Genomic DNA, 127,325 nt, shown 5'->3' with positions numbered 1-127,325 from the left:
CCCTGCCCTGGAAGCTCTCACACTGTCTCACAGGGTGCAGATAGCACCCATTTAGCAACTGGTTCGTTTACTGATCATGTGCAGTTACAATGATGATGGGGGGGAAATAACTTTACAACTAATATTTGCATTTATGACTCTGGGCAGCCTGTAATGCAAAAGAACCTGAACTTTGATCATTAAGTACTTCAATGGTTTCACTCAGTGACCATTTTGCTTCCACTTTGCTGAAGACCTGTGGACTTCAACTCCCAGAATTCCTGAGACAGCTTGGCTGTCTCAGGAATTCTGGGAGTTGAAGTCCACAGGTTGTAAAAGGGCCACATTTGCCCACCCCTGCCCTAGTCCTAATTTTGGCTGCACCTATATAGAGTTTGAATCCCTCATATAGAACCTCCACAGCCAATAATTGAAACAGCCAGGAGAAAAAGCAGCTCCTCATTGTTTCCCTCTTTAGGAATAAATAAAGGCAAGGCTGTCTCCCTTACTGAAAACTACATTTATTATTTATTCCAGAGAAAGAGGCTTGTAGGATTTTCTGCCTACGATGCCAGAATAATTTAGCCAGTTCTGGCACTATAGTCCTCAAATTTACATTTTTAAAAGGTAGTTCTAACTTCAGACAACATATCACATTGGGCTGGGTTAGTCTGTAGCCTAACCGAAGCAAATGCAGAAATTATTTAAAGGATTTATATTGCCACCCCTGCAGGCGCACTTTTGAGAGTAGCTTTTAATAATTAAAACCAATTAGAAAAATGAAGTAACATTCTGCTAAAGTAACAATAACATTGAACAAGAAAACATTTAGCAGGCAAGTAAAGTTATCAGGTATGTTTAACTGATTCAGTAGTTTCCTGGTGGAATGACAATTTTATATTATTATAAAACAGAGCAAAATGTGGGTGGGGGCAGCAAGTTAACCATGGGAAGCAAATGGTGAGACGAATGCCAGTATGATCTGTTCCCATCCTCAAAACATTACAACCTGAACAAAATATGCTTCAGCTAGTTCTCACTATATTGCATCTTCTTAAAGTTTCTTTCTGATACTCTGAAAGTATCTGTGGTTAACGTTCTCTCAGCCTTTGTATTGGTGGGTTCTACTTACCTTTACTACAGGTTTGCAGCGGGGCCGCACGCGCGCGCACATGCGCAGAAGCGTTTTGATTACGTTGGGGTCGGTGGGCGGAGCCTCCCACCGGTTTTACTACCGGTTCTATAGAACCGGTGCGAACCGGGGGCAACCGACCACTGCTTTGTACTCATCTGCAGTCAACTCTTTCAATAAGCAAATTCAAAGCTAAAAACTTATGTGCAGAAGTGACTTATTACACTAGCATTCTGGGTTTGTCATTAACATGTTTTAATGGGGGTTAATTTGGCCAAAATGTGGCTTAATGGTATGAACCAGTCATCCTCTTGTCAAATTACATATTTCTGAGAATCCAAAATTATTTGTGATTCCACTGTGTGGCCTAAAAGAAGTCAAATTAAATACTAATTGGAGGTATTGCAATACCATTAGCAAAGATCAGCATATAATCATTGAAAAATACAAGTGTAACTACAACGGGGAATAAGGGTCTCCTTGATTTTTAGTCTGTTTAGTCTATTTGGAATTTTTAAAACAGTTCTGTGTGCCCTTCTGAAATAGTGGTTGCCAAACAACACACATCACAAAGCACCTGAGTTTAGATGCTTTCTCTACTTTTGTCCATTTCATAGAATCATACTGTAGAATCATAGGGCTGGAAGGGAGCTTGGAGATCATCTAGTCCAACCCTCCTGCTCAAGGCTAGACACCTTATACCTTCCTGATCAAATGCTTGTCTAGCCTATTCTGGAAAATCTCCAGTGTGGAGCACTTTTTGTTTTAATTTAAGGAAGACACACACATTTTTAAACAAGGCTCTCTCTTGCAACCATCCGTCAAGCTGATGGGGTCTAGGAGTACCCTTGAAAATAAAAGTGATGCTGGAAGCTATCAGTTCAGTTACTAATTTTCATTAAAAAAAAAAAAACTAAATTCATTTTTAAAATCTATTGGGGAAAAAAAGCTTGGGATTTCTTGAAGACCTATCTGGGTGGACACTGGTACTTCTGGAACTATCCTTCTTTTCATCAAGAAGTAAGAAATCAGCCCATCAGTTAGAGCAGCCTCTGTATATGAACGGGCCTCCCCACTGAAGCTGTTAAGTGTTGAAAATATTCAGAGTGTGAGCCTTTGCTAGTCCATCTTGAACAAGTCCACAGATAATCAGTTCTAATTTCAGCCTGTGGAGGAGGTGCTGCCATGCTAGTGGCAGGTAAAATTGCTGAAAGATTGGATTACAACAGCCAGGCCTTTTCAATTCTGTCCTGTCTCCTTTGGAAATTTTAAACTGAACTATGCTCACTTGTGCTCTCTTTCTTTCTCTCAGGAATTCAGGGAAGGCATTTCCTGAAAACACTTAAGGCAAAATATGCTGCCAATTGTGGCTCTTTCTTTCCTTGGTTACAATGACGTTTACTTTCCTAAGAACAAAAATACTGTTTTCTCAACTCCCTGCGTTTTTCTTTCTGCAAAGGAACATAATTGTCTTCTAATACATAGAAATGTGGTTCAAAAACCTTATATTAACTCAAGTTTAGTGTCATGTGTAAACCAACAATCCAAAATTACAGATATTGTGCCAGCACAGAAATTGGAGCATAGACCAGCCAGAAACCAACAAAATACATCTGACTAAACTGCATACTGCAATCAAACATATATAAAGTGCAGCAAAGTATAATTTGATGGGACATGTTTATTGAGCAGTCAAAATCTCCAAAGTACACACTAGTTGCCGTCACTATATTTGACCCTTTCAGGGTCTCAAAAATAGAGGCCAGCAGGTCAGAGAATCTGCATAATTCCAAGAAAAGATCCTTAAATCTAGACCCATTATTTCCATTTGTTCCTTATCAGTTCAAGCTTGCTCTATTTTCTTGAAACCTAGTATCTACTTGTCACCTTTCAATTGCCTATCCACTGGTGAAATATAAAATTTGTTACTACTGGTTCTGTGGGTGTGGCTTGGTGACTTCGGCTGAAAGGTTGTAAACAAAAATGCTTTTTAAAAGCTTCTGACGATCCAGGCTGAGTTGCCTGATCATCAGAGGCTTTTTTTTCTTTTAGAAACATTTTTTTCTACAACCTCTTCAGCCAAAGAGGTTGTTTAAAAAAATGCTTTTAAAAGCCTCTGACCATGAGGCAACTCAGCTGGGATCATCAGAGGCTTTTAAAAGCATTTTTTTTCTGCAACCTCTTCGAGAAGTTGTAGAAAAAAATGCTTTTAAAAGCCTCTGACAATCCCAGCTGAGCCGCGCGATCATCAGAGGCTTTTTTTTTAACTTGTAAAAGCATTTTTTCAGCCGAAGAGGTTGTAGAAAAAATGCTTTTAATTTTTTTTTAAAAAAAGCCTCTGATGATTGTGCGGCTCAGCTGGGCATGGGGGCGGGGGGCAGGGATTTTTACTACTGGTTCTCCGAACCACCTGCCATAGCTACCGGATCGAGCAATCCGGTCCAAACCGGGAGCATTTCACCCCTGTGCATATCTAATAATAATATTTTAAAAGCAAATTCCTGAAAAATACATAGCAAAATACTTTCCGCTTTAAATATTCATCCCTGTATCAAGCTAATGATGATTCCATTAGCTAAGCCAGGGAGTATGCAATGCAGTGCCAGTAGACCCAACATGTCAGACATTTTCCTTGTTGATGTGGCCACCAGACATTAGGGGAATTTACACAAAAAATAACAACAGAAACAATAAATGCTACAAAGTAAAGTGTCAGATTATAGTATTATCCTTATAGAAAATGTCTTAGGGGATGTCCATGTTTACTTTCTAAGCATTCTTAGGAAATAAAAAGTATGGCTAACTCCAATTAAGTATTTAGTTTAAGAATGTGCCACTTGGCCAGAAAAAAAAAGAAAAGAAAAAACTGAATTGGTTGACGAGTATTCAGGGAAGGAGTAATTGCGTATTGTGAGCTGATGTGGAAAGGATTTTGTTTTTCTGCTCAAACACAGGCACACATATTACACTTTCTCAATCCCCTTCCTCACCTCTGCTCCAAGGCTGAAAATTCTCATTAGGAAGCTCTGATATTTATCAATTTGCATCTCACATGGACATGCCTAATTACAGCACAGTTTTGGAGTATTAATTGTAAAAAATGTCTAAAATTCTGTGTGTGAACATATGCCTTCTCTATGTTTACTAAATATCTTTAGAAAAACTGATATTGGGCACAAAGTTTTACTGCGTCTCAGCTCACTAACTGCTTCGAGTTGGAAAAAAAACTTGATACATCAAGTCTTAAAACATGGTATTCTCTACAGTAAGGGATATAGCAATATGTATCTTAAAAATAACTTTTTATTTGATAAGTCACAACCTGAAAATCCCAACGGAACTTACTTGGAGAACCTCTGTAGGAGAGCTGATGATGTGTTCGCATTGACAAGAGACAATTCTTTGGCAGTTATCCTCAGCGAATGTGAAGCCCATTGCCTTCGGTTAAATGGAGATGGTTCCATTCTGAAATGAAGTAATGCCTATCGGAGAATGAAAATGACAGACTGGTTTTTACATAGAAATACTCTCCATCCTATTGTCTTTTGAGTGACAGTAACTCCCCACTTCCCCACTTCTTGAACTTTATTCTAGACCCCAAGAAGAGTAGAATATTTAACTTTCAGTTTAACTTTTAAGAAAACATCTCAGAAATATTTGTTTCTGATCCTCTAGTCTAGATAGAATAGATTGCAACATCCATAATTTCCAATCAGTATTGCCATGGAAGTTATCAATTTGGGAAAAGTTAATCTAGCTCATTCAAGCTACTCCATGCATCCCACGAAATAAGCTGCATCTCATGAAAACATCTGCTGTAAATAAAATTGTTAGTCTCAAATATGCTACTAGACTTTCTGAATCCTAGATCAGTCTGTAAATGTTTTTATAGTAAAATACATTAATTCATTAAGTATAAATATTTTAACCACCCACATATCAGTATGTTAATAGTATATTGTCACTAATATATAATGCCAACAAGACTTTAATGCCATGGTAGAGTGATGATGTGTGGCTTTATGCCATTATTTGGATGACTGGAGTATGTGAAGCCAACTCAAAGCAATAGAGGCAGAAAGATTTGTTCAGGAAATTGTCAGCTTACACATCATATAGACAATGCCAGTTGTAAAGAAAACACAGTGAGGTACAGAATATACCAGTCTCACAACAAAAGAAGGCTTTCAAAACAACAGATAGTTTCCATATAAAGGCAATGGCACTCCACTGGAAAGTACTAGGAGGCATGAGAAGGCACCTAAGATGAGATTTGTCAAACTTTAGGCGGCTTTAAAATGTAGGCGTACTTTGGAGCTGTCTCAGACTACCATAGTTGGCATCTTGCCTTTGTTCTTCTGGAACACAAGATTAGCCTATCCAGATATTTATTTATTTATTTATTTTATTCAATTTGTATACCGCCCTTCTCCTAGTGGACTCAGGGTGGTGCACAGCCAGAACTAAAACACATACCAATACAAAATTTAAAAATTATTAAAGAATTACATGACTTTGGCCCAAATTTAAAACAATTCAAACTAAAACCCATTGACAATTTAAAAAGCTAAAAAACTAAAAAAGACTAAAAAAGGCTAAAAAATGGGGGGTACAGTTATGCATGGATGAGAAAGTTCATAAGTGAAGAATTTGTACAGCTGATCACTGTTTGTGTCAGACCTGGGGGTTTTTTTAAGGAACAAACAGAAGATTTGAAGGTACTTTCCATTTTCAAAATGTCTCAACAAACACAATGTTGTTTTTTTTTATTAAGTGATAATCTATGTCACATATATCCTGCATCTGCATAACCTGTCTTTCACCCTCCTTCTCCTCACCTCATTCCAATTAAAATTCTACTTCAAGCTAGCCACTCTATGTATCTCAAAGGATGAACTGCAGCTTACAAAACTTTTTAATAATGTTGGTTAGTTGGAAAAAGTGCTACTAGTATCCTGATTTTTTTTCCAGCCTCAGCATAACATTCTTGGGTATAATTTTGCAATAAAACCTCTTTTCTGATATTGGACTGTCCTCCATATAGGTAAGCAAATGTATTAAAATACACTTTTCTTCATACCTTTAAAAATCAGCCTAAATACACAAAAAGACTAGAGTTAAGAAACATAAGAAAACCCACTGCTAAATCTTCTTTGTAAGATTTACATAGAAAGTTCATTATAGCTAGTATTTTAGTTTTCAAAGAAAAAAGTTCGAGGAAAAAAATATAATGCAACACTTAAAACCAGACCAACAGAATAAATTCAGCTCAGCCATTCTGCACTGCCAACAGATGCTTTTCTGGAGTAATCTGTTACTAGCAAATTATTATAACTGCATGAAATTGTTAGGGAAATTTGAAAAAGCAGTTCTAAAGAGGCAGATTTTAGTAGGGAAGATATCGTTGATTGCTCTCACTCTTTCTTTTGTCTTTCTTTCTACAACTCCTATCATCCTCTCAAGCCGAAAAATAGGATATGCTAACTTCATAACAACCTTGTAAGATGAGGTCAATGCAACAACAAAAAAAGCAGCAAAACTTATACACTCCTTCAAGTCCATGTCATAATTAAGCAGATACTATATTTGAGCAGCAGTCATCCCGTGTTCAAAGTACTCACTGCACCACATTGGCTAAATGTTATGTGATGACACTAAATCCTGGAATTTAGGTGAAAAATGAAAAGTCCAAGCAGATAGTGTGAGCAGTTTTTCCCATGTGCAATGAATACATTGTCACGTAGCATTATCCATGTTAGCAAGCTAGAAAGCATGACACACACTACATGAAGTAATACTTTACCTTTCAGAGAATCTTGTTTCCCATGAATGGTAACTTATCACTTTATCAACATATGGAGAAAAGATGTAGGGCTTAACCTCCAAGTGATGCTAAAAGTATTCCAAACCATCACAACCTGTATTTGATGTATAATGAGTTAAACAGAAACAAATGTTCTTTAAAAAGCCATTAAGGCTTTGATTTGATCAAAGGGCACTTTAGGAAAAAAGGCAATCACTAGTGGGGTTGACAGGTGAGGTTCAGAGCCCCAGTTTCAAAGTCTTTCTTCATTGTGGAACTTATTGGGAACTCTGAGCCAATCACTATCCACCAAACAAACTTAGAAATACCTATCCAATGCTCAATGCTCTATTAAGCCATAAAAAATGTATATATATGTTGAAAACCAAGCTAAATGCAAATTATTTAATAATAAATTGAATACACCATGATTTATTGGCTGTATTTATACATGCCACCAAATTGTATGTATTTTTTTATGGCTTAACATGTTTCCTGAAACCAGCTCTTGTGGTTGTCATTAAACAATGTGTCACCTAAATGTGTGACATGAAGCCAGTCAACTATATTTATTCTTGGTTAGGCGAACCATAACTTAATAGGTTACCATCACCCTTAACCAGTGGTGGGTTGCCCCTGGTTCGCACCAGTTCTATAGAACCAGTAGTAAAACCGGCGGGAGGCTCCACCCACCGACTCCAACGTCATCAAAATGCTTCTGCACATGCGCACGGCCCCGTTGCGAACCGGTAATAAAGGTAAATAGAACCCATCCCTGCCCTTAACCCACAATTGACACAAAATGAAGGTTTTGCTCAGCAAACAAGCTAAGCACAAGCAAACCACAATGTGACTTAGTATGATGGTTTGATTCACACAGGAAAAATATAACATGGTTTTAATTTAGTCTTGTAGTTTTTCAACCATATTTATGCTTTAAAATGTTCTGCTAAAGTAGCTATAAAGCTGCCACAAGGATTAAAAAAAGGGCGAGAAAACTGTAAATCAGCTTGGAGGAATAAAAATGTGATGTAATGCAGGCCTTGTCTTCAGGCAATTGATGAGAAGGCTGTTTTTTCCTGTCCTTACCTTCCTCAGGGATTCCAAGAAAAAAAATTACAGGGAGGGACTTCTTGCTTTAAGCATTCCTGTGTAGGAACTTGTAATCAACCAGCATTGCTGTAGCAAATGAGTCCCAGGAAGTAACTCCAATTTCAGACACAGATGCTGAAGTCCAACAAGAGCACACAGGAAGTTCAGAAACTGGTTCTCCACCTCTGCTTATTGAGGAAAATGACCCAGCTGTACAAATCCTGGAAGATGTCCTATCCCCCTGGGTGGAGACTGGCAGAAGGAATAGACTGTCTATTCTCCGACATAACAGGAACAGAAAAATGTGCCAATTATAGAGAATGTGCATTTGCAAATATAGGAGACCCAGTGAAGCATATTGAAAACAAAATGAGCTATTCAAACTCTCTTCAAGAAACCGAAGCTGTTGCTTCTACCGAGAGTCCACTGAATGGAGATAAGCCAAAAACTAGGCTGCAGAATGTAAGAACTTTCACCCCTTCAAGTGGTTAACATGAAAAGGGTTGACTATTCATATAAAAAGTCTGAAATGTGCAACATGCAGATTGGTTTTCTATACAAAATTTAGAACAGGAAGTTTTTGTTTGTAATTTGAACTCTTTGTACTGCATTATGTAACAGTTCTTAGCATCTGCACTCCTCTAAACAAAATTAAGTTTTTTAAAGTGTAAAGCATGCTTTAGTGTTGTCAATCCTTTAAATTTTGGTGGGGTTACTTCCTTTGCTGTTTCTTAATCTACTGAACTATATTCTTGCACCATTATTAGTTATTTTCATTTGTACACCAGTACCCTTAATAATATATTAAAATTGTTCTGCACATCATTTGATTGTCAGTAGGCATAAAGAGTGCAAAAAAAATGCTATCCTCCGAACTGGGGCAATACCTGCAACTGTGTAAGGTGATCTCTGACTCTGGAAGATTCAAATTCTATTTCAAAGTAAGTTGTGTCATAATATAACCCATTCAATTTGCAAGCCATTCCTGATGTACTGGAAACCTAATCCACTTTTCCTTTATTTTGTCTTCCCGAATGGCAGATTGCAGATTGCAAGCAAGCATGAAATGTGAGCTGCCAGGCAGGACGCATGGCAAACGCTTATAGTCTCTCCAATGAAACAGAAAAGCAGAAGAAAAGCACACTGGAATTCAGGTCCCACTCAGTCATAAGAGAAGAAATAAAGCTGGCATCCTAAAATTGCAGAGAAGGTGGAATTTTGGAATGTCTGCCGTGTCCCAGGAACAGATTTGTAGTTAATGGCATATGACTGAGGGGGACATTTGCAAAACACATCAGGTAAAGTCTCTGTTTGTGGGATTACTATTTCTTCTCAAGATCTAAAATCTCTCTCATCTTTGAAGTAAGACAGAAGAACTTGGAAAGGTATGAGACACAGTAATTCAGATCTGAGGCAGGAAAGGACTTTCAGAGTGGATAATGGGTATAGGTGCACTCTGAATGCTTCCATATTTTTCTTACATTTGGGTGGTAGCTCTGCATTCCTACAGCAATATGGTTTTGAGTTAAGGATGCCCAGACAGCATGCAACAAATTGTCACATACTCTGGCCTCAATTCAGATACACATTCTCCAGGAACCCTGAGGCTACCAGGTAAGCCAAGAAAAGGGGTGGCTTCTTTAAAGCAATGACAATTTCTAGAGTAAGCATGCCCACAACCTTTCCAAAGCAATTTTCGCTTTAGATCCGAATAGCTGCACATTTTTTTTTTAAAGGAAAGGATAACAGCCTGCAATGGTTAAATCATGAATTATTATTATTGAAGAATTATATGAATTGAGTTCATTTTACCAGACATCTTCACTTACCAACCCCATTTAGCAGGTGGGGCATCTGTATAATTTTGCCTATTCATCCAAAAGTGATTTGAGAAGGAAATCTGGGAGAAAGCTTTTGCTATTCTATCTTTTTCTCCACTATTTGGCTTTAGGAGCAATCAGATTTATGGATTCTGTTCCTTTAATGTCCAATCCACAGCTCTAGAAACTCAGTACCAAACTGCATACATATGACTGAACACGAAGACCTCTAGCAACCACTTGTGTAAATAAACTGTTGCAGTTCAAAAAATTTGTGAAACATTTTTTTCTAAAAGGAAGCTGAGCAGATCCCGAGAAGTGTTTGTTCACCAGCATTCCCTTGGTCCCTCTTGCCTTACCTGCTATTAAGAGTGTTATTTAATATACACTTTATAAAGGTGAAGTGCCACAGTCACACATTAACTCAAGATTAAAAGTACAAATGTCTTCCTTGCAATGCTAATTTATAGGGCTGAGCGTGCTTCAGAATGATTCACAAAAAATACTTTAGTCCTTATGTAAGCATAGCTATTAATTAAGCCAGCCTGCCTTTTTTTTGGGCTTCCATAGGAATCTGAAAGAAAGCTCCCCTTGCTTTAGGGAATTAGTTCGGTCAATTGTATGGGTTAATGATGCAGTACTTTTCTGCAAGGTCACAAGGAAGCCTGGGGGGAAAAAACCCAGGTTGCTTTACAACTTGGAAGCATTTCTTCCAAATAATTTTTGAATCTTGCACAGCCCTACTGACTTACGCATCTTTCTGATTTTAAGCATCTTTTGCTACAGAGTAGCACTGCAAATGCAAAACGTTAGCAGCTAAGATGTTAACGTTTTGCAGATGCCAAGATGACAACTGACCATCTTTAAATATGGATTTCTGTGGGACATATTTCAATTATTGTCTTTCAGCTTTAGGTTATATTTTTTATACCACATTCTGCACATACCACCCAGGATTTCATATCAAATTCTATGGTGGCCAGCAAAGTCAAAAACCACTAGTACCTACTGAGCTATTACCCAGGAAAAACACCCGCTTTCCTTAGCTAGCATAAATCTGCACCAAAAAAATTCTCATGTTGATTATAAGAGAAAAATATGTATCCACAAGGGCAACACTTTTAGTAAAGGTATAGAAATTTTGTAACATTTCAACGATGCCAAAGTTCTTGTACCTTTTCATCAAACAAGTTACTGAAAGGCAAGAATGAAGGAGGGTACAGTAGTGACTAATTTTTGACAAAAATGTGCATTTTCATAGATGATGTTGAAAGGCTGTTCCCCAGAGCCATTTCCATTCCACTAAGTTTAAAAATAATTTTCTGAGCACCATGGGACTGTCTTCACTACCAAATGATGGCACACTCCCTTCAACTGACTCACACGGATCAGATCAGAAAAAACTCAGGAGCTGGTGGGAGCCCTCTTCAACTCATTCCATCTTTCTTTGATTTTTTTTACAATGTGGTTTGAAAGGAAGAACCCTGGTAATTGTCAAGGAGAGTAGCAAGCTGTTCCTCTCTTTAATTTTAGAAGACCAGTGGGTGGAAATGTAACATTAAAAACAGTTTATCAGGTAGAGAGAGGATAGAAAGTCGAAGAGCTGAGTGTTTCTGCCAATGAGAAATTGCTCACCCCAAAAATCTAGTGCTGATGCTCCAAACTGGGTTCACACCAATTTGATTTGAACCACAGCAGCAGCTAATTTATAGATGTAGGCTTTCTTGGCCAACATCAAACTGATATTCCAATGTTTTGCCAGCAGCTGTGGCTGGCTTCTTCAGAGCTGAAATTGATCTGCTCTCTAGCATGCTTCTTGGCAGCTCACTTTCACTTCTGAAGATGCCAACCACAGCTGTTGGCATAACATCAAGTTACCAGATAATTAAGCCACAGACTATTAGTTTGGAAACTCATCAACATCGGAAGAATCTGAGCTGTACTGCTGTTACTGAAAATGAAGATGTAATGTCTTAAGGGCCATCACAGTCCATCAAAGAGCACATGATCATTACAGGTGGAGCAGCCATAATGGTAGTATGTATGCTCTCCTGTGCAGGAGCAGACCTTCCTACCTTTTCATAAAGATAGGGCTGATGAGGCTTCCAAGTCACAATTGTTCCTACAGAACAGTATTTGCAAAGGCCAACTAAATGAGTGGCTCTCCATCTCAAACTCTTTATCAAGGCACTCCCAGGATTGGTTCAGGACATTATGTGTTTTGTGTAGTTAATGTTTACATGGGAACACTCATCCGTAAAACAAACATTACCTAACTAGGTTGGTTGCGCCTTTCCCCACTGAAACTGAAACTTCAGAATGGGTAGGTTTTATGATCCCGATGTAATTTTGATAAATCCTGATGCAAAACATGACAAGGTAGTGATTCAAAATTTGGTTTACTTTCTTGAAATCAAGCATGGAAAGGTTTGAGAAACGGATTGCCAGCATCCTCAGAACTAAACATAAAAGTGAATAGCATGTTTTACTGAAATGCTGTTAGAATAGTCACCAAATTTTGCCACTTCACTGAATCTAGGCTATTTTAACCAGCTTCTATGGCAAAATTCACTCTTATTTAAATGGTTATGAAAACAAGATAATAAAGCAGCTCTGCAGGAAATTTGGCAAGTTAACCTAACCAATCCTCCCTTCCTCCAAGCCAACTTGAGTTTTCTCTGTAAAATCATATGCCTGGCAAAAGCTCTTTGCTATTTATTTTAACAAGATTTCCTCTTCGACATCTAAGCCTAAAGAACCAAGTACAATGTGTCTGTCCAGCCCCAATAGTGCACTGTACAAACACCCTTTTCATGCATGCTTGTACTTTTGTCTAAAGAACAAAGATTTTAATCTACATGACAAGAATCATTAGTTATTCCACCATTAGTTATTTTTACTGTGCTAATAGATATTACATCAGATCTGTTGTGTTAGAGACTGGCAAGAATCCAACCATTTATATGAAATTTAGTAATTTATATACCTATAATTCCAAAATAGTTATGAAAGCATGAGGTCAGAGACACCAAGAGTATACAGATGTAACAATAGGCACATCCATTGTATAGCATATCATTAAACATAAGACAGCTATGCTGGATCAGATCACAGGATCAAGTTCTACAACCACTTTCTATAAAATTCAATCCAGCCAGGCGTTAGTTTATTGCTAAGACCTCAGTATAATAAGAGGATAAACGTTCCACATTTAATAGTTTTGAATGTATAAATTTCATTAATGTATTCATTCAATTTGTATGTCCACCCACTTCACTAAAAGTGACTCTGGGGAGGGTACAACTATCAGATAAAAATTAAAGTTGTACCATAGCCAAAATGCAGCCAGGTTAGGAAGGATATGATATAAAGAGTATATCAAAAGGTTTCTCTCAGATTCTGCTAGCTGTTGTTTCAAAGATTAAAAAAAGATTTACTGATTGACCTTTCTCTTTAAATGCAAGACTACAACTTTTGTAGGATTTGCTAAGTAAATGTGCAGACAGAGAATTCTGAAGTGCAATTATTCTTCCTTAGAACCCCTCAGATCAATCAAATCAAACTTTTATTATGGTCAAACATTAGCATAAGGTGGGCAAGATGCAAAGAATTAAAAATCATACAAGATACATTAGAATAAGAAAAATCATGTCAAAAGCCAAAAATATCTTTTTAAAATCTAATAAGGAGGACTAAAAACAGGGATAGGAGTAAAAGAGCATGACAAACTAAATCTATCACAATACACATCACTCTAAAATAAACTAGATGCTCATTAAAACTGTCTTATCATTTTCTGACATATTTTAAGTACTGCTGGCAGAACCTGGCAATATTGTATGTTGTAGCAGGATTGGTATCTGAAAGCAAAGAGAGGTGTACAAGCCTTAGAAATCTTGTTATGGTCCTGAAAGAAACTGTCATGTTACTCTTCTTCAAAGTTATTCATTCCTGGATAAGGAAGGAACTTGTTCAGAATATTCCAAGGTTACTCCAAAATGAGTGGAGAAGATAATCCAGGACAGAGGTGCCATTTGCACACAAATCTATAGTCCTGTCAACCTACTTTATCAATCACAATCTGTTTAGCCAGAATATGCATCTAATCCTTCCAACTAGTACAAGTAGTCCTTGATTTACAAACTTTTCTTTAGCAACCATTCAAAGCTACAATGGCACTGGAAAAAGTGACTTACGACTGTTCCTCATCTTATGACTGTCACAGCATCCCCATGGCCATGTGATCAAAATTTGGGCAACTGGTATGCATTTACGATGCTTGCAACAGCCCAGGATCATGTGATTGCCATTTGTAATCTTTCCAGTCACTTCCAAATTGGTTTAACAACTGCAGGATTCATTAACCAGGGGGAAAAAGGTCATAAAATTGGGCACAACTCACTTAACAATCACCTTGCTTAGCAACAAAAATTCTGGTCCCAATTGTGGTTGTAAGTCAAGGACTACCTGCATTTAGCCAAGTCCTAATGGATCTTTTTAAATGTTCCATATATGCCATTATGAATCATATTCCATTGCTTTTGCTATACCAGTTTTAGCTTTGTGAGAGTTATATCTGGCTAATCAGCTTCAGAATTCTCTTTATTTTCCTGGTAATTGGGTACAATTGCAAATCTGCAAATTCAGTAGTAGTTTAGAAGAATAGCTTTAAAAAATCAGTTTGGCACTGTAATAAAGTAGACACATGGATATTAATATGAAATTATAGTAGTGCATTTACAGAATACTAAATCTATACAATAAGAATGAAAACCAAAAAAATCCCATATGTTTATCTTTTGTTTTCATTGTACAAATTTCATCTTGTGCTCTAGAATGAAGACAAATTAAGGGAGACTGAAACAAGAAACAATATGAGCAATGAATTGTTATCCGGCAATTAAATATAACAACTTTGAAGTGAAGAGTCACAATGATAAAATGTAGCAGACAAGAATTCAATAGCTTTAGGTTCTATTCTTTATCAAGACCACATAAATAAAAACAATTAAAACTTTTTAACAAGAGATAGTTAAAAGTTACATTGCTCACCTTGTAATTAATCATTACTCATCATTAAATGTACTATGACCTACAGTAATTGGCATATTAATAAAATATTGAGCCTGGATATGCCAATTACAGTAGATCATAGTTCATTTAATCATCACTCCTGTGACTCCCGAGGATGTGGACAGGGTTCTGGGTAAGATTAGTGCCGCCACGTGTTTATTGGACCCGTGTCCCTCCTGGTTGGTGCTGGCCTCCCGGGAGGTTACACGAGGCTGGCTCCAGGGGATTATAAGTGCTTCTCTGAGTGAGGGTGCCTTTCCTGCCGCCTTGAAAGAGGCGGTAGTGAGGCCCCTCCTCAAGAAGCCTTCCCTGGACCCGGCTGAATTAGCCAACTATCGTCCAGTCTCCAACCTTCGTTTTGTGGCGAAGGTTGTTGAGAGCGTGGTGGCACGACAACTTCCCCGGCACCTGGATGAAGCTATCTATCTAGACCCGTACCAGTCGGGCTTCAGGCAGGGGTACAGCACTGAAACGGCATTGGTCGCGTTGGTGGATGATCTCTGGAGGGCTCGGGACAGGGGCTGCTCCTCTGTCCTAGTCCTATTAGACCTCTCGGCGGCTTTTGATACCATCGACCATGGTATCATGCTGCAGCGGTTGAGGGGGTTAGGAATAGGGGGCACCGTTTTGCGGTGGTTCTCCTCCTTCCTCTCCGACCGCTCGCAGTTTGTGTTGGCAGGGGGACAGAGGTCGACCTCGAGGCATCTCGCATGGGGAGTGCCACAAGGGTCGGTCCTCTCGCCTCTCCTGTTCAACATTTATGTGAAGCCGCTGGGTGAGATCATCCGTGGTTTCGGGGTGAAGTGTCATCTGTACGCTGACGATACTCAGCTGTACATCTCCACCCCAGACCACCCCAACGATGCCCTTGATGTGATGTCCCGCTGCCTGGAGGCCGTGCGGGCCTGGATGGGGAGGAACAGGCTCAGACTCAACCCCTCCAAGACCGAGTGGCTGTGGCTTCCGGCGCCCCGATATGGTCAGCAGGTGCCATCGCTGACTATTGGGGGTGAATCTTTGCCCCCCACAGAGAGGGCTCGCAATCTGGGTGTCCTCCTGGACGCACGGCTGTCTTTAGAAGAGCATATGACGGCCGTGGCCAGGGGGGCCTTTTATCAGGTTCGCCTGATTCGCCAGTTGCAGCCCTTTCTGGATCGGGACGCCTTGCGCACGGTCACTCACGCCCTTGTCACCTCCCGGTTGGACTATTGTAATGCTCTCTACATGGGGCTCCCCTTGAAGAGCACTCGGAGGCTCCAACTGGTCCAGAATGCGGCCGCGCGGGTGGTTATGGGTGCAACCCGTTGTGCCCATGTGACACCCCTCCTGCGCGAGCTGCACTGGCTCCCAGTGGTCTTCCGGGTGCGATTCAAGGTGTTGGTTACCACCTTTAAAGCGCTCCATGGCATAGGACCCGGGTACCTTCGAGACCGACTTCTGCCACCAATAGCCTCCCACCGACCAGTTCGCTCCCACAGAGAGGGTCTCCTCCGGGTGCCATCAGCCAAGTTATGTCGGCTGGCGACACCCAGGGGGAGGGCCTTCTCTGTGGGAGCTCCAGCCCTGTGGAATGAATTGCCCCCCGAAATACGAAAGATTTCCGACCTCCGGGTGTTTCGCTGCGCTCTGAAGACCCTGTTGTTCCGCCAGGCAGGGCTATTAACATAATGTTTTAAATTGGGGTATTTTAAATTTCTGGGATTTTAATTGGAGCCTAATTATTTAATGATTTTAAATTTTAATTGTTGTCGTGTTTTTTGTGTTTTTAAATAGGCTGTACACCGCCCTGAGTCCTTCGGGAGAAGGGCGGTATAGAAATAAAATTATTATTATTATTATTATTAAATACTGAATAAATCATGGATGAGTCCATATACAATACTACTTTTATGGTTGTGGTTCATAAATCATAGACTGTTATGCTTTATGAACCACATAGTATGGTTGACATAAAACATTAAGCCAAAATCAATCAGTTTTGAAATAAAACAGAACATGCATTACTATAATAATGGCTTCAGAATCATTTTTAATTAATTGCTATTTCTTTCTGAGCCACTTTTTTCTCAACATCCACTTTTCTTATGTCTTAAGGAACTATTTTCAGGAATGTTTTATTGAAATGCATATAAATGACAGAAAATACTGTACAAAGCTAACAATAAGAAGTTAACTGGCAGCTTACAAACCTATATTCCCATAATATACATATTTCCCTCAGAAATTCACTCCTCAAGATGCCTAGTAAAGGTCTTTTCCTGAATACTTTCCTTTTCTTACCATGAAAAGACTTCCTTAGAAAATCTCTATAAAAGTCCAGGCTTTTGTGAGTTAGTTAAACTGAAAATGTACCAAGTCTTCCAATAATTTTAAAGGCCATTCATTCACTAGGATATCCAACTCAAACATAACATTATGGAATGATGACCACAAATCTCTATCAAAAATCACTTGTTAAAGAGAGTAAAATGTCTCTTTTTAGTAAAAAGAGTAAAAGTATGACAGCTTAAAAATCAGTTCAATAGCTATGAAAAATACATCTTTAAGTATTTTTAATACTTAAAGAAAAGAAAAAGAAGATTCACCCAAAAATATCTACCTGGTATATAGTAATGGTCAATTAAGAGTGACACAGCAAATGTCCTAATACTATAACTATGGCTTACTAACTATCTGCTTTAATTCATCTATGATTACTCCAGGGCAATCATTCCAGAAGGAAAAACAAGGTGGTGAAAACCAACATCAGACCTGCCCTTACACAAAAACAATTTTCAACTAGTATATACTCGGTATGTTTTTTTAAAACCTAGACTTTTAAAAACTATACCACCAGAGCATTCCAGTGGTATACCTAATAAAGTGAGAGTGCTGCATAATTTAAACCAGTGTTTTTGAATCTAATGCCCTATAGATTTATTAGGGTTCTTTTTCCCAGCATTCCACATGTGCCTTGGAAATTCTAGTTATATATTCCCAATTCTCCCAGAAAGTCCAAGATTTAGGAAACTGAGATAGAAGTGATGCAGCACTTTTTATGCCTCCCTCCTTCCAGAGACTGTTTTTAGTGGCTGTGCAGTACACAATAATACACAATTTTTTCCAAAATATCCTACTCCAGATAATAGAACATTTAATTGAACTAAATCAAAAGAGAGTAAAAAGATATTTACTATTAAAATTTGGCAAAATAGCTGATAACGAATCACTAATGAATCTGCAGATTCATGTTTGGATACAAGGAGGTCATTTAGCACCCTTAATAAAAGGGTTTCTTGTTTTCAGCAGCAATATTTATGGCATAAATCAGAGACATCTGCAATAGTACAATTACCTGCTTCTGCCACTAATAGGCTTAAATCCTTTCCTAACTAGAGATAATTTTGGTGCTTGGTCCACAAACTTGTTTTCTGGACAGGTTGTTTTCACAAGAATTTTAAAATGATTATGATATGGAGCTCAAGTTGACATATTTTGTTAAACAATGATAGTTTGCGTGTAGCTCACCATTTTGAATTCAGGTACCATGGCTTATAAAACCAGTCATGGTTTAGAGCTTAGGACATGTTGTGGTACAATTTATAGTTATTAAAAGCATGTTAACCAACTATGGTTTAAGGTATATATGAAGAAAGTAACATACATGCCAAACTTAGCCACAAACATACTACAGTAGTTTGGGTCACATATTGTGCTAATTACAAAGCACAGTCTATAAAGTACAAAAGGTAGCTTTGTACTATATACTAAGCACGATCCAAAGTGTTTTCTTTGGATCTTGCTTAGTATTATAGTACAAAGCTATCTTTTGTACTTTACAGACTATGCTTTGTAACTAGCACAATATGTGACCCACACTACTGTAGTATGTTTACAAACAATGGTTAATGTAAACCATAAATTGGCATTGTGTTATCCAGATATAGTGAAGGAAACATCAGTTTCTAACTAACAAAGAAAACAGCTCATGTAATAGACAATTTGAAAATTTGGAATAACAAGTCTCAGATTTGGAACATAAAACTCAGACAATGACCAAAGGATGGATGGAGAGGGATTACCCAGAATTTGTTGAAAAAGCCATAGTAGCCTGATTCAAACATAATTCTTGATAGTTAGATTTACCCATCATGTAATCAGAGCAAAGCATATTATGGCTTAATGTGATGTGTGAATGCAAACTAGAACACTCTTACTGAATACTGTAACTTTTTCCACAGCCAATAGTTATATTATGTTACAGTGTATGTGTTTGTAATAATAGTGTGTATTAATATAAATATTAATTATAATTGAAGATTTCAAGGTCAGAGGCAGCCCTCTGTATTTTGAGACACTATCAATTAACAATTATTATTCTGCAGATTTTTCTTTTTGAACAATAACAAAAAATCCATTCCAGGTATTAGCAACCACTCCTTCATTTGTACTATGTAGCCTAGAGAGTATTCCAGTGCTCAGGGAGAAAGGTGAGTCAAGGACATAACTCGGTCAGAAGAAATTTTTAGATTTTAAAGGTACACTTTGAGCTTTAACAAGCCATAGACTGGCCTCCACACAGTTCTTTTTATACACCCTTTTCTTATCTCACTTTGGTTATAAATTAGTCAATCCTGGAATAAGCAGGATTTACACCTTCAACCAATTCTACCATTTTTCAAACATCGTGAAAATCGTGGCAATTTTCATTAGATTGTATTTTAATGTTTTAATGTAGTTGGGCTGCCTTAACACATCCAATAAATAAAAACAAACAATATTGGCCTGAAGAAAGATTTTTGCTAACTCGTTTCCCTTGCAAATATTATGAAGTACTATATTGATGGAATATAGAAAGTAGAACTCTTGATTACTATCAGCTAAAGGGAGAAACAATCATCACTTCACTAAGAGCAGCGCTTGAAGCTATAGTCCAACAACCTTGCACCCGATTAAGCCTACATAATAGATACTTTAGAAATTTCTAGGGCAATCTTTCTCAGTAGAATATCCTTGTACAATATCCTTGCAATTGGTTGAGGCAACTCCTCCCATGGATCACAGCCAGCATACTTGGTAATATAGACTGAGAATGCCAACACACCTAGAAAGCAATAAATTGGGGAAAGTAGACCTAATGTCAGGATTACTTGAGAGTCTAGTAAGTTCTGGGAAAAAATGCTGAAAGACATCCAGATAGGTTATCTTTCATAAAATTAAGTAACCGCTTGTCCAAACAGATTCAAGATCTTAGACCCAAAACACTATATAGACATTTGCAGCATATTGAGCACCAAATAGTTTAACACTGAGAAAATGAACTACATCTAGTATTCTCAAACTGCTAAGCAAAAGGCAAGATCAAGGTGTACACGATGAATGACAATATGGAAGATTGGCAAGCCCATTATTATTGCCTCTACCTAAAGATTCTCAGTATAAAAATGCCTAGGAAATTATAGTTAACAGGAAAAAATGTCTAATTCCTTCTAACATAAAAACCAGAATAGTAGTGTTGTAGGCCAGAAATACAACACACGCACACGGTAAGATATAACTGTCTACAAATTGAGCTTCCTGGCCCCTTGCCCTTTAATCGGCTGAACTCCTATTACTTACCTATTTGTTTATTCAAAGCATTTGAGCAGCAGTAACCAGTTCACTGCATACAACGAGGTCCGTTCAATAAACTACATTCTTTTAACAGTCTCCTACAAAGCCCCCCCCCGAATTAAAACACTCAAGGCTTTCTTTAATAGTTGCTCAGCTCTTTCTTCTCCCATCCAAAGGACGGAAGAGATAAAAGGAAGGAGAGTGGTTGACACTTCACTATTAATTAATATAACTATTTCAGAGATGGGAAGCAACTACGGGAGAACAGCTATCCATTCCTTAGAACGGATATATTGTATTATACACATTACACTATATAGGTACCTTGATCCTAAAGTGATACGAATTACATTTTTGCAAAAGCAAGATTACCGCATCTCAGCGAAATAAAATGTGCGTCACAAATGCCAGCAAGATAAGCCAAACATAATGTCTTTCCATCTACCTCGACTTCTCAACAGCGGCGGCCGCTCCCCAAACCTCTTAGCTGCGCGCACCTGTTGCTTCTGCTGCGGCAATAGGTACCTCCGGCGCCAAGTAAAGAAGCGAGATAACCACGCCCCCCCGGAATCTGAGCCGCCTATGCCCGACTTTGGCCCCGCCCCGTCATTTTCTAAGCCAGAACGCTTCTAATTCTTTAGCGCATGCTCGACCTGTTGCTCTCTCTTCCTCTCTCTCTCTGCGCGCGCGTGTGTCATTTCATAAAAGAAAGCAACTAAAAGATACAGTATTCCCATTTTTTAATGAGGAGCAGCATAATTTAGCGAACGCTAATTTATCCTGAGAAATAAATGGTAGGAGAGGTTCTTGCTCAAATGAGCAATGGCTTTTCCAATGTGCGCTACAATTTCTTTCTTTTTCCCTCATGCGATGCCACAGCACACGGAATTAAACCAGCCAACCACACCTTAGTCTACCAAACCCAGCCAATGTAGTTAGTTTATGGCTCAGTAGATGAGTGATTGAGTAAACCATGGACAAGTTAACCATAAACCAGCATGTGATAACAAGCACAGCTAGTAGATATTCTTCAAGATGATCCCAAATCTGCACTAAAAATGCAAACGATTCAACCTTTACATTTTCATAAGCACAGTTTTCCATGTAACCTATTGTCCATAAGTTGCAAACAAATATATTTTTACAGGACAAAAAAAAAATGCATATTAAAAGGGAGATTCTGAATACTGAATTTTACTATATGTGATTCTTGCTTTTCAATATTGGGAAGTCTAAAAACGAATTTGCCTTTTAGAATTCACCATAGTGCAGTGTAAAGGATTACTTTTTGTCCATAAACGAAGTATTTATAGTATTTATAGCAACCATTATTGCTATAATCAAGTCCTTCCACTTTGCTGGTCTTCTTCACACCCTTCCTGATATATATATTTTACAGGAAGGGTGTGAAGAAGACCAGCAAAGTGGTCTTAATAGTGGTCTTTCTTAATATATTAAGAAAGGTCTTCACATCATGTTTCCAAAATATTATATTGCCAGTCTGAGCTTGGTTATTTCTGCCTTGAGTGAGGATTGATTTGTTCTGATCCATTTTTTAATTTTAATCAGCTATCCAGGGTTTTTCAGAAATCTTCCCCAAGAATAAAAATTTTAAAAATTCTACAGTGTTTCTGTTCTGCTTCTTCAACGTTCAATTTTTGTTTTCATAGAGTGTTATAGGAAAGCTATTCCCTATATAATTTTGATTTTTGTATAGACAACTGTGGAAACTGAATACTGTATCTCTTCCAAGGCTTTCACTGCCATTATTCCAGATGTGGTCTGTGTCTATGGTCTGTGTCTATGTCTGTGGTCTATTCTTGACTGCCAGTTGTTTTTAAAAAAATTTACTGTTGATAGTGAATCCTAAAGGCAAAAAGCTACCCACCAGTATTTTCATTGTCAGCTCTAAAGCTGGTTTCTGTGCTTGTTGTTATTTTCAGAGTAGTGTCATCACATAGCATAGGTTATTGATGTTTGTTCCTTCTGTTTTAAGATCACACTCATCTTTTTCCCATCCAACTCCTTGTTTTATTGTTTATATATATAATGCTTTGTTTGTATATAATAAGGAAGACTAGAAAGCCTTGTCTCATTCCTTTGCCAATTCGGAGCCAGTCTGTTTTGCTGTTTTGTCTCCACTATGATTTCCTGAACTGTGTACAGGTTTTGCATGAGGCCAATGAAATGTTCTAGGATTCTTATTTTTCCAAGTGCAGTTTTGAATATAATTGATACAATCAAAGATCCTCCTGTAATCAGTGAAGCACATGCTGACTTCTTTTTGACATTTTTTGGTTTTCTCAATTATCCAGTAGGCATCAACAATAATATATATTGTTCCCCAACTCTTTCTGAGACACCTTGAACATGTGGCATCTCTCTTTTTATGTAGGGTTTTAATCTTCCAGGGATAATGTGGTATGTAAAATTAAGAGTATTGTATGACAGTTTATATAGTCTATCAAATGTCCTTTGATATTTGAATGTAGGCAATCATCTTCCAATCTTTTGGCCACTATGTTTTTCTCCAGAATTGCTGGTATAGATTGGCCAGAACATTTACTGATTTTTCTTCTGTTGTTTCTATTTATCTGTAAATACTCCATCAGTTCCTCTAATCTTTTAACTTATTAATAACCAGAGTGCTGATCTAACTTCATATTTTAACACTAGAGGTTCTTCTGAGTTTTGTACATTTTCTAAGGCATTTCTGAAGGTTCTTGTGAACATAGAATATTTTCTATTTTGGAATTTGACATTCCTTCTGTAAAGAATTTCAGGGTACTACTTCCATTTTGTTTTTATTTTCTTTGAATCAGTTACTATCTTATACCAAATATACCAATGCAAGATTTCATTGGACTTCAGAAATCTTTTGGAAGAACATTTCCTGTTTCAATCTTTCATACCTTTAGCAATATCATTGCAATGTTGTTTCTTGCTCTTCTGATAGCTCTTTAAAATTGTTCGTTAATTCTTGAGATGTTTGTCTTTTTTTTTTTTTTTTTGCTTTGGTCTCTCTTTTCTTTGCAATTTTCACAATTTACTTTGACCTCTAGTTTGCTTTCTTTCTTCTGATTCTTGGTCACTGATAGTCTCTTTTCAAACTCAACTTTAGCAACTGCTTTCATTTCATTCCATACTTCCTCTTATTCCCTATCAATGAGTTTTAGGACTTCAAAGTAATCTCTGATGATATTCTTGAAAAAAAGTCATTGAGGTGCCTGGATATAAACTCTGGTGGGTTTTAATAATATATATGTTAAAAAGCAATGGTGCTAAAATACAGTTTTATTTCACCCCCTTGATAGTCCGAATATAGTGGGAAAGTTCCCCTTCTGGTTACATCTTATTCCAGTTTTATCATATTGTTTACGAATCAGGAATAAGGATGGAGTAATGGTTAGCAAATGTAGTGTCAATTTGCTGGTTCTCTTGTGGTGCTGTCTCTGGATAATTGTTTAGAAGGGGCAACAATTGGCTTGGACAAATTGGTGATTGAGGGATAAGACATTTCCTGCTGCCAGTTAAGGTGGCTAATCCTGAATCTAGCGTAACTCCATAGGAGACATTTCGTAGGCAGATCAAATAAAGCCAGGTTGGGGATCAGAATCAGAGTGTTGGCCACTCCTATGGAAAGAATTCAGTTGCAAGTTGCACAGAGGAATAACAAGTTGTAGATGAAGCAGCATTGGATTAATAGAATCAGGATCCATACAGGAGGAAGCCAGTGGGAGTGGGGCTGTGGTTTGACTAGTCTGATCTTTAGAGTTCAGTTGTATGCATTTATCACCTATGGAATGAACATCTGGAAGATTATAAAGGGATTGTGTTACATTGATATACTGTACTGTACTGTCCCTCATTTCATTGAGCCATGATGGCGCAGGCTAATTCTGCTGACTGCCAACTGCCAGCAGTTCGGCAGTTCGAATCTCACCAGCTCAAGGTTGAGTCAACCTTCCATGCTTCTGAGGTTGGTAAAATAAGGACCCAGATTGTTGGGAGCAATATGCTGACTCTGTAAACCACTTAGAGAAAGTTGTAAAAGCACTATGAAGTGGTATATAAGTCTAAGTGCTACCCTGTTTTCCCCAAAATAAGACATCCCCTGATAATAACCCCAATCTGGTTTTTGAGCGCATGGCAATAAAGTCAAGTGCTTATTTCAGGGTTCAAAAAAATATAAGGCAGGGCCTTATTTTTGGGGAAACACGGTATTGCTATTTCTCTAAATGAGTTTTGGGCTGGAACCCTGGCATCCTATAATGATTAATAATTAATTAATTCACAATTAATCAACTATGGTCAATCTAAATTTTTAGTTTTTTCTAACAAAAGACAAAAGCCCAAGTGGACAATTGATTCCCATGAATTACAGAAAGTCGAATGTTTTAAATACTTGGGCATAGTATTTCAAGCATCTAGGAAATTAATAGCCTTGATAAATTGTGCCACACACAAGAACACACAAGCAATAACTAACACACAAGCAATAACTAAACTGCATGGGCAGCAGGGGGCAAATTACATTCCAGCAGCTATCAAACTGTTTACGGCTAAAACAGTTGCCCAACTATTACAGTATACGGCCTATATACAAACCTAAAGGGTTTATGAAGCCATGCAATCAAATTTCCTTAAGGCTTCGTTTGGTACCTCAAAATGCATATACCCCCTTCAGTGCAGCCTTGAGGCTTAAGCTAAGATATGAAGTAGTAAGGCTCAGGCATGGACTAGGAATCTAATCTTAGGATTTAGGATTATGCTTGCGCCTGTTGCCACTGCTGTTGTTAGACAGCTACCAATCTCACTGACACCATATCTATATGGATAAACTTTGTGTCTTGGCCTCTCTCCTGAATACAGGTAATCCACAATTTTGGGCTCGATTGTGGGCATAAGTGGACTACTTGTATTTAGGCCAATTAACGTGGGAGAAGGTCAAATCAATAGTAAAAGAGAGAATCGGGGACATTGATCATCAATATGGTATCTTCAGTGTCATGACTGAATTCTGAAGTGCCTGAATTCTATTGCCAAATGTTGGATAGCCTTAAACCCTCTACTGTGGGATGTCCATACAATCTAACCTTAAGCAAATATAGATGGGCCTTTTCCAGAACCCAATTTGATGTCCTCCCATTTAGCTTTACTGACAAGAAGATTTCATGGAACTGCTTGTTTGTAGAGACTTTGCCCTTGTGGATCCAGAGAGGCAGAAACTCTTAGTCACGTCCTCAGTTGGTGTCCTTTTTTATGATGTCCCAAGACATGCTCTGACCTCCCCAATCATTTCCAAATATGAGGGTCACACTGATAAATTTTATGTTTATTATTCTTTAAGGGATGCCCACATTACATACCAGGTTGCCAAGTATCTTTACCAAGTCATACAATTGTGCCAACTTTTAATTAGATATATCATTTTATAATCCTATTGTTCTGTCCCAATTGTTGTATTAAATTGTTTTTCTTTTTACTGTAAAAGCTAATCAAAGATTGTAATAAAGGCATTTTATTTCATACATCAAAGACTTTACAGTAATCAGTCTGGGTCATAAACACCATTTGTTCTCCAAAATATTCTTGGCTTTCCTCAGTAATATGTTGATTGCCATCTGACCTGAGGGGACATCTTCTGACACTATAACTTGAAATGCTTTATATTGTTTATCTAGGGTGTTTTCTTGGTGAAATATAGGAGTGACTTATCATTGTCTTCTCTCACGCAGTATAAAACAATACCTTTGCCATTGTCACTACAATGAACACCTGCCTCCAGCATTTTTCCGTGTCACTGCTGCCTTATATAGATGCCTGCTTGCTTTAACTAGACAACTGGGTTGATCGTCACACCCAATAACCCTATTGGGAATATATACTCTTGGTATACCCTTTTTTTTATTTATTGCATTTTATCTCCCCTTTATTACTTTATAAGTAACTCAAGGTGGCAAACCTATCTTGTATTCCTTACTTCTCCTATTTTCCCCACAACAACAACTCCTGTGAGGTGAGTTGGGCTGAGAGAGAGTGACTGGCCCAAAATCACCCAGCCAGCTTTCATGGAAACTCACAGTCTTCTGGTTTCTAGGCCAGAACCTTAACCAGTGGTGGAATTCAATTTTTTTTTATTACCAGTTCTGTGGGCGTGGCTTGGTGGGCATGGCAGGGGAAGGTTACTGCAAAATCTCCATTCCATCCCACTCTGGGGCCAGCCAGAGGTGGTATTTGCCAGTTCTCCAAACTATTCAAAATTTCCGCTACCGGCTCTCCAGAACCTGTCAGAACCTGCTGGATTTCATCCCTGATCTTAACCATTACAATAAACTGACTCCATAAATCAATCCCAGCTTTTTTCAAATCCCTACTAGGAACATATGGCCACGATAAGGCAGCACAGCAGCACCTGAGGGTAATGTGATCTAGAATAATAAAAGCACTAATGTAAAAGACAACCTGTGACATTATTTTTAATAGTTACAGGCTACTGTCAAATATAGGATGCGGTGGCTCAGTGGCTAAGATGCTGAGCTTGTTGATTGAAAGATCGGCAGTTCAGCGGTTCGAATCCCTAGTGGAGACGTCTTCAGATAGCGCTGACTCTTCAGCTTTGAAACGGAGATGAGCACAGCCCGCTGGAGTCGGGAACAACTAGCACATATGTGTGAGAGAAACCTTTACCTTTACTGTCAAATATATCATTGGTTGGTAGAACTGTCAAACAAAGCATAGCCATGCAGGACACTTCCTCCCATTTTACATTCCTGTCAGCCTTCCCATATAGACCAGACAAGAAATACAACCAGATGCATTAATTGTACTTTATTGTAAAGCTACATCAATGGAATTTTTCCAAGTCTGAAAATACAAATTTCCCAATGTCACTTTTACATCTTGAGAAGAGATGGTGTCCCTGAGTCTCTTTCTCTGCCTGTTACACAGCTCCAGTCTGTGTGATCCATTGTCTGACTATTCCCTAGGCAGCATTTCTTTTTTTATGTCGCTCAAGGTCTTTCTCAGGTACCATTACAATTCCAGAAGGAGTGGTAATTGCCATACTGTAGAATCAAGTGGACCTCTTTATAGACCATTTAAAATGTTATCCAATAACATTGTTTAAATGTTAATCAAGTGACAGTGCCGACAATATTATTGTCCATGTTCCATCTAAGTTATATTGCCTCCAAAACAATCATATTAATAAAATAAAGGAGAAGAAAGAATTTTACAATCAAGAAAGATGGTGGTAACAAGATAAATCTGGTAGAAATTTCCCATTGTTAATAGGATTTTTTTTAAAAAAAACCAATTTTAAAGAAAAAAGGATAAGAAAAGTACATCCACTACTGGGAAAGTTCCCCCATACAGTGCTTGGATCTGATGTTGCTCATCAGGAAGGATAGAAGAGCCTTGGTGGCGCAGCAGACTAAAGCACTGTTAAGTAACACCAGCTGTTCAAATCTCACCAGGCTCAAGGTTGACTCAACCTTCCATCCTTTCAAGGTAGGTAAAATAAGGACCTGGTTTGTGGGGGCAATAAGCTGACTTTGTATAAAAAAGAACACCGCTTGGGGGGGGCAAAAGCCCTACTAAGCAGGTATATACAAAAGTATGAAGGCTATTGCTTAACGCATTGTAAGCCGCCCTGAGTCTCCGGAGAAGGGCAGCATATAAATCGAACCAATAAAGAAATAAATAAATAGCTCAGCAGAGAAACAATAAGAATTTGTGAGGTAAAATTTAATAATAAGTACATAACTGGGAACATCTAGTTTTTAAAAAAGGACACTGAAGAGGTTTCAAACATAAAACTAACAAATGACTATCATAATTGGCCAATGAACAAGATGACTATCGTAAAAAAGTGTGAGGAAGGTTTCCTTCAGGAAGGAAGTAATAGAGAAATCAAGGGAATAAAAAGGAAAGGAAATTAAAAAGAGAGAGCATTCCCTCATGAAGGCATGTTTGTAGAAGAGATTCAGCTTCTTCTCCAAAACAAATACAGGTAGTCCTCAATTTACAACCACAGTTGAGCCCAACATTTCTGCTGCTAAGAGAGACATTCGTTAAGTGAGTTTTACCCCATTTTGCAACCTTTCTTGCCACAGTTGTCAAGTGAATCACTGCAATCATTAAATTAGGGACATGGTTGTTAAGTGAATCTGGCTTCCCCATTGACTTTGCTTGTCAGAAGGTCGCAAAAGGTGATCATATGACCCCAGGACAATGCAACCCTCATAAATATGAGTCAGTTATGAAGCATATGAATTTTGATTGTGTGACCATGGGGATGCTGCAACAGTCGTAAATATGTAAAATGATCAAACTCATAGGTCACTTTTTCAGTGCCTTTGTAACTTTGAATGGTCACTAAATGAACTGTTGTAAATCAAAGACTACTTGTATTAAAAGAACATTTTAGAGAGAGAGTTGAGAAAATAGATGCAACCAAACAGAATACAGTAGAACTCTGATCGCGAACGCTTCTGACCACAAGCAAATCGGGTTCCGACCAAAAAATTCACTTTTTTTTTTTAAACCAATTTCCCCTTCTGGGCCATTTTTTTTGTAAGTACCAAACTTCTAAAATTAGGTTTGGGCCACGATTAAATCGGTTTGCGACCAAAGTTAGGGAACGAATCATGATCGTGACCAGAGGTTCTACTGCTTGGAATATCTGAAAGGGAAACTATATAGTGAAGAGAGCTAGAAATGGAAAAACTGAGAGAAAAGAGAAACAAATAACATATGGGAGAGAGATATTTCAGCAAAATATACAACAACCTATTAAATGCCACCATCATACTGCCTTTTACTTGGTTTTTTTTTAATTGACTATTTTTAATATTTTAATATTTATGATTTTATTGCAAGCCACCTAGAATTGCTTTTTACAATTTTTCATTGTAAACTGCCCAGATTTGCTTTTTACAGTTTTTATTATAAACCACCCAGAGTGAGATAGGTGGCATATATATTTTATAAATAAATAAATAATTCCCAAATATTTTACCATATATATGCCTATATTGTTCCCAACAATATTGAAAGAGCTGCCAAGAGATGGGAAGTCTAAGAAAAAGAGTTTATGAAATTTGTCCCTAACCTTAAAAAGTACAAGAGAGAACTAGCAGAAATCTGTGATGGTATTTTTTAGACTCTTATGAGCTATTCAAACAAGCAGTTTATAAGAAATTTTAAATTTGTCCTGCTTTGTTTAGAAAATATAACACCTTAAAAATGAAAATATGACAATATTTTATTGAATTTGCCTCACAATAAATCAGTCCCTGAAATGGAGAGAAGGAGCTTAGTGGTATTTGCTGGAGAAGATAATAATAAAAATAGTAGGGCTATACTAATTTTATTTACAGTGACCTCATTAGCTGGAGGTGAAAGTTAAGGAACTGGCAATTGACATACTTTAAAAGTATTAGTGATAGTAGCTCAATTAGTTCTGAATGAAGAAAAATCCCCAATTAGTTCTGAATGAAGAAAAATTATCAAGTTAATTAATTAGAAATGAGAAAAAGATTGAATTATATAGAATGAAGAAAACGGTAAGACTTAACAAAGCGTCTTTCCAAAATCAGGGAAGACTTAAAAGTAATGATGAGGTTTGCATAGCAAAATCTATCCAGATCATATGATACCCAGATCATTGGTACAATAAGAAAGCTAGGCTTATAAAGTTCTAAACAGGGAATAATGATCTTCCTTCCCCTTAAAACCAATAATATACACTGTAGAATCAAGTAAATCTGTTTATAAGCCATTTTAAATTATTTAGTAAAGATCAATTAATTACAACACTTTGATTAATTGTTAACCAAATAATTGTGTTCTCCTATGCCTTTTCCAGATTTCTGGATAATGATATTCTGTTGTGATTCTATTTTTGTGATAGATCCTCGTTCGGAATAAATTCTTCTTGGGAATCTATTTATTTATTAATGATTAGTCTATTGATCTTACTGAATGGGTAGTTTAATTCTATTAACTGAACATCTCAGCCAAGCATATCCCAACAAATGTAATTGATATATAGAGTCTGGCTATAGATGATAGATTTGGTGGTATATTCTGGATAGAACCTGGAAGTAGGTAGGGTATGCATGGCAATTGTAGGTTTCTTATGTAATGGGATGTTTATCTCTCCAATGTGTAGTTTATAACTCTGGTTTTAGCCAAAGGGATCATTGATCTTTGTTGCTGAAAGTTGTGTGGATGTTGTTAAGATCAGGATGGAATTTGATGAGAAATTCATTTCCATGAGTCCAGATAATGCAAATATTATCAATGAATCTCAACTAAGGAGAAAAGTTGAGAATATATTGTTCTAGATCAGCCATGAAGATGTTGACATATTGTGGAATCATATGTGTGGCAGTACCACAGATTTGCAGATATATGTTATTGCCAACTGTAAAATAGTTATTGACAAGTATAAAACACAGTCTGATAATGTTTACAACGGCTTGAAGTCCCTATTTGGTGGGGGCAGGTGATAGTCTATAGTGCTTGAATATCCATGGTGGCTAAAGTGATATTTTTAGAGTGGATGATCCAATGGATTTCAGTATTCTTAGAAAGTCTGTGTTGCCTTGGTGGCTGAAAGGGATGTAATAGTGCAGTGATGGCAAACCATTTTGCCATTGCGTGCCAGGACGGGGGGGGGGGGTTCGTGCGCACACGTGCCCACATCCATAATTCTATGCGCCCTGCCCCCGTGCATGTGCAGGCGACCCCCCCACCCCCCCTGCTCCTGGCACGCAATGGCACGGTTGGCCTGTTTTTTGCTCTCCCCAGCCTCCAGAGCCTTTCTAGGAGTCTGGGGAGGGCGAAAACAGCCTTTCCCACCCATCCCCAGAGACCCCCCCAGAGGTCCCACTGGAAGTTGGCAAACTTTCTGGCCTCTGAAGAGCCTCCGTGTGTGTGTGTGTGTGTGTGTGTGTGTGTGTGTGTGTGTGTGTGTAGAAGGGCGTTTTCGCTCTCCCCAGACTCCTAGAAAGGCTCTGGAGGCTGGGGAGAGCAAAAAAGTGAAAAATGGGCCTTCCCCACCACCTCTGAAGGTCCTCCAGAGGCAGGAAACAGCCTGTTTCCCTACTTGTGGTGGGCCCAGAAGGCCTGAAAATCAGCTGGCCGGCACGCACATGTGTACCGGAGCTGAGCTCACGTGCCCACCAATATGGCTACATGTGCCACCTGTTGCACATGTGCCATATGTTCGCCATCATGGTAATAGTGTATTTCACATTAAATCTCCTATCATAGCCATATTTTCCTAGAAGGGGAGTCTTCATTATTTTTACTTATTGAAGCTAAAGTTTTCTTTTTATGTAGCATATATAAACCATCCAGATTCAGATTATAATAAGAAAATGAAAGAAAATTCTTGCAGAACAATTTCTGAACTTGTACAGACAGAGCCTGGTATGCAGGCAATTGTTAACGAGAGTAAACTGAGATCAGTTCCTAGGCACTGCCAACAGGGGTGAAAAAACCTGTAGCCTTCCAAAGGATACTGAATATTTCTCTCAGCAGCCTCATTAAGCATGTATACCATACAGGTAGTTGTAATTCATCAATATTTGGACATTGGAAAGCAACAGGTTCCTCACCTTTGTGTCCAGCCAGGATACTATATTCCAAAGCATTTAATATATTTAGATTCACAATTGCTTTACAATGCCTCATTACCATTCAATAGTAATTTATTTGATTCCCATTTGGATATTCTAGAGCAGTGATGGCGAAACTATGGCACACATATTTATGACCATTGCAGAGTCCCAGGGTCATGTGATCATCTTTTGTGACCTTCTGACAAGCAGAGTCAATGGGAAAGCCAGATTCATTTAACAACCTTGTTACTAACTTAACAACTGCAGTGATTCACTTAACAGTGGCAAGAAAGGTCGTAAAATGGGGCAACATTCACTTAACAACTGTCTCACTGAGCAACAAAAATTTTGAGCTCAGTTGTGGTCGTAATTAGAGGGTTACCTGTACTGTTTTTATAAATAACTCAAGGCAACAAACTTAGCCTTCCTTTCTCCTGTTTTCCTCACAACAGCCCAGTGAAGTAAGAGGCTGAGAGAGAGTGACTGGCCAAAGTCACCTAGCCAGCTTTCATTCCTAAGGCGTGACTAGAACTAAGTCTCCAATTTTCTAGCCCTGGTGGTTTAACCATTAGATCAAACTGGTTTTCTTGAAATATAGAGATACCACTATATTAGCAAAAAGTAAGGAGGAGCTCATTATGGAAACTGAAAAAAAACAGTTTTAATTAGATAAGCTACTTAGATACTTAGTAAACTTAGAGTTGATAGTAAGAAAGTGAAAATACTAGAGTTTTGTATTCTGGACTCAAAACAGATAAAAAAGTTTTCTAGGGAAGTAAATAAAAGGTAAATTCTAAGAAGGAAGGTAATGGCAAATAAAACAAAAAGAACATTATGTCCTGACAAGATCAGAACAGTTAGAAACATTCATTTATCTATTACTAAATTTATATAGATGCCCAACTCACACACAGTGATTCCAGGCAGCATAGATGAAAGAGATTTCAGGAGTGTCCTGGAAGAACTACAAATGATTAATAAAGACAGCAAGATGACAAGACTTTGTCCATTCAGCCTTCATGAGCAGCTGAGTCTGAGTTGAAGGTGTCTAATTTTCTGAGGAATCTGATTCTATATGACATTTGAATTTATGTCTTTACTTTTGTTTCTACAGTAGTGATATAAAGAGCCAAACTATTTTTGTTTAGAAATGTTGCCTGCAGGGGAGGGTTTCAAAACCCATCGCTACCTGTTTGCTCGTGGGCGCTCACACATTACAATTCTGCACATGTGCAGAAGTGTCCGTGCAGGTGGGCGGAGCCTCCCACCGCCTCCTCTACCGGTTCACCTGATCCAGGGCGAACCGGTAGCAACCCACCACTGGTTGCCTGGCAGGGCAAAATCTAAGATTGTTTGATTGATCTGATTTGATTTGTGTGCTGCCCATCTCATCTAGAGGCTTCCTACAATTACCCTCTCTGTTCCTATTCCTTTTCATCCTTTATTCTTTTTCTTTTTAAAGACTATCTCGAACAATTGGATATGCACAACACTCACTATCAAAATGTGATTGGTTATTTTATATTGTGTTATGAAACTTAAGGAATATGGGTAGCTATAAAGTCTGGTGATTTGCACAAATTCAGGCAAATTCAGGTTAATTTAATAAACCACATCTTACCGTAGGTACTTGTGGGTTAGAATGTTATGTGAACATGCACTGTATGATTATTGGGCTGGAAATATATTTGAACTGTATAGCAGATCCTCGACTTATGACTATAATGGAGCCTGCTCATCTTGATTGTAAGTTGTGATGGTCATAAAGTAGATCACCCACATGACCAACCTGATTTTATGACCTTTTTTGCAATGGTCATTAAATGAACACTACAGTCATAAAGTTGGGTCATTTTTGTAGAAAAACCAGAAATAAATGCTGGTTTGCAGCAAATCCTTCATAAAATCCAGTCATGTGAATGTGAGACATTGCAAATGGCCGCAAATGTGGGCAGGTTGCTGAGTGCCCAGTGTGTGGTCATGTGATTACAGGCAGGAGGAAACAGCCATTTGAATTTTGAATCCAGATTGTAAGTACCTTTAGAGAAGTATGTTATAGCTTTAAATGGTCACTACATGAGTGGTCTTAAGTCAAGGACTATCTGCATACACTGAATTTTCATAGGTTTGGATTGTAGGCAGTTATGACTGCAATCATAATTATGTTTTTCTTAGGCTATGTTAATAGCCTAATTGAGCTATTAACATTACTAAATGACCATGGTTTGAAAGAGATCTTAACTTTTGGTATCTTCATATTGTACATTTTTTCTCCAACCTGGTAGGAAGCAAATATTCAGGGAAAGAAAAAACAAGTGTTTCCTTGGGGAAAAAAAGTTTAGCAATTGGGATGGCAGGAAAAGACTATCTGTTTGGGAGAATGTTTTCTTCCCTTGTCCCTTCCAGTTGTGTTCTGGTTCTGAGGAGAGAAATGGCAAAGGGTCAAGTAGAGTCACAAAACAGAAGGCTTGCCATGTAGGCAATATGCAATTAGTTTCCGTTATTGGCTCAGGCTGAAGCAAGTGAGATATTCATTCCTGAATCATGCTCTTGATTAAACTCTTCTTTACTTGAGATATAAATAATTTGAGATATGCCTTCTACCAGTGGTGGGTTTCAAATTTTTTTACTACCGGTTCTGTAGGTGTGGCTTGGTGGGTGTGGCATGGCTTGGTGGGTGTGGCATGGCTTGGTGGGTGTGGCTTGATGGGCATGGCAGGGGAAGGATACTGTAAAATCTCCATTATCATCCCACTCCAGAGGAAGGATATTGCAAAATCTCAATTCCCACCCCACTCTGGGGCCAGCCAGAGGTGGCATTTGCCAGTTTTCCAAACTACTCAAAATTTCTGCTACCGGTTCTCCAGAATCTGTCAGAACCTGCTGAAACCCACCTCTGCCTTCTACAGAGTATCCTCAAAAGTGAGAGAAAAAAAATCAGGAAATGGATGAAAATTAATAAAGAGTGATTCCCTTTGGCTTAGAGCTAAAGTGATAAAATAAGTCAGTACAACTCCTTTCCTTTTGAATTAGGCATAAGGGAATTGAAACTAGTCCTGCCCATTTCCTGACATCTTAAAAGACTTTGTAAACAAATCTTGAGAGATTTTATTTGTGCTACCTACTCAGTTTAGTCGTAAATAGCACTTCAAAGTTGCAACTCAGAATTTCCTTCCATTATCTTTGTACTTAGCATAGAAGCTGGAGACAAAATATCCGTATCTTCACTTGGCTTTCCCACCTTTTTTCCCCATTTTCATCCTGTCCCTGAATTCAGTCAGATTACAATGCAGCAGGGTGTAGAAGATACATAAAATGACTGAACCTATTACACCATAATGCAAGAAAATACGTCTGAAAAAGTATGGAAAGCTTGGCTGCAATTTTTACTTATATCAGGTTGTGCCCTAAAATACAGATGTATTGGGCATGGATTTGGTTACTTACACACAAACACACAATATTCTTCTTTTGGACCCTATGAATACGTAGCTACTAGAATTCTTTTTCAATAGGAAGTAAGTCAATTGTTCTTTTGCTTTCAGTTACTAAACTCTAGACCAGGGGTGTCAAACTCACGGCCTGTGGGCCAGATGCGTCACATGCTGGCCCTGCCCCCACCCGGTTTAGCAAAGGGGGGGGGAAAGTCCCGATATGTCATGTGACGGTGCAAGTTTGACACTCCTGCTCTAGACAAAATGTATTCAAAGTGTATACTAAAAGATGAGAAATCTTAATGGTAAAGATAAAGAGGTCCTGATTCAAAGCTTCCTTCACTTACTTGAACTGTATATAATGTTTATAGCTGATGTTCTTTCTTCCTATACATTCTGTCAAAGATTTTCCAAGACTTCATTACCCTTACAGGCTTATTTATTGATGTAAGAAGTTTCAGTATTTATTTCAATAATCTATTTTGAATTGGATGTTACATTTATATTAAAAGTAAACTGAAACTGATACTTTTATATTAAAAATAAACTTCGATAAACTGAAATTTATTTCCTCACTGTTTGCCATGAGTGAGAGCTAGTTTGATGTAGTGGTGAAAGTGTGAATTCTAGTCCCACTTTAGCAGGGGTGAAATCCAGCAGGTTCTGACAGATTCTGGAGAAACGGTAGCAGAAATTTTGAGTAGTTTGGAAAACTGGCAAATGCCACCTCTTGCTGGCCCCAGAGTGGGGTGGGAATTGAGATTTTGCAATATCCTTCCTCTGGAGTGGGATGGGAATGGAGATTTTGCAGTTTCCTTCTCCTGCCACACTCACCCAAGCCACGCCCACCAGGCCACACCACACCACACACACCAAGCCACGCCCACAGAACCGGTAGTAAAAAAAATTGGATTTCACCACTGCACCTTAGTTATAAAAGCTGGTTGAATGCCTTTGGGTCAGTTACACATTCTCAGCTCAACTCTCCTCACGGGGGTTGTTGTGGGGAAAACAGGAGGAATATCAGGTATGTTCCCAATCTTAAGTTATTTGTAAAAATAATAAAGGAAATAAAAACAAATCTAAGCTAAAAAAAAGAGAGTATGATTACAATATTTTGTCTAAAATTAATTGTTCGAATACTGTTAAGATATATTAAATCTTCCATAGAAGGAATCCTTGTCCTAAGGTTGCAAATTTAGGAATAAAATAACAAGCAAGGATATTGCTCTCTCATTTTTCCATTCTCTGGTGAATTTAATTATTATTTCTAAATTAAGCCCTAACTTAATTTGAAGGGTACTCTCGTGTTGTATAATTAACTGAACATTTTCTCATTAGTAATTACATTTCTGAAATATTTAAATATGACAATTTTATATGTGAACTTCCACAAAAAAATTGGATTTTCAACTTTTCTGATTATGTCAGTGAACATAATCATTGTGAGGGAGGTAATGAGAGAATACCTACATTTAGAGAATAATGTGGAAAAAGAAGGTTTGAGAAACCATCTATGCACGTTATGGCAATGAATTCCATAGTTCTGCACTATATATAGGAAGGAAGAAACATAATGATGATAGGGATAGTAGATTGAGATTTGCGTGTATGCTATCACATTTTTATTACCATGATCTCATTTTTATGTATAGATAGGAGAATATTTAACTAATTTGTATCTCCATCATTACCTTTACTTATCTTATCAATAATCTTATATTGTCATTTATATTTCACATACAGTACTCTGGACAGCTTACAATAAGTAGATAAAAAACTAAAATCACATATACTGTAGTACAAAAAACAAAAACACACAGCAGTCAGAATCAGAAAACAATTGTTAACATAGTCAGAAGATAGGCTCTGATACACACCTAAAGCCAAGTTTCCAAGTCCTTGAGGAAGGTCAAAAAGGTTGGAGCCAATTTGATATGTAATTTGTCCCTATCAGCTATGCATATAATACTGAATATTATAATTTATATTTTCTTTCTAGAATACTCTAAAGACTTAGGTGCCTCATAAATACTATAAATAGGTATTTAATTGTATAATAATGTGTAAATCCTTATACACTGGCTGTTTTCCACACCATACATTAAACCAAAAAGATATTTTATAATCTATGCTGTGATTATGTATGCATAGTATGGTGTCGGAAGAAATGTCCATCTGGGTTCAGTTCCAAGTGGGAAGAAAGACACTGGAAACCTGGAGACTGCTTGGAAAGATGGTTTAATGATGAACAGTATCACATGGTTTGAGGTCCTGGGCAAAAAGAGCACATGGGTGAGAGAGGGGGAGATATTTTTACCCTCTTTGAACTTGCTTCCTGTTCCTGTGGCAAGAAATGTATCCTGATTGGTTGTCAGACTCCTATGTTTGGTTGAATTTTGCTGGGTGATGTAATCTTCCCAGGTGCCATATGATGAGATGGGTAGAGGACTAATCCTATTATGTCCAGAGGGTGAAGGTCTTTTATGTTGTAGATAAGCTGGCCCAGCCTTTTGTCTTGTAAATAACCAAAATATCTGCTGGGGGCAGGGAGCTTAGGCTAAGTTTCTATCTTAAGATTTCTTTTTCTCTTTTAGGGGAAATATTCTGCCTTTTTAATATTTCCTAGAATATTTCATTTTTCTAGGAGAAGGTGGGTGCTAACTTCCTACAATGGACTCTTGTGTTATCTGAATGGTGAGGCCACTATTTCAAGTACCTGGAAAACAAAGTCTGTTGACAAAATATGTAATATGAACATACTATAGTTGTAAGTAGATACTAAAACTCTGATTGCATTTTTAGAACCACCATACTGAAATTATAGAAAAGTAAAAGTAATTTATAGTATTGTTATAAATATTGTAGTGATCAAGTACAGCTGTCATTTGTGATTTTTGGCTATCAACCGGTTTTTGTTTATCTTTAATCTTTCCCAATCTACTGGGCTCCAGATAACTGGCAGTTGTGCAAAATAAGGAACATAGAAATTATATCTTAAGTCATGTGGAAGGCTCCAAGTAGGAGAAATTCTGTAGTTTAAGAGAGAGTAAACAGATAATTGTAGAGGACATTTTGCACCTACTCAATCCTTTTAACTAGCCCTTCAATCCTATATCCTGCAATATCATATCAAACCAATTTCTCTTCTCTTCTTCTAGCAGTGTACTTAATGGAAAAACAGCTTAAGATAGAGTCCTGGTTTAATCAATTATTACATGGGAATTTAAGGAAGAAACAAAAACAAACAAGAAAAAACTGGTAGAGCAAGCTTTGGAAATGCATGCTTTTAATTCAGTGCAAAAGCAGACATTACATTTTTGGAGGAAATGGAATATACTTTCCTCCCAAAAGCCAATATTCATAACAGTCATAGTATATGTTGCTTAATATTTATGCTGACCTAGAAAATAACTAAATTAGCTAAAAGGTGGCATTGTCCCCAATGCTTTAATTCTATTAACTTGTGCCTAAGGAACACCATGAGATCAAAACACTACGTAAATAGTAGGGCTGATCATATAAGGGTCAAGCTAGCATTACTGTATGTTCTATCATGTTTCTTCATTATCAACTTTTTTTAATTTAAAAAGTACTGTAATGAAATAAAGATTCTAGGTCAATGTAATTGCAAGCATTCCATACTACTGCCAAAGGCAATGTTGTAATTAAGCATAAACTGTGATGTTCCGGTATAAACATTTAACATTGTCAGGTGTTTCCTCTGTTCTTAATCATTGTGCTGTAGTGATGGGGATTTATTCATTTTGCTTGTTTCAATATTGATCTCTTCCCATTAAACATGCTTATTAAATTTTCTTAATGTAAGTTTTATTCTATTGCTGTTAGCCAGCTGCATCTGCAAACTACAATAATTTCATCAATGACTTCAGGATTAAAATAAATTAGATATAGATCAGGTTTACAGACAATAGAGTATGCTGCCATTCAGATTTGTTGAGTCATAATTCATGGGAACAGGTGCTGAACATGTTTTCTGGGAATATGGAAGTCCTAATCCAACATGCGTTCAGAGCCCTATTATTGTACAGCCAGAGCATCACATACACTCCAGCCATTGTAATGCAGTTTCTGAACTCCTGGACTGGATGAGACTAAATTAGTCTAAAACAACAATACGATACCTAACTATTGCCTATGTTTGATCATTATGAATGTTTTTATTCTAGTAGAATGTGGTCACTTCAAATATTTACTTATGCAGAATCCTTCTGCTCCAATAATATAAATCCTGATTTATTTCATTCCTGTTGCAAAATCATTCTGTACACCATGTTCCTAGAGGCACAATCTTCTGAGGAGAAAAATCTCAGAGGAGGAGATGGGTACAGCTAAGCCAGCTACAAATGGCCTCAGGCATGGCACTTCTGTTTTTCCTCTAAATGATTGCATAAAGGCCATTGTTTCAATATATGTGGGCGAAAGTATATGACAGTGTCTTAGGACACATTTGTGGCTGAAGTTATTCCTGTTTGTTTTTTAATTTTTACTGGAGAAAGATTGCAGTGTTTATTTTCTGAAAATGTCACTTTCTAAAAGTTGTTTATAAAATGCTTAATGTTGTGAAAAACTTATTTTCCCAGCAGAGAGGAAAACATGATTAAAATGCTCAGGGACATTCTACACACATTCCCTTTAATTATATACTGGATTATATAGTGCCTCCGGCAGCATGAAAGACATGCTGAATTGTGCCTTGACTGGGTCACAAATCCTATAGAATTCAGTAGGAACTACTGGCAAATAAGCCACCCTTCACTTGGATAACCTCATCTCTGTAATAGATTTTGTTTCTTGGTATCATGCTAATACTGTAATTCTGTGTGATTTGATAACATAAACTGAGTTTTTAAGAGCACCCAGTTATTTCCAAAAACAATTCTTTTAGTTGAAATTCAGTATTACCTATGTAGGAAGTTAGCACCCACCCTTCTCCTAGAAGAATGAAATATTCTAGGAAATATTAAAAAGGCAGAATATTATATTTTCCCTAAAGGCAAAATATGTTTCTAAAGACAAACTCAGAGCCTCAGCACCCTGCCCCCACCCCCACCCCCAGCAGATTGGTGCCAACCTATCTACAAGACAAAAGGCCTTCAGCTCCAAGATGCTAGGATTAGCCCTCACTCAAGATCCAAACCAGGACAAAGCCATTAAGCCATAATAGGAATTGCCCAACACCCTTTCAGAACACATGCCTCTTCATTACATCATCACCCAGCAAGATTCAACAAAGCCTGGGACACAGACAGCCTACAAAGTTAGCTAAGATCCCCGCCTCCTGGGAGTCTGATAACCAATAGGATACATTTCTTTCACCATTTATGTGAGATCTTTTGTTTTAAAACTGATTCTGTTTCTTAATTACTATTTTTTTGCCATCAATTGTATCCACGCTTTTCTTCCAGTTGGCAAAAATAGTGGGTTCAACAGAGCTTGAGTCTCAGTTGCTCAAGATTCACAGCCCAAGAGAGTGACCATGATTCACTATTTGGCTGGTGCTTAAATTTGCCAGATGTCAATTTTTGAGAAGGCTTGTCCTGATTATTTTCCTAAAGGCTCAGGTCTAGAGCTCCAAGACAGTCTTTCTAACAATATCCATGTTTTTGTTCATACTGATGCTTTCCCCAACCAAAAATGAAATGTATGTGGCTCTGACTAATACCTGTAAGTTCCTGATGCAATTTCATCTCTAGGTCTATGCTGGCAAGCAATGCACAGGATACAAACACAGTTGCATTGTTGTGCTCTTGCAACTGGTCACAACAAACTGCATTTCATTGTGGAGCTATCTCTATTTCTACGAACACTTAACTATAGTTTGCACCAGTGGTGAAATCTAAAATTTGTTACTACCAGTTCTGTGGGCGTGGCTTGGGGGGGTTAATGTGACTGGATGGGCGTGGCCAATTTTTTTTTTTAACTTTTAAAACCATTTTTCTATAACCTCTTTGGCAAAGAGGTTGTAAAAAATGCTTTTCAAAAGACTGATGATCCCAGCTGAGTTGCCTGATCGGCAGAGGCTTTTTTTCTTTTAAATGCTTCTGATGATCAGGCAACTCAGCTTGGATCGTCAGAGGCATTTAAAAGAAACAGAAGAGAAACCAAAACAAAGAAAGACAAAGATCTCAGAAAGGAACTTAACAAGGAATTTCATAGAGCTATTATGAGAGACAAAAAGTACACAACAACATCTGTAAAGACACTGAAATTAGAAACAGACGTGAAAAAACTAGGAAATATTTTTAAAAGATCTCAGAAGGAGCTTCCAGCCTTGAATTGGTATTCAGAAGCTATACATAGCCCTACCAAGATCATTGTTATTCCGGCAATAATTTTCCTTGTGGTGTTTTATAGAAGTGAAAGTTAGACTTTGAAGAAACAGTAGTATTGAAAGACTGTTGATGGTTTTGAACTTAGGTCTTGGAGAAGACTCTTAAGAATCATAATAGCAAAGAATATAGATTGTCCATAGAACAAATCAGCTCAAGAGTTCTGATTAGAAGCACAGATATCCAGATCCAAATTATCATATTTTGGACATGTAATATGAAAATCAGGTTTCTTGACAAGTTTATAATGCTTGGAAAGATGGAAGGGAAGAGAAAAAGAGAAGAAGTGGTCAATTCAATTATAGAAGTGTTCAATAGATTGGAAAATCTGAAAAGTGAGAAGATCTACTATGTGGGTGCTAAGAATTGATACAACTTGATAGCACATAATTGATTAGGAAAAAAATTACACAAGGTTAGGATTGCATAAGGCATAACAATTTCTCAGATCTGAAGCACAATCCTCTCTCTGTATATTCTTTAAGTTATCCCATATTATAGACAAGAATGTACTGGTTCCTTTTGTACTTCGCTAACTGGGGGATGAGGTAGGGTGGAGGCTAAGCTAAACTCTAACATTTAATTTAGCCCTAAACAAACTGAAATTTCAACTAAATCTCCGCCTTACTCCCCAGCACTGTATCATGCAAACTCATACCTATAGGTTAACTGTCACACCTGATGCTCATGATTGACATGAAATCCTAGAATAGGGCTTTCATATCTAGAATGCAAAAATCTGAATAAAATATTCTGCCTACTAATGGTGGTTTAGATTTTTGCAGTCCAAAGAGGTAGCATGAAAGTAGGGCCCAAAAGTATATTTCTATGGCCATTTGGAAGGGTTAAAACCAGGTATAAATGCACACATCCTCCCAAGCCTATCTATATAGCACCAGCTCTGATGAAAGAAAACACTGCCAGTTTTCTTTTCACTTCTGTAGGAAAAACAAAACCAGAAATAGGAAGGAAAGTGACAGCCTCATCCACATAAAATATATGTAGATATATATTTTAAAAATATGGTTGTATTGACCACTGTCAGTGATGTAACCTTTCATGTGCTAGCAGTGCATTGTAGTGAGTAAGTAACCAAAGGAGGAGATGACATAGGTAGGCATGTATGTTGTATATGTCCAAGTTATTACTTTGGCTTATGGTCATGTGTTTAGCTTGCCCTCCTTTAAAAAGTAGTAACAACATTTCTTTCTCCAAATATTTTGCTAGCATCTAAAAACATGTAAAAATATAAAACCCCATCCCTAATGCTGACGTTCCTACTATTCTTTGGCATTAAAAAGTATACAGTAATGAATTTATGGAGTGTTTTTATTTTGTAGCTATGGTGACACATTACATAACACAAAAAGTATGATCATTTTTCTGCAACATCGGTGCTTTTCAAACATCTGACTGCTTTACTGATTTTAGTTGCTGGGGAATAAAAAAAAGGTATAGAAAATTAACCACTGGAAGAAATTGGTAGACTTTGGTTCTGAATAGTGCATGCCAAACAATACACTGGTTGCCAATTCCTCAAACAGACCTTCTTCTTCAACTCAGAATTGGCATTAGCACCTGGCAACTGTGGGGTCATAACTATAGTAGAATTCAGTATCGAAACTGACCCCGAGCTAAACTTTTGTTAAACCTAGGGCTGTGAGCAATGTCAAATGCTGATTTATTTTTGTGTAATGGATATTTTGTTGAGAACTGTAGAAAAAAAAACCCATGTGATTTGGCATTTGTATCCCTAACCCCATCTTTGCCTTTCATTCAGTTGCTTGATCAAATTATTTGACACTGAGCCCCATTTATTTCTCTTCTTTAAAACAAGCATTGCAGCAGAAAACTGTGGGTTCAAAGAAAAACTTAGGTGTTTAAAACTCAGAATCTGTTATCTTCTTTAGACTTAGGTTTGTGATGGAATGTTTGGTATGACTCAGAAAAGGGAGACGAGAGTGCTAAAACCATTACACATATTCTGAGTCCTGGAAAGTAGAAAGTGTGAAAAAGGAACTCAAAACAACTCCATCTGGTTTTGATAGAAATGGAGATGGATAGGTTGACCTGGAGACATGTTACAGACTTTCAAGATTCTGTTGCAAAACTCTTACCACATTTAAGTGTAGTTCCAAAACTCCTGGTTTCCAGACTGCACCAACCTTGACTGGCTAGCAATTATCTTCCTTTTGACCTCAGACTTGTGTTCTGGGAAATTAGTATTATTTATGATTAACTAAGCTTATTACTTTATGTATATGGATACTTTTTTTCATCTGCAACACATATTCCATTTCAAATGTGCTTGCTCACCCCAAATGACAGGGAAATGCAAATGGTGGTTGAATCTAGTGTGTTTAATTCTCTATAGTCTTATTAACTGAAGCTGTATTACTTTTCCTAAGGAGGGAAAAGAAGCTGCTGGTGCAACAGCACTCTTTTGAAATAGCAGGGTTAAATTAAAATAGTAGGATTGGGACCAACCAGGTAAACAAAGCTGATAGATGTGAAAATAACTATGAGAAAGAGTAGAATAAAAATAATAATAGGCTGGTAGGCTGCTCATCATTTGACATAGAAAGCCATCAGTATAGCAACTTTTCATTTGCCTACAGCAGCAGAAAATAAAAGCCACGAACAAGCCTTGACTAAAGGCCGACAAATACTGGGGTGGGGGGTGGGGTGGGGGGGCACATTATTGAATTATGAACTATTGCCCTGTGTCAGCTGGGCATTTCCGTTTTGTACTGAAAGCAGCTCAGGCCCGAGTGTGCCTTGGGCCTGGGCTTTCTCCTCCCCACCAGACTCTGCTGAAGGCTTCCAGCACAATAGGGCTTAGTCATACTATTTGTCAGCCTGACTTGGCAGACAGGATCTTTAACTTTTGGCCTCTTTAGGAAGCAAATTCCTGATATGCTGCCTCTGAGGTGGAGTTTCCTGTAGGTGGGGAAACAAGGCTCTTGCGAAATGAGGAGAGTTGAAGTATGATTTGCTGGAGGCAATGAGCTCTAACACGTAGGTGAAGTCATATTGACAGTAGACACTGGGAAACCCAGATAAGAGTGGTTTTGATCAGCTAGTTGTCGTCACTGTACAATTCAACCCTCTACTGTTTTTATTTGAAAATACGCTTATTAAGGTTTAAGTCCCACTGATTCAATAAGACTTATTTCCAGGCGATTGTGCATAGGATTGCCATTAATTGATTTTTCAGAAGGATTTCACCATCAGTTAGAAAAATGCTCCTTTTATCAGTAATCAATAATCCTGGGAAGACTCAAAAGATACAAACGTGACTACTTCATTTGTCCTTCCTTGAGTTCTCTATCTGGAGGCAAAAGAAACTGATTAAAAGAAGTCTGATAATAAGACATTTGTTGCAGCTTCAGCAAACTGAGCATATGAACGTTACTATGTCATGACTTTTATCCTCAGAGGTTTGATTACAATCTTTGATTATTCACCCCACTGGATGAGATTTATGTGGTTATAATCCTAAATTATCAGGAAGATGACTATTCCTGCTAAAGGGGGAGGGGGGAGGGGGAGGGCCCCCCCGAAAGACACATTCCTTAGTTTAGCAAAAATCCAGTATCTTTTCCTGTAAAACCAGTTGTCAAGAGCTCTGTGTGACAAACTTTCCATCTGGGCTTCTGGATCCTTAACATTCATGAATTACGGCAAAACACATGTTTTATAATGGTTTTTATTTATTGGTTGTTTTATAATATGAAGCTGATTCATATAAACTATTTTTAAAGTATCTTGGACTCTCTGTTGAAGAGTAAAGTATCAGCTAAACAAACTAATAAAAATATCAGTTAAATAAATTAATAAAAAATATCAGAAAAATATAAATGGATCAGGTCTACAATAAATACTGTATATTGTTATTCAACCCCTTATATAACATATTGTTTTAACATATTGAAACAAATTGTGATTATTGTCTAATTTACAAATGCTTAAAATTATATCCAGATATTTTCCATCTGGGAATATTCTGAATCCTGCAAAAGAAGAGAGAACATGAGTTTATATATAACACAAAATAATTTCATAAATATATGTTGCATATTTTTAAAGCAGTAATTATATGATTTTGCTTTCAGAATTTTGTCATTTTGAAGCTGTTTACTATGCACAGGTATAAAGATATAAAATAGATTATAGTTGAACAAAGAACGTTTAACCATTTTTAAAATTAATTTTAGAACAGAACTATATTTTTCAAAGTTTCAAAATAGCAATTTAAATCTGTGACTGCATGCTGTGAGTTGTTAATACTTTTTCTGCTTTCTCCTTGTCCCATTGCAACCTATGTTTCAATTATATAATGTGTTAAAAAGAGATGTATTGCTAAGTGTGAGCAACACATCCCTGCTCAAAGCATTAAGAGAGTTATGTTCGTTGGGAGACTCACAAAATTGCTCTAAGGGCTGTCCCCAGCTGTTTGTGTGCATGTGTACAAACATAGTACTTTGCTTCACTAAGAATCCCAGCAGAAGTTATGTCCGTGGATGAGCTTTCAGATATGATAGTCTAGGAAGCAAAGGTACCTACAGGATCTGATGCTTCTGTCAAGAAATGAAAACAGTGTTGCACCATCACGATACCGTTTCTGTCCCCATTATATTGTATGTCTGATGCGACAATGCAGATACAAGCTTGCATCATGATGGCCCAGCATTGTTTTTATCATTGCACCTTTCATGTACACTCCAGATGCTTCTATATAATGTAACTAAATGGTGCTCCATCACTGGAGGCTTTTAAGAAGAGATTGGACGGCCATTTGTCTGCAATGGTAGGGTCTCCAGCTTGAGCAGGGAGTTGGATTAGAAGACCTGTTAGGTCCTTTCCAACTCTGTTCTGTTATTCAGTTGAAATAAGAAAACTATGATGAACTTTTCAAAAACTGATGTAAGTTTCTCCTATTCAATAGTGACATCTACAGGCTACTATGCACAGAACTGCAACTAATTTCATTTTGTTCCATATTAGGGTCATGCCTATCCAGTATTCCCAACTACTAACAGATACTGTCTATGCCTCATGTATTTACACATATGAGCTGTTTTGACCGCCTGGGCAAATTGCAAGAGGTAGATGAGGGGTAGAGGCTTTACAATCTTCTCACCTAACTTGTTAGTTAAGTGAATCTCTGTGTTTAAGAGACAAGGGGAATCTTCCTTCTTTCCTTCCTTCAAGAGATGGAAGAACAAGCGAGGCTTTTCTGACCTCACATCTTTCATTTTTAAGAAGCTGGCATGCAGATCAATAGTTCCCTTGTGCTTCATCCTACTCTCCTCCTATGCCCCATCAACCAACCAACCAGATTTTTTGGGGGAATGGGGTTACCATAGAATTACAGGACGAGCGAGGGAGGGAGGGAGGGAGGGAGGGGGGAGAGAGAGAGAGAGGGAGGGAGGGAGGGAGGGAGGGAGAGAGCTGTCAGTCAAGGATGAAGTTCATATGGAGACAGAATTATCAATCAGGATGAAACTCCCTTAATACTATGATAACTAGCAAATAGAAAGGTTGCTGACAGGTCTATTCTGTATAATATAAATATCTAGTCTTTCTTGAAGTTCAATCCAAGAAGTAGGGTCTGGCAAGAGGACAGGAGAGCAGTATTCCTATAAATAATAAGAGTAAAAAAGATTAATTTCAATCTTCGAGTTGATTGATAATAGGACAGTTAGTCAATTCACAACTCTCAGAAGTGGGCCCAACAGGCAGAAATCTGGGGGAAGGTTCAGGGCTATTTCAGGCTTTTCTTGCTCTTGTTTGCAGCTGGTTTATCTCCAGTTACTGTAAAAGTAACCTTGAGGAACAGGAAGAAGAGACACAGCCAAGACAACAGTGAGATCTTTTAAAAAATGAGTTTAAAACAGAAATGTAATTTGAAAAAAAAAATCTCTTAAATTTGACTTTCCCTAGTTCTCACAAAGAAAAAGAGAGAGCGGGGACATATATTCAGACCGGAAACATTATTTTATTGTAATCATATAATAAAAGTAATATTAGTATTCATAACCTTGCTTTCTGGTATGGTCTAAAGCTAACAGTGCATTCCTACCCTCCATCAACCTGTCAGCAAGGATTCTATTTGTTTGTTTTTGGCTAAAGTATGCCAATCTCTTAGAAATCCAATGTTTGTTTGGAAAGCACCAATCTTTCAGAAGATCAATATTTAGATATCAATATAATACAGAAAAGACTATGCAAACTAATTGCCCTGTCTAGTTCATAGCCCAGGTCAAAATGGCCATTGATGGCAGCCCCCAATGACTTAAGGAAGGAATATGTGTCTGTAGCAAACTTAAATGGCCAGTTAGAGCTGGACATAGCCATGATCTGACTGTGTCATTAGCCTCATCATTGGGGCACTGTAGATTGTATGATAAGATTTACATTAGAAGAGATGAAACATTACATTAACATCAGCTCTCTCTGTAATGTTCTGGGGATGAAATGTATGCATTTTTCATCTTAGATATAAATCTGATCTTTCGTATGAGAGCTCACAGCAGCATTCAGAATATCCCTCCTGTTTATTTCCACAAAAGCAGCCTTGTGAGGTAAGAGAGAGAGATGGAGGTCCTATCATGAGATGGTGTGTTTTAAGACTTGTTGAAAGCTGCCTCATGCAATGCCAGGTAGGAGGCGACGATGAGCTAGTGACATGGAGACTCCATAAAATTCCATGATTGGAGCAGGAAGAGCTGCTTCATTTCTTCATCTCAAAGCAACTGGGATCCTTGACAGAAAGGAGGCAGTATTTGACTAAAGTAAGAATGTGGGGAGAGTAGCAAGCAGTCAAAATGATCTTGCTATGGGGCCTTAGATCTGGATAAAGAGCTAACAGAACAACTAAGGGCTAGGTTGTCCTTCTCAGCCAGGGTCATAATCATTGACAGAGGTAAGCCATTTTTGGATGGCCATGGACCAACATTTGAGAGGACGCAATGGGCATGGCAATGGGAAAAATTTCCATCATACATATGAAAATGCTATCCTCCTCCTCCCCCCCCCTGATTTTATGGTATACTTGTTTGCTGCCATTCATTAATTTTCTATGTGCTGGCTGTTTTAGAATGGTGGGAAACTATTTCACTCATTTTGTTGCTTACGTTTGGTGGTGGGCATACAAAAAACATGTGTAGAGTCAATGGTTGCCTACCCATATGCCATAGAGATACCCTGGATATATCTATGAAGAGAGTTAGGTAAGGAGAGGGGTCATCTTCTCATCTTTAAAACAACTATCTAAAATAGAGGCAGGAGGGGAAAACATCATTATTCAAGAACTGGCTGCTAGAAAAGGTGACAGCCCGAGATATCTATGGAAGCAAAAAAAGTTCTGAGAATGATAATGGCAGAAGCATCACATCAGATAAATTGCTGAGGCTGCTGTGGATTGATGTTCTTTAATCAGTGTGAGAAAAATCACAAAACATTGCATTAAATCTTCATCACTTATATCAGCTGTCATCACAGAGATTCCTTAATGCAAAGCCACTTACCGAGTCTCCATATATCGAAGGGGCTTCCCCCTCACAGAGGAAATGTCTAATTCCAAAAATCTAGGAATATCTGGAAAGCCAGAGGTCTCAGACCACAGAAAAGACACAGGTGCTTTGGGTCCAAGGGGAAAACTCAGTTCTGTGATATCGGTCTTCCACAGTGATTCTATTTGCTCGCTGCTTGGCTTTCTTCTGTAGAGAAAATACAATTATAATGCAAATGGAAAAATATTGGAGTAATCTATTTAATACAGTTTAATAAAACGATGTACAAATTCTTATATATTTAACATGAGATAATAGCTCTGCAGAGAATAAAAAACAATTAACAGGGAAATTGGCATGGTTTGTTTAGATATGGCGTGATGAATAAGATAAAATTAAGTGGATGTACACAATATAATAAACCATGAGCCATGAACTATGTTTCTCAAAATACAATGGCTGGATTCACACAACACTGTTAGCCAAAATCAAACCAACCAGATTATGTCTTAGCGTAATAAGTGATGCTTTATTGGCTCTCAACTGTCCACTCCCAGCAATTAGACTATTAGTACTATACTATAGGCATTTCTCTATAAGATGTATTTCAGGCATTAATTATTTAAAACAATACAGTGACTAAAAAAAGGTACATTATATTCTTAAAAGTTCTGGGAATAATTTTGGAGCACCCTCTTCAACTTAGTCTCATCAGAAAAATTCACTATTAATTTTTCAGACTATGAAAAAGTTTACACTTCCCTTTTATAAAGAGCTTCAGAAAATAATACACCTGTGCTTCAGATGCAAAGATATTTTAGAGCTTGCAAGAGCACAAATGTAGCATCCATCTACATCACAGCAATTGTGATTTTCCAGATTTGCACGCAATCCTCAGAAAAGACACAGATGCTTTAAAGTGTTGCAAGCAGGTGGTACATTCATGCTTCAAAGCATGTTTGGGACATCAAATCATAGTTTTGTTACTGATTCAACTATATTTTAATGATTTATGGGGTTTGATGAAAATGGTATTGATGTTATTGCCATGAACAATCTTGATGGTTGCATTTGATATTGTGCTTGAATATAACTTTAAAAATAATTTCCTACAGGGAATTTAGGTTATCTGATGTGAGGAATATAACTAAATGATTTGCCCCATTGTAGCCTTCCCTCCCTGTGGTTTTTTTTCAGCCATACCTGACCATAGCTGTTACTGTGAAATCTTGGGATTTCTTCACCCTAATCAGGGGGCTTTTGTAAACCTTAGTCTTCAAGAAGTCTGGTCTAATGTGAGGCATGTGGAAGGTCTCCTTCTTTGTGATATCTTCTGCTTTAACTATCAATAGGCATGGATTGCTGAGGTGGAGTTGGGCACTCGAATGGAGCTATAACAAGGACAGAAAGAAAGAAAAATTTATTGCACCTCACTATGGATTATTAATTGTCTATTATTTCGATTCATCCATACCATCATTTTGAAAAGTTGGATCTGAATCAGATTGTTGGTTTGGACTCCTAACTGGCTAAATCAAACACAAATCAAGAAAGTATACTTTTCTCTGTAAAAATACTTGTCTATAAATTAATTCTAGCATTGGGATTAACATCCCCATCATGAACATCAGATTCCTATCTTCATTTATATTGCAAAATAGAACTTACTGACTGGATTCATACATCATGCTAAATCATTATCTGTTCTATAACCATCATTATAATCAGCAACAATTAACTAGGGTTACATGCAATACACAATAACACATTGGGGCTTAATAAGCTATATGAACATCATGTGAGTTTAAGCTACTATAAACAAATTTCTTTATTCTCTAAACTTTCCCCAATGTAGAATGATTGTGAATCATGACATCAAAGTACTTCAATTTGGCAATCTCCGAACAAATTGGCAACCTCCAAACATAATATGGTATTTGTAATAATAGTAAGTCTAAAAAGATATTAGAAAGAAATAGACAGCAGTAAAGGATTTTTAAAAGCCATTGCTTGTATCTGCACTTTGTATACATTACTTTTCTGCATGCATAAAACATGTCTGTGCATACATACACATAGGCAATTATAAAAATATAGATATGATAGAAGAACCATAAATAGGAAGGAAAATGGTTGGCCATAACTTTCCTGGAAGAGAAAGGTGGAAGGGCACAGCTGCAGGGGAATTGTCCAATGGAAGGATGTGGCAATCTGCAGTCCAGACTGACCTTGCAAGCTGCTGCCAAAGTACCTCACTCCTGAGAGGATTTTCATAAACTCCTTTGAGCCAAGCCAGGATGAACACAGGGCAGGAACAGTGTAAGCACTAAGTGCAGATATGACAAGTGTCTCAAAATATCAGAGGATGGGGAATTCGATGAGTGCTTATGAGCTCTCCAGAGCTGTGGAAAAGCAGTGGATTATTAGCCTAGGTAATACTTCTGAGGCTTTATGCTGTCAATTCATACTTGTAGGCTTACCTGGGCAAACAGATCAACCATTTTTGTAAGGCAGTGCTGGCGCTGCTTCTCTACAATATTCTGCTTAACTTTCCAGTTGTCCAGAAGCTTTTTCTGATAAGCATCCACCTTGTCCACCATCTTGTACAAATTCTGCATTTTGGCACCATCATTTGCTTCTCTGGCAGCGTCTAACTGAAGAATTAAGCTATGTCTGTGAATTAGGAGTAGTGAGAATAAAGTAGGTACATATTTCTTCATTGCAAGTAGTTTAGACCTAATGCTTTAATAACTTGAACCAAATTTAATACAATAAATAATTCTTCTTTCTCAGAATTTCAATTATATGTATCTCAGCTGCTCAATATTGCTGTTTAATATTTCAGTGTTAGACCAATAACAATAATGTTTCTTCCAAGTATCAATATCTAACTTTATAATTGTTTACAGTTTAGGAAAGTGAAGCGGTACCCAGTGGTACTGGGGTCTTTGTGTGTAGGGGCCGTAGGTGTGTCACGCTGATCAAAGCAGTGCTATCTTGTCACCAGGGGTGGATTCTAAATTTTTTTACTACCGGTTCTGTGGGCATGGCTTATTTCGTGGGCGTGGCTTGGTGGGGGGTAATGTGACTGGGTGGGCATGACCAACCTTTTTTTTTTTTTTTTTTTTACTTTTAAAAGCATTTTTTCTACAACCTTAAGAGATTGCAGAAAAAAATGCTTTTAGAAGCCTCTGACTATCAGGCAACTCAGCTGGGATCGCTAGAGGCTTTTAAAGGCATTTTTTTTTCCTACAGCCTCTTCGGCCGAAGTGGTTATAGAAAAAATGCTTTTAAAAGTTAAAAAAAAAAGCCTCTGATGAGGTGGGCGGGGTAAGCAAGCGGCAAACGGGCCAGGGACCGGTTCAGGGGCGTAGCCAGCCAATGTTATTACCGGTTCTCCGAACTACTAAAATTTTTTACTACCGGTTCTTGCGAACCGGTGCGAACGGGGAGCAACCCACCACTGCTTGTCACCAGTCCTGCCCCTTTCCTATATGTATTGGAGAAGAATCCTACAGATGCCACTGGCCTAGTCTGCTAAAATAATATATAAAATCTCTAACATATTGCTTTATAACAACTGCTGTGAGTTTTTCTTTCTTTTTTATTCTTTTCTGGAAATAGGAAGAAAAAGTGGGTAGTCCATTTATATTATATTTATATTATAGTACTATATTATAGTACTTAAATAGTAAAAGAAACTGTAGACCTTTACAAATTCCAGCAATAGAAGTCAGAATGGCAGGAAGTTAACATGTAAAGTAAAATTCCATTGAGATAAATGGGGCAGATTTCTAAATAAGTATGCTTGGGGTCAGAGTATGATACTGGTTCTTTTCCCCATTGAGAAATAGTTTTTTGTTCTTAAAAATTTCAAACACTGTAATTTAAAAATTAAGTATCACACATGTAGTAAAAAAAGTTTTTTTTAAAAAAAAACAAAAATTAATCTAAGAATCTTCTCACTTCCCATCCAAGAAGCTTCAGAAAGTCCAGTCGCCTCTTGAAAAAGCACTTTTGGGACAATTAATCAAAGAGTAAGCAATGCCCAATTCTACTTTTTCATTAACATATTTGCATTTGAAAACAAATGGTAGAGGAAAGTATTTGTTGTGGTGGTTGGAAAGGAAGGCTTAAAAGTCAGTCATGAAGATCATGGAAAAACTAATTTTCGGGGGGGGGGAAGTACAGAAAGAATAGCTTTCTCTAAGAAAAAACGGGTGTTAGTTTATGCATAGTCATATGTAAATTTAAAACAATCCCCAAGTTTTTGCCTCATGTAGAATTTTGCTAACTACTCCCTATTGTTTTCATTTAGCATCTACAGAAATTATGATAGTTAGAAATATCTGTAGCTTTTCAGAAGTTTGGCTGCTAATGTAGGAGCAATTAACTGAGAAAAGCAAAAATAACTAGGAATTTTTATCTGGAGTTGCCTGAAATTAAAATGCAGTTACTGCTTTTGTGAAATTTTGTATTAACACTTATATTACCTGCTTTAGATGTCTTCCTGCTTTCAATATTTTAAATTTATATATATATATGTGTGTGTGTGTGCACCAAACAGAATTCAAAAATGCCAACAATTTAGGATACTACAAGGAAAGAAAGAATTTTCAGACTAATACATATACATGGGCAGGCAGAATGAAACTGGCCAATATTTACTTAGCAACCAGCAATGCATCATTCATAACTTAGTTACTAAACCAATCATATGAGCTGAGGTGGCGCAATGGTTAGAGTGCAATATTGCAGGCTACTTCTGCTGCCTGCCAGCTGCCTGCAATTTGGCAGTTCGAATCTCACCAGGCTCAAGGTTGACTCAGCCTTCCAGCCTTCTGAGATGGGTAAAATGAGGACCCAGATTGTTGGGGGCAATATGCTGACTCTCTAAACCACTTAGAGAGGGCTGTAAAGCACTGTGAAGTGGTATATAAGTCTAAGTGTTATTGTTGTTGTTGTTATTAATATTATTATTAATATTAATATTTATTCAGTATATTCTTTTTGATAAATAGAATGTATTCTCTGCATTGCAATCTCAAAAGAATTAAAGTATTGCAGAACTATTTGATAACAGAATTGGTGAGGAGTAAAGCATTGAATAATCTCCATGACTTTCAAAGTCTTCCTTTCTCCAAAGTAAGAAAGGTATAGCTTTTCAAACTATAGATATTTTTTAAAAAAATTTATTGTTTTATTCATAAATATTTTTGAATACAGTGTATTGTCAGGGCATAGATATTTTTTGTTCCCTCGTTTAAAGTAATTAAGAGGCACAATAACAAATCCAGCTGATGTAACTGAGGTGCTTGATGCCAGGATAGAAAGGGTTTGGATCTACTTTGTCCTGTTTCCAGAACACTTCGTTTTAGTGTCTAATGCTAGGGGAACATAACATAACTGAAAACAGTTGAAGCCTATCAACAAGTGAAGCCTATCAAGGTTTTTGCAAATTATGAATAGGGCCCTCCACTATACAAATACAAATTATAAATACATGCAGTACTTCACAGAAAGAGAAAACTGCAAATAGTTACACCCTACATTATTTCAACATTTAGACTTTGCTCTCTGATGAATAGTAAACAAAACTAGAACTAGAAACTAGAAACCGCGCCTTTTAAAACAAAAACCCAGCAATACCTTCATATAGTTACAACTGGGATTTAGTAAATGCAACGCATGTTTACGGTATACACAGGAAACATTGTTCTCCATTATTTATGGCATACATACAAACCTCTCCTATTGTACATTCATTGATATTTAATGAGTAGTATCTTCTTTGAAAATGGTGTTCACAAAATTTCTTATTTGTGTTCTTTTTTTGATGTTTTTTATGTTTTCTTCAAGAATAATATTAATTAAGAAATAATATTAAGAAATAATATTTTCTTCAAGAATAATATTAAAACCAAAAACTTGTAATATTTTCCTAAAGTCTGGGAGATTTATAAAATGGACCTTTCTATTCTTCGTAGTTTGAACCACACTTTCTGCTTGTCTAATAATTTGTAAAAATTATAGACTGCTTGCAATATGAGTAGTTTTCCATTGTGTTTATAAATTGCTCAGGATATCTCCATCTTGTTATTATTCTTTAAAGTAACTAATGGCAGTGTATAAAACTGAGGCCTGTAAATACCAAATATTTGGGAAATAGTGTAAAACTGCTAAGTCTTTTATGACCTTCAAGTTTGCAAATATCAGGCTTTCTAGAGTTTCTCTGGCATTGATAAAATTTCTTTTCATTGAGACTATTTATTCTAGCAAAACTCCTAGCTTATTTGCAAATGCTAGGAAATCATTGCCATCAAATAGTCTTGCATGACCTCCACATTTTATGATGTCTAAATGGCTGTAGGTGAAACAAGGATTAATTAATTCCTATAATATTATAAAGCTTCCTTTTAAAAAACTAACAAACAAAGAATGGGTTGCATGTAATAGCCAACTATTTACTGTTCATGTTTTGAGATAGGCAGTACTGCTTCATTAATTTCAATGGCATCTAAGTCAACTATAAGTGTTTTACCTGGACAACATTTTGTATATATGGGTTTTAACTCATCATCTGGAGAAGAATTCTGACAACTCATAGGAACCCAGTCCAAATATTTGCGATTTATCTGGAAATGAATAATTTATGACTTATATTTAGATTGGAAGGATTCCTGTTCAAAAATATCTTTTCAAAATATATGCACGCCCACACTGCTGTAAAACACTCCATCTAAATTTGGACAAATTTTTTGGGCATATGTGGATCTATGAGTTGTACTGGAACAATAAGCCACTGGCTTCAATAATCTATCACAGTGGTTCTCAACCTGTGGGTCGGGACCCCTTTGGGGGTCGAATGACCCTTTCACAGGGGTCGCCTAAGACCATCGGAAAACACATATTTTCAATGGTTTTAGGAATAATTTTATTGTTGGGGGTCACCACAACATGAGGAACTGTATTAAAGGGTCGTGGCATTAGGAAGGTTGAGAACCACTGATCTATCATGATCTTGAAACAATGTTCCACCTGTTGCAGGGCAGCGTCAGTATTCAATCAGTATGTCACTATGTCTTCAGCTATAGCCTACAGGGAGATTTATTCCTAAAATAATTTCCATCTTCTGTGGAATGTTCCATATAGGTGTCATATTTGTTCAGTTTTAGAACTGCAGCGTTACCAGCTTTTTAGTTAGTTTTTGTTCATAGTCATCCATGAGTAAGCTGTGCAGGGGGATTGTCTACAGACACCAGAATGCTTTCCAGGTGTGAGATAAACAAAGACATTTTCCTTTTGAATGATTTGGAATTAGCAGATTTCACACACACAAAAAAGTGATTATATATTAAATGCCATCAAGAGCTATCCTTTTGTATATTTTCCCTATGTCATGGATAAGTTTTTAAAAGGTAAAGGAGTTCCTGTGGGTTTTACTCCCCCAGTCGTAGTCAGCTTTAGGGGGCGGTGCTCATCTTTGTTTCAAGGCCATTGAGCCTGAAGACATTTCTGTAGTCATGTGACCAGCATGATGTCATAGAGCACTGTTACTGTCCTACAGAAGGGATACCTATTTATCTACTCATTTGCATGCTTTTGAACTGCTAGTTTGGCAGGAGCTGGGGCAAAGATGGGGGCTCACCCTGTTACACGGTGCTTGGATCTCGAACCTGGGATTGCCAACAAGCCAACAAGCCAACAAGCCCAGTGTCTTAACTGCTGAGCCATCTGCTGCCCTGGATAGGATTAACCAACTAAAAAATTAACTATATCACTATACAATCTGAATATGTGTTTTTACATTTAATTATTAAAGTATTTTATTTTTTAATTGTTTTTAATTGTTTTATCTTATCTTATTCTTCTTACCTTTTGATTCTTTTATTTTGTTTTGTTCTGTCTTATTTGGGAATGTGATTTAGTCCCTGTCTATTATATAAAAAAAATTATGTCGTATTTCACTACTGTACAGAGTCAGTTTTGCTTTTCTGTGTATACACCATTACACAAGGCTACAAGATTTTCATGTGCTCTCCTGGGGATGGGAGCAGGTGAGCAGGGTCCTTCTCTCTTTGATTAGATCTTGAGGTTGAAGCAGTTTCATATGTGGCTGCGCAGATATTAGTATTTTCTCAAATAGTGTTAAGTACCTGAGTCTCTTATCTGCTTAATTTAGAGAAGAAGATAGAAATGGATTGCAGACTAAACCATTCTGTAGTTAAAACAAAAGTTGGTTGTTATTTGATTGACTAAGTGATTAACTGACATAACCTCTAGAATGGCACTAAGAGCAATTAGCAATTTACCTTCTGAGACATCTCTTTCTGGTTTAAACATCAATTTGTAATTTTTTATGCTTGTCATGACCCATACTGAGAATGTCAGGCCTGAAAGCCATCTTTTGCATTGGATCTTCAGGCTTGCCACATTTAGTGCTGTGGGAAACTGGGAGGGGGGATTGTATGGAGCAGGGGAGATATATAGTCATAATAACATTCCTTTCTCCGAGAGTCAAAGACAACTTGCCCGGCACCTGGTGTGGTGCGACTGGGAGGCATCTCCAATTGGGACGGTGCATTAATTGGACCATGTGTGATGGACGTGTCAGTGCTGGGCAGGGACTTGGACTTTTCTTTGGGTGGGGAAACCCTGGAAGCTTTCAGATTCGGGTTTTCCCAGATGTGCCAATATGATATCTCTAATAAAATGGATGACAGAGAACGAGGTGGCTGGATGGAGTCACTGAAACAGTAGGTGTGAGCTTAAAGAGGATAGTAGAGGACAGGAAGGCCTGGAGGAACGTTGTCCATGGGGTCATGATGGGTCGAACACGACTTCGCAACTAATAACAACAACAACAATAAAATGGAACTTTGAGGAACTTCTAGCCTCGGAGTCTTCTTTCTTTGGGGGTGTTACTTGGAACCCTGAAAAGAGAGTTCATTTTCAGAAGCTAATTACAGCCTTAGACTTAGAGAGACTGGTGGGGACCAGGAGTTGAGACCTAGCAGGGCAAACTGAGTGATTCAGACTCTCCTACTGGAGAATTTGTGGCTCAAGATTCCAGCTAGGATTCTGTCTACAAAATCTACAATAGCGGTTCAAGACCCAATTGCCTGAGACACACAGACATGAAAGACTGTAAAGAAAATCTTGCAGAATATTGGGAAATTACTGTTATTCCTGAGGAATCTGGCATTTTCTGTTGAACAAATTCAGTTTATTTGGTTTCAGGAAAATTCTATATTTGGAGCTGACCCAATACAATACTAAAAGCAATTCTTGTGTGGTCTTACAATCACTTGCTGGAAGCCATGCCCCATTTTCCACGATTAACTAGATCTTACCCTTTCCAGACTTCTCTTGTAGTAACCCAGACTGTGAACAGTTAATCCGAAGAGCAAAGTCTCAAAACTCAGATTAGCAATACTTATTTTAGTAGCTAAGAAGATTAAAGGTGCAATACCAGCAAGTACTCTACTTTCAAATCAGAAATCTGTAAACAGGCAATTTAAGGTGGCAAGAGTCTGGTTCCTTTTCTTATGCTTTTTCAATATAAAGAGCAGGAAACTTGTTGCTTTTGTGAAGACAAAGCAAAAGTACTTGATGATTGCTTTCGAAAAGGTCTAAGAGTTGGTCTTACACTGATAAAGGTTCAAATGACTAAACACTTAGTTGTAGACTTGTCTAAAACTGTAAGACTTCACCCTAATCTGCCCTGAGATAGATTGGTTCTAAATTGAGAGTTTCTTTACTAGCTGGAATTCTTATACCCCCATCCCACTCTTCTCAATAAACTCTGCTAAAGTGAACTCTATGGAAATCATGCTTAAAAAGAATAATTTTGGTTCAGATAGTACCAAAGGATCTCCTAGAATTATTATCAATGTGACAACCGAATGTCACACTATTCATTTGTACAATAGTAGGATTCAAACTTTTTTACTACTGGTTCTGTGGGCGTGGCTTGGTGGGCATGGCTTGGTGGGCTTGGCAGGGGAAGGATACTGTAAAATCTCCATTCCCACCCCACTCCAGGGGAAGCTTACTGCAAAATCCCCATTTCCTCCCAATCAGCTGGGACTTGGGAGGCAGAGAATAGATGGGGGCAAGGCGAGGCAGAGGTGGTATTTACCGGTTTCTGAACTACTCAAAATTTCCGCTACCGGTTCTCCAGAACTGGTCAGAATCTGCGGAATATCACCTCTGCACTTGTACCTTCCTGGTATTTGGAACTCTTCCTAAAGTATCTTAGTTAGCTTCTGAATTATTGATAGATCTTTCTTCTATTTCATTCCTTGTCTGTTCTGTTTTTGTTTTTCTCTGCAGTAAAGTCACTTGTCTAGCTCAGTTGCTTCTCTGAGCTTACTGTAATTCTGTTTTTATCAATCAAGGATTATCAAGGTATGAAAAATAAATAAAAAGAATTACATCTTTGACTGGTATTCTTTGAAAAACTGAGTTCCAGTCAAGATCCTAGAAACTAACCAAGTAATATTGTACTGTGAAATTATAACATGTGCCCAGCAATATGGCTTCTATAAATCCGCGGTTGATATAGCTACACTTTTTAGTTCTTGTAAACATTTATTTAAGCCATTTGTTATTTCACTGACTAACACTATAATAATTGTAGGGATGATTTTGTGAGATCTTTTCCATCAGCTACTCATTTCAATTTTTACATCCCTATATTTTGTATTTTTTTCTATTTTTTTCCTTAGTTCCTTGGGTATTGATACATATACAAAAAATATTCTTTTCATTGTTATTTTAACTGTTGCATTTATGTTCCAGATATTCCAGAGCCATGGCGATGCAGTGGTTAGAGTGCAGTACTGCAGGCTATTTCTGCTGCTTGCCGGCTGCCTACAATTTGGCAGTTCGAATCTTACCAGGCTCAAAGTTGACTCAGCCTTTCATCCTTCCGAAGTGGGTAAAATAAGGACCCAGATTGTTGGGGGCAATATGCTGACTCTGTAAACCGCTTAGAGAGGGCTGTAAAAGCACTGTAAAATGGTATATAAGTCTAAGTGCTATTGTTATTGCTATTATTATCTGTATGTGAAAAATCTTTACATTAAAATTTTAACATAATTTTCAATGATTGTTTTCAAATTTGTTATACCCACATCTAGGAAACCCATAATTTTTGCAACAGATGTCAATGGATATTTTGTTGTGATGTTGTCTATATATGAAAACTGAGCAATTTTTTTGTACCTACTAAATATGTGATCCAATGTTCTACCTTTTTCTTTACAAAGTCTGCATTTGCTTGATTTCATAACATTTGTAATGTTTGTTCTTTAATGATAAAATTAATCCTTCTGATGATGTCAGCTTTTAACTATTGCCAATTTTTTGTCTTGTCCACTTTATTTGAAATTTTTAATGTATTGGTAATGATTTATTTCCCCAATGTTTTAAATGATTTATTGAACAATTAATGTTTATAGTCCTTTTTGCTTCTGCTACATTCTGGATGTTTTCTTTGCAAACTACAACAATAATTTTCTCTTTGCTTGCCTTAATATAATCGTGTGATCCTGGTTATCTTTGTTTTTCCACTCTTATACCAGCAGTAAATCACAACCTCTGATTTTTAATGCTAATGTAGTCAATCAACATCGATTTGTGGATTTAGTGCATCAAGCATTGTCATCAGCTTTCAGGTTTTCTGATCTAAATTGTCCAGTTCAACCTGTGTCCAGTTTACCGTATTAACCATGTATTTGTGGCTTTGATTGTATTTCCACAATTTAACTTTAAATTTAGATATATTTTTTGCACTTGTTTCAAATATTCTAAACTGGATTTCTTTTTAACTTTATCATGCAAGCTGTTATTTGATCTAGGTTATCTGATCTAGATATTTGTAGTTTTCCTCCAATAGGCAAAGATAAGATTTACATTTTAATAGTATATCGTCATTTTGATCAGTTCTTCCTTTTTTTATACTGAGCATTGTACACATGTCAATTCCAAATTTCATTTTGTTATCATCATTATATATACTTATAATACTAAGGATTCAATTTCAGATTTGTTTTTTCTCCCAAGTAGTTTTAAATCATCCCTATATAACAGATGGAATATTTTCTACCTTTTTTTTAACAGTTCATATCCAAGTTTTGTTTTATTCAAAATATGTAAAGGGTATCATTGAGATGGTAAAAAACAATGGAGCAACTGAATTCCCTTTAAAAAATCCTTTTCCTCTCCTTTAATTTCACAATTTACCATCAAAGTAGTAGTCTACTTTTTATTAACTTTAATTATTTTAATAAAAAAAACTTTGTGTATCCAACTATGTGGAAGAAACTCAGATCCTTTATATATTCAAGCCAAGCCTTCTACTTTGATTTTTGTTCATTTTTTTTTTTGCATCATTTTATCAAACATCAATTGATCTTTCGTTCCTTACACCTTTTGGCATTTACCTTTTTATTCAAGTAGAGACATGAGTGTTTGGATATGTAATTCAAAATCACGATTTTGTAAATCTCATTATTCATTCATATCTCAATGAGATATCTAGCACCCTTGAAGAGGTAGTGCCAAAGGTGAAAGGCATTCTTGATAACTTAAAGCTATTTCTTAAACTTCTAAAAAATATCATTTTTGGGTGGCAGGAGTTATCAGCAGACTGCACAGGGAGAAGACAGTTCATAAACTTGAGGCAACACCACTCCCAAAGTAAAATCAGAGGCAACAGCTTGAATGACTGGCAATGACAGATAGATCTGACTGATGGTTAAGAAATGAATACCTGGTTCAAATGAACATATAAATTATGAGTTTATAGCAGTTCATTCCCAGCATTAAATGGGATAAGGAAATAAAGTTGCAAGAACATCTTATCTTTCCATTACGGTCAACCTACTATAGTCCCCATAGAAAGGGGCCTATCTATGGTAGTTGATTTTGTCCTACCTACCTGTGAAATTGTGAAATTGATTCACAATCTGGGATAACTGGTTTATTTGACTTAGTTCTGATACTCGAGTCAGACACTAATAACTAGACTGATGGTCGGTGAGGTTTTTAGAGGCTCAGTATTCAACAATCATGATTTTCTGACAGTTCACACATTAGCTTGGTTCTTTGGTTTGACTTTGCAGAAGTTACTTGACTAGATAAGAATCTTTATGGTAGATTAGATTGCTCATTACCAGTGAGTTATTTGCATGAACTAATTTGGAGTATTACACTTCTGATCAGTGGTGGGATTCAAAAAGTTTTACTACTGGTTCTGTGGGGGTGGCTTGGTGGGCATGGCTTGGTGGGCGTGGCAGGGGAAGAATACTGTAAAATCTCCATTCCCTCCCCACTCCAGGGGAAAGTTACTGCAAAATCCCCATTTCCTCCCGATCAGCTGGGACTCTGGAGACAGAGAATAGATGGGGGTGGGACCAGTCAGAGGTGCTATTTACCGGTTCTCCGAACTACTCAAAATTTCCGCTACCAGTTCTCCAGAACTGGTCAGAACCTGCTGAATACCACCTCTGCTTCTGATGCTGTGATGTTTCTTCTTATATTCCAGAAATCAATTGGGCAATGCTTGGTGATCTTTAAGCTGAGCAGTACTATATGTTGCATATGTGCCATCTCTCGCCATAGATTGCAGGAGAGCTGCTAGAACCTGCCTCAGTCTTCTCAAACCCAATTGCAAAGGATAGTCCATACAATTCTATATAGAATGTTTGCCATATTTCTAAGATGAAGGAACAGGATGCAGCTTGATGGTACAGCCTCTATCCTACATCCAGAAGGTCATACTGTAGTTTTAATCCATGGTCTTTACAGTAAAACCAGGAAAAATTCCAGCTTGAAATTTTGGAAAACAGTGCAGATCATATTAAACTAGGTAGATTAATAAAATGATTTGATATAAGGGACCTTCCCTTGCCAATATTCTAAAGCATGGATCCTTTTTTTGACAAGTCAAGTTGCCAAATTTATGAATATGGATCGATTATTTCTTAAGACTGCTGTACTGTGTTTTACCATGGAATATTACAATATTGCAGCAGTGCATGTTATGCATGGAGTAATAATCATTCCTACACTGCAACTTTGCTTCTCTTGGAAAATACTTTATCGGTCTTTTATACCTACGGTGATTAAAAATATAGGTTTGCTTTTAACTCTTCATTTATAAATTAGTGGGTTTAAAAACTATCTATCATGCTTTAATCTAATAAAATGTGTCTCTTAGTTGCAAATACCAGTATTTAGCTTCATATTTGATGTTCGATCTTACCTGACTTCGTGGAGATTGTAGAAAGACTTGTATTTGCGAAAGAGCAAAGCTAGCCTCTCCACGTTGCTGTGTAATGCTTGCTTGATAGTTTCTTTAGTATCATTGTATAGATCTGGTGAAATACCAGCCCTCTGAAAAGCTTCCCGCAACAGCTTCAGGTTTTTCCTCTGTGCTTCCACATTTATCCAGTAGCGCTTCTCTGTGATGCCGTATGTAGGAAGCTCTTCTATTTTGGTGAACATTTTAGGGAACCATGTAGTTTCTAATTCAGAGTAATCTTCCTTTAATGCAATACTAGAAGAGGGAGTGGTCTGAGGAGTGGTAGAAATTATTTTCTCCTTAGTAACGGGTGGCATTTTACATGGCTTAACAAATATATCCAAAACAGAGCTTTCCACTACTTTCAATTTGGGACTCAAGGGCTTATGTTCCTTCGGTGTCGGTCTCTGCTTCTCCAGCACCTTGCTCTTCTGCTCCTGATCTCTGCTCTCTTGATCTGGTTGTTTTTGCATCTCCTGCTGCCAGCTTTGCAGTTGCTGCTGCCAGCGCTTCTCCCAAGTGTGTTCGAGCTCTTGTTGCTTTTTCTGCTGCTCTTTTTGCCACTGTTTATACTGTTCTTCTTGCTGCAGATGGGCTTGCCTCAGGGTTTCCATCTGTCCCTCGTGCTTTGCCTGTTGTTGCTGCCACTGCCTTCTCTTAATCTCATACTCCTTATCCTCCTCTTTCCAGATCTCCTGCTGCTTTCTGTGCTCTTCCTTCAACTGGTTCCAGAACCACTGTTCTTTGGCCTGCTCCCCTTGGAGTATCACATGCTGCTTGTACTGTTGTTGCAGCTGTCTGACCTCCTCCTGCAACCTGCATTGCTGCTCCTTCTGCTTCTCTCGTTGCTCAGCCCAGTACTGCTGATAATGATCGTTCTGCTGCTGCAGGCGCCGCCAGTGCTCAAGCTGCATCTGCCAGAGATGCTCCTGCTCCTTGTGTTGCTCCTGCTTCTGCTTCCACTCCTCCTGCTGTTTCTGAAACAACCCCTGCCATTGTACCAGATTCTCTTTGGCCTTTTCTATTTGCTGACATTCCCCCCGTATCCGTAACTGCTCTTCTTGCATTCGTTCCTTCTCTGTCAGTAGCTCCTTTTGAAGTTGCTGGTACCAAAGCTCCCTCTTGATATTTAACTCCTGCAAGCTCTTCGGTTCCAAATGGCTCACTTTTGGGGATAGCTCTTTTCCTTTGTCGACAGTCTTTGGTCGCTCCTCAGAAATTGGTATAATTATTTTCTTCTTGTCTTGTTCTTCAGCTTCCTGCTTCAGTTCCTTGACCTGCTCATCACCTTCATCAGGCACACGTTCCAGAGATTGCTCCTCTTTTGTGAGAGGTAAAGCCTTGGCCAGGTCTTCTTTCTTCTCTTGCCATTTAGGTAGGCGGACATCCGGTGGAAAGAACAATTCTTTGTCCTGGGGAGGTGGGACCAGAATGGGTACCTTCTGGGGAGGCAGGACCAAGATAGGTATGTCCTCAGGAGGGGGGACCAGGATGGGTATGCCTGGGGGAGGTGGGACCAGGGTGGGTATGACCTGGGGAGACGGGATCAGGGTGGGTATCTCCTGCGGAGGTGGAGGCTGGGCCAGGGTAGATCTCTCCAGAGGAGGCGGGACCAGGATGGGTATGCCTGGGGGAGGTGGGACCAGGGTGGGTAAGACCTGGGGAGACGGGATCAGGGTGGGTATCTCCTGCAGAGGTGGAGGCTGGGCCAGGGTAGATCTCTCCAGAGGAGGCGGGACCAGGATGGGTATGCCTGGGGTAGGTGGGACCAGGGTGGGTATGACCTGGGGAGACGGGATCAGGGTGGGTATCTCCTGCGGAGGTGGAGGCTGGGCCAGGGTAGATCTCTCCAGGGGAGGCGGGACCAAGCTGGGTATCTCCTGAGGAGGTGGGACCAGGGTGGGTATGACCTGGGGAGACGGGATCAGGGTAGGTATCTCCTGTGGAGGTGGAGGCTGGGCCAGGGTAGATCTCTCCAGAGGAGGTGGGACCAAGCTGGGTATCTCCTGAGGAGGTGGGACCAAGGTGGGTATGACCTGGGGAGACGGGATCAGGGTGGGTATCTCCTGCGGAGGTGGAGGCTGGGCCAGGGTAGATCTCTCCAGAGGAGGTGGGACCAAGCTGGATATCTCCTGAGGAGGTGGGACCAAGGTGGGTATGACCTGGGGAGACGGGATCAGGGTGGGTATCTCCTGCGGAGGTGGAGGCTGGGCCAGGGTAGATCTCTCCAGAGGAGGTGGGACCAAGCTGGGTATCTTCTGGGGAGGTGGGACCAGGGTGGGTATCTCCTGAGGAGATGGAGGCAAAACCATGGGGGGTATGATCTGGGGAGGTGGGACCAGGCTGGGTATCTCCTGCGGAGGTGGAGGTAGGACCAGGGGGGATATGTCCTGGGGAAGTGAGACCAGGGTGGGTATCTCCTGGGGAGGTGGGACCAGAGGAAGTATGTCCTGAGGAGGTGGAGGTGGGACCAGGGTGGGTATGATCTGGGGGGGTATCTCCAAGGGACGTGGGACCAGGGGTGGTATATCCTGGGGAGGGAGGGCCAGGATCGATCTCTCCAGGGGAGGTGGGATCAGGCTGGGTATTTCCAGGGGAGGCGGGATCAGGCTGGGTATCTCCAGGGGAGGCGGGACCATGGTGGGTATCACCAGGGGAGATGGGACCATGGTGGGTCTCTCCAGGGGAGGCAGGACCAGGGGGGGTATCCCCAGGGGAGGCAGGATCTGGGGAGGTATCTTCAGGGGAGGCAGGACCAGGGGGGGTATCTCCAGGGGAGGCAGGATCAGGGAGGGTGTCTCCAGGGGAGGCAGGACCAGGGGGGGTATCTCCAGGGGAGGTGGAAACAGGGTGGGTATCTCCTGAGGTGGTGGGAATAGGGTGGGAGGTGGGATCAGGAGGGGTATGTCTTGTGGAGGTGGAGGTGGAACCAGAGTGGGTATATCCTGGAGAGGTGAGGACAGGATGAGGGTGGGTATATCCTGGGGAGGTGGGAACAAAGTGGGCATCTCCTGGGGAGGTGGGACCAGGGGGAGTATGTCCTGGGGAAATGGGGATGGAACCAGGGGAGGTATGTCCTGGAGAGGTATAACCAGGGGGGGTATATCCTGGGGAGATGGGGATGGGATCAGAGTGGATATATCCTTGGGAGGTGTGGCCAGGGTGGGTATTTCCTGGGGAAGTGGGGCCAAGGGGGGTTTCTCCTGTTGAGGTGGAGATAGGACCTGAGTGGGTATGTCCTGTGGAGGTGGAGGCAGGACCTGAGTGGGTATGTCCTGTGGAGGTGGAGGCAGGATCTGAGTGGGTTTGTCCTGTTGAGGTGGAGGCAGGACCTGAGTGGGTATGTCCTGAGGAGGTGGAGGTAGGCCCTGAATGGGTATGTCCTGTGGAGGTGGAGGCGGGACCTGAGTGGGTATGTCCTGTGGAGGTGGAGGCAGGATCTGAGTGGGTATGTCCTGTGGAGATGTGTCTTGGGTAGATATGTCCTGAGTAGGGGTGACATGAGTAGATGAAGGAATTTTGGTTATTTCTTCTCCACTTTTATCTTCCAACTTTTCCATGCTTTGCGAAAACTGTTTATCTTCCTCCAGATGAGTAAGGGACTTCTGCTTTATCAAGAAGCATTCTTCCACTTTGTCCTGTATTGCCTTAAAGAATTGTTGAGCTTGTTGATCTGTGGGTTGAAATTGAACTGATGCTTTTCCACTGCCTGGAGGACCTTTCTTTAACTTTTCTAGCTTGTCCTCTAAACAAGCAAGAGTGGCTTCTTGAAATTCACGGAGAGCAGTTTCTTCAACTCTTGAGGCTCTCCTTTTTTCTTTTGTAGTATATGCTTGCTCAGCTGTATCAGGAGGCAATGTGGACTTTTTTATTTTGGCAGGCTTGTCTGCATGGCGGCCTCCAGTCACTGGTCCTGCTGCAGTGTCTTTATATGATGGCTCTAATTCTTCAAAAATATGTTTGATAGTCTCTATATCTATCATACCATCCTTCTCCTTGGCAATCTCTTGCAACTTCATATTTAAACCATGAATCACTCCTTCAGTTTTCTCTGCCTGCTTTGGGAGTTGTAATGCTTTAGTCCATCGTTTCGTTTCTTTCTTTTCTCGAATATCTTTTGATTTCTCTGCTAATTGTTTCGGGGCTTCCTCAATTTGTTCTGCTATAGCTGTTTGTATCAAGTCTTTATCTTGGGATTCTGGCTCCTCCTTGGTTTCTGAAGTTGTTGTTGGCTTTTGAGTCAGTTCACCTCCAGGAATGTCCTGGGTAGGGGTGTCTGGGGTAGGAATACTTGGGGTAGGAATGCTTGGGGTAGGTATGTCCCTGGCTGTCTCTTGCAACTTTGCATCTACACCATGTCTTACTCCTTCAGTTTTCTCTGCCTTTTTTGGGAGTTGTAATGCTTTACCCCATCGCTTTGTTTCTTTCTTTTCTCGGATATCTTTTGATTTCTCTGCTAATTGTTTTGGGGGTTCCTCAATTTGTTCTGCTATAGCTGTTTGTATCAGGTCTTTATTTTGGGATTCTGGCTCCTCCTTGGTTTCGGAAGTTGTTGTTGGCTTTTGAGTCAGTTCACCTCCAGGAATGTCCTGGGTAGGGGTGTCTGGGGTAGGGGTGTCTGGGGTCGGGGTGTCTGGGGTTGGGGTGTCTGGGATAGGGGTGTCTGGGGTAGGAATGCTTGGGGTAGGGATGCTTGGGGTAGGAATGTCCCTGGCAGTCTCTTGCAACTTCATATCTACACTGTGTCTTACTCCTTCCAACTTCTCTGCCTGCTTTGGGACGTGTAATGCTTTGCCCCATCGCTTTGTTTCTTTCTTTTCTCGAATATCTTTTGATTTCTCTGCTAATTGTTTCGGGGCTTCCTCAGCTTGTTCTATTATAGCTGTTTGTGTCAGGTTTTTGCCTTGGGACTCTGATACCTCCTTGGTTTCTGAAGATGTTGTTGGCTTTTGAGTCAGTTCACCTCCAGGAATGTCCTGGGTAGGAATGCTTGGGGTAGGAATGTCCCTGGCTGTCTCTTGCAACTTCGCATCTAAACTATGTCTCACTCCTTCCGACTTCTCTGCCTGCTTTGGGAGTTGTAATAATTTACTCCACCGCTTTGTTTCTTTCTTTTCTCGGATATCTTTTGATTTCTCTGCTAATTGTTTCGGGGCTTCCTCAGTTTGTTTTGCTGCAGCTGTTTGTGTCAGATCTTTATCTTGAGATGCTGGCTCCTCCTTAGTTTCTGAAGTCGTTGCTGGCCTTTGAGTCAATTCACCTCTAGTTATCTCCTGTGTAGGGGTGTCCTGTGTAGGGGTGTCCTGTGTAGGGGTGTCCTGTGTAGGGGTGTCCACGGTTAGTATAACCTGGGTAGGAGTGTCCTGGATAGGGGTGTCCTGGGTAGGGGTGACCAGTGTAGGTATATCCTGGGTACGGGTGACCTGGATAGAGGTGTCTAGGGTAGGTATTTCCTGGGTAGGGCTGGCTGAGGTAGGTATGTCCCTGGCAATCTCTTGCAACTTTACAGCTACACCAGGTCTCACTCCTTCCGACTTCTCTGCCTGCTTTGGGAGTTGTAATAATTTACTCCACCGCTTTGTTTCTTTCTTTTCTCGGATATCTTTTGATTTCTCTGCTAGCTGTTTCGCGGCTTCCTCAGTTTGCTCTGCTGTAGCTGTTTGTGTCAGGGTTTTATCTAGGGTCTCTGGTTCCTTCTTGGTTTCTGAAGTCATTATTGGCCTTTGAGTTAATTCACCTTCAGGTATTTCCTGGACAGTTGTGTATAAGGGAGCTATGTCTTGGCTAGGCATGTCCTGGGTGGGTGTATCCTTGGTAACTGGGAATTTGACCATCTTTTTTGTTTTCATGGTCACTACAACTTTATCTGCAGTACCTTTCATTGATAACTTGCGCCTAGCTCCTTTTTTATCTTTTTGGAGGCTTTGACCTGAAATGTCTTCTGCAGCCGGTTCAGTTAATGATGAAGGTTCCATTGTAGATGGACTTTTCTCCATAGGCTTTTCATAACTGGATTTAGGAACCACTCTATCAGATTCTGTGTCCAATGTTTTGTGACTAGTGAGCATTTCGTCTAGTACCTCCGGTGATCTTTCAATGACTGTTCCATCCATTGGTGGACGTTTTTCATCTGTAGTCTTTGGTGGTTGCTTTGTTTTCCCCTTGTCAGAAACTGCTTTCTTCTGTTTAATTTTTATATCCTGGATGCTTCCAGTTGGAGTTGGTTCTCTCCCATAAATAGTTAGTAGAGATGCTTCTGAACTCTCTCCTTGAGATTCCCATTTTTCATCCAAGATTTCTCCTTCACCTTTTCTAGTTAGCTTCTTTTTAGGTTCTGTTGGGAGTTTTGGTTTCTCAGCTTGTTTGCTCTTTACATCTTTTTCAACAACAGGTGTTTTAGTCTGAGGTTTACCTGGAGTAACCCTGGAAAGGGTGATGTTATCTGCTAATGATGCTTTCTCATTTGCATCCTGCAATTCTTTTTGAATCATTTCATTTGTGACCAGGAGTGCCATGCACCTTTCTTCAGCACTTTGGACTTGCTTCTCCAATGCCGTCTTTCTCTCCAGGGCCATTCTCAGTTCTCTTTGTAGGACTAGAACCTGAGGATCTTGCTTCCTGCCTTCCACAATAGTTAGACTGTCACACTTGAGTTTTAGGTTGCGGCATTGTTTAACCAGAAGGCTGAAAGCCTTTATAAGGTTTCCTACCATGGTTGCAGTATACTTGAGGGCAACTATTTCTGCTTTGTTGAAAAATGAAGATTCCCCTAGTTCGTGTATCATGTTGTTAACATCATGACAACGAGTAAAAGCAAGAGATTCATCATCCAACATCTGTTCGGGTGTCAAAGGCTCACCTTCCTGAGGTGTATCTGCTACTTTATCTCGCCATGCTTTAAACAGAAGGGTATATTTTTGACCTGAGGTAGAAAGGTAATAATAAGAGTAATAACAATAGCAATAAGAGGAATAGTAGTAGCGTCGGTAATAATGTAAAATTGAATTGAGAGATAAAAGATCATTGGACCAGAAATTTTTAAATGTTATTACTATAAGATTATATTAATAAACCATCTCATATATCAAGAAGAATATTACAAGTAATTGTACTTAGGTCTGTAACATAAATTGCACAAGAACATGGCCAGGGAATCCCTATTAGATATATTTAGAAAACAAAAGCAGCTCAGAGTCGCCTCAAACTGTGAAATGGGTGGCAAAGAAATTTGATAATATTAATAATAATAATGGGGGGAAAAGCTCTTCAGAATCAGCTTACAAACGCTGCTAAACAATAGACTTGGGACACAGCTGGTAAAACTGCACAAACGATAAAAACTGGAACCAGGTGACTGGGATTTGTATAGTGATTAAAAAGACATCAGTCACACAAAAGTGAATGAAATGTACATCTTCCCTAGCAATATGCAAATGCTGACAGTGGCTTAGAGATTGATTCTGCTTCTGACATTGGGTCTTTTGTGGCTGATCTTTGCCAGGTGATTGTTCTCAGATACATTTTGTAATTAAGCCAAAAGTATGGCTTCTAGTGAATCCACTACTTTTTTTTAGGTACCTGATTTCCGCCGTGCCTTCATTTTCTCTGCAAAGAGTGGCTGGAATAGCTTGATCAAACGTTGAACGTTTCCTTCAATTTTTTCAATAAATTTCAAGAGATCCCACTCCATTTTCTCAACTATTTCTTCACTGGGAATTAGTTTTTCTTGTAATTCAACTTTTTTCAGCATTCCATCTAGAGAGAAATTTTAAACTCAAATGGGATGGAAGAAAGATCCTTCTTAAATAACATTTTTTTTAAAATTTGATTTATATGCCGCCCTTCTCCGGAGACTCAGGGTGGCTTACAGAGCGTTAAGCAATAGCCTTCATACTCTTGTATATTTATACAAGGTCAGCTTATTGCCCCCACAAACTGGGTCCTCAATTTACCTACCTTAGAAAGGATGGAAGGCTGAGTCGACCTTGAGCCTGGCGAGATTCGATCTTACTTTAATTGCAGACAGCTGGTGTTAAATTACAGTGCTTCTGTCTGTTGAGCTAAACCAGGCTCAACATTGAAATTCTTCCTTTGGAAAATATTCTATAGAGCCATGATGATGAACCTATGGCACACATGCCACAGGTGGCATGCATAGCCATATCAATGGGCACGCAAGCTCAGCTCCGGCACGCATGCGCGCGCCGGCCAACTGATTTTTGGGCCTTCTGGGCCCATTGGAAGTAGGGAAACAGGCTGTTTCCTGCCTCCAGAGGGCCTCGGGGGTTGGGGGGTGGGGAAGGCCCATTTTTTTCTCTCCCCAGGCTCCAGAGCCTTTCTAGGAGGAAGAGGAGGAAGCCTGGGCTAAGAGACAGTTACTGATTCAGAATCACCCAGAAAGTTTCCATAAGTGAGGATACCAAATCTGAATATTAGTCCACTATCTTTAACTTCTCTACTACATTAGTTCTCACCCGCGGGAGTGGGGGGAGGATGAAAAATTATCCTGAAGTTTAAGTCAATAAACTTGCAGTTACTTGCTAGCAGGCATTCCCACTGATAAGAGCCTATATTCTGGAATACTTTCCCTGGGAAATTTAACAGAGATTACATCAATTATACCCGATTGAAACCATCTCTCTAAAATCAAGCCTCTCCTGTACGAAAGTTAGATGAATTTTTCAATTACATGTTTGTTTTTCACTATCTTTTTCCATTAAAAAAAAATTAATTATTTTTCACATTTCTGTACCACCATCACCCTCAAAGAGGGGCTCTTAATGTATTATTTTATTGTTATATTTTAATTGTTCTATTTTGCGGTGCAAATGTATGGCTAGTGGTATATAAACTAAAATGAACAAATGGACATTAAGTGAGGACTACCTATACAACGATGGGTTTAGATTAGACATTATCTCATGGAAGAAGCATCACATGGTAGATAGGGAAATAGTTAACTTATGAATGTTAAATTAAGCAATACAGCGGTTTACTGTTTTTAAGGCATATCAGATTATTTTATATGAAACCAAGACTTTTTTTTACCTGTTACAAATAAAGCCGAAATATGGTTCACAATATAGTTTTGCATGCTAGAATATTGGTTGGATGCCCCAAGTCTTCTTATAATTGACCTTGTTCTATTTGGGGGTTAGGGTTAGTGTTGTGACTGTGACACAAAATAATTGCTGAAGGCTATGCACTGCCCACCCCCTTCCTTTGTCAAGGAAAGACCAACAGGAAAATGTCCTTGATTTAAAACTTAAGCAGACCCCAGAATCTTGCCAAATAATAAGTAGCTATAGCGTTCCAAGTCCAAGAGATAGCAATCGAAAATTTATTGCACTGAGCTTATTATAAGAAAGTAGATCATTTTTTAAAAATCAGTTTATCCTAATTATAGGCACTTCTTGGGTTACAATATTCATTCAGCAACTGTTTAAAGTTCCAACAGTGCTGAACAAGGAGACTTAGGACCAGTCCTTCAAGTTGCAGCCACTGCAGCATCCCTGTGGCCATAGGACCGCAATTTGGGCACTTGGTAACCAACTCACATGGTGTTCTGGAGTCGTGATCACCATTTATCACCTTCCCTGCTGGCTTCCCACAAGCAAGGTAAATGGGGAAGCTGGCAGGAGGTCACAAGTCTTTTTCACAGAATGAGGATAGCCTAGCTGATAAACTAAAAATAAACCAATGAAAGTTTAATTAAATAACTAAAACATGGTATAACTGATAAATTAATAATAGAATGTGTGTAAATGCATGCATATCCTTCCAAGGAAAAAAAATGACTTTTTCTTTCAATCGCTGGAAGATCCAATTACTTTGATAGGGCAATTGGTGGGATGTAAGGTATATAAGATTAAAACCATTGTGTTAGAATTTAGATTCCTATTAAATGTTAGCTAAACGTAGACTTCACATCAGTGGTGGGTTGCCCCCGGTTCGGACCAGTTCGCAAGTTTCTTTAACAAGTATAACCGGTGGGAAGCCCCGCTCACTGCCCCAGATGTTGTCATTGGCGATCTGAGCATGCACGCAGAAGCAAGGCGCACACGCGAACGAAGCGAACCGGTAGTAAAGGTAAGTAGAACCCACCCCTGCTTCACATGCATTATATAAGTATACCTAATTAAACAGTGGTAGATTCTCATTTCTACAGTATCAGATCCAGCATATACTGGATCAGATTGTCAAAACTCTTTTTCTTTTGAAAAAAACAACTTTTCTATGAGATAGAATTTTGTCAGAGTATCCCTTCCCACTGTTGGTGTTACAGAACTTACTGCATTCTTTTAATGAGTCCAGTACTAGGCGCAATTCCAGTAATTTATCCATGTTTACATTTAGCACATCATCAATGTCATCTAGGAAGTGAGATCGACGGCTTTTCTCCTCCCATGTTAATATGGTGTTATATTCCTTTTCTAATTTTGGATCCATGCCATCATCTTTTTTATAGCGCTCATAAGCTCGATTCACGTTCTCCAGAATGCGAAAGAGTTTTTTAGAAATCTCCTGTAAGAGCAGAACATATTTGCAGAGAAAAGTAGTGTATTGAATTGTTACAGGAATTCCCAACTCAGCTGTCTAAACCACTTCTTAATTTTGGAGCTCTTTCAGTCTCCTCTTAAAATTCTGGGAAATTTCTAGATGTGTGAATGTGATCTTACTGTAATACTTTAGTTGGTATGCTACCTGCTTTGTGTCCTATGAAGAATGGGGATAGAAATATATTTTTAAAGAAATGTTAAATAATAGTGAAAATCTCTTAGATTTTAAAATGAGCAAATTCATAAAAGATATGCCTATCCATTTCTGCAGGTATTAATCAAACAATGTAAAACCTCCAGATTCAGAAATGATTACCTTGGAAAAAAGAACATAACTAGAAACTAGAAACTCTGCTTCTAGATTTCCTTGAAGCATCTCTCTTCTCCCCTCCTCGCATTGTAAAAAAAATACCCCAAAACAGGACGTAGACTCTGCTTACTAGCAGGAGGAAGGCATTGTGCTTTCTTTTTTCATTCAGGAAGGGATTCAATAATAAATAGTATTTTTCATGATGAAAGAGCGTAATGTGGGTGTTTTAGCATTTATTTGTGAAATAAATTAATATTTTCCTTTTTTCTACCTTTCAGAGGTGGTTGGAGATGCTCAACAAGGTGGAACCAAAACACTGGGATATTTGAGGGGGAACAACAAATGCTACTCTCTTCAAACTGCATTTCCTAGTATTCAAGACAAATCAGATGTTCCCCCGAGATAGTAAATCCCATAAGATGTTTTCTCTGTATCTGGGAGATGTAGATGTAGATACATTTGCGACTTCTCTTCCCAAAAGTATAAAGGTGATGATAGTGGTTTAAAAGCAGATTATAGTACTGTAACAATAAAGTTTTAAGAGTTTACCATTTCTTCCCCTTCATTAATGACCAGAATCAGATTGTATTTTGCCTAATGGTAAAACTCTTACTGATTTGTGGTCCGAGAATATGCAATTGATAGTCATGAATCTATGAGGCAAACCTAGATACTATTGTGAAGAGTTATGCAAACTTTATTGTCCTTTTCCAGGGCAAGGTGCTACATTTTTGGTGCCTACCTTCTTGGCTCGTTCCAGTTGTTCCACATCAATTTTATCCAAAACACGCCTTACAGGAATAGGAATTTCCACTGGCATGGTTTCTTTTTTGGTGGTTGTAATTTTGGGCACAGCAAGACCTTCTGATGCAAATTCACTCACACTTCCTGATTTCGATGATGATGAAGAGCCATCAGATTTTGAAGTCAAGGATGGTAGATTTTCCCATGCAACAAATCTTTGGAAATGCATGATTACTGCACAGAATGAGCCAAATAAGCCTCCTGTACTCTTTATCACATAATTTGTGTTGGTAGGTGAGTGGATGGGTGAAAACAAAGAGATTTACATTTCAAAAAAAAAATTTTTTTTACAGTTAAATGGAAAATCACCCAGAGAGGAGAGGAGCAGATTCTGTTTATAGAATTGATGTCTCCGTTGCCATTCCATGGCTTCTAATCCATGATGTCACTAAGCAAGCAACAAACATTTGCATATAAAGAAGCTTCAGGGAAAAGAAATTCATAATTCTACATAAATAGGAAGTTTCATTGCCAACATGTCCCACCATATATCAGACCTTTGGAAGGAAAGCAGCATTGCAGTGCTTTATTAATATATACAGTAGTAGTTGAGCATTTTAAGTTTATCCTCAGTTTAGATAGACATTTTGAAAATATTGAATATACTAGCTGAATATCCATGCTCCGCTATGAAACTATGTGATCGGGCTTGATAAATCGACACTTAAGAGTTTGAAAATTAATGAGTAGTTACAATTGGCCTCTCCTCTCCCCTTCTCTCCCTCAGGCTAGCCCCACAGAAGCCTCTCCTCTCTATCCCCTTCTCTTCCTCAGGCTTGCCCCATAGATCCTCCCCTTCTCTCCCTCAGGCTTGGCCCACATAAACCTCTCCTATCCTATCCCCTTCTCTCCCTCAAGCTTTCTAGCCCCTTTTATCCATGAGTCTTGCTCCTCAGAAGCCTGTCCTATGCTATCCCATTCTCTCCAGTTATTTTCAAGTTGGGAGGGGGAGTAGAATGTCTAACTAATTAGCATCAGTGTGTGTTATAATATAGGAAATACTAATGCTCTGATGGTCATTTCAAAAAATCCTTTTAGTGAGCACCTAGAAGCCAAGAGGAACACACGTGGCAAATTTCAAGTTTGTAGGCTTTACGGTTCTGGAAATTTCATGATTAATGTGTGAGTGGTTTTCGCTTTTATATATAGAGATTTGTATATTGGCACTGAACAGAATCCCTTTTCAATCCTGGCATTATTTCTCCAAACTTGAATTGACAGTGTAAGCCATTATCAAATGTTACAAAATATTTAATGTTATAACTTTTGCATAGCAGGCAGCTGATTTGAAGCATCTGTCATAGATAGAATGGTAATGTTGATAATTGATTATCAATTATCATGTTATTGCATGTTTACTGCGAGACAGAGAATCAAAAAATGACAACTACTTGGAGGATTTTTTTTTACTCACAACTTGGACAATTTGGGATATTTTATTCCATGACTTGGAAAAATATAGTTTATATGTATGGGCGTAAGTATATATATGAATGTATATAGCATGTTTATATGTGTGTCTTTTGAAAGCAGGTAACAGAATTTCATTTTTAAGTGTATCAGTATGCTCGCAGTACTCCGAGAGCATATGCACCAAGACAAATTCCTTGTGTGTCCAATCATACTTGGTCAATAAAGAATTCTATTCTATTATCTTCTTTCTCAACATCTCATGAGCCAGACATGTTGTTGTCTACATTAATCTCCTCCCCCAAACAACAGAAATTAACAAAATTGTTCTATCTTCTCTTATTTAATAATTATAATTGAATCAAACCCTGGTGCTGCAGAGCTGAGAGATAAAATAGTATTTATTGTTCAAAATGATTTATTTATACAAATTTGAATAAGTGGGAAAGCTTACAAACCTCCTGCAGCACAGAATTTCAGCTTCACAAAAAATAGAATCAACATCTATCTGTCCTATCTGTTCAACCACTGTTTAACTTTTTGCTGGAAGCAGAAGGAAATTAAATTTTAATTTGGGGTTTTCACAATTATTATAGAAATATTGTGTATTGTTGATTTTAGAGTAAGAGGTTAATGTATTTTATGTCTGTATCTGTACCAAAGAAAATTGGAAGCTATTGGGTGTTTTTTTCCCCCTTTCCTTCTGATTTTGCCTTTTAACTTCTCTTTTGCCAGTCCCCTTTTTTTTGTATTTTATCTTTTGCTGATTTTATTTTTAAAAAAATGCTTGGAGCATTGCAAATACGAGAACACCGTGATCAGAATAACTCTATTTTACTAAATCCAAAAATTATTTGTGCGGAAGATACAATGCAGGAAAGTTGTTTACATCATTTTCTGCCAGCAAACATACAGGTGAATAATAAACAGGGAGATAATATTATATATAATATAATAAATCTCAGATAATATTGGGGAAATCCTAAATTCCTTGTTCATTAGCATGGCTCTTGTACTACAGTATGTCATATCAAAACAAAGCATAGTGGTCAGGAAAAGTAATATGAAAAGATCATGGAGATGTTGGGTGACAAAGATTAATCAAAAGTTTGATACTTGTTTGTATCAAATAGATTTTTTTCTACTTATGTTCCCCTGCCTCTCTATACCTACTATGTAACTAGTAGTAATATGGAATAAATTTCAGTTTTGTCTTCTTTAATTCAGGACACTAAGTTCTGTAACTTCAGTGCAATGAAGTTTACGAAAAAGGGCGCCTTCATCAAATAATTACGTGATCAAGACAAAACAGCACTCCCTCCGCCCCCAGAAAAATAGGTTACACATAGCAGTTAAAATAATAGGTTTTAGTCTTCAAGATGCTACAAAACTTTAATTCTAGCATACTGGAGTGACCGAAGGAAGGTACCGTAAAAAGAAGCATTTTGCAAAGTCGTCCTACAAGCTCTGAGCTAAAAAAAAAACAAAACCCCACCTACGCTTGCGAAAATTTAGCTGGATTAAAGTACTCAGCCGTGAGTTTAGTTTAGCCAAAATAAAATAACGCGGAAACAGTACAAAACAGATTTTCAGGATTGGCTGGGTATATTAAGGCGGCTCGCGTATCTTGCACGTGTTTTTCACATTCCTGCAATACGACGCTCCCTACGGGCAAAAAGAATGGTTCCTGCGAAGAACAGGTGGAGGAATGGCACCCCCTCCCCCTTTCAGCTAATGGTACATTCTGCCGCCACCACGCTCGCGCGGCCGCTAACGCGATCGCTTGTCACCAGAGGGTCATTTCTCTAAGGCTTGTCAGTGAGCAGCTCGTAGTCCGGAAGCATTTGTGGGAATTGCCCCGGAAGGGGTGGGGGGAAAGGTTGCGTGTGGCAGCGGCGGCGGCGGCGGCGGCGGCTGCTGGGGCTCGGCCCTGGTGGTGAATGGAGTGATAGCGGCGGCAGGAAGGAGAAGGAGGCCGGAGGAGGCGGAGCTCGCGTCTTTTTGCGCGGAGTCAGGCTTTCGTTGCCGGCAGTGGTGGAGGAAGACGACCTCGGCGGCTCGCCTCGGGGGCTTCGGTCGGGGTCGGGAGGGTCAAAGACTGGCCGGGGGGGAGGCTGGAGGAAAAAGATGCTGCTCTTCATGGAGGTGAGTGGGGGGTTGAGCCACGTGACTCGCCAGGCGGCGCGCGCTCGCCCGTTCGCCGCCCGGCTGGAGTGGGGGGGGGATGGGGCCTGACACAGCAAATAGCCCCCCTCGCGCGCGTGGGCGCCGGTGGGGAGCGGTTTTGTGTGTGTGTGTGTGTGTGTGTGCGGGGGGAGGGGAATCTCCAGGCGGGAAAGGAGGGAGGTTGGAAGGGACGGAGCTCCCGGCGCACTTGCCCGCCATGGTGCGCCATGGGAGCAGGAGGAGGAGGAGGAGGAGGATCACGCGGCCGCCGGCGGGGTAATGGGGCGAAGCGTGTTTCGGGACCCAAGCGCCAATCGGACACGCTGGGCCAGTGGGTGGGCCTCCCAAGGTCAAGCTTCGTGAGCGGCCCAGGAAGGCCTGTGAACTGGGGCCGGGATCTGCGCTCGTGTGGGCGAAGGGGACAGGATGTGGAAGCGTGGCTTGCCGCGTAAAGGTGAAGTAGGCCTAAGGGGAGCGCAGTTCAGGGGACCGTACCGAGGAGCCTTTGTGCGTTCGTGGACGAGTTGTGTTAGCTGCTTCTGTCTATTCCTCGGGGTGGGTGCCGGGGTGGAAAAGAGTCTGGGCGAGAGGAGAAGGCCACGAAAGACGTCGCAATGACCTTTCGTAAAAGTTTTCCCTGATGGCTGCTGCTTGGAACATGGCCGGACACGTGTGAAGGTTACACGCATATCTGAGGCCCGCGCCGAGGAGGAAGAAACGTTTTGGAAGCAGTTTTCTGCCTCCCTATTTCCCATCTTGCCTCTTGTTAAAATAAATTTAAAAAAAAATAATACGTGGGAAGTCATCCACTTCCAACTCTCTCTCTCTTAAAAAAAAAACTGCAGGCACATGGCAGGAGTACAATATATAGTCAGCTGACTGCTGGCTTTCTTTTTCCCTTGCCTGGCTAATGCTTTGAGTAGATTCCAGATTGTATTGTTCTTATTGTAGAAATGTCAGACTAGTAAAGCTGTAACTTAGCAACGTGGCATTGGTTTAACTGTGCCCATATAAACAGAGCTTTTAAGAGGAAAGTGATGTAGGTTTTTGGTGCTAACCTGGCTTTTAAGGCTGGATGTTTAAATTATTTCTATCTCTTCAGAAATTGCTGAAGGAGGAGCTTCATAATATTCGTTTTAACTGAGCAACACAGTTTCACCTTTTTAATTCCATATACATTGCAACATATGGAAAAGTTTTTATACTACAGTGAAGTTTCAATAGAGACAGCAGTTTAAGATAATTACTTAGTTAAAAATCATTTTTAAAATAAAATACTTGTTTGGAGTTGTCTATTTTATAGAACAGGCTTAAAGGTACGAAGTTTTATTCATAAATGTGCATGAGACTGATTCTGGGAAATAACACATAGGAAAAGGCTTATGCTTTGATAGCTTGTTCTGCAAACTAATTGATAGTTATAGTTATATAGTTATCTATCTATCTATCTATCTATCTCTCTCTCTATATATATATATAGTTATATATATAATTATATTGCAATTCCCCCCCTAACATCAAACCTGTAACTGAAATTTATTCTCGATGGGTAGACTACCTTGGCTGTGAGAAATAGACGCATGCCGACTTAACATGAAATGACATTACGTTTGCCGCCTTATTATACTCAAGGTATGCAAAATGTCAACTGCACCTAAATATGCTTGCTCTGAAGCAAGGCCCACTGAATTCACTTGGGCAATAGTCTAGGTAAGTGAATATAGGATTTCATCTTAAGTCAATGAATACTCCAAGAAATAGGACTGTTAATGTATAAAAAAATTATAAAGTAAGTCTAATTTACAAAGATATCTACAATAAATCAGATGGAGTAATAATTATTAGCAATAAAATACTTTTATGTTATTGTGAAATATGTGCAATCATTTAATAGGGGGATAACTGGAGGAATAACTGATCCTGCTATTATAGTTCTTATAGAGAAATATATCCCGATGTGCCATGACTCATCATTTATTACTATTAAGATGATTTTCAAAGTTTGCAACTTAATCCTTTTTTTAAAGAAGGTGAAGATAAATATTCCCAAGGCAGGAAAAGGCATACAGATATAGGCAGACACTTTTCCTGATCTTTTGACTACAGCTGTTAGAAAAGTTGTAATCCTATATTTTTACTATCAGCCTGAGGTGCAGTAGCTTTTTGTAATATGTAAAATATTTTTTTTAATGTTTAAAGATCTGTAACAATTCTGAGAAACTTAACTACAATTATAAATATGATTTTTTTTTACAAGTAAGGTTTTTTTATGGAGAGCTTTTAAAAGTGCAAGCTTGGAATCAGAGTATTGAAATCTACTTAATGATGGTATTTATGAGTTGTCATTATTCAGTTCTGTTTGACAAAGTTGAATAAAATTATGTTGGCTCTTTCACATAACATTTTGCTATAGTACAGATTGAATTAGAACATAGACCACAGCAGTATGCCAGAATTGTTGAGAATTCTGGTTTATATGTTATAGATAATGGACCTGTGCAATAGGAATATTAAACTCTGGATTAGAGGAGATAAATACTTCCAGTTAGATTGAACCTGTGCTTTGGATTGTTGAAGAAGGAACAAAATTATAAATCCTGAACAAAAAAAATTGGCATTATTTTCTGGCTGGTTTAGTGGCATAGCAATTCTGGATTAGTTTTACTTTGAATGTGGCCACATTAGCGTTGATCCTGAATTCCATGGTTATCTTTTCTCTGCTGTGACTAGCAGCTCTGTAGTTGAAGGAAGGAAGATAAGAGTTTGTGGCCTTTTGTGGACTATACAGGTATCTTACAGCTTCATCTTAAAGCTTCAGTCAATACATACATAGTTGCCTAGTAATTGAGCATTTTCTCCTGTTTTTTTTCTATCACAATATTTACTAGCTCATCTAATTTAAAACTGGTGAGAAAATAGCCATATCTTCTTGATTTAAAATATCGAAGACTATAAAAATATAATCCTCGGCATCTCCACTGACATAAAGTTGGGTTATTAAGGAAGATGGGCTTGATAGAAAAGATAGTTTGGATCTGGTGTAGATGTGGTTGATATATATATGTGGCACCTTAAAAGAAACCCCACATTTTTCTGGTCTTCTAATTGTATAGCCCCAGAAAAAAATATGCTCAAGAAGTATTACAGAGATTGTGATAGGGTGGTGGTACCCTGTTAATGTTTCTTTTAACTTAAATTTGGAAGAGTTTTATGATTTCCCCCCCCCCCAGTAGATTTTGGAATGGTACAAGAAATGTCCTCATGATGTTGAATTAAAACTAAAGTTTTTTAAAAATCTGTATGCTGCATCAGCATTAATGTAGGTGGTTTAGTTCATCTTGAATTTTAATACTGAAAAAGAACAATAGAAAACATTTCTTGTTGCTGAGTGATTGAATTCTTTGTGCAAATTGCTTAAAATACATATAGATTATGTATATATAGATTTGAAGAGCAGGTATTATAAGTAAATTTTGTCATATTTGGCAGTTATAATGGAAGAAAACATACATGCACTCTTGCGTATAGTCCTTTGAAGGCAATTTTAAATCTTGCACTTTAAATATTAACTGAATTGCTGAGTTAAAAGTCAACCCTTCATTGTCGGTGATGCAATTAGTTTGTTTAACTGAGTTTTTAAATAAAATACTCTCTGTGTTGTTAAAGTTAGATATTTAAATCTTTTAGTGTCAACAAAGCTGGATTTGAGTTTTGTCCATACAACCTGAGAAGTGCCTTTGAATTGTCTAAATAAAATATTTTGTTTAACTCCGCCTTTTCTAGGAAAGTTCAAATTAGTTTTCTGCAGTTGAATATTATGTATCATAACTAACCTGATAGTGAATAAAGTTGATTCTCCTAAGCAGACATTAACTAATTTTTAAACCCACTAATAGTTGTCATATATCTTTCCTTCCTTTGTTGCAATTTATCCATGAAACAGATGTGATCATTGTTATAGCAATCCAGAGAGATCACTAAATACAGTTTAGAATGTCTCGAAACATTTACTGTTGCCCATAAATCCTCTCAGAAAATATTTGAGCATTAACTAGCTTAAGTCCAGTACCAATAGGTTGTTAATGCTTTTGTCTTACAGCGTAGAGAATTTATCTAAGATGTAACTTTTGATTTTATGATAATTAAGGACTGGCATTGCCTGAACCATATTGGGAAACGCTGATGAATATTTTCACGTTGTGACTTCTTACAACCAGAACTGAAAATATGAAGGAGAATGATGGATTTTTGGTCAAAATTAAATTTTGGTGCACCGATATTAAACAACTTGCATTTCTTGATTTTTGGGGCTGAAAATGATCACCTAAATGATGTATCAAGTCTCTTATGGGATGTGGATGTCAGATAAAGCATTACTTAAATCTGCTTAGAACTAAAGCAAAAATATGTGTGGGTGATCATCATGCTTTGTTTAAAAGTATGATTGGATGATTGATTTTGGTATAAAGTACCAGATAGTGAACATTTTAATTTATATGGAAAATATGTTAAGGTATTTAAACTTGAATTTAATTTACCCCACACATACCTTGCAGTAAAGAAGCATTCGTTACAGTGCATTCTGTTATTCTTGTTTTGTGGGCCTCAAGAACACATATAGGATGAGTTCATTCTGGTTCTAAAACTTTACCTATACAGATAGTTCTTGATTTACAGCCTTTCATTTAGTGTCCATTCAAAGTTACAATGGCACTGAAAAAAATGACTTACGACAATTTTTCACACTATCATTGCAGCATCCCTATGGTCATATGATCAAAATTCAGACACTTGGCAACTGGTATGTATGTATAGCAGTTGCAGTGTCCCAGGATCATGTGATCATATGACCTTTTATAACCCTCTGACAAGCAACGTCAATGGGGAAGTCAGATTCACTTTACAGCTGTGTTATTAATTTACTAACTTCAGTGATTCACTTAACTATGGCAAGAAAGGTTGTAAAACGGGGCAAAACTTGCTTAGCACCTGTCTTGTTTTGCAAACAGAAATTTTGGGCTCAATTGTGGCTGTAAATCTATTCCCCACAGCAACTTAGGCAATTTTTATAATTGATATTTATTTATTTATTGATTGATTGATTTGTATACCGCCCTACTCCCGAAGGACTCAGGGCGGTGAACAGCCAAGCAATAAAATACATAAATACACAAAATTTAAAACCAGATAAAATCAAATTAAATCATTTTGGCCCAGACAGATTAAAACACCCCAATAATTTAAAAACAGATTAAAATTTACATATTAAAAGAGGGAGGAAATTAGGCCAAGCCCGCTTGATGGAATAAAAAAGTCTTCACAGTGCGGCGGAAGGTGCGCAGATCCGGAATCCTCCGTATCTCTGGGGGGAGCTCATTCCAGACGGTAGGTGCCCCCACAGAGAAGGCTCTCCCCCTAGGGGTCGCCAGCCGACACTGTTTGGCTGACGGCACCCGGAGGAGTCCCTCTCTATGAGAGCGTACTGGCCGGTGGGAGGCTATTGGTGGTAGTAAGCGGTCCCGTAGATAACCAGGTCCTAAGCCATGGAGCGCTTTGAAGGTGGTAATCAAAACCTTGAAGCGCACCCGGAAGACCACCGGGAGCCAGTGCAGGAGAGGTGTCACATGGGAGCGCCATGACGCTCCCATTACCACCCGCGCGGCCGCACTCTGCGCCAGTTGGAGCCTCCGGGTGCTCCTCAAGGGGAGCCCCATGTAGAGAGCATTACAATAGTCCAGGCGGGAGGTGACGAGGGCATGAGTGACCGTGCGTAACGAGTCCCGATCCAGAAAGGGACGCAACTGGCGAATCGGGCGAACCTGATAAAAAATCCTCCCGGTCACGGCCGTCAGGTGCTCTTCTAAAGACAGCCGTGAATCCAGGAGGACGCCCAAGTTGCGAGCCCTCTCCGTGGGGGCCAGTGATTCGCCCCCAATAGTCAGTCAGATATAAGAATAAGATTGTTCCATTTCCAAACCTTTGTGACTTAATCAAGAAACAACTGTGAACAAGCCATTGACCTGATTCACACATGGTTGTCTAATAATTTATCAACCAATAGTGTTTTTGTTGTGAAGATAGTTGTGCTTTTAAAATACTATTTATAGCAACAACAGAGGAATTATAATAGGTAGAAAAGTATTGTTGGTTTTTTTGTTAAGAGATCATCTGGAGGGTATTATGAATTTCAGTATATTAAAAATTCATTTTCCTGTCCCAATTGTGAACACAGATCAAGGACTATATTTATGCAGAATCAGTTATGTCCAAAGGGATTACTTGTCTAATAAGCATGTCTAGAGCTAGAGCTGAATTAGATGTACATTTTTAAAAACATGCAGTACTTATTGGTGACATAGGTGATTCAAGGATGGTATTTTAGGATTATTATAACAGATCATTCTGTTGTGTATTGATTTTGAGAGAGTTGTAGCTTTGGTAGTCGTCTTGATAGATATGGTCTCTACATCTGCTTGATTTGTTGAGTGGGGATACATCTCTTTATGTTCTATTACCATACAAGCTGTATGAATTCTGCATTCACTTTTTTAATGTTTGCAATAATTTAAATATTTAAAAAGGGGAAAGTATTACAGGCTAATATAGGCCGCATAAAAATAGAAGCTATATTATGAAATATTTTCACTGAAAGATAGCCTTGTGTAACAGGTTCTTAATCCAAACTATTGAATACTTGGACATACCACACTATTTTTTGTTTTCAAGGCTGCTCAGTCATGAGTTGTCAGCACATTGTAAAAGTAAGCTACAGTGTTGCTTTAGATTTCAGCTGAATCTTATATATAAAAATTTGGGATTGTTAAAAGAAGCAGGAAATTGGTACATGATTTTAATTATGGTTTGAGTTTATTCATTAAAGATTATTGTTAGTACACATCAATTTAATTTACAGTTAAACAAATGTTTATCCTTATAAATTATTTCAAACCCTCAAAAAGTAGTATTATAAGAAAGTCCTTCCAACTATAAAAAACTACTAGTCATTAAAAAATATGTACAGTAGTCACCCTTATAGCATTATTATTTACCCACTTGTAAGATTGTGGATTAGGATAGCTCTTTTAAAAATGAAAGTATTTCAGAATGATAATTAGCAATGCCGTTGGTACGGATTCACTGAATTGTTCAAAATCATGGCATGCCCATACATTAAAATTCTATTTTATTTTTAAGAATGCCCATTGGCTTGTATATAGCCAAAACTTTAATATACTTGAGGCTGGTGTTTTACTTTTTATATGTGCATCCAATTTCTATAATTACATTAAAATGTACTTTTTCTAATACTGAATGATACATGGGCAATGTCAGTCATATTGCAGAATCCAGAACTAAATGAATCCTGCAAAAAAAGCTATCCTTAGTTCTATGCCTGAGGAATACTCAGCAAACATTTATTTTACTCCTACTCTTTTTAGGAGTATTGGAATTCTTATGTGGAGCGCTTATTATACTTTGTACTTAAAATATAATGACTAAATAGCATTGTTTTCCATGCCAGTCATTTATATGTGAATTTCTGCCTTTGGAATGCACTTCTTTGTACATTAGCCAATTAAATCGAGTTTTATTATAGTAACACAGTGTGTAGAAACTTCTGTTTGATCAGAAACAGGTGCTTAAGGAAACTAATGTAATGAAACAAGGATGCACTAATTAAGTTCTGGTTTGTTTGTTTTTTTGCTGTCCTAGGTTAATTAATTAGTTGATTCTTGTGGAATTAATGTGGAGAACAGTCTTGTTTTAAAGTTTTACACATTAATTTCATTTTTTAAGAATGTTTTTGGGGCAAATGTTAAGGGAAAATATAGATGAAACTCAATTTTAAATACAATCTAAGCACTTTTTCAAAATAACTCCTTCAAATATCATAATGGAGAGATTTTAGGACAAATTGTGTAGGTAGTTTATTAGTTGCAAAACTAACAGCTGTTAGAATTTTTGAACTTGTATAGGAGCAAAAGTATATTAATGGCCATCCAAACTGTTTCCTTATGTCCTATTTTTTTCTGTTCTATGGACAGGGGATGGTACTAAAACTACTCCTTGATGCTAGAGAGACTCCAGAAGGCTAGACTCTGGAAATTCAACTTCCTTATTCTCTGGCTTGTGCTTCTCTGTGGCAAGATGGTCAGTGCTTGTTTAGTATCGTTATGCTGCCTTAATAAAGAGGCTTTTCTTGTGTTGTATTTTGAGATGTGATTTTGTTCAGGAAAGTATTTTTTCAGTGTATAAGGTTTGGGCTTTCACAAAAGAGAGTGAAAAGGCTGTAAGCAAGATTGCAGGGGAGGGGGGAACGACACCCTAAAATCTTTGAAGAACTGGGCTTTACTGAATGCCAATAGTAAAACCTGAGATGTGCAGATGGTTGAATGACCAGAAGAACTTTACAGTATTTTATACTCTAAACTGAGTGCTTTGAAATTGAGGAATAACATGGAACCTAAATTTACTCAATTGCATGCAATGATAAATCACAAGTGTATTTATTAAACTGTAGATTGCCTGAGTAGAATGATTGAACAGCAAAGAGCAATAAAAACAATCCAAAGTTATTTTCTGAAATTTTTATTATTTTCTAATGCATATCTTCTGTTTTCTCAGCAGGTAACCTCGAAAGGTGCCAGCTTAAATCCTAATGCAAAGGTATGGCAAGAAAGCATGCAGGGAAACCCAGAAGCTGCAGCAGTAACTAACGGCACTGAGCAATCATGGCAAGAGGCAGCAGCTGTGCAGGGTAATTGTACAGAAGGTAAGATGTCAGATTGATATATCTAAATGCTATTTAATTCCTTTCTTAGTTTTGAATTCTACATGTAACACTAATACCAGAATTTAGTAGTAAGAAGCAAATCTTGTTCTTGAACAGCCTGTGATAGCTACTGAATGCCAACGGCATATAACATGAGGCATTAACTTCGGAAAAGTTAGCTAAGATATTTGAAAAGAGTAATTTTTTTAGGACTGTTAGTGGCCCAGTGATGACCAAGTATCGCGCTAAGAGGGGATCATGTTGCTAAATGTACAGAAATGATCTCTTGACTTATTCTTTCTCTTTCTTCTCTTTCTTTTCTTGTCTCACTTTTGTCTTGATCTTTTTCTCATTTCTGCACCTTAGTGAACACTTGACCCTATGAACAAAAAGATTATGAGATCTGAGGGCCATGTACAATCCTTCCTACTTCCTTAGAATAATGAGCAATTTAGTAAATAATTTATTATGGAATCAGGCCATTGATTTCATCATCAGTTATTTGCACTATGAATAAACTTCATTTTGTTATTTGACATGTAATAGCTGCTAAGTAAGAGATTACTGACACTTAAGTATCTTGCAGTATTTATGTGAATTAGTTTGGCTAATTGTTGCTGGGTGATGAGAGGCTAAGGAGATAATATAGAAATATTTATTAATCAAATTTATATGGCCACCCATCACATTGAAAGTGTTTCTGGGCGGCGTACAACAATCCAATAAAGCAATAAATATAAAACAAATATAAAATAATTCCCTAAAATATTATAAATTATTAAAAACATTAAAAACTATAAAAGAATAACATATATAAAATATATAACTAATTAATAACTGAATACTAATTTTTTTTGGATTTCTGCAACAAACTTTATATGTAATTGATAAAATTTAAATGTACATAGTGGCTTATGAGAGTTGTATAATGACACCATAATGATATAAATCAATAGATACTACCATTTTCCAGTGCCATCACTCAAGTAAATCACCACTATAATGTCCTTCCTTATTTAGCAGACATTCATGAATAGCAAATATTTCTTCCTTCTCCATTAAACAGTAGTATGGTTACTTTCTTTGTGTTTAATATTTTTTTGTCACAGTAAAAAAATTAATATAGTAGCTCATATTTGGCCTAGAGCCAACTTTGCTGTAGTAATTAAGGTGCTTGACTAGGAAACAGGAGACTTTGAATTTTCGTCCTGTCTTGTGCATGAAAAACCAAGTGGATGTGACTTTGGGCCAGTCACTCTCTCTAGCCAACCCACTTCACAGGGTTGTTGTGGTTAAAACAGGAGAAAGGAAAGAATATTAGGTGTGTTTGCTGCCTTGAATTACTGATAAAATAATAAGGGTGAGATACAATCTATGTTCAAGGGGTTATGGAGCTCACTTAAAATTTTGGTGTTTTCACTGGTGTCTTGGGGACTTTGGTTTACGTGTTTTGTCTTGGTGGTTTCCAAATATCTGTAGAAAAGATCTAAATATAAATCACTGAATCACAGTTTGCCTTTTTTGTCTTTTGAAACAAGCTTTTGGAGTTGTTTCACAGCTGTAATCTGAAGAATGAAGGACATGTAGAAAGGATTACAGGGTTGTAAAAAGTAGGAGAGAGAGAGAAGGTGGTATAGTTCTTATTGTCTAGTATCCTTGACAGTCCTTTAAGTTATCATTTATATAAAAAATATTGGGGGGGAAAGCCAAAATTGGTGGATGCATCCAAGTTAAGTTAACCTATATATCTGAGCACAGTAATTGGTTTAAAAAAAAAAGCCTTGTACTTAGAGGTCTCACAGGTTCTTTTAATTATATCCAATTTACAACTATTCCTACTACTGCTAGTCCAACTACTCCTTATATGTCCTACTCCTACTCCTTGAGACAATTATCTCTTATCTGATGGCTTTGTTCCCACATAACACCACCAGCTGCCTCTCAGCACAGCTTTTATATCCAAGGTTGCAGTGCTGGCTATGGAGAATGCTTAAAGAGAAAGGATTATAGCAGCACAGCCATTTTCTGGGCAGCCTGCTCTCTCACAAGAGGTTCTCAAATATTAGCTTTTTATATAAGGATGGGATGCTACTAGACTTTATTTCCCATTGATTGCTCTTGTACTCTTTCAGGCAATACTGAGGCTGCAGAGGATTGTACTAAACAATATGAAGCAATGTATTCATCTTGTGAATTGTCAAGAAACAGTACATGTGCTGAAGAGTCAGCTGCTAATGGTCTGGTCTTAGCACATGAGGAACTTGGATATCCACTCTATGATGTTTCCGGTAAATAGTCTACATTGTGAAAACCTACATTGATTAAAACTAGGAATAGCAATGAAATGTTATTCTGAATGCATTGGCAAATTATGCAGTATATTACATAGGTTCTGAAAGTACATACACACTCTGTATACCCTCAGTATCAGTTATGTATAGTGTTTGAGATTATTGATATCTCAGAACTTGGATAGTGGCAGTAGTAGTTTTTTGTTTCCCCAAAAATAATACTTATCCCGAAAATAAGCCCTAGCATGTTTTTTACATGTGCCTAATAAAAACTGTATCCCCAAAATAAGCCCTACTTAAGAGCCTGCACAGCTGGCCAGCCATTCTGTCTGGTGCTCGCAGTGCTACAGCCACGGGTGTGTATGTGTGGCGCTGCCCCACGTGCCCTGCACCAACTTACTTCAGGACTCCGACAGTCAGTTCATCCAGGCCCGACACCTGCCTTGCCTTGCAGCGGCAGCACCAGCAACCATGTGCAGCAGGAGCCCACGTGCCTACTGGCCCATTTCTGCTTGCTCACGGCCACAATGAAGCAGGAAGTCAAGCAGTATGCTGGTGCCGCTGCGGTGAGCCAAGCCAGGTGTCAGGGCATGGTTGGCTGGTTTCGGGGGCCCTGAGGTAAGCCAGTGTGGGGCAGCTCCACCCCTAGACTCACCTTGTGGCTGCGGCACTGGCGCATCGGTTGGCCTGCTTCATTGCGGCTGTAATTAAGCAGAAGTGGCCCAGCAGCCACGCGGGGTCCTATTGGACAGGGCTGCTGGAGCCACCGCTGTGAGGCAGGTGTCAATGCGAAAAGTATAGTTTCCAAATAATTAATACATTTAATTTTGTGTTTTGTTATTTTTATTATATCCCAAAATTGACAGCAGTTGTCGAATTCTGTACTTTAAAGGAGTTCTGGAAAAACTGGATCACTTAGGAAAGGAGGAGCAACAGAGATGACTAGGGAATCAGGGAACAGGGAAACAGAGAACTAGATTCTAATTGATTCAAATTGCTATGAGGAGAGGGAAGGACCCAAGTTAGTTAAGCTTTGAGAAGCGAAAACTAGACCTATAGCACTGCCCAGATTCCTGAAAATATGTTACACAGATTTGTGATTGTGATTCTCTTGGTATTATTCCAGAATGTGAGGATTTGTTACAAGAAGATAGATTTCAATTCAATGTTAAAAGTGTATTAATAGTGAAAACAATTGATAAATGGAATCAAATACCCAAGGAAGTGGTATGATCCACTTCAGGGGCTGTATTATCATTGAGACTTGATAGCCAGGCTTTAATTTGGATTCCTTCACTGAACAGGGACGCAGTGACCTAAATGGCTGTCTCTAACTTCACAATTCTAGTGGAGGTATTCTGTATATATTCTGAGGTACAGTTCTTTCAGTTGTTTGCTTTTGAAGAAAGATACAAAGAAAAAATATTGCAGCTTTGAAACCACACCAAAATGTTTTTAAGTGTTTGAATTCCAGTCCGCACCCCACACACCATGTTTTAGGGGTTTACTGAAAAGTTGAAAATTATAATTTAGTTTCCCAGGCAAGACAAGGTCCTGTTTTATTTCTCTTCTTTTAAATGTTTTTAAAGGACACTAGATTGAAAATAATTTCAGGACAAATGGCTTGTTCTTTTTTCATGCTTTCTGTTTATTATTAACTCTTTACTATTAAAAAATATGTATATATTTTTATTTCTTGTTTGATATATTGGTGTCCCAATTCAATTTTGTGCCATAGTCTCATTTTGCATTATTTGTACTTATGCAACAACAAAATGGGAAGCCTGTTTAATTTTATTGTTTGTGTGTAAATTGCATGTAAGATTTTCTTCCAGGTGATAATTGTTTTTTTCTTCTTCAAAACATTTGAAGATACTAACATTTAGATACTAACATTTGAATTAGTATCTAAAGGCAAATAGACTATTGCAAGTATTTGTGGGTTATAGATTTCCGGTAAAAAGCCCTGTATATTTTTGAATTATGTTCACTATCACATTAGCTCTAATTTGTTTGCTTTATAGACCCTAAGTGACAGCAGCAATCCTATAAAGAATGTTTAAATGCAATTGATATTAATAGAATAATTCTTTGTTCAAAATATACCTAGAACACCGTAAATACTACAAACCAATGTTGTATAATTAATAAAGTTTAAAAAGAAGGAACAGTAATTACTAGGTGCAGTTACAAATAACTGATTGCAGCCCAGGTATTGGGGATTTGGTATCATTTGTTAAGTTTGGTGTTCTTAATAAATCTGCCCTACTGCAATTCCACCAGTCCTCCATGAAGAAAAAAACTTTTTTGGCTGTTGATATCCTTTGATCCAACACTGCTGAAAGGAGAAAGGAAGTAAGATACGTGTTTTCAAAGCCTCTGCTTTCTAAGAATTCCCTAATCTTCAACACCATATTCTCAGAAAGGTGTTAGCAGCTAGGGAGAAGTGTGTTACAACTGCTTTCTGTCAGTAGAGATAAAAACTAAATATAAGTTCCTGATTTTAGACAATATATTCTTGGATTTTTTTTCTCAGGTGAAGGCAACCCTGTCATTTCCACAGAAGATTTAAAAGAATGCTTGAAGAAACAATTAGAGTTCTGTTTCTCACGGTATTGTGCCTTTTGATTATATTAGTGTATTCATGAGGTTAGTTTCAGCTAAATAGAGCTTTGTGGATATTTTATAAGAAATTAATTTGAAAATCTAATGAGAGATATCTCTAGAGGCTGCCAGTGCTAATAATAAGACCTTGATATAGTTGTGAAGTCAGATTGATCTAAACATACCTTAATTAAAATACCCTGAAATAAAATAGAGAAATAGTTTATTTTTCTAATAACTGTCCCTGCTTTCTTGGGGATAAATAATTTGAATTCTTTAATTTTAAATACAGTTACCAAAGTAAAACCTCATTTTGCTGGACTGTGATGCAATGGAGTTCATATGGAACAGACCATTGCAGTTTACATAATTGGTGTAATTATATCATTACACAAATGATCCAAATTATTTGCATAATTTCACATCATTAATGACCTAAAATGTATAATTTGCGTTGCTATGCTAATGTACACTTTGATATAGTTGATTCAGAGAAATAATGGACTCCCTTTCCATCCAGGTTTTTTATTTTGCTAAAACAAGGTTTGCTGCAAGCTAGTCAGGAATGATATTCATAATTTAGTGTAATGCATTAATAAATGCTTGCCAAAACCATCTTGGAATAATCTGGATGATGTGATGTGGGAGCAAAGAAATACTTAAAATGTTTAGAGCTGTCTACTTTTTCACCCTAAATCTGAAACTATTTTTCAGTAATAATATCAGATTATATTGCTATGGTAATTCTTTAATTTGGGAATATGATCAAGATTTTGTTTAAAAATAGTACATCCTTTAAAAGTAGCTGGGTTGTATTATTAACTGCTTAAACTGTTTCTGGGGTTAGTAGCTTAATTTCTTTTGAAAAGAAAATAGTACCAGTATTGGTTTTTTTAAAAGTTCCATAAAATGTTTATTAATTTATTTCTAGTGAGAATCTATCCAAGGATCTTTACTTGATGTCTCAGATGGACAGTGATCAATTTATTCCAATATGGACTATTGCCAATATGGAAGGAATTAAGAAACTGACAACCAATATGGATCTTATTGTGGAAGTACTAAGAGGTATATAAAAATCTGATTTCTCTGTGAATTCTATAGAATTGTTATTCTATATGAATCTCTTGTCCTGATCTTGTTATTACATAGAAATGGATATAGAGATATTCCTTCTTTAGCAACTACAGATGGGACCAGTAGTTCTGTCTTTAATTGATGATGTTGCTAAGTGGGAAATCACATGCCTGTGTTTTCCTTTTCTTCTCTCACCCATCCTTTGAAATGATCACTCTAGCACTTGGATAATTAGCAAGAAGGGAATTGATGTTTCTCCATTGTGGGTGGAGACAGCAGCCAGCATGGGTAATCCTCATCCAATCAGCCTGAAGGACTGGGTCTATCCAAAGCTTAAATCCCGCCCTTGTTGCCGGGTAGACCAGCTTTTGACTCAGTCCTTCAGTCAGGGCTGGCGTGTGGTCTTTAGCTGTCTCTCTTTAGCTGATTTTAGCTGCTTTTCTTCATCTGCCTTTTTTGATGTGACTTACTGGACTGTTTGACTAAGATTTCTGGACTTTCCACATTGGACTCTGGTGAATTTGGACTGTGCAGTGAGTTTTTCCTGGTGGCTGGGGACTCTCCCTTTGCCTAAAGGCATTTTTCTCTGTTACAGGGGGGATACTCCTTTGGACTATTATTTGAGATTCCCTTGGGCTATTGATTTGCTATTTCCTGGCTCACAGGGGGGATCGTTGGGGACCCTCTCAGACTGTGCCTGGCCCGATAGGTCCCAGCTCCCTGGCCATTAGATTTTGGCCGTTTTTAGCACCGTTTTAATGGTGGCGGCCATTTTGTTTTTTCGTGGGGGGTGCAGCAGCCTCTTTTTTGGAGCGTTTAGCTTTATTTTGGATTGCTGCCTCCTTCGATCATCCTCAGTGGCCGGATTTCATTTCAGTGGCCGGATTTCAGCATAGTGTCCTGTCTGCTGCCTTCCTAGGGCCTGCACGATCGTGCGGAGGCGCGACGGACCTTCCCTTTGCTGCCTGCCAGCTGGGAGCCGTTTTTTTCTTGTAGGAGGGCTGGCTTCCCTGCTTTCTGTTGCCTGTTTCTAAATTTCTGGCAGAATACCTCAGAACCTTTATTGGAGCGCTGGGACTGTGCAGGCTGACTATTTTGGACCTGACCTAACCTCGCTGTTTACTGACGGCCGCCATTTTGTTCCACTCACTGACATAGCAGGGCAGCCATTTTGTGGAGTTTCCGCGCTCCCCCTTTAATTGCTGAACAGAGCTGTTGTGTGCTGAGGGCCTTTGTGGAGTTTTCTGCGCTCCCCCACTGACTATTTACTGCCCTGATTTTCTAACATCATGCTTAAAGCAGCCTCTAAATCGAAGCACGGTGCCAAAGCCGTAGCTCTTCCTCCTGGCCAATCAGATGGTTCATCTGCTACCCCTCCTGAGCATTTGCAGCCCCCATCGAAAATCCAGCTCCGCCCCAAAGGCTGCATTCGCATCATTCAGGGCATAAAAAACATGGCGGTACTTCCTCTAAAGGGGAAAAGCGCCGAGATAGAGTGCTTACTAAGCTTTGTGAGAAGGCATGTGCTGGCCGGATTTCTTCCATGGGGGTGACACCAGTGGCGGCGACTGATATGGGGATTGCCCAGGATATCCGTCCTGCGACTCCTGACCAGTTATCGCTCTGGGATTGTCCGGTGGCGATTTCCACCTCTGACCTGTGGGGTGCTGAATCTTCTGCTCCGGCCGTCGCTCCAATTCCTGCAGAGACACAGGATATATCCATCGCTGTTCCTGCTGTTGTTCCTGTTCCTCCTGCTTTATCCACTGACCTCTTGCAACAGCTCATTGAAGCGGCGGTGCAAAGATCCTTGGCTGCGAGATCCCAGGTTTCAAGCAGGGCCAGTTCGGTGCGGTCTGCCTCCCCTGAATGACATCGTTCTGCAGAAAAAGTGATCTCCGGACAGCCTTCTTCTTCTGCTTCTCAGGCCACTCAATTGTCTATTTTGAGGGTTCTGACGGGTCCGGTTTGTCTGATGACGAGGATCTTCCGCCGGATCAACCAGTGGTTTCTGGTTTATTTCCGCAGGCCTTGTTTAAATCCTTGCTCTTTAAGGCCATTAACACAGCCCAACTATCATCTCCAGTGGTCCAACCCTCTGCTCCTGTTCCCCCTGGAACTCTAGACCCTATGTTTGCAGAGCCTGCTAAACAGGTCACAACTATTCCTGCTCCGCCTTTATTTTTGGAAACGGTCAAGCAACAGTGGGCTTCCCCTGGCTCGGCTCCCCTGCCCTCGTCTACTGACAGAAAGAACTTTAATGTTGCTTCTGACTTGGATTCGCTCTTGCAGCTGCCATCTGTGGACGCTCCCGTGGCTTCCCTTTTACCTAATGCTAATGTTCCTGGAAACCCTGACGAAGGGTTGCGACCTGAGGAGCGTCGTTCTGACCTGGTTCTCCAGAGGGCCCACCAAGGGGCGGCATGGGCGATCAAGGCATCCTCCACGGCTTCCTTTTTCAATCGCACCACCTTGCTGTGGCTCCGCCAGTTGCAGGAGAAGCTTTCCCTGGATGATGCGCGGCTTAAACAAGACCTCAATAAGATCATTGCAGCAGTCCAACTTTCGGCGGACTCAACTCTGAGCGCTGCCCGTTTTGCGGCGAAATCATTGGCTTCTTCGGTGGCTGCTCGTCGATTGGTCTGGCTCCGTCACTGGCAGGCGGATGCCAGGCATAAGTGGCGGTTGGCTGCTGTTCCATTTGGAGGGGGCCGGTTGTTTGGGGATGCCTTGGACCCCTTCCTAACCGAGACTCGGGACAAAAAGAAAGTCCTGGCGCCTGTTTTTCGCAGGGGGGAAGCTCGTTATGTTCCGTACTCTACACGGCCTCAAGCTCGATCTTCTGATGGTGGGGGCCCCTCTACTTCTGCCTCTTTTTTCCCACCTCGGCCATTCAACAGTTTTGGGAGATCCTGGGGTTCCCATGATAGATTGTCCAGGGGAAAACCCTTTATGTTCAAATGGCCCTTTCGGAGGGGAGGAGGTCGCTCTTACCAACGTCGTCACTGGTCGCATCTCTGATCCTCCCATTGGCGGCAGATTGGCCCTCTTCGCTGCCACTTGGGAGAAGTCTATTTCGGATGAATGGGTCCTGGCCACTTTACGATCAGGGTTGGCCATTGAATTCCTCTCCCCCCCCCCCCCCGGGCACCTTTGTCTGCTGTCCGATTTCTCGTAACGCTGAAAAGAGGGCGCTTATGGACTCTGCTGTCCAGCATCTCCTTTCAATCAGGGCTGTCCAATTGGTTCCTTCTGACGAAATTGGGGCGGGATTCTATTCTCGAGTTTTTCTGGTGCCTAAGTCCTCGGGGGGGGGGGGTGGAGACCCATTCTGGACCTAAAACGATTAAATAGGTACGTTGTGTACCAGAAATTTAAGATGCAGACTCTTAAATCCATCCTTGACGGCGTTAGGAGGGGTGATCTCCTTTCTTCTATCGATCTGACTGAGGCCTATTTACACATCCCAATTTTACCTTCTCACAGACGTTTTTTACGTTTTTGTTATGGGGGGGTGCATTATCAATATCGGGCTTTGCCCTTCGGACTTTCGTCTGCCGCCCGCACCTTTACTAAGGTGTTGGCGGCATTAGCCACCTCTCTCAGGCTCTCCTCGATCCGGCTCCTTTGTTATTTAGATGACATTTTAATTTTGTCATCGTCCGTTCTCCAGGCTACCCGGGATATTCAGTTTACTCTAAGTACATTAGCGTCCCATGGTTTTTCCATTAACCTGGAGAAAAGCCATCTGGTCCCCTCTACTTCCCTTGTTCACGTGGGGGCCCTAATTGATTCGCTACAGGGTAAAGTTTTTCTCTCCCCAGAGCGTCAGGTTAGTCTGCGGGATTTGGTGCTTAAAGTTGAGGGGTCTCGGAAGGTCTCCCCGTATGTTCTTTCCCAACTCTTGGGGAAGATGATTTCTGCCATTGCTATTGTCCCTTGGGCGCAGCTCCACGCCCGGGAGCTCCAATGGTTTCTTTTACCTTTACAGAAGGCGGGCAGAGGCACCTCAATCCGTCAGATCCTGCTTCCTCCTGCAGTTCGCAGATCCCTTCGCTGATGGCGGTCCCCGGCCCTTTCGGCAGGCTCCCTCTTTCTCGAGCCCCAGAGGGTGGTGGTGACAATGGATGCCAGCCTTCACGGCTGGGGGGCACATTGTCAAGGCCAGCTCGCTCAAGGCGTGTGGAACAATGTGGATGCTCACCGTCCGATCAACTGGCTAGAGTTACAAGCCATCTTCCTGGCCCTCCGGGTATTCCGTCACCTGCTGGCCGGAGCCCATATCCTTGTCTTGATGGACAATGTAACGGCCAAGGCGCACCTGAACAAACGGGGGGGCACCCGGTTGAAGTCCCTTTTGTCAGTGTCTTTGAAGGTCGGTCTTTGGGCGGAACGTCATCTCGGATCCATTCGGGCAGAGCACATCTCGGGCGTCGACAACGTGCAGGCGGACTGGCTGAGCCGTCAACAGGTGGACAATGCGAAGTGGCGGCTCCACCCTCGGATCTTCAAGAGCCTGGCCCTTCAGTTCGGGACTCCGGTCGTGGACCTCTTCACGACTCCGGCAAATGCACAGTTACCTCGCTTTTTCTCCCAGTTCCCGGCTCCTTGAGCAGAGGCTGTCGACGCCTTTCGAGTTCCATGGCCTCAAGGTCTGCTATACACATTCCCTCCAACGTCTCTGCTTCCCAGAGTAATCCGCAAGCTCCTGGACGAACGAGCGGAGGTAGTCCTCCTGGCCCCGCACTGGCCGCGCAGAGCATGGTTTGCGGACTTGGTTTCCCTCTCTGTCGCTCCCTCCTGGCGCATCCCGATCGCAGTAGACACTCTGACTCAAGGGGCATTGAGCCACCCAGACCTCCAGTGGCCCAATCTGACCGCTTGGCGGTTGAGCGGCTCTCCCTGAGCACGGCTAACATTCCGGTGGAGGTTATTCACATAATCCAGGCCTCCCGTCGTCCTTCTACTAACAGAATCTATTCTGCTACTTGGCATGCATTCTGTTCTTGGTGTGATAAGAATAATGTGCCGGTCCTACAGCCTTCGATAGTGGACGTTCTGGTGTTCTTACAACATGGATTTGCTGATGGCGTTTCACCAAATACGCTACGACGCCAAATTGCAGCCCTCTCTTCGGTGCTTACCTGCGGGTCCCTGTCGTTTTTAGCGCAGCATCCTCTAATTCGACACTTTCTTCGCGGGGCCACAAACCTGTCCCCTCCCGTTCTGCATCGCTATCCCACTTGGGATCTTCCTTTGGTTTTGGAGTCTCTCATGGGGCCTCCCTACGAACCTCTACGAACAGCGTCTCTGCGCTCGTTGTTGTGTAAAGTCGCCTTTTTGGTGGCTATCACTTCAGCTCGTCGCATATCGGAAGTGGCTGCTCTGTCCACCAGGCCGGACCTTTGTGTGTTCCACGCGGATCGTGTCGTCCTCCGCCTGGATCCAACTTTCCTGCCAAAAATTAACTCTGTGTTTCATCGCTCCCAAGAGCTTATCCTCCCGAATTTCTGCCCACGACCTTCTCATCCTCGCGAACGACGTTGGCACACCCTGGATGTTCGGCGTGCTCTCCGCATCTACATTAAACGCACAGCGCCCTTCCGCCGATCAGAAGCTTTGTTCGTCTCCTTCTTCCCCGTCTCCTTGGGTCTTAAGGTGTCTTCTTCGACTATCGGTCGCTGGATCCGACAGACCATTGCTTCAGCTTACGACTTTCGCTCCCTGCCATGACCTCCTAATGTCACTGCCCACTCTACATGCAGTGCGGCTACGTTGGCAGCCTGGGCTACTCAAGCTCACCTGCAAGAGATTTGTCATGCGGCCACGTGGACCTCTCCGGCTCCCTTTATTAGGCACTATAAAATTGACTCGTTTGCCTCGGCTGAGGCAGCATTTGGTCGGCAGGTGTTGCAGAGGGTTGTTGATGGGGAGGTTGTTTCGGACCAGCCTGGCCCCTCCCAGGTCTTGGGACAGTGAACTGGGGTATGTCCCATGCTGGCTGCTGTCTCCACCCACAATGGAGAAGGGGCGTTGGTCCTATCTGATACGCTCCTTCTTGTTGGGTGGAGACAGCAGCCAGACCCTCCCGTTGTTTTGTGTCAGGCTGGTCTTGTGTTTCTCTTTCTGACTTCCTCTTCTCTGGACCACACGCCGAGTCTTTCCTTAGCCTTCGCCAAAAGCTGGTCTACCCGGCAACAAGGGCGGGATTTAAGCTTTGGATAGACCCAGTCCTTCAGGCTGATTGGATGAGGATTACCCATGCTGGCTGCTGTCTCCACCCAACGAGAAGGAGCGTATCAGGTAGGACCAACGCCCCTTTTAGCTACTTTCTTTGACAAAAAGGGATGACAAAAATAGGTCAGGTACAAGAGAGACTAACTAGATATTGCTTGCCCTCCCCATTTAAGTAATCTGCCCTACCGAGTTTAGGGAAAAAAAAAAAAAGCAATCTCTTTGGTACCTGACCCATTTGTTCTCTCCATTCCCCTTGCAGAATAAGAGAAAGGGATAAGAATAAGAGAAAGGGATTACAAGAGTGTTAACAGACACACTGGACTGTTTGTGTATGTATTTAGAATTGGCAACAGTGTATTTCTTTCAAAATGTATTCCCCATTGTGTGTCTGCTAACACTCTTGTAACCCTTTCTTCTCCCATCTCTTTGGAGGTTAAAAAAAAGAAAAGGAATCCCTGTGGATTTTACTCTGCTAGTTGTTGCCGACTATAAGAGGCGGTGCTCATTTCTGTTTCAAGGTGCTTGAGCCAGCATTGTCTGAAGACATTTCTGGTCATGTGGCATGATGACATAATGTAACACTATTAACTCTCTGGAAGGGACAGAATATAAAACCAACAGTTCAGACACAGGATCACATACTACAATGACAGTCATGTGACTAAGACATGCTCTGAAGGCACAGATGCAGGCATTCGTCGTAAAGCTACTTGTTCAGCACTATCCCAACTTTGGCAAATGAGGCAAGAGATAAGCAAGGTTTCCCTGGATTTACAACCAGTCATTTAAAACTTCCAGTTGTCATAAAATATCCCTCCCACCACCACTCATAGTGGTTGCATCTGAGTAATTAGAACTTGTTTGTACTTATAGCAATAGCACTTAGACTTATATACCACTTCACAGTGCTTTACAGAGCCCTCTCTAAGCTATTTACAGAATCAGCATATTAGCCCCAACAATCTGGGTCCTCTTTTTACCGACCTTGGCTGAGTCATCCTTGAGCCTGGTGAGATTTGAACTGCCAAATTGCAGGCAGCCAGCAGTCAGCAGAAGTAACCTGCAGTACTACATTCTAACCACTGTGCCACTGCGGCTCTTATGACTGTTTGCCATGTGCCCCATGATCATGTGATAGTCATTTGCATTTTTTTCTGCCAGCTTCTCTAGAAAGTCAATGGGGAAGCCAGCAGAGAAGGTTGCAAACTGTTGCTGCCTGCCAAGGGGATTCCCTCTCATCTCTGGGGACTGGCTGAAGGAGCAGCCTGCCAAGAGAAACAAAACTCCTTCAGCAGGGTGGAGAAATGAAGCTCAGGTCCCAAAGGTCCATGTTCCATTCCCACAGTCCACCAGAAAAGTTCCCTTCCCCACACAGGAGAGCTGAATTTCATACAAACATGGAGCTTAGATCCTGAAGGTCCACACTGTGTTTTGTAACCCACCAGAGAAGTTTTCTTCCATGCGCAGAGGGGAGCTAATCCCAGCAAGCAGTTCTTTTGCTGTGTCTGCTTAATGACCCAGAAGATTGCTTAATGACTGCAACTGGGAATGCTGGGGTTGCAGTTATTGAGTAAAGCAGTCACATGGGCTTTTTGCTTAACTGCTTTGCTGAGTGACTAAGATTCTGGTTCCTATCCTGGTAATAAATTGAGGACTATCTGTAGTTGACCAAAGATGTATTTTCTAAAATAAACCTGAAATTTGCCCCAGTACAGTGTATTATACCCATAAATACAGAATAGTATTTTAGTGGCATACATAAAATCTGTTGTGCCAGATGATGATACTCTTAACAGAAGAATGAGCAGTTACATACATTGAGTACTAAACAGTGACCATATTGTTTTAGCGAATTTGAAATTTGCTTTCTCAGTGTATTTTCAATAAACAAAGTTCTGTTCTGTTTAATTTAGCTTCTCCTATAGTCCAAGTGGACGAGCAAGGAGAGAAAGTCAGACCAAATCATAAGCGTTGCATTATTATCCTTCGTGAGATCCCTGAAACCACACCAGTAGAGGTAAGTGTCTTTTAAAATGTGAAAACAAGTTCATTTGCAGGACAATAACCAGTAGGTTAAAGTAGTTTATATTTGATACAAGTTTGCAACTGAGAGATGGTAATGTATTTAAGCTACATCTTGGTTTTGAGCTAGATTTGAGAGAATAGAAATATTTCGCAACAATTGTACTTTTAAAATACCTGATTGTTTACCACATTCTTATAGCAAGTATCTTCATGTAATTTGCCTTTTTTAAAAGGTATCATGTCAGCATTGCTAGTTGTAAAGAATAATGACTTTTTCTTAGCTGTGAATGAGTATTATTTTTTAAAAAAATTGTTAATTTCCTAGGCACCTTGATTTGGAAAGTCACAGAATGATTTTATATACTTAATATTAACCATTGTTTGGAAACTAAAATGAAAACAGTAATTTTCAAACTATTGCAGAAATTAAAATCCTCTCCAGCATGGATAGGATTTTTTAAAAAACATAATTGTTAACGTAACATAATTCACTGAAATAGTCTTTATATATTTTATCCAGGAGGTAAAAGCACTGTTTAAGAATGAAAGCTGTCCCAAAGTTATAAGTTGTGAATTTGCTCACAATAACAACTGGTACGTTACATTCCAGTCAGATACTGACGCGCAGCAGGTAAGAATATTATGCGTTCTGAATTTCATTGCCCTAATGAATTCTGTCTTTTTCTAGTGTCTCAGATAAGTCAAAGCAGTTTGGAATTCTTGCTTTTAAATAAATCAATTTAATAAAAATAGATTGTATATTTATATTCAGAAACATAGGCAGAGCAAAAGCATCAGGATCTTAATAAAGCTTATAGGGAACTTATTTCTTAAGATTATGAATAAACAACCTACTCTTAACCAGTAGTACATATGCAAACATGTTCTTGCTATTTTCCCCTTCAAGCATGTTCTCATTCAGTTAATCTGAAAGTGATTGGAAATATTTGGTGTTCGATCTCTTCAGTGTGGCAAGAAATCCTTTTGTTCTCCTTTTGTTAAACAGGCACATTGAATTTTAGACTTTCAGCATTTCTATAGACTGCTGCTCTTCAAATTAGTTTCATAAGATTTCTGCAGCTCTACAGATTTGCAGCTTTGAAAATGAAATTATTTAGAACATGGTCAAATCAAGTCTTTTGTTAAACCAAACCAAACAAGACTCCCATTTCTAGGAAATGTCTTTGCTGTATTAGAATCCTGTTTGATGTGACTTGATATATTTTGTGCTTTCTTTGAACCTCACTAAAGGCTTTAGGTCTGTATGTAATTTCATTCTGGAATTTTCTCTAGTTTAGTTGAAAAGCAGTAGTCCCTTTCCCCCTAAACTATATGTCTAAAACCAAGTTCACCAAAATTCTGTTTTTTGTTATTCTGATGACCTTGTGAGGATCTTTTGTTTAACATTTTGGTCTGAGATTTTTCTTCCATTCTCTAAAAGCAAACAAAATAACCTGTGTTAGGATCTGTAGTTTTAAACTGATTCTTGGTTATTTTTCCCAGCCCCCAGATATCTAGTTTTGCTTTGCAGAAATCATGCTCCTTGTCAGAATTGCTTACTACAGTCATACAGGTCAATTACTTTGACCCTATCCCTAGTTTACAGGGTTCCAATCTCCACTCATTCAGACCTACTTCCAATTTCACCAAAATCATGTAAAATGACAAAGCATTTGGAATCTTAAGTTGTCTGCACTCCATTTGGGTCCTATTATCCAAGCTTGGCAAAAAGTACCTATGCTGACTGCAGCCCACTAATTGCTGCTTAATACTACCTAAAACTCCCTGATACCATCCATCCCAGCAAAAAATCTCTTTCCTCCACTTTCAGTATTCCAAAAGGTAAGGACATTGATGATTGTAAGCAGCTAGGTGATTGTAAATAGTCAGTAAATGGCAGAAGATGTGCCACTGCACACATTGCTGTTTTCCAAAAGTCCAAATGAAATTCTTCCTGTCCCAGGATCACAGCTATGGTTTCTTCAGTTCCACTGATCCATTTGGTACCTCTTCCACTTTCTTTAGCCCTCATTTTGCAGCGAGAACAACTTGTGTTCATCTGAAATGTGAAATCAGGAGAATTTCCCAGCAGGTTGATGTTGAGAGAGACCTCACTCAGAATGTCACCGTGCCTGAATGTCAGACCCTATATATACAACTTAAATGTAAAATGTAATGTGGTATCTCCCATTCAGTTTGGTGAGACACTGTGTGCTCAATCTCAGACAGTGCTGGTTCTTCTTTTGATAGAATTATGCTTTCCTTTGCCCTCTCCTCTGCCATTGCATAAAGTCTCTAATCTCTCATTGCTCAGCTAGAGAAAATTCCAGAACTTTCAGATTCATTAGTTTTGAATACACTGATGACATTGAATTTTAGTTAAAGGTAAGATAGATGATGTTTTATCATTTATCCTAGGTATATTGTTTTGCACAGGTCTTTATTTCTGGGATGTGATTCATAACTTTAAATAGAGAAAATTACTGGTTGTTTTAAAGAAAAATCTACACATGATTTTTGAAAAAAGATTTGTTTCAGAAAATATGGGAAAGGAAGGTGGTGTAATTTTTTTAATGCTTTAATAAATACAACAAAGTTGAAATGTTGCAGAAGTAATAAAAGTGCTGTAGAGTTACTTATTATTTCATCTTGAAATTGATCCTGGAAGTTCTTTAATGTTTTTGAAAATGTTGTTATACTGATCTGTCATTGGATATTTTTATATCTGTACAGGCTTTTAAATATTTACGGGAAGAAGTTAAAACGTTTCAGGGCAAGCCAATAATGGTAAGCTTTATTATTGTTGTATACCTCAAGTTGTAGTTTAATACTTAAACAGTAAGTTATACTTATAACTTCTTAATCACTATTAGATTTTCATTAATATGATTATCATAACCTTTATGATTGTTTTTCTACAGGGTGTCATAGATGTAATATTTTGAAGCACCAACTTTAGTTCTGGTTTAATTCAAAGTTAACTATGTTATGGTTAACTATGAATAAGACTACAAAGGATTATTTATCATATAATTTTGTGGCAGTTTTAATTGCAAGAGTAATCTTGTCATGGTAAAATCTTGATAAAAATTGAACACAGAAATATTTGTTCCAGACAGTGATTGAAAAGCGTATCTATTAAACTGAACTGCAGTTGCTCCCAAGACATTCTGCAAAGTGGCTCAGCAAAGAATCTAAGTTGGTTGTAGAAATAATCAAGAACTAATTTGAATTGCCATTTTTAATTGCAGATCCCAAAATTTTAACAAAAGGTTAAAAGGTAAAGCTACGGACAACCTGTTAGGAAACAGATGAAATACAAATAGTAACATTTGTGTCCTGTAACAGTCTTTATATTTGGTATGATAAATATAGCCCAGTTTAAACTTTCTTACACAGGCCAGGATAAAAGCCATCAACACATTTTTTGCAAAGAATGGTTACCGGGTAGTGGATTCCAATGTTTATGTTCAACCGGTTCAAACACAAGCACAGTTTGCCTCACCACTGTTCATGCAGCCTATATACAGTCCTCAGCAGTACTCCATCTATAGTATTGTGCCTCAGACATGGTCTCCAAACCCTGCACCTTATTTTGAAACACCCCTGGTAAGTACTTAACATTTGTGGTTTGCAGTGTTTGCTTTACTTCAAAATATATATCTCTGTCTTAAATAATACCAAGTCCCCTGTCCTGTAATGAACGTCATTTGACCCTCATACAGCATTTAATTGATGTTGGAATTGCATATTCCACTTTTTGTTGTTTGGGAAGTGGAACACTGATAACTCCAGGGAATTATACAGTCATTTAAATTCCAAATAGAAAATATTTATGCTTATAGCTAAGTGGGGTTTCCAGAACCATATAGATTGGCAAACCATATAGATTGCCAAACAGTGCAACTGTTTGGCAGACAAAAGTGTTCTTCACAAATTCAGGATGCTACTCTGGAATTAAAATATAGTGGCACAAATTAATCATTATCAAATATATAAACAACTATTTTCATTACAGGTAGTCCTCGACTTACAACAGTTCCTTTAGTGACTGTTCAAAATTACAACAGCACTGAAAAATGTGACTTATGACCAAGTTACGACCTTTGCAGTATCCCCATGATCATGTGATCAAAATTCAGATGCTTGGCAAGTGGTTCATGTTTATGATCACAAGGTAATGTGATCACTTCTGGCAAGCAAAATCAATGGGAAGTCCGATTCACTTAACATCCAGGTTACTGACTTATCTACAGCAGTGATTCACTTAACAACTGTGGCAAGAAAGGTTGTAAAATGAGGCAAAATTCACTTAACAAATGTCTCACTTAACATAAATTTTGGGATTAATTGTGTTTGTAAATCGAGGACTACCTGTATTAATAGAACTCTAATAGAAAATAGTCAGATCTGTTTTAATAGTGAATATAATGAAATGCAGTTTGCATTGTCCTAATTTTATATTTTTGAACTGTTTAAATATTTAACTCCACAGGGTTGTTGATTCAAAAACAAAAGCTTCTGTTTCATGAGCAGGTGTTTTATTTTAAATGATAATCTGGTTTGCATTTATCTTTTCATTGCATTGCTATATCAATATTATTTTAGAAATTATTTTCCAAAAGTAATAAATTGGAGCATACCTCCAACCAATGCATAGGCATCCAAGTTTATATTGTAACAACAATTATTGTGGAAATTATATAGTGTAATACATACAGGTAGTCCTTGACTTTAACTGTAATGGAGCCTGGAATTTATGTTGTAAATCATGACAGTTATAAGTCAAGGCCTTCATGTGACCAACTCAATTGTATGGTTGTTTTTGCAGCAGCCTTTATGCTAATGCTGTAGTCATAAAATGAATCCATTCATTCCTATGGGCAGTTTTTGTTAGAAACCAGAAAAAGCATTGCAGTCACGTGACTGTGGAATGCTGTAATTGGCTATAAATATATGCCGGTTTCCAAGTGCCTGAAATATGGATCATGTGACCATGGGAATACGCCAGGGGTGTCAAACTCAAGTCCTGTGGCCCGGATGCGGCCCATGTGGTGCTTAAATCTGGCCCATGGGACCGGTCTGGAAACATCAAAGGACTGGCTCGCAGTGCCTCTGCAAGCGAAAACGGAGCTTGGGGGGCTGTGCCCACCTCAGCCACCCCCAGCCCCACCCACCCCTGACCTTCCAAGGTCAAACAAAACCCTGATGTGGCCCTCAATGAAATCGAGTTTGACACCCCTGGAATATGCTGTCAGAACTCCAGAACGGGATCATAAGTAGATTTTGGAGGATTCTATCATAACTGACCATTAAGCAAGAGGGATTACCTATACTTCCTTGGTTTTAGCTATGCAGCTGTTAAAATTGCAGTTCTGAGAATTTGTATTCAGTTATTTGTTTGCAGTGAACCTCATGATATATGTCGTGCTTACTTCAGGCTCCGTTTCCGAATGGTGGATTTCTGAATGGCTTCAGTTCACCAGGTTCATACAAGACAAATACTGCAGCATTGAGTATAGGTCGCCCATTCCATAGAAATCGGTAAGAAAGTTGGCACCAACATTTTTGGAAAGTAAAACTTCTGTGTTTATATTGGACAATCACCAAACTGATTCAATAAAAGAGTGTGGTTATTTTATCTGTACTCATAAGTTAATTCCTGTCAATTCCTGCTTCAGTTTCATATCTGTATTATATTTTCTTCAGTTTTATACTGTATTTTTCGGAGTATAAGACTCACCTTAGTTTTTGGGGAGGAAAATAAGAAAAAAAAATTCTGCCTCTGCCTACCAGCATCCATTGGTATTCATCTGGCTAGCGTCCTGTCAGTGTTTGAGAGAGTTGAGGGCTGTTTGGAAACTGAAACAGTACTTTCTGTGTGAGCAACAAGGAAAGAGAGAGCAAGGAGCCTGGGCGTGGCTTAGCTCAACTGTTCTGAAGCTGCATGCTGTGCTGATCTCTGAAACTAAAACTGAAACTCCTCTCTGCTTGTGTTTTGCTTGTATTTACTACCATGTTGGAAACCTGCTTTTGGTATTGTATATTTACTTCATAAATTCTCTTTATATTATATATAAAGAGAAGTTATTGAATTGTGCTGAATCAGTTACTTATGCGTGCTTTCTGGATGTGATTGCTGCTGCAAACTCTGACAGTCCTTGCAGCAAATAGCAAACAGCCAGGTCAGCTTTAGCACATTATTACAGCCTGATTCAGCACGAGCAGCTGATTGGTGGGTGGATCAGCCTCCTGGAATACCCCCAATCAGCTGTTCGTCTGTAGGGATTGCCACAGACCATTGCCGCCTCTGTGCCAAGCGTTTTTCGCTACATTCGGTGTATAAGATGCACACAAATTTTCACCCTCTTTTGGGGGGGGTCTTATACTCCGAAAAATACAGTATTTTATTTTCTTCATATCTAAAAGAAGTAGTTTTGCTTTGAAAATTTTTTGGGTTTTGAGTTTGACAGCTGCAAACAAAGGCCCTTTGTTTTTGGCTTTTTTAGTCTACATATTATGTTTGATGAGAAGAATCATCTTTAACTTACAGCAATTTTTTGGTCTACATTTGTTTTAATCTAAAACTAACTTCATTTCTTTTTAGTTAATTTCATTGTGTTCTTGTGCCATATCTGTCATTGGATGTTGGTGATCATGTTGGTGATCTGTTGTGTTAATTATGATACCCAAATCATTCTTTTATTTTTAAGTATCTTCTGACAACAGGTCATTTTAAGAAAATATTTTTGAAATATTTTTTCTTGAATTGAAAATTCTTCATTTGCTCATTGCTTATAGAATTTGTTTTCTTATTTTCCCTAAGAAGTCATTTTTCGCAGCTATGGTAATTATTTGTTGCATTATTTTATAATCCTAACAGTTTACCAAAATCCTGGTGTCATTGAGGCAGCCTTAAATGAAACAGAATAAATAAATAAATGAATGGTGGAAGAAAAAAAATAACACCAGTTCTTTTACAAATTGTCTTGAGTTGTAAAAGAACTTCACTAAAGTAATTAGAAACTTATACTCACATTTTACAGTTTGAGATTGCAACGCATATGTTTAGCAGTTCCCTACCCATGTATATCATTGAAATCTAATCATAGAATTGCTTGTTTTGGACCAAGAGTTTGGTGGATTGGGGCAGGGGGAAATCTTGGAATGTGCCAAATAGGTATGTTAAATTTTTGGGAGACAAATATTCCTGTGATGTAAGATCAAAGCACTTTTTAAAAATGTCTGCCTGTGACAACTTGGCAGAGGGCTTTTTTTAGTGCAATGATGTGCTATTTCAAATCTACTTAAGAATCCTTGATAAAGGATTGGAACTTTGCTTTGGAACTTCTTAAGAAGGAAGAAATATATTTGTTTTGTTTTATCTTGTGTACAGATAGTCCTCGACTTACAACCACATTTTGAGCCCAAATTTTTTGTTGCTAAATAAGTAAGTTTTGCCTCATTGTATGAACTTCCTTGCCATAGTTGTTAAGTGAATACCTGTGGTTGTTAAGTTAGTAACATGATTGTTAAATTAATCTAGTTTTCCCATTGACTTTTCTTGTGAGAAGTTTGCAAAAGGTGATCACATGATTCCGGGACATTGCAAATGTCATAAATATGAACCAGATGCCAAGCTTTCCAAATTTTTATCATGTGACCATGGGAATGCTACTATGGTCATAAGTGAAAAATTTACAAGTATTTTGTCAATGTTGTAGTAACTTCAAATAGTTACTAAACGAATGGTTGTAAGTCAAGGACTACCTGTATTTATCTATCAACTAAGTTTCATATTATTATGCCACTGAATAGGGATAGTGGCTCGAATCTCGCCAAGGCTCAAGGTTGACTCAGCCTTCCATCCTTTCTAAGGTAGGTGAAATGAGGACCCAGTTTGTGGGGGCAATAAGCTGACTTTGTATAAATATACAAAAGGATGAAGGCTATTGCTGAGCACATTGTAAGCCGCCCTGAGTCTTCGGAGAAGGGCGGCATATAAATCAAATTAAAAAAAAAAAAAAAAAGAAGATAGAGAGATCCTTGGTTGTCTAAACTTTAGGTGGCTGTCCAACCCCCAAATGAAAAAGGGAAGTATTTGATTATTATTCCTTAAATTCAAATCTAACTAGAAAAGGAAAAGAAAATGAAATAAATGTGAGAATATTTATTTGAATTTAAGAAAGAAATGGACAAGATGGTAAGTCAAAATAGGGAGTGTTTATGTAATTGGAAAATGCGATATTACATACTTGTATAGTCATGTCTTTCTGCTCTTAAGTATATGCTCAGTGTAATCTCTTTAACATCCATAGCAATATACCATCCATATACCGTCTTGTTTTACATGATTGAATATTGTAACTTAAAGTGTATTACCTGAGATGCAAGAAATAGTTTTTTGATGGAAAGCATTTTTGGAAATTATTAAATTTACTGAATTTTGTTCTATTATTCATTTCTATTATATGATACTAGTTTTCCTTCCTTCCTTCCTTCCTTCCTTCCTTCCTTCCTTCCTTCCTTCCTTCCTTCCTTCCTATTTAAACACTTAAGTTAGTAATACATTTATTAATTACCTAGGGAAGAGTTGTGGTTGGAGAGTACTGTTTAGGAATTGATTTGAAGAAATGTTCTTGCCAGTTCTTGACAAACAGATCTATGTAGTTACAATAAAAAAAAAATACTGGCACATTTCCTTGTATCTTAAGACATCAACTTCCTCCGAGCTCTTTTGGGAAATTTATTTGTGTTGTGGGAGGAATTTATTCACTTGTTTTTATATGTCAATCCAGCGTGAAGTCTCATTTCCGGTTGGCAAATAGCTCAGAACACTCATCAGAAGGACCCTCCACACACAGTGCTGTCTCAGTAGGTGATGGACACTTACATAGAACCACTTTACGGAATTTTCAGCCAGAGCGGCAAACAAGTACACTATCAGGACATCAAGAGCCAAGCTACACACAGAAGGAGTCTCAAATTACTCATGTAGAACAAAATGGTGATTATGGCATGGGAAGAGGCAGGTAAGGCCTTCATATTATTATGTCATTAATTCATATCACATATGAATAAACATAAAACATTCACAGACACTTTTCCTTACTAATTTGCAGAAGAAACCTTTTCAGAGGTCGGAGGAGACGGGAAGATGACAGACTATCAGTAAGTATTTACTTTTACTGCAGTCATATCAGTCGCCAGCTGATGAGAATGATGCTGACATCGTGAGAATTGTATGTGAATTTTAAAAAAATGCTTTACAATGTAAAAGTTTTGCTTATAAATTGGACTACAATAAGAATTCAGGCAATCAAACTCAGAAGTATCACATATCTTACTTTTTTTGATTGTTAAATATTCGTTTGTATGGCTGCAGAAACATTTTCACATAAGCAAAGAAATCCATCTTATATGTGCTTGAAGTTATGATGAATCCCCCCTCCCCCCAAGTTCTATTTGAAAGTATTCAGACTCCTGGGTTTAGAGACTGAAAGTTTACTGTCCCAAAATTGTTTGGGTTTTTTCCCTGAGTGCAATGATGCAGCAATTCTGGGGATGATATGATATAGTTTCCTAGAAAGAAGTATTCTGAAACAGGAAATGGTTGGCAGGTTTTCAGATCACCTGAATTGACACATTCTAGAAGAATAAAAGAAAAAATTTGCAGGGAACATATTACCACATGTGGTGGACGTGCCCAAAAGTAAAACAATATTGGAATAGAATAAGAAAATGCCTGGAAGAGATAACCAAACAACAAATAGATATGAAACCAGAATTATTTTTATTAGGAATATTTACAGGGAATTGTGACAAAAAATACAATATTTAATTTTACACATCACAACAGCAGCAAGAATAATGTACACACAAAATTGGAAGAATAACAATGTACCATCAGAGGAAAATGTAATAAGGAAAATCTTAGAGTGTGCAGAGATGGATAGACTCACAAAAGAAATAAAAGATAAAGAAGAAACAGAATACTACATGGTATGGAATAAATGGTATAAATGGTTAGAGGATAGATGTAAAGGTTAAGGAAAGACGAAATGAGGAAGATATAGGAGTTAGAAATTAGTAACAAACTTGTATATATGGAAATGACACAAAATGTATGATTGTAATTTAATATATTAATATATCAATATGTATAAAAACTAATGGAACCACATGTACAGTTAAAGGTAAATTGAAGGGGGGGGGGGGAAATGAATATGCAATAGAATATACCGATGTGGAAATGTTGTAAAGAAGAAAACTTAAAAAGAAAAAAACTGTTTAATAAAAATTATTTTAAAAAAAAGAATTTACCAAGAAACAAGAGAATATTTGTCATTGGAATGGTGAGATTAACAATAGTAATAGAATTTAGACTTATATATTGCTTCATAGTGCTTTGCAGCACAATGGAGTATAACCTATTATATTGATGATAAACTAGAGAAGATGTAAAATGGGAAGACATGGGGAAAGTTTTATTGGAACTCAATTTGCTATAATTCAGTTCAGGTAATATACAAGAGGATCCTTAGAGTTGTAATCTTGAGGTAACAATCAGGTATAAATGTAGTCCTTGACTTGCAACCACAATTGAAACCGGAACTTCCACCACTAATGATGCAGTCATTAAGTGAGTTGCACTCGATTTAACCACCATTTTTCCAATCTAGCTTCCGCATTGATTTTGCTTGCCAGAGCCTTCTGGGTGGGTCACAAATGGTGATCATGTGACTCGGGGATGCTGCAACCATCATAAATACTGGTTGCCAAGCAGTGGTGGGTTTCAAAATATTTTACTACCGGTTCTGTAGGTATGGCTTGGTGGGTGTGGCATGGCTTGGTGGGCGTGGCAGGAGAACAATACTGTAAAATAGATGGGGGCGGGGCCAGTCAGAATTTTTACTACTGGTTCTCTGAACTACTCAAAATTTCTGCTACCGGTCTCCAGAACTGGTCAGAACCTGCTGAAATCCACCTCTGTTGCCAAGCACCTAAATGTTGATCATGTGACCGCAGGGACGCTGTGTCTGTTATAACACCCCTCCAATCTAGCTAGAGATGCCATCACAAAGAGGCCTCAAAGAAAGCCAGGTCTCCAGCTATGTAGGACTTCAGAAGTGATCATAGGCACTTTGAATTATACTCTGGTGGAAAGAAATTGGCAAATGGTACAGTTGGAATATTAGTATTAATTATCAATATTGGGTTGTCCTGGTTAATATGAGAGTGGTTTCATTGTGTACTAATTGTAGTTCTAGGTGGTCTTTAAAAACAGTCCCATGTTGAGTGCATTAAGTAATCCACTCTTAAAGACCAATGCCATGAGTGACTAGTCAGCGTTGGCTATTCTAAAATTGACATCTGTCCATCACCAAAACTGGGCAGAGGCCCTCCTGACCATAGCTTTGACTTGCTCCATTAAAAGCAGTGCATAGCCTGTTGGCATAACAGCTGCTTCTGGGAAATACAAGCTCATCTACAGCTATAGCAAATAATGTCCTAGAGTCAGTCAGTTTTTGAATCTTCAGCCATTCCAGAATTGCCAATGCTAAATTGCTCCCTAATAATTAGGATTGGGTACAAATGTCTGATGGCATTCTCTGGTTTTTGCAAATAAGATTAATGAGAATAATACATATTAACATACTACTTCTCTTTTTTAGCGACCTCAGGCTTCAGTTGAAACCAAGACTTTGACACCAAAGTTTGACTTGCTAGCCTCAAATTTCCCTCCATTGCCAGGCAGCATGATAAAAACACAAGGAGATCCTGTTCTGGAGAATAGGATGTCAGATATAGTTAAAGGAATAAGCAAAGAAAAGGTACTTAATTGTATTTTTTTTCACATTCTCTCTCTCTTTCTCAATTTTAATCTTACATGACAGTTTTTTTATTATATTATTTGACATTGTTAAACATGCTTAATTCATCCTTACTACATTTGCTTGAACCCAAACAATAAATATTGTTTATATTACCTTTTTAGGAGCAAGAGCAAAACGGATAGCTTTTGCAAAAGTTCCTTTTTGCTTAATTTATATATAGTATATATTTTAAAATTCAAGAAATTAAAGCCTTAGTACATTCTGGGCTTACACCAGTACAGTGTAGAAAAATGAAATTTTATTTTAAGGTGTTCTTTTCACATCCAGCATTAAGCAAAAATTGTTGAAAAACGTGGCTTACAGTTCTTCAGCCACACATTACTGCCCAGTAACAAATGAAGAAATCTCAATTGGGACCTGCAAAGTTGTTGCTAAGTGACATGGTTGTAATTGAAACATCTCATAACTGTGCATAACTTGTCTGTTCCACTGCATTTGATAAGTAAATTACCTGCAGTTGTTGAACGCAACAAGACATGAGTGTGACTTTCCAGTTGCTGGCTTTCTCAGTGACTTGGTTTGTGAGAGCTGGCTGTGAAGCATCAACCATCTCCTTTGCGCTGATCCCCCACTGGAGCCCCAAGCCAAATGGCACAGCCATGTCTTTAGGCCCTTAGGAAAAGATAGTCTGGTTGGGGCCAACCTCACATTGGGAGTCAAGATATTCCAGAGGGTAGGAGCAACAGCAGAGAAGGTCTTCCTCATTCCCCCAATTCCATTGCTTTCTGTCTTCAATCTTAGATGAAGCTGCACTAGGCCTTAAGATAGGGTTGATGGAGCCCCTTGTTCTTGTTTTAAATGTTTTTGGATTGAGGCTTGCTCATATTTGGTGATTTATTTCCAAATATGATTTATTTATTTCCTGCACTACCCACTTTGATCCTTGCTACTCGGGCCACAATAAGTTGTCTGTCCTTGATCTCAATGCTGTGAGGTGGCTTGTGGCCTATATGATACCTAATTTTTATTTTCTGTAATAACATACTTAGTTTTTAACCTGTACTTTTGCAAACATTCTTCCTTCCCTTTTGCTTTATTTAGGAAAACAAAGATTTGACAGTTACTTGTCTAACATCCACTCAGGAAGAGCAGGGCCAAAGTGTTGTTCAGCCTGTCACGAATGCCAGTTCTCCCTATGGGATTGATCTTCCTGGATTAAGGTATGGAGATTGGTCTTCCAATTACAAGTATTACCAATAAATATTTTGTATGGCAAGAGAAGCACAAATATATTTTTGTATGTTTTAGTTCTAACACCGGTAAAATTGGCAAGTTTTCTCCTAACATAACCCCCAGACAGAAAATACTATGTAAGTTTGATTCCTTTTGAATATTTTAATTCAGGTCGCTGTCTTAATCAACCAACATTGAAAGCATGAAACAAAAGTCATACAGTCAGGTCCAGAAATATTGGGACATTGACACAATTCTAACATCTTTGGCTCTATACACCACCACAATGGAGTTGGAATGAAACAAACACAATGTGCGTTAACTGCAGACTGTCAGCTTTAATTTGAGGGTATGTACATCCAACTCAGGTGAACGGTGTAGGACTTACAGCAGTTTGCATATGTGCCTCCCACTTGTTAAGGGACCAAAGGTAATGGGACAATTGGCTTCTCAGCTGTTCCATGGCCAGGTGCGTGATATTCCCTCATTACCCCAATTACAGTGTGCAGATAAAAGGCCCAGAGTTCATTTCAAGTGTGCTATTTGCATTTGGAATCTGTTGCTGTCAACTCTCAAGATGAGATCCAAAGAGCTGTCACTCAGTGAAGCAAGCCATCATTAGGCTGAAGAAACAAAACAAACCCATCAGAGAGAGAGCAAGAACATTAGGCGTGGCCAAAACAACTGTTTGGAACATTCTCAAAAAGAAGGAACGCACCGGTGAGCTCAGCAACACCAAAAGACCCGGGAGACCACGGAAAACAACTCTAGTGGATGACCGAAGAATTCTTTTCCTGGTGAAGAAAACACCCTTCACAACAGTTGGCCAGATGAAGAACACTCTCCAGGAGGTAGTGTATGTGTGTCAAAGTCAACAATCAAGAGAAGACTTCACCAGAGTGAATACAGAGGGTTCACCACAAGATGTAAACCATTGGTGAGCCTCAAAAACAGGAAGGCCAGATTAGAGTTTGCCAAACAACATCTAACAAAGCCTTCACAGTTCTGGAACAAGATCCTATGGACAGATGAGACCAAGATCAACTTATACCAGAGTGATGGGAAGAGAAGAGTATGGAGAAGGAAAGGAACTGCTCATGATCCTAAGCATACCACCTCATCAGTGAAGCATGGTGGTGGTAGTGTCATGGCGTGGGCATGTATGGCTGCCAATGGAACTGGTTCTCTTGTATTTATTGATGATGTGACTGCTGACAAAAGCAGCAGGATGAATTCTGAAGTGTTTTGGGTAATATTATCTGCTCACATTCAGCCAAATGCTGCAGAACTCATTGGACGGCGCTTCACAGTGCAGATGACAATGACCCAAAGCATACTGCAAAAGCAACCAAAGAGTTTTTGAAGGGACAGAAGTGGAATGTTATGCAATGGCCAAGTCAATCACCTGACCTGAATCCCATTGAGCATGCATTTCACTTGCTGAAGACAAAACTGAAGGGAAAATGCCCCAAGAACAAGCAGGAACTGAAGACAGTTGCATTAGAGGTCTGGCAGAGCATCACCAGGGATGAAACCCAGCGTCTGGTGATGTCTATGCATTCTAGACTTCAGGCTGTGATTGACTGCAAAGGATTTGCAACCAAGTATTAAGAAGGGAAAGTTTGATTTATGATTATTATTCTGTCCCATTACCTTTGGTCCCTTAACAAGTGGGAGGCACATATGCAAACTGTTGTAAGTCCTACACAGTTTACCTGAGTTGGATGTACATACCCTCAAATTAAAGCTGACAGTCTGCAGTTAAAGCACATTGTGTTTGTTTCATTCCAACTCCATTGTGGTGGTGTATAGAGCCAAAGATGTTAGAATTGTGTTGATGTCCCAATATTTCTGGATCTGACTGTAGTTGCCTTTATTTCCAAAGCAGAAAATTAATCTGTTTGAAAATGTCTGTGTGCTTCAAAGCAATTCATTTTGTTATTTTGTTTTTTAAAAAGATTTTCTGAAGTGAATCTGAAAGATGTCACACAATTCTGAATGTTTTTTCTAGTACCACTCAGCAAGAGAAAAAATTGGAAGAGGTTTATGTGCACAAGGAGGCTGCAAGTCAGACTTCCCCACCTTCATCTGTATGCCCCCCCAGTACTGTAAAATCACCGAGGACAAATACCATTTCATCCACAACCAATGCAAACCCAATGCCTGCTGTAGTGATACAGGTAAGTACTGCTTTCAATCATTTTTGATAGTTTTAATAAACCACTTTCCAGATACAATAAATGTACCGAATGTAACTTTTAAAAATAGCCTGAAATAAAAATGTCAGACTCACTTGGATGAAAATGGTAGAAAAGCAAATATAGGTAATCCTTGACTTATGACCGTAATGGAGTCTGTCCATTATAGTAGCAAGTCTTGGTGGTTGTTAAGCAAGGTGCCCAGATGATTGCCTTGCTTAACGATCACCATCCCTGCTCTCCTGAACACAATCATTAAGTGGAGAAGTGGTGGTGGGGGAAGGTGTCTTAGGGTTGGGCTAAGCCCGTGAAAGCCCATCCTAGGATCGTCTGCCCTAAGTTTTTCAAGGTCCCACCCCACCCCGAGGCACCCTGTGCTACTCTATCTGTCCCTTGAGGTGCTTTCAGGCCCTGGGCCTACTTTCCTACTCCACTGAGTATCCACAGGGTTTGGGGCTGCTTCCCACCTCACTGGATCCCACCCTCCTCCCCAACTCTTGTCGCCGATTGTTTATTTGCCATCTAAAGAGCTCCCAAGCTCACATTGGAAAAGGAGAGTAAGTTATTCCATCCCCTCAGCATCTCTAGGCTGTGTGGCTTCATCCTGAAAGCTAGCACCATTTTTAGAATAGCTGCAACATGGCTACTCTGAAAATGATACCCACTTCCTGGATAGAGCCATGAAGCCCTGCAGGTATGCTGATGGGCAGAGCAGCCTGCTCCCCTTTCCCAAGTGGACTATGTAGCAAGGCTCCATGTACAGCAGCTTCTTCCAGAAGATCTACACTGAAAGGTAAATGACCGGGTGATGGGGCTAGGAAGGAGGGTATGGGAGACAGTGGGGTGAGAAAACAGGGAGAGCAGGAGGAGGAGGGAGATAGGCTACAGTCCCTACGGTTGGTCAGAATCTGCCTGAATGTTGTTCACATGACCACAGGGTGGCTGTTGGAATTACAACTTTGGAACTAGGTTGTAAGTAGCTTTTCCAGGATCTGCCATAACTTAAAACAGTTGCTAAGCAACTAGTTGTAAATTAAGGACTAACTGTATGTACAATTGCTAAACATAGCTTTAATTTTAAATTGTCACTAGCATATGCCCCTTGATTTTGTTATATTAGAGGCATACTAAAGTGTTTTTCTTTTGGTAAGGAACCTCGGAAGCTCAGTTATGCTGAGGTCTGTCAGAAACCTCCAAAGGAAGTACCTTCTGTTCCTGCTCAGCCACTTAGGGAGCTGCGTTCTAATGTAACCTCCCCTGCCAAAACAGAAGAAAATGGCACCCATGAGAAGGCTGGAGAGAAGGCACATGAAAAGTCTGAAGGACGGATGAATGACTTGGCTGTTTTCAGAGGCAATGGGCCTCCCAAAGGAGCTGCAGGAAAAATCAGGGAACAGAGGCGCCAATGTGGACGTAGGTCTTCTCCTCAGGGAGCGCCTCGGCGAGTTGGCAAGGAACAGTATATGCCACCGCGATCACCAAAGGAAAATTGATCAAACTTTTTATTTAATCAGAACTGTGAACTAAAGAGCAGTAGAGGAGAAACTGGCCAGCTCAGAGAATAAATATAGGAAAAGTGGACAGTAAATTGAAGAGCACAGGGTTTGCAATGTGAGAGAGCTTAAAGGGATCCCAATATTCATCTCGAAGTGATACAAAATGCTGGAGAAATAGAATCAATATAAATATGATAAAGATTATAATTTTTGTAACTTTCTGTTTTTAATTTCCTGTTCGAATTAGATTTTTGCATTAAGAACTAGCTTATTAAAGATGAGGAACAAATACACATATTAGCATGTTTCTTACTTGAAGAGGGGGCAAATATTTTTTTTGGAAAAAAACTGTAAAAGTTATAAATTACTTCTAAAAATCTATTTAAGGTATGGCTTGTAAGATGACATGTATGCCATTAATGGCCTTGCATTACAATTCAGCCCCAAAACTGACATGCTTGGTCAGTATGAATGAGTGTAGCCATATTACCTGTTATGTCATGATTTAGTCACTGATGATAATTGATTGTACTACTGTAGGATTTTGTGTTTTGGAAATATAGTCTCTGACTTTACTAATTTTGGTCAGCTTTTAAAACTATGATTTTACTCTGGAGTATGCAAACAGTAAGATTAGTAAACAAGAAATAGTGGGTAAGGTTTTAATTTGTTCCAGCATTTTCTCTAATTAGGATTAGCATTTTTTTCCATTGCTTTAATATTTTCTCTGATCCTTTATTACAGAATTTTAAGCACATCTAGCTGGAATGTAGTTATTTGGATACTAATGCAGAACTAAAAATAGGGAATGTGAAACTTCATAGTAAACATTACCTTGGTGCATTGAATTGAGATTTTCAACTTTTTAATATTCTCAATTCTCTAGAAGGAGGTAAGATAATTTTGGGGGTCTGACTTCAGTTTAACAAATAGAGTGGCCAACCTAGGGCCATACTTTGATATACTGAAAACAACTTTTCTACTTGAAGGAGTTTCAAACTATACCAGAAATCAGGTTTTATTTAATGGGGAGACAAAACAAAGATTCTTAAGTTTTCCTGTTTGATAGAGCTGATAACTGAAAATTAACTTACTTTGGAGAATATTGGCAAGAATATTAGGATTTATGTTAATTAGAATAAGAATGTGCAACAAACAGTGTGGTTTACAAGCTGATGATTATAGAATTTAAGAAAGTAGGGCAATTACAAAACATTAATCTTGCAAAATCAACATGCTAGACTTCAAAGTTCTGTATTAAAGTGTTAGGGGAAAGTATATTGGATTCTTTAGTTGGTAGCAAATAAACAAATTTAAAGACATTAGTTGTAAACACTGGAAAACTCAGTTATGAGATACCACCATGCATTTTTAGTTTGTGTGTTAGTGATAACTTTAAAATGTCAGTGGCAGATAAATAATTAACTGTGAAAATGGTAATCTTCTGATTTTTCTTAGCCAGAAAACTTTTGGCAGTTTCTTATTCTGTAGGCATTCTCTATCAATGGCTTTGAGAACACTCATATCTATTTTTTATATATACATACACACATACATACACACATATACATATATACATATACAAATATATATATGTGTGTGTGTGTATATATATATATATATATAGTCAGATTTGTCATTTCTCTAACTTATTCAGCTTGGCAATCACTTTTTTTATTTGATTGAGAAGTGTAAATGTACTTAAGGTAGTTGATATTCTTTTTCTATGCATGTTATTAATCATTTCTCATTTTGAAGTAACTGCTGGCCTTGGCAGACTTTACATTAAAACAAATAATTGATCACGTCTCTTAAGTACAAACCCACTTTGGTTTACTCATAATGCTATTTTTGCTGAATATGACACAAAAGGTGAAGTACTTAAAATGTTAGGAATTCTGAAAAATGTATAAATACTTCATTTTAAAAGACCCATAATTCTGATTATTGCACTTGGAATGGAAAAAAGGTTGAACTGCTATACTGTACCGTACTTGTTTTTAGGATAGATAAAAGCACTGTGTCATTGCAAACTAAAGATGGATTTGAATTAACAGTTGCTGGGAGTTATTTAAAAATGCTTCCTCTTCAAGAAGAATGCAATTCTGTGGGAAGATGCTACTTTAAAAGTTACTTGGCAATGTAAGGATGTGAAATCTAACTGTTTATATGTCCATGCTTGAATGGAATCTAGTATTCAAAGACAGATCAACTAAATGTAATTCTTTTCTTTACTGGATATTGAAGCAAACATAGCTCACAGATATTTTTTTGTGAGGGAAAAAATTGATTGTGGGAAAGGATGTGTTGTACATCCTGAAGCTTATGTCTGCGCATGTGTGCTTTCCCCACACAAGTGGCTCTTGTGCAATGTATGTGTAAAGTGTGTAAAAGCAGCTTTTCCAATGTCAGATTAATACCTTGGAGGGATTTACAAAAACTGAAGTGTTTGATAAGCGTTTCCTCAGTTAACATCTTCTCCACTCTCCTCCAATATCCCTGTCTATTTTGTTACCATAAATACCTAAATCTGTAAATTTAGATAGAAGGAATGACGAAGTAAAAAAACAACCACCATATGCTATATGCTGTTAATTGCAATTACTTTTGAGTAACAAAGTTATTTGGGCTAATCATTATTCTGAGAGAGTGAATTGGATTTTCATCAGTCTTCCCATATTACTTTAGAAATGAGACATAATAAGTTTTTAGATTCAATGTCTGGGCAATTTTACTATCTTGCTGTAAGGATGTGCAATATTGGCAGTGTTTGTTTTCTGCATAGCTGTGCATTAAATGTAAATGAGCAAATCGACATTGTTAAAACTGAAAGTTGATATATTGACCAACTTGTAAATCATTATCCTCTGTCTCGGCAATGGTTGAATGTAAATGACATTGACAGTATGATTTATACTGGTAAATGTAATAAAAGGAGCATTTTCATTGTAAATATTGGAACAGCAGAGATGAAGCTGATGTTTGCATTTCATAGAGCATCAGTGCCAAAACTATCAACTAAGAGAACAGTTGTATTTCCCTTTCAATAGGTCATCATTGGACGTACATGCCTTTTACCCTTAAACTTTTGATGAAATATAATAATATGCAAGATGATAACGATCACAATTACCTTTGTTTCCTGAACTTGTGAAAGGAGATCTTCATTAGCAGGAAATTTTGGGTTTTTTACACATTTTGTACACATTCTGTATCTTTAATTTTATTCAATAATTCTGAGCCATGGTATTGTACTTCTCTAAAAGGGAAAAGGAGAAGATTCTCTGTGGGTGAAATTTGTATTTCTATTTGTTTTCTCTCCCCCCCAGCCCCCAAGTAGCTTGGAAAGTTGTGATGCTGTTTTAACAGATTAAAATCGAACTCTTCTTATTGACCTGAAGATATGGGCAGATCAGTAGCAATTAAGTGACTTAAGCAATGCTTTACTATAATTTAAATAGCTATGGCCTTATTACTTCATCAGTATCAGCTAAATGTCTGAATATATCCACTATTTTTATTGTCATCAAGTGAACATTCACTTGGGTAAAAATTCCTGCTACATGTGTACAGATTATTTTAAATTTATAAAATGCTACATTGTATACTGATAAAAATGCAACAGAAATGCACTTCGGGGTGGGGATTGCTTAAACTTTTGTAAACTGTTGATTACAAGAAATATGCAATAGGTTTTTCTTTTAACTTTTGATATTTTCTTCTGAAACATAAGATCACCATCAGTCTGTAATGGTCTATCATGCTCTTGTGTGTATGTGAGAAAGAATCTATTATATAGCATTGGCTTCCTTTAGGATGGTACCTCTGATTTCCCTTCTCTTCCCCCCCACCCTTTTTTTTTTTTTCTTCTTTGGATGAAGGTTATTTGCATCTTCAGCCCTCGACTCTTGAAGAGATGGGAATGAGTGTATTAATGTAGATTTAAAATTTAGCATAGGAACTAATCAGCTTCTGAACTAACCTGTTAACAACTTCAACACTTTTATTTAATGACTTTTTTAAAAAATCAGTTATGAATAAAATTTCCCTCAAAGAAATTTCAAATATTAAGTGTTGGTGTGCAAATGGCTTCTGTTTTTAATAAACCAAACTACTCAGCTATATCTTTCCCCCAAAAAGTTTGACTTCTGTGATACATCTAGTCTGACTTAGCAGAGTGATGGCTTCATATATATCTCAATTATTTGGCTTATCTATTTCTTATCAGTTTGGTTTATTCCTGTTGTCAAAGCTGTCTAATCCAAGAAATTGTGTAAAGTAGGTTCATGCTTAATTGTTAAGATTATACATGTATTTGTATTTGTTTTTGACATTGCCAAGGTGCTATGGGAAATTGAAATAACAGTTAGAAGGAAATAATAAAAGCCACCTTAAAAAAACAACTTTGTCTGAATATTATTTGGTGAAATAAAGAAATAGTAAGAGGATATTTGTTCAAATCTAACAGGATCAAAAATGAGACATGAGGGGAAACATTGATTAGTGAAAGAAATCCATGAAATTTATCAATGAAAATGAGATAGATCATTTCTTTTATTTCCTTTTTTTAAATTTTATTTTATTAATATAGTCTATGCATCAATACACAAATGAAATATACAATTCTGCCACCATGGTGTAATGTGAGTACATTGTCCATAAATATAAATCATTCCTTTATACATACATACTTGCCATCATATATCTATTCTATCCCACCTTTTCTGGACCCAATCGTACCATAATTTCCAACTGTTATAAAATTCTGAATCTTTTTTTACCATTGATCAATCTAGTTAATCTATCTGATTCCGCACACTCATTAATTTTATATATTATTTTCAAATCCATCGGTAAGTATTGATTTTTCCACTCCTGCGCAAACCCTAATCTTGCTGCAGTAATAATATGAATCAACAAGAACCATATACCTTATTTAACATTCAAAGGTTTTGTCCCCAACAGGAAAATATTGGCCTCAATTTATTTATTCAAATTTATTTATTTATTTATTCGAATTTCTATACCGCCCTTCTCCTTTCGGACTCAGGGCGTTGAACAGCCAGATAAAAAATATCTATACAAACATCACAGTTAAAAAATAAAGTTAAAATAATTTATAAATTTGGCCCATAATTTAAAACTTGTCAATTAAAATAAATATTAAAATTTTAAAACTAACCCTAAAATCAGGACAGACCGGCTAACTGAAAAAAATAAGTTTTTAGGGCCCGATGAAAAATCCGGAGGTCGGAGATCACTCGTATCTCGGGGTAGATTGTTCCATAGGGTAGGTGCCACCACAGAGAAGGCTCTCCTCCTGGGGGTCGTCAGCCGGCATTGCCTCAATTCCAAATTGATTTGTGTAATTTCCAAAATCCACTGCCGTATTTTTTTCCAATATTTAACCACCTGCGGGCAGGTCCACCATTGATGAAAGTAAGTTCCATTACTGTAACCGCATTTCCAACAGCAGGAAGATGTCCTGGGAAACATTTTAGCTAGTCTTGTAGGGGGGAGATGCCAATGGTAGACCATTTTATATATGTTTTCTTTATATGAGGAGGCCATGGTTAATTTCATATTTTTCAACCAAATCTGTTCCCATTGCTGGAAGTCAAGGGGATATCCAAAATTTCGCCCCTACGTTATACAATCCTTCACTACATCCTGTCCTATCTGCAGAGACGATAAATATATATAACATTTAGATAGTACCCCTTTCCCTCCTCATAAGATCTTATCCAATTCTTGTCTTTTACGGTAAATTCCTTCACTATATAAATCTTTTTTATACCTGGAGTGCACTTGGGAATAAGACCACCAGTTTATCTTATATCCTTGGAGAGTTAATCATTCTCGTGACTTCGGATTACCCTGAGCATCCAAAAAGACTTCATAAGTCAAAGTTTTCCCCCCTTTATACAATGGCGGGTAGATCTGAGCTTCCTGCGCTGAAATCCAACATGGGACTTTTGAATATACTCTTCTTCTAATCTTTTCCCAAGTGTACCCAAGAGTCCTATGTAAATAGTGATCGTCAAACTGTCTGGGGCGGCCGGACACTCCCGGCCATAAAAAATAGTGCCAGTTATGTTGAAGACTGGCTCCCTTAAATGTCAAAAGTCATCTCTTTTGTAGGGTCATCCATTCTTTCATCCAAATCAAGTTTGCTGCTTGGTAATAAAGCTCCCAATTTGGGAGTCCAAGTCCTCCTCTGTTTTTAGGTTCTTGTAATATTTTAAGTCCAATCCGCGGCTTCTTTCCCTGCCAGATAAACTTGGATATACTCCTATCCAAATTTGTAAAAAAAACTCTTTGTTCAACCTTACCGGGGCTGTTTGAAATAGAAATAGCCATTTGGGTAACACGCACATCTTAATGGTTGCCACCCTTCCCAAAATTGATAACTGGAGATTTTTCCATCTTTCTAGATCTCTGAGCATCTGGTTGTAAAGAGGAAAATAGTTATCCTCCTTTATGGAAGAGCATCTGGCAGTCAACCATATACCCAGATACTTAATTTTGTCATTTTTAAACCCATTAACTGCTCCAGCTGTTGCCTTTGCATCTGAGTCATATTCTTGGCTAGGATTTTAGTTTTTTCTTCATTCATCAATAATCCCGCTACCTTCCCATACTCTAATCAAGCATAATAATTTCAGGCCCGAGTCCAGTGGTTGATCCAAAATAAATACAAGATCTTCTGCATAAGCCTGGACTTTAACTTCCTCCTGCCTAATCTTCATTCCTCTTATTTCCGTATTTCCTCTCACTTCTCTAAGCAGGGGTTCTAAAGTCAATACAAATAGCAATGGGGAAAGGGGACATCCCTGTCTTGTATCTCTACAAATTTGAATCCTCTCCGTTTCCTCTCCATCTATAAAAACTCTTGCAGTCTGTTCCCGGTAGATAGCTCAAATTGCCCGAATAAAATTCCCACCAAACTCCATATATTCCAATTGAGAAATCATAAATTCCCAACTGATTTTGTCAAACGCCTTTTGGGCGTCAACAAAAATTAAAGCTAATTGTTTATCTGGGCGATTTTCGAAAAATTCTAATGTATTCATGATAATTCTAAGATTATCTCATAAGTATTATGAGGAAGGAAGCCGTTTTGGTCTGAGTGAATGAATTGGTTAAGGAAATAGCTAAGTCTGGCTGCAAGGACCCCGCAAATATCTTATAATCGGAATTTAGTAATGATATAGGTCTATAATTCTTAATAAGAGATAGGTCAGTTCCTTTTTTTGGAATAATAGAAATAGAAGCCTCAGCCCAAGATACTGGGACCTGAGCCTCTTTCATAACTGTATTGAATAAATCCGTCATGTGTTTCCCTACAACATCAAACACTATTTTGTGTAGTTCAACTGGGAGGCCATCTCTACCCGGGGTTTTGCCATTCGCCTGTGCTTTCATAACTGTTTCTACTTCCTCCATCGTAAATTCCGCATTAAGAATATCCTTCATTGTTTCCGAGACTTTAGGCAAGTCTGTCTTTTCCAAGTATTTCCAAGTTTCACAAATATTTTCCTCCCCTTTCTGATAAAGCTGTGTAAAGAAATCCTGGGCTACCATTCTCTTGCCTTCCTTAGTACAACGAAGATTCCTAATTACATCTTTCAGCCCTTCTATTCTCCGTTGTTCCTGCTCCTTCCTAAACCGGTAAGCCAGCCATCTTCCTGTTTTTTTTTGCCCTTTGAAAAATTTTTTGTTTAGTCCACTTTATTTTATTTGCTAATTCCTCTTGATCTAATAATTTAATCTGGTGTTGCCAGAAATTCCTTTCCTCTATCAATGTTGTCTGAGTTAATCCATTTTGCATCCTTTCTTCCACCCGTTGTAATTTATTCAAGAGGTTGTCTTGGTGTTTCTTACCAGCCCTGCGTTTATCAATCATGTATTTGATTAGCCATCCCCTCATCACTGCCTTAGCCGTATCCCATGTATGGTATATTGAAGTATCCTCTTTCTTATTTTCCTGAAAAAAAAAGATGTAACTCCTTGATGTAAACAGATGCGAGGTGAATTGGGAGATATATGACAGACATTAATACAACAAGAGGAAAAAATGAAAGAGATGGAGAAGAAGACGGAGAGATGCGAAGGGTGGATGGACAGCTGGGAGAAGAGACAAATAACGATAAATAGGGACTTAGAGGAAGAAATAATTTTTTGGGAGATGGAGAGATCTTTTTTTTCTTAGAATACAGAATGTGGCGGAGGAGAAAGGTGAAAAACTGGATGACATTGTCGGAGAAATAGTTGCAGAAACTTTGGAGGTGGATAGATGCATGATCCAACATGATATTGATGAGTCTTTTAGAGTATTCACTAGCTATGCAAAAAGGAACAATCTCCCTCAGGAAATTCACATTTGTTTTAATAAGAAAGCCTTGTGCGAAGAATTTTATAAACGATCAAGGGATCAAACTATTACATATAAAGGCCAACGGATAATAGTTTTGAAACAAATTCCAGGTTGGGTAAGAGAATAGACGTAGATATCAATTTTTGACGACTTTCCTGAGGAAAAACGCAATTTCGTATCATTGGCTGT

At 38.6% G+C, this 127,325-nt stretch overlaps 2 protein-coding genes across 3 annotated transcripts; one reads left to right on the top strand and one right to left on the bottom strand.

Annotated features, from left to right (window-relative positions):
• Window positions 1-47,489: 47,489 nt before the first annotated feature.
• On the bottom strand, window positions 47,490-75,581 carry LOC139310269 (protein FAM186A-like). The gene is made up of 9 exons (XM_070934431.1): window positions 75,351-75,581; window positions 74,032-74,263; window positions 72,277-72,327; window positions 71,318-71,494; window positions 63,701-70,661; window positions 51,909-52,101; window positions 50,632-50,819; window positions 49,444-49,635; window positions 47,490-47,553 (listed from the first exon to the last, which is right to left on the bottom strand). Exons 1-9 carry the CDS (start codon window positions 75,579-75,581, stop codon window positions 47,490-47,492), a joined length of 8,289 nt encoding a protein of 2,762 aa, XP_070790532.1.
• Window positions 75,582-78,750: 3,169 nt separating this feature from the next.
• Window positions 78,751-123,153, top strand: LARP4 (La ribonucleoprotein 4). Of its 2 annotated transcripts, XM_070937808.1 has the most exons (17): window positions 78,751-78,967; window positions 87,034-87,139; window positions 87,614-87,761; window positions 89,894-90,049; window positions 92,589-92,664; window positions 93,588-93,724; window positions 101,884-101,987; window positions 102,516-102,626; window positions 104,729-104,782; window positions 105,395-105,604; window positions 107,436-107,539; window positions 110,794-111,027; window positions 111,118-111,166; window positions 113,671-113,829; window positions 114,934-115,052; window positions 117,077-117,245; window positions 118,415-123,153. In XM_070937808.1, exons 2-17 carry the CDS (start codon window positions 87,059-87,061, stop codon window positions 118,754-118,756), a joined length of 2,253 nt encoding a protein of 750 aa, XP_070793909.1. In that variant the 5' UTR covers window positions 78,751-78,967; window positions 87,034-87,058; the 3' UTR covers window positions 118,757-123,153. The 2 variants fall into 2 exon arrangements, with proteins under 2 accessions (XP_070793909.1, XP_070793910.1); XM_070937809.1 differs by lacking the exon at window positions 87,034-87,139 and having other exon boundaries at window positions 87,617-87,761.
• The last annotated feature ends 4,172 nt before the right edge of the window (window positions 123,154-127,325 follow it).

This window comes from Pituophis catenifer, unplaced genomic scaffold (assembly GCF_029215685.1).
Source record: "Pituophis catenifer annectens isolate HBS135680 unplaced genomic scaffold, rPitCat1.0.hap2 SCAF_2, whole genome shotgun sequence".
NCBI classification, from domain to species: Eukaryota; Metazoa; Chordata; class Lepidosauria; order Squamata; family Colubridae; genus Pituophis; species Pituophis catenifer.
This window is presented reverse-complemented; position numbering and strand designations above follow the sequence as displayed.

Excerpts from the sequence above, each read along its gene's own strand:
- LARP4 (XM_070937808.1), top strand. The coding sequence starts at position 87,059 with ATGCTAGAGAGACTCCAGAAGGCTAGACTCTGGAAATTCAACTTCCTT. Across the intron at positions 90,050-92,588 it reads TCCACTCTATGATGTTTCCG|GTGAAGGCAACCCTGTCATT; the intron begins GTAAATAGTCTA and ends TTTTTTTCTCAG. Across the intron at positions 111,167-113,670 it reads GGGAAGATGACAGACTATCA|CGACCTCAGGCTTCAGTTGA; the intron begins GTAAGTATTTAC and ends TCTCTTTTTTAG.
- LOC139310269 (XM_070934431.1), bottom strand. The coding sequence starts at position 75,581 with ATGCATTTCCAAAGATTTGTTGCATGGGAAAATCTACCATCCTTGACT. Across the intron at positions 70,662-71,317 it reads GAAGGCACGGCGGAAATCAG|GTCAAAAATATACCCTTCTG; the intron begins GTACCTAAAAAA and ends TTTCTACCTCAG. Across the intron at positions 50,820-51,908 it reads TGGTTGATCTGTTTGCCCAG|CTCCATTCGAGTGCCCAACT; the intron begins GTAAGCCTACAA and ends TCCTTGTTATAG.